The sequence below is a fragment of the Electrona antarctica genome (assembly GCF_951216825.1).
Source record: "Electrona antarctica genome assembly, chromosome: 11".
NCBI lineage: Eukaryota > Metazoa > Chordata > Actinopteri > Myctophiformes > Myctophidae > Electrona > Electrona antarctica.
The window spans coordinates 38705032-38829956 of NC_136792.1; the positions used below are offsets into that span (position 1 = coordinate 38705032).

The following is a 124925-nucleotide window of genomic DNA, read 5'->3' on the forward strand; positions in this document are numbered from 1 at the left end:
AAAGTGTCCATCTACGAGCTCACAATGCGTGTTAACCAAACATTGTACACTCTGAGTTACAAATGGATAAATTGTGAAAGGAGATTGTGTGTGTGTGTGTGGGTGTGTGTGTGTGTGTGTGCGTGTGTGCGCTGTATAGGGCATAGCAGTGGGTGTGGTTTTATGGTTCAACTACACAAATATATATTATCAGTTCTTTTCAGCCTAGAATCAAGCCATCCAGGATCCTGGTGAGTCATGACCATAAAACCTTTGATTCAGTGAAGAAGAATTTTTTTTTTTAATTATATGATACCGGTACTACATTTAATAAATACCCTTTGTTTCATAATAGTTTTATTTTTATTTTTTTCACAGAATCAAAGGTTTTATTTATTATTTATTTAGGATCCGGATGGCTTGATTCTAGGCTTAAAAATAAATAAATTGTAAATTGTAAATCTCTATGGGAAAAATGAGTGGCCAATTTTTCAGTGGAACCAGAAAACCACACCCACTGCTATGCCCAAGGTCTATACCCACCAGTAGTTCTCCACTCAGGACCTCCAGCAGTCTGGTGAGCATGTAACCATCTTTCAGGTCATTGTAGAGGTCAGCGATGCGACAGGACACCCGGGCCAGGTGGGAGTTGACCCACTTGGTGAAGGTTTTCTTCTGCACAGCATCTCTCTCCTCTGGGAGAGACATCAAAACAAACCACCAATGCTGTGATAAATCATCCCAGGGGGTAAAAACCATAACCTGACTCCGCCAGATGGGGCAGCAGAGAGTACACTGGGTTCCCCCCTCCTGCTCCCATCTGGGAACTCTCAGGCAGACTTGATGCTCCGGCCACAAAACGGCCTGGCCAATCAGCGGCAGCTAGAGGCGGGATCAAGGCATACACAGTGCTGCCTTGATCCCGCCTCTAGCTGCCGCTGATTGGCCATTGGTTATGTGGGTCGGCCATAGAGAGCCTGTGATGGGAAGCAGAAGGTACCAGGTTTGATTCTCAGCCCTGACAATGTCCCCATGCATGATGTTCATATAAAAAACAACATTACGCAGATAAGCATCCTGCCACATAGCCACGTTGATAACATTTGTAATAAACCAACCCGTTTGTAAATCCGTCAAGATTTGAGCAATATATGAGTATTTTTGTTTGAGCTGCCATAGAACATACTGTACTGTAGCACCTCAGCAAGATTGCCGCTGGGTGAACTACGTCATATACTCCGCCTTGAGCCATCATTCACAATCTAGTCTATTCAATTGACAAAAGAATATATATTTAACTTTTTTTTTTACACCACGTGGCAGGGCCCCCCCCTTCCCCCACCTGAACTGAATTTCTGAAGTGTGTGTGTGTGTGTATCTGTCTGCGTGAGTGTGACTGTGTGTGTGACTGTGTGTGTGTGTGTGTGTGTGTGTGTGTGTGTGTGTGTGTGTGTGTGTGTGCGTGCGTGCGTGCGTGCGTACGTACGTGCGTGCGTGCGTGCGTGCGTGCGTACGTGCGTGCGTGCGTGCGTGCGTGCGTGCGTGCGTGCGTGCGTGCGTGCGTGCGTGCGTGCGTGCGTGCGTAACTGACCTGCAAGGGCCTTGATACGTGAGCACTCAAACAGCTTGGAACTCGTGCACTCTGTCTCCCAGAGCCCTGAACTGATGGGTCGGTTGTTGTTGTTTAACTGGCGCTGGGCTTCCGCGTTGTCCAGGTCTGGAGAGGCATTGGCCATTGCGCCCAACACCCTGTAAAACACACACATTAAATTAGAGATACACTATTATACACATTTTTCATATTCAAACACATCTTGGGCCCTATCTTGCGCCACCCCGTACCCTTTATCCTTACATTTATTTGCCATTTTTTGCTATTTTGAAAAAACATTTTTAAATAGTTCAATTAGCTGATCTACATCGACACGTTGTGAGCTTGTAGATCGGCTATTTGAACTATTTTATAAGGTTTTTCAAAATAGATTATACAGATTATATCGTGCATCCCTATTTCAAATCCCTTTAGTTGTCACTAGTCTCTGGAAATGATTAAAAACAAGTCTATACAGCCTCTTCATCATAGATATTTACCTACAGTATTTTAACACTGTATTTGCATAATCTAATCTGGGCAGGGCATTGTCCTATTATAGAAGAAAGGACTCCCGCACACTGCTCCTTCACAAAAAGTAACAGAATAATGTACTAAAAATACATTTCCCATTCATGAATCATGTACCACCCATTCTAGCTTGGCCTCAGAACAATACAGTATCTAATATTAGAATCTCGGTGAGTCATTGAGCGTTTTGAAGTAGAAAGTAAAATTTTGGCAATTTACTTCTCTCCGATCTCCTGTCTGATATACAGTGGCAGAAAAGAGTGTGCTAAAAATAACTTTCCCCCCTTCAATTTAACACCTTGGGTACAGTCATGCAGGAGAGGAAGTGAGGTGAAAGGTTTGATCTAAAATGTGAGTCTAGTTTGATCTAAAATGGCATCTAACGGAAACTAATGAGCTAAATCATCAAAACTGGACGGAGGTAGGGCCCGCACACCATTCTTTTGGTAAAGAATTCGTTTATTGAATAAACGACAACGTTTCGATCTTAGTATATCTTCGTCAGGTAAGTATGGTCATACAGATTTCTAGCATGCACCCCAAGGGGCCAGTGAGGCTATTCAACGTTGAAGCTCTGGGTCCTAGTGGTAGGAGGAGGGACTACAGGCGGACCCGTGGATTCATGACCGGGAAACCCCGTGCAGCTGGGCTTTAACATTGAGCGCTCGGTTGCATACGTCACTCCGGACCTCAAAGTTGAGGTCCGGAGGAGGGACTTCCGGCAGTCTTCCGGGTGCTTCAAAACGCCACTGAGCAACTTCCACTGACATGAATAGCTGGGGGGGCGGAGCTTTGCGCCAGTTCAGTCTCTATCCTTTTATATACTCTATGATGCACCCTCCCTAATCCTAACCATAAAGTGGCTGTGCCACCTTTTGCATAGGCCTAATCCATGTCTCAACTTCCTCAAGGCTGAAAATTGCTTAATCTGGTTTATGTAGATGGCAGTTGGTCCTAATATGTTAAAAACCTCAAAGTTTAGTTGTCTTACAACTAAAGTACAATCAGCCTTGGGTGTAGCCAGCCAGCTTATATATAGCAGCATCACTGTTGGTGATAAGGACTGTTATCATTTACAGGCCCCCAGTCATCTCCTGTCCTCTCTTGTTCTCTCTCAAAATAATGTATTTGATGTTATACAAAATAGTGGATCCTGCAACTGAACTAAAACTTTTGAAATGTGGACATGTAATCCATGTCTGACAATACAGAGCAATAGCAAAACACTATGGCCAGAATTCACAAATCACGCAAATACAAGCTTTAAAAGTATCATAAATTATGTGTGCAAAGCCAAGTCAGCAGTGGAGGAAAATAGCTAAGTACATAATACTCAAGTGCTGTACTTAAATAAAATGTTGAGGTACTTATAGCCTGGGGGTCCTGACCCACAAGTTGAGAACCACAGTGATGTACACAGTACACACTTTGCTCTTGCAGACAGTTCGTGGACCCCAGGAAGAGTAGCTTTAATTAGTTAATCTCAGGAACTACCAGCTACCAGCTCATTTTCATTAATTTCTTAGTGGATATTCTGGATAAGTGCACTGCACTCAAGGAGACATGCAATCTGCCTTTGCAACAAGAGAATCTGGGCTTCATGAAATAAATCAAGTATAAAATAACAAAGCACTTTTTAAGCTTGGATCAGACATATTTTTGGTGCCTGATAGACAGCATGGGTTCAAGTCTAGTAACCATTTAAAATGACCGTCCTTTTGAGGCTCATAAGGTAACACAGAGGGAGAAATATGTCCCTCCCCCTTCTCTGTTTCATCTCCCCTCTCCTCATAACGCCTGCCCCCCTCCCGTCTTCCCTCCCCTCCCCCAGCTCTCTCTTTCACAACATACAGCCAAAATGACAGAATGATCATGAATGGAGATTGCTTTCTCTCAAACACAGCAACACAAAATATGAATAACATAGAAAATAAATCTGAGGCTAAAAATTGTACATCAAGAGTATTAACTGCCGATGTTTGTATATGGAGTATTGTCATATTTAATGAAATTTAAGTTTCAATTAGTAAAAAACAGGAGCCCAGTTTATGGGATTAATGCATTTTTTAATTTATGGGATTGTGCTCCTTTTCTGTCTCTCTCTTTTCTTGTCAGACTACCTTCCTGGCTTCCTCCCTACATCTCCTCATGGTAACCGGAAGGCTAGCCCCACGCACGCACGCACGCACGCACGCACGCACGCACGCACGCACGCACAAACACACACAAACACACACACATTTCTTGTACTTGTTTGAGGATAAGGTTAAAAATGCATTTAGGTTTGGGAATAAGGTTAGGTTTAGGCATGTTTACTGAGGTTACATTAGGAATACCAGGTGGCGACCGTTCCCTGCTTGCCAGATTTGGTATTCCTCATCTCTGTATTTCTTACAGACATAACACACACCCACTCTTCCCTGACTCTGTCAGTTTCTATATGTCTTTCTCTGCTTCTTCCTCAGAGACAAAAGTTCAAACAGCAAAAACAACATTGTAGTTGTACTGGATGAATGTCAGTAAGTCCTGGAAGACAGAACAGAAGGGCAGTCATGCGGGTATTTAGCCATGCTCCCTGGGGGTAGTCACAACATTACAATGGATCTCCAGTGATGAAACTAATCGAGGCAGAGTAACTGAACCTGCAGTCTGCAGAACATAGAGAGAATAGCCTACTGAATCCATCAAAGCAAAAACAATATTCTGATCATCCCTGAAAAGAGTGAAAAGAGCATTGAAGTACAGAGTCCAGTCTAACTAAACCTTCATTTGCTGAGCAAATTCAACAGTCAACTGAATACTGTTGGTATATGGTATAATGAAGAAAACAATCTACGCAGTGACACAGATCACCTTATAACTTGTGCAATAATAACAGAGAATATAGAGCGTCACTCACATGATTGGATTGGTTGAATGTGCATAATAAGGAAGTTGTAGGAGCCATAGTGTGGCTTGTATGCCTTTAGTCTCATGCGCTAGTATAATTGACGTAAGGTATGTCACTTTAATGGCACTGCTATAGGTGGTGGGTGTGTTCACTGGGTCTGGGGCACTGCCACACTGATATCATGGCGTTTACCTGTCACTAGAGGAATGGAAGTTGGACAGAGAGAGGGGGTGAGCGTGGGAGAAGACAATTTCTGTTGACCGTATTCAAACGCACTTTATCACCTTAACATCCACGTTTAGATATAGCTAAAGGCCTGGGAACAGCTGTATCTTACGTGTGGTGACTGAATAAATGGTCAAATGTACAGCTGGAGTGGTCCTGATTCATTGCGTGCGCGTCATACAAGCGTCTCTTTACCCTCATGTTTAGCTCCTCGCGGCGGCCCTTTAAACCGCCGCAACAGAAGTCATAGAAATAAATGTATAGAAGCAACACAGGAGGGGATTCTAATTTCTGATACTGTCCCAGTATGAAAGACTGCGTTTAATTTTGTATTGGTTCTGCTGTTGGTTTTAGCCCACTCATTGAATTTAGATCAGTAGGTTGATTTGATCGCCGGGCTACGTGAGACTACTTATGACATACTTTTATATATGAAGGAAACACACTACAGAACTAGAAAAAGTGCCCATTGGTCTCCCACAGGTCTCCCCAATGGGCACTCCTCAGAGCCAATGGGGATGGAATATCGGGAAGCGGACAGGTCCGTGTTGATCACATGACTATAGAGATGGTATACCAATTTGGGTGATGTATGGATATGTGTACGAGTAATATAAAGAAATGTTTTGCAAATATCTGCCTCATGGTGGTGCTATAACAGGCTGTTGTGGAAAGATTGGGGCAGAGGTTCGTCGTTGGCATCCAGGGAGTGTGTGTGCACAGTATGACATCGACCGGGGCAACGGTGCCGGAGATTAGCTGTACACGGACTGACGGATGGACATACACACGGACAGAGTGCAAAACATACTCTCCCCATGCCTTCAGCCTAGTGGAGACAAATATACAGTATATATTTGTTATATGCTTTAAACACAGCCTTCAGCCAAAGTGCTATATGTAAGCCTGCTGTTGGTACAAAAGAAAAAGGCTAAGCATGCGTTAAACTTCCTGATGTTCACCTCATGCATGAAAATGCTTCACTGGTATTTCCCTTCCATGCGTGAAATCAGTAGCTGATTGCACAAAAACCTGCTGTAGACTTTCATAAATGCACAAGCTGGTATGAAGTGTTTCATAAGGGCTCGTGCAGAGTGAAACTAGCTTGAACGTAGGTTTATATTAGCCACTTAAAGTCTTAAACCCTTTCCCAGGTCTCTGTACTGTACTAGTGGAGCCTGCGGCACCTCTGTCGCCTTGCCGGTGCAGCCTGCAGAATCCACCACTCCCGAATGAAGTGTCTGGTGCTGGAATCTGGTGCAACGCACAGGTCCTGTTCATACTCCTGGTGAGAGCAAGTGCCCGGCCAGGAGTCAACCCACAGTGCCTAGTCCCTCCACGTGCCGGATGGCACGCCCAGTACCGGCAGAGTAGTTCTGGAGCAGCGGATTGTGTGTCCCTGGTTTTTCCCTAAGGGACTGATCGAGGGCAGCTACTGGGACGTAAGTCGGGACTTGATCACCCCGGCTGGGTCACCCGAGTGAGGGGTATGATGTTGGAAGACCCGAAACCCCGATGACCTTGGGATACATCACTGAGGATACGTCCCAGTTGCATCCTAGCGATGTTTTTTAGTTACTAGGTCCCCTCCTGTTCTCGCTCTACACTAGCATCTTAGGCCTCACTCACACCTTTCGATCTAGCATACAACATTGATGCATGCTAGATGTAAAGAAAGGGTTTGTTTACATCTTGCCCCAATGCATTTCCAATGGAAGTCACATGGTTTGACACAACATTTGTGTTGTACGGCTTTCGGCTGTGTTTCGACTGCCCCCACCCCCTCATACAACACAAATGTTGTGTCAAACCATGTGACTCCCATTGGAAATGCATTGTGAGCTTGCATCAGTCAATAAGTCTCATGCATCAGCTATACATCAATCTGTTGTGCACGTGTGAGTCAGGCCTTAGACTTCACTGAAAATGCAAAATAGTAAGAACTGGAAAAACTCCTACAAAATGTGTAGGAGTAATATAAACATGTGTTTTTGTGCAAAAATGTGCCTCATGGTGGCGCTATAATAGGGCAATATTAAAAGAGGGGCATTAATTGTTCCTCAGTGTAGTGGAAATATGCGTGGAATGTTTCATAGGAATTGGACACTGTGTTCATGATTTGCAGGATTTTGTTCTAAACGGGCCAGTCGTGTAAACTTTAGATGTCAATCGTAGCCAATCAGGATGGAATATGAAAAATGTAAGGGATACCATGTTGATCACATGACAATAGAGATCAGGTGTACCAATTTGTGTGACATTTGGATAAAATCTGAAAAATTGATATAAAAAATCAATCAGCCTCCTGATGGTGCTATATAAGGCAGATGTAAAAAAATCCAGGGCTTTCCAGGTTTTTCCTTGGCCCCAAGGAGTGCGCATATTTGCGGTTCCAAACTATCATTTAGCTGGGGACCCCCTGGAACTCCTTCAAGGATCCCTTTGGGAACCACTGCATTAGGATACACTGCTGAGCTGAGAGTTAAAACCTGCATCTGCCATAATTATCAGCATGAACAACAACTACCTGCAGTGGGTTTCCCAGCACATCACTTTAGGTTTCTACTAGTGAGCTGTGGATTTCATCAACCATCCACACACGCACGCACGCACGCACGCACGCACGCACGCACGCACACACACACACACACACACACACACACACACACACACACACACACACACACACACACACACACACACACACACACACACACACACACACACACACACACACACACACACACACACACACACTCTCTCTCTCTCTAAATCAAGCATAGTAAACTTAGGTCTGTCTACATAAGAAATCAGTTCAAGAAAGTACTGATAATTTGAGAGAGAAGTCTGCAATATGGCAGAATCTGCATATGTCTTATATTTGTTTATACTTTTAGTGGCTTCAGTCATCTGTCTCGTCTTGACTCACAAGCCAACTAAACATGCGGTTTATAAGACAATCTTCTAAAAAGAGATGTACTTTGTCCCAGCTTGCCATGTTTGTTTTGCCCTGGGGCAGTGTGTGTGTGTGTGTGTGTGTGTGTGTGTGTGTGTGTGTGTGTGTGTGTGTGTGTGTGTGTGTGTGTGTGTGTGTGTGTGTGTGTGTGTGTGCGCGCGTGTTACCTCCTGATTCTGGAGGTGGGCTATGTTTTACATTATTTTGTACATGGATCAGGCATTTCAAAATAAACATTGTAACTAAGTAAACCGTTACTTCATAACAAACTTTGGTTGCAGAATGCAGATGTAGATTCACCATACTCATATTTGAAAGCATGGGCCATGTACATGAACTGACCACGAGGCCTAATAATCGCTGGCATGGCAAAGAGCAAGGCCAAACGTGTGTGTGTGTGTGTGTGTGTGTGTGTGTGTGTGTGTGTGTGTGTGTGTGTGTGTGTGTGTGTGTGTGTGTGTGCGTGTGCGTGTGCGTGTGTGTGTTTGTGTGTGTGCGTACATGCGTGCGTACGTGCCATTATTCTTACTCCTCTAAACCACTCAGCATGGGTCGCCATGGGTTACCACTACAAATCACCATTACGCTGAAGGTGTAAAGGAGGCTCCACCTCCTTCCTTCATTGCTCACTCATTCATGGTCATCATAGAAACAAACCGGAAGTCATAAAACCCTAGCGCAATTAAAATAACACAAGGATTCTCTCATTACTCCTTGCACCCTTCTATTGATGCAACCCTTCTGGGGCAATTATTTTGTAATAGTATTTTTGATTAATTCAAATAACCGATAAGCACATCTGTTTAAAATATTCTTTAAAAAGTATATATCGATGCATCGATTAACAACTTTTGCATTCTTTTATACTTAATCGCACAACGTGTGCTGCACAAATGGTGAAAATAGGCGCGTTGCATCACATTGTGATGATTCTTTTATATTTCTTTTTACATTTTTTGAAACAGGATTTACATTTGTAGGGTTAGATTACCGGTATTAACCCATTTAGATCTGACATCGAAATGAAAAAAATGTCTTCTGAAAGAATATATTTTCACGATTTTTCAAAAATAGCAGACCTACAAGCTTGTAGATCTGCTATTTTTCAATAGCTAAAGTATAACATAATGCTTAGTTAAAACACCAAAAGGGGTTCCCGCCCAGAATGGATTAATCAATGATTTTATTAAGTTATCCATTATTGATTAGGTTTTATTTTATAATCAATTAAATCGATTAGTTTGATAAACTGTAGCTCCACTACTGCCCTCCTCCACACATCTGTTTATGTCTCTTTTTTATTTCTTCAATCTGAGCACAAAGACATCACAAACATATATCATCTGTCCATAGGAGGACCCTATAGGCAGGAGGCAAATCATAGTCCTAGAGACCTCTCAGTGCCTGCAATACCCCAAGAACACACAAGGCAGGGAGAGCCTCCTGTTGGCTCTGGCATAAGATAAAGGACAATGGGTGGGTCCCTGGGCGCGACGGTTGCTGAGGTGTGGTCGGCGCTGGTTGGCTGCATCTGGCCGGCAGGACACTGCCTTCCCTGTTGGCCAGGTGTGGCTGATCGGTGCTGGTTGCGCCTCGGTGATGGCTGCGCCCGGGTGCCAGTCCGTGGATTTGTCTATAGCTGGAAGCCTGGATGAGAGGGGCAGTGATTTGGCCAATCACTGCTCGACCCGCCAACTGGAGAGTGTAGTGGTTCTGTGGTTGAGGGTTGAATTTAACACTCTAAGAAGGTTGGATCCACCTGATGACCTCTCTTCAAGGCATTATCCATTAGAAATACTGAACAAAAACAATAACCAACCACAGGTAAAGCAGACGGCCAAAGTAAGTGACTAGCGGAAGTGACTAAATTCTAGAGTGGATACGGAAACAGCTTCCATGTTTGCATATGTGTGGAAATTACTGGATACTGATCTCTCATATTAGCAGGCAACAGTGCAGCACTATCTCTCTCTCTCCGCTTCTGGCACAACAGCGCCCCTACTGGTACTCATAGTCACACATGACTGAGTCACACAAACATAGGTTAACACGGACATTGCTGTTCCTTGGAGTGGTTGCACCACTCAAAAACAGGCTTTCCAATGTTAGTGGTAACAGCTTTAAACTGCAGGTGATCCTTTTGCCATAAGAAAAGGGTATGAAGGCACAATGAACTTGAAGCTTTTCCTACAGTCAGACACATTGTGGGGAATTTAGCCTGGGGGGGAAACAATTAGCCTGGGAAAACATGGGGGGGAATGTGAAAACGAAATGCCTTCACTGGAAAAATCTCACTGCTGCCTTCAGCTGAACAGGTCATTTATCATTGCAGCTGAAAAGGCCTGAGATAACACAAATAAACCAAAACTACCATGATTTGTGTAGTGAGTGTTTTTTAACATTCAAATTCAAGGACCCAAAAAAACAAAACAAAAATGCCATAGGACCTTAAAACCGTTTGACCGCCAGGATTAATTCATCTATTTATCGCGCATTGGCAAGGTTTTTCCCCATTCAACTCTTATGTTGAAGAGCCAAATATCCGTAATCGGATGTTATGATGACGTAATGCTGTGTGTGGTGTCTTGACCGGTTGTTCTCTCGCTCGGTGCAGAAAAAACCCGACGGCGAGTATCACAGCGCCTGCTGTCGGCTGTTGAAAAACCTTGTTTTCACCAGAAACGACATTCATTGTGCCGATTTGGAGATACAGGCCACAACAATACACAGCTACAATACAAAATACACATGCACACAATGACATCTAAAATATTGAACTTAGACAAAATGTCTCTATCAATTCAACTCTGCGATCAAAAAGACACTCATGCCACGATTAACATCAACGTGAGTGTTCCAAGAATAGCATATAGATCACTGACTGACAAGGAGATAATGGGCTTCTGTCTCTCTTCTGGTAGAGACGGACAGACAGACAGACAGACAGACAGAAAAAGATTGAAAATATGAGATGAATAACTAGAAAACGTGCCCCTCGGGGCACAGGTCTCCACCAGGCCAGGTCAGGTTGTGGCCTCCTGGTGGTGCTATAATAGGTGTGTTTTGCAAAAATCCACCTGTTGGTGGCGCTATAACAGGCCAATGTGAAAAGGTTGGGATATATTCCTCAGTCTAGTAGGAAAGTGCGTGAAAGATTTCACGTAAATTGCACGCTGCGTTCATGATTTGAGGCTTTTTGTTCAAAACGGGCCAACCCTGCAAACTTTGAAAGCCAATGTTAGCCAATTAGGATGGAATATGAAATATCGGACAGATCGGTCTTGAGCACATGACTATAGAGATACTGTGTAACGATTTGCAGGAGTTATATCATAGAATGTGTTTTACAAAAGTTGGCCTCCTGGTGGCGCTATAACAGGCCATTCTGGAAAATTTGGGGCAGAGGTTCATCGTTGGCATCTAGGGAGTCTGTGTGCAAAGTTCGACATTGACCGGGTTAACGGTGCCGGAGATTAGCTGGTAACGGACCGACGGACACACACATGGACGGAGTGCAAAACATACTCTCTCCCCATGCCTTCGGCCTGGTGATAATAAGGGATGAAGAGAGAGTGAGAGAGATTGGGGGAGAGATCGTGAGACTGAGGGAGAGAAACAGACAGACACGGTACGAGAGACACACAGATAGAGGGAGAGAGACATAACACTTCCGTGCAGACAGACAGACAGCTGACAGTGTAGATCACAGTCACTAGCAGCAGCTCAGTGTCTGTGTCTCCTCCAGGCTTAATGGAGGCCAGTCCCTCAGCTCACCACACACACACACACACACACACACACACACACACACACACACACACACACACACACACACACACACACACACACACACACACACACACACTTCATCCATAGCATGCACAGATCAACACAATCAAAGGCATTTTACTCTGACCTCTACTATCAAGGCAACTAATTGGTTGGTCTAATTGGTTGGGTTGAGTGAATGGGGCACCATTGGAAAGTTTCCCTATAGTACCGTAAGTTATCATTGAATCACAAATGGAGTCATTTGTTCTCCAGTAATCTGTAATGATTGGATCAATCAAATCAAATTCTCTCTTACTCTCGATACACTATACTCGTGAATAACTATCCTTCCTTATCAATTGCAATCATTATCTTTTACCATTCTGGATTAACACACAGTGAATGTATATAGCAGGGGTGGCCATGCATTTTTTACTTGAGAGCTACTTTCAATCTGACGAGCTCAACAAGATCTACCCACCAAAATAGTAGTAAAAATGTACCTGAGGGGGCTTTGAAATACCGGCGCTGGCGTTACATATGAGACAAACGCACTTGGAATGGGAAATAGAGGGGAGATATTGAATTGGTAGGGTTTTTCTTTTTTAAATAACCTTAATGCTACTACTGATGTTTGTGACTTTGTGTGCACGTATTGCATTGTGGGTTTGAGCTGACAGGCCCTTTTTGATGTCAATCAATCAAGTCACCTTAATTCAAGTGTCAGATGCCAAAAATAGTTTCTTTTGTATTATATATATTTTAGGGGCATGTCATGTGATCTACCTGGTCGACGTTTCGGTCGATTAGACTTTCATGAAGGTCTAATCGACCGAAACATCGATCTAATAAAGAGCAACATTTTGGCAAGTGTCTGACAGAGTGCGGGACCTTCTTTCTTTTTCAAAGATACCCTTTTTAATGTATGCTCTATTGCCCTACGCACCTGTCACTAGCCTTCTGAGGTGTGCATCGGCCTTTTGCTAAAAATGTGATCTACCTGAACATCCTTTGTGATCTACTGGTAGATCACGATCTACCTTTTGGGCACCCCTGGTGTAAAGGTTTAACTTATGTACACTAGGCCTATATGTCAGATATGGACCCCAGGAAGAGTGCAGGAAGGCTAGCCTAGCTGACTGGCCATGGCATCAACTATAGACTCCTTTTAAATACAAAACTATAGGTGATCCATTATTCTGTTTCATTGGACAGCCTACAAAAGTAGCTAAAATGGAAAATGAGTAAATGACACATTTGACAAATATTCCAACAAAAGCTCAGATGCTCTGGCGCTCGGGTGGCACAGTGGTAAAGTTCCTGCCCACCACTGCGGAGGCTGTGGGGTTAAAATCCAACATGGTGCATCCGGCTGTGTCAACCGTCTACTCTACACACAAACACAATTGGTGTTTGGCTGAGGGGGGGGGGGGGGGGGGGGGGGGGGGGGGGCAGGTAGGGAGGGTGATAATTGTCACTGCACGAAACTGGGGCGGCATCTGTCAGCAGGGAGTGTTTGTCATGGCGGAGGAGTACGACCCTCCATAGCCATGGTTCACATGACACTTGTACTTCACGAGCGTCACCCTGTTTTGAGTGCCTGGCTACATTTACAAAGTTAACGTGTACATAAACAAACAAATATAAAGTGCTCACCCAAAAACATTTTTATCCAAGCGTTTTTTTTTTATCGTTTGGGAGGTGTATTGCACACATACATTTCTGAACGCACCCATTTTGAGAAAAATGGCCTGAACGGTCGGATTAAAATGCTTTTTATTGAGCAATACGGAATGCACAGGTGCTAATACCAGCATGTGCAAAAAGCTAAAACCTTGGGTTAGCACTTTATATTTGAAATATGAAAGTTTATGTACACGGTAATAACTTTGTAAATGTAGCAAGGCTCTCAAAAGAAGAGGGAAGTCATGTCAAGTCATGATTAGGACAGTCATGTTGCTGGGCTATAGGGGCTATGGGGGCTCCTCAATGGTAGGTGAGTCAGTAGGATACAACAGCAGTGACTGACGACACAGCAATGTGTGTGAGAAGGAATCAATTGGCATGATGACAACTAAATTGGGTAGATAAAGGTGTAAAAGAAACAAAACAAAAAAGATAGGGAGATGATTATTAACATTATACTCTTGGGCCTTTGCTGTTCAAAGTAACCCTGTCATGATGACGTTCTTCCCCACAACCTTCAGCCTTCAGTTCAGGTGCCTTTTTTTTACCTTCAGGTACCATGGACAGAGTATGGGACAGAGCAAAAGGTAGCAACATGACGTCACGTCGCGCGCACACCCACGCACGCGCGCACCCACGCACGCACACAGCGCTGACTTTCACGTCATTCACGGAAACAACAACATTAAACATCTGTAAGTGAGGCTAGTGAGCGAGCTCAGGCGACGCCCAGTCCTTGGTCCAGTGACAGTGAGTGACAGGCTGACAGCACACTAATGGTCCCATAATAAACACAGCAGAGCGATCCCAGCTTGTCCAACAATTAAAGAGGGAATGAATATACTATTATGTCCCACTCCCAACAGTCCTATCGTCCCGTCCCGTTTCATCACAAGTCGACGCAGTTGTACGCAGTACTTGCATGCCCACGCTACTGCATGATAGCATTATTTAATCAATGCCTGGCTGCACCTGTCGAGAGTTGAGCCTTTAACCTTAAATCGACACAGATGACCCTCTGCAGCTTCCTTCTATCCATCCTCTGAGGTGGTTCACTCACACCCCCCTCCCTGACCCTGCATCATCTATCTAGTATCTATCCCATCCTGGTATGTCGCTGCGTGAGCATTTCATTGACTAAAAACAATACAAAAATGAAGTCAATAAAGTAGCTATACTACTTTGAGACGAATATCCTAAACAACGCCACAGCCTATGTTGTAGGCTAATACATTCAAATGGTTATTTAGGCTATAATATAGCTTAATAGCGCAACGTCAACATTTGGCTAGAGCTACTGTAAAGGTAAAGCTGTAGTCACTTTTTTTTACTGCAGCTGTGAATCACACAAAAAATGGCTATGCCCAAGCAAGTTGTGGTGCTGTTGTTTTCCCTGTCGTTTAGGTGCAGAGCTTGATAAAGGCTAATAGGCAGGCAGAACCTCTACGTCATGTAAATAATTATGATTCATTAGATAGCGTAAAAACTCAAGATTTCATAGTTACGCAAAGCCACCAGCCTCCTGATCCTGCAAATGTGAACTCCAGGCCTCTGCTCCCTGTCCTGCACCTATAGGCTATTTGGCATGTCTGTCTCACTGCAACGACGGTGCATGGCATTGGCTACTTGACAGTAAACTTGATAGTCGAGCCTGATACAAGAGCATATACCTTTATACTTTGCCAGTGCAGAGAGAAAAGACATAAAATACGGCCCCCGTAATCATTGCGGTACCCTGCACCCAAATGCAGGCCGAACACCGGCGTTCCCGAAACGAAACCCATGCACACGAAAAACACAGCACCTCTTCGACTGCCCGCAAAGAATCATGATACGTTCAACTGCATCAATTAAAACTCTGGACAATAAACGAGTAAACGTTTGAGAAAACCATTTTACCTTCAGCCTCAGTGATAATTGTTGGTTCGTTGTGTCCGCCAAAACAGACGTCTGTTTGATTGAATCGATGAAGGGTCCGATATCATCAGCGGAGCAGAGAAGACAGGCGCTCCGATTTTTATTTTCAGCTATTCCTCCGTTCCCATCGCTGAGTCAAGGATGCCAACGGGTCTTCGGTTTGTCCCTCACGCACTGTCGAAGAGACGAAGGCGATATGGGAAGGAATATATCTGGATAATAAGTAACTGCAACAGCTGCGGTGGTTTCTCATATAAATACAACGTGGCAGACAGTGTCGCTTCCGTTAAACGTGCTGTGTTGTAGCAGCAACCGGCCGAAGATGCTGCTGTTTCATGACACAACACACAAGCCGGTGGTGGTGGATGCATCCATAGAGACTCCTGTCCTGTCCACCTGACACAACCAGCCGCTCGCCTCGATCCCTCCCTCCTCCTCCTCCTCCACTTTTCCGTTGGAGAGAAATCAGCATCAGTGCGGCGAGGATGGAGAGAGAGGGGTGGGGGTGGATGAGGGGTCGATAGTTGACAATATTAGTCTACTTGCCAATGCCTGCCCATAGAGCCCCATTGTAATGTGAACCCGGACATATGTTGAGTACACCAAGGTTTAATGTTAGAAATGTTGAGTATGGGTCCCCAGCAGGTAGAAACTGCCGGATGCTAACTTGTATGTTCAGCAATTTTCATAATTGGCATAATATGTGACCATACCATTAACAACCTACAGAAGGAAAAAAAAATAAAAAATCCAAGCATTAGTTTTGCAAAAAAAAAAACACTCCTTGGGCTAAAAACAGCCATAGCCACTTGCCCAAATGTGCTGACATCATCACATTTGTGATGATGGCTATGGCCGTTTTTAGTTCAAGGAGTGTTTTTGTGCAAAACTAATGCTTGGAATGGATTCAGCATCATGAAAACCCCCTAGTTTGACACAGACTTAAAGCATGACGAAATGTAGTTTTTGAGCGGTGCCGCCGCTCCATTACGCAGCTATGTGTGTCCCTATGTACCGGTATGTACAGTGTATATATGTAGGCTATGTATGTCCGTCCCAGCACAGATGAGCACGGAAAGTTGCAACACGATAACGCTGTCATTTCTCGACCATTTCCCCTGTGCCCCTGTGTATGTATGTATGTCTATGCGCCCTAGCATGGATGAACACGGAAAGCTGCAACATGACAACATGTTCCTGGGGGTCCGGATGTTTCGGGGATCCCCCGGGGACCCCCACACTACACACTAATTAGTTGCACCACTCACCTCACACAGGTGTGAGCTGAGGTGGTTTTAAATAGTATGGTCACATATTATGCCAATGCAGTTTCTACATGCTGGGGACCCATACTCAACATTTCTAACATAAAACTTTGGTGTACTCAACATGCCTGGGTTCACATTCTGGCAAGTGGACTAAATAGCTTATACAGTGTACTAACTTAGGCTTAGGAGGACACTATGTGATGTAACTAGTAACTAACAGTAGGCCTACTAACTTAGGTGAGAGAGAGAGAGAGCGAGAGAGAGAGAGAGAGAGTAGTTGAATTGGGGATTTATAGTGACAGACATCAACATGGTCTTAGCAGAACATGTACACGCACACACACACACACACACACACGCACGCACACGCACGCGCTTTTAAATACAGATCAGATTCAGATCTACTCACACGCCCCAAGTGATCAATAACAGGTCAGTCAGTGGTCTAATAATATTTAGTACACGGCTCCTTTAATGGAGGAAGGAGGTGCTTTTGCTCTAGAGGGGGCGTTTCTTCAAACGTCAAACGGGATGTTTTAAATAATTTCATTGAACTGCTTTCCCAACAACAACACACTGTCTGTCAGTGTCATTGTCACTTGCTAGCGACTGGGCCCGTGTACGAGTTCACCGACTGCACCCTGCCTGCACTAATTATGTCCGACTCCATAAAGAATGTCGCAATATTTGGCGCCACGGGCATGACCGGGTTGGCAACACTTCCACAAGCTGTAGCGGCAGGTAAGAATTAAATAACCAGAACGCATAGACTATAGCTACACCAGAACAACAGAACAGAACAGTGAGCAGCCAGTGATAGACTGGCTGCTCAGTGCTCACACAAGATCCCCTATATTTAAAACAGCCAGCCATATGCTCATTATAAAAACATTTTCGAAAATTGTTTCTTTCTTCTTCATCTTCAGTATGCAAAGTGACAGTGTTAATGTAACAGTTATAACATGTAACATCTAATAACATGTAACATCTAATATTTCTAACATCTATCTATCTATCTATCTATCTATCTACATTTCCTGACAATAATTTCCTCCGAAAGACTATTTTAAGGTTCTATAATATTTATACCACAACTACATTATTCTGACAACCAACCCATCATTTTACTATTTTTTTCCCCTTCCAATTATCTTTTTTAACATAATTGAGAAACATACATTGCACAACAAATCATGTGCTGCAAACTCCTGTGTCATTTGATTTGTCAGCTAACTTAATTTCCTTGCCCTCTGGTCACCACCAAGAGGCAAGACAAAATTGTTGAGTCATGTTAGAGACGTTATGGCTTGGAGTGCTGACTAATGGTTACTGCTGGTACCATGAGAGCTGATAGGGAACAGTGTTCACTATCTCACTAATGCAGGTTGGGTGGGCTTAGATTTTAGAACTTCTCTCCTGATTGGATAACATCTTAACAGTTTAAATTTCACTCAGTTAGAACAAATTGCCACAGCACAAAGCTGTTAAAAAGGACGACCATAGTCCCTGTGAATCGCAAACACCTCTGGTTAATATGCATTGTACTGGCCTGATGTTTTAAATTGGAAACTATAGGCAGTCAGTAGTCAGTAGTGGAACAAATTTTATAAAATAACTAAGAATGGAGCCCATTTGAACACCATGGAAAGCGGAAAGGGCATAACGGTAACACAGGTGCAATTCTGAGAAGGTTTTAGTTCTACTTAAAGGTGCTGGAAACATTTGTCGTTATTCAAATAAGTGTTAAACAGCTCTATATTCCCATACAGTAGCAAAGAGTGTTTGTTCAATAACAGGGGTCTCCACAACTCTTTAGTACACAGAAAATACATGTTCAGGTCGGAATACACATTTTATCCAACCAGGAGAGAGAAGTAAGCATACAAAATAAAGTGAAATTGGAAGTGACTTCAAGTGAGTAAATAAATAAAAGAGCAGACAAATTTGTGGGGTTTTCTCTCCTGATTGGATGAAATGTGTAACCCTTCTGAAAATGCATTATATGCATAATAAAAAGCCAAAGACCCCTGTTATTAAACACACACCATGTATAACCATGATCATAATACAGAGCTTCACTTTTTAACAATAACTTTTTGTTTTAAGCCACCTTTCAGTAGGCTACTATGCATTTATTTAGGGCTACAAACACTATTAATTTGGACCAAAGTCTGGAGCAGGGGTGGGCAACTATCTCACTCCAGCGGGCATTTACTTTACTTTGTTTATTTTGACGGGACAAGCATATTAATGAACATTACAAATAAATGCACCGTAAATACACAGGAAATAGCAAAGATGCTAAATGTCATCCCGTAGTCCCCAGGCCTGCATGGTCTGGACTCTGGAGGGTAGCTATTGATCTCTCCAATCACCCCCATCACAGGTTACAATGTGACCGTGTTGGTGCGGGACCCTGCCCGGCTCCCTGCTGATCATAAGGCTTCCAGGGTGGTGGTGGGAGATGTTCTGAATAAAGACGACGTAAAGAAGACCCTGGAGGGCCAGGATGCCGTTATCATCATACTGGGAACGAGGAATGACCTCAGTAAGGCAATCCCAACTTTAAGGAGACGTACAAAACAAATGCAGTGCATAAACACATGTCTCAGCCTGCTATGTATACATACCCCCCCCCCCCACACACACACACACACACACACACACACACACACACACACACACACACACACACACACACACACACACACACACACACACACACACACACACACAGTAATAATTATGTGTTGCCACCAGGGGACAGCAACAGCAGTTGTGTAAAAGTGACTTATTGCAGATGATTGTAAAAGCTTATCTGTGTGCATTCATCCTGTACTGGTCTGTACCCACCACCAGGCCCCACCACTGCAATGTCTCAGGGGACCCAGAACATTCTAGATGCCATGAAGGCTCGTGGGATTCGTAAAGTCATCGGCTGTATGTCAGGTATGGGGGAGAAAACTGTCCAAGTGATTTGTAGTTTGTGTCTTTGGTTGGATTACTCAACAACACAAACACCGATTTACTGATTCTAATAGCTTTTGTTCAGTCTTTGGTTGCGCTTAAAGATGCTGTTATTTGAAAACAAGCTTAACGGTATTAAACTGTGACTCATTGTATTATAAATATTGAGCAAGATCTGTCAAAAGGCAACCAGAAGGAAATCCCATTTAAACATTTTCATCCTCCTCTTCCTGCCTTACTTTGATCTCCACTCCCATCCCTTCTCATGCTCTGGTCTTTCATTGCCATTCCTTTATCATCATTTTCTTACTCTATGACATGTATCTCCTTATCTTATCACTCATTTATTTTACCCCATCCTCTACTCGCGTTTTATTCCTTCTTCCCTCACTCTGCCTCTCCTGGCATCTCTTCCTCCTCCCCAGCATTCCTACTCTGGGACAAAGCCAGAATGCCGCCCCGTATGGTTGCAGTGACAGAGGACCATGAGAGGATGTACACAGCTCTGAGAAACTCTGGCTTGGACTACGTGGCCACCATGCCTCCACATATTGCTGGTTAGTAGTAGGAAGAATTCATGCAGTTTGAATATCCATATATACTGGAGTAGCATTACTATTAGAAAAAATGATGAAATGATTTCATTATCAATATTAGATAGCTGTTCAGGCAGTACAAATGAAATGCTTATATTTAGTTTTTACTACTTTAATGAATACGAAATGAGTCACCCATTTACCAACTCGCACTGGGCATACAGCTGCTCAGCATGGTATTCCTAAAGTAACCCAAGTAAATTATGCTTAAACGGTTATACCTAACCTTAACCTCAGTAAAACTATGTGCAACAAGATATAAAATATGCCAGCAAAAGCGCTGTTCTAATATGTAGAACTAAAGAGGACAAACGCCTTAACTTTCCTATGTTTAAACTATCAGACAATAGTCTTGAGGTCTGGAATAAGATTAAATATCTTGGCCATTTTATTACGGATCAAATGACTGATGATGATATATACAGACAATGTCAGAAGCTGTATGCTCAAGCAAACACTATTGCCCGAAAGTTCAGTCATTGTTCCACCAAAGTGAAAGTGTCCTTGTTCAAGGCATACTGCACACCTGTGGTCATGTTATAAAAAGTCTAGCATGCACAGGTTGCAAGTTGCATATAAATGATGCCATGAGAATACTTCTTAGACAACCCAGAGGGGGCAGTGCTAGCCAGATGTTTGTCACTGCTGGAGTGAGGACTTTTAAAGCACTCCTAAGAAATCTAATGTTTAAGTTTATGAAAAGGCTGGATGTGTTAACAGTGTCATTGTAACGCTTTCAAGCCCCTTAGTGAGCTGTTCATGTTATACATCAAGATTAAAGGTACACTGGCTAAAATGCCTGTATGTTCTGCCTGTGGGTTAAGTTATGTAAGTTATGTACTTGTTTTACATTTTTATGATTTTTATTGCCTGTTGTATCTCTTGTATGTTAACCCCGTGTATGTATCCCTATGGACCCGAGTCTGATAAAGTTGAATTGTATACCTAGGCTAAACCTAACCCTATTCCTAAACTTAACCCCAGTAAAACTATGCCTAACCAATTCTCAGCCTAACCTATTCTCAGTAAAACAAAATAAAGAATACAAGAACCACAGCACCAAGCGGTCGGCGGAAAAAAGCGAGGGCGAGAGGGATTATGGGCGAGATACTACTTTAATTACGCAATTGTCACCCTGTGAGATTTGTCTTTAGTGCATTTCTCTTCTACATAGGATGAATTAGCTAATGGGATCCTTGATGAAAAAAATATAGCCAATGTAAAATCACATGTAGTGTTGTAGTAGTATGCAGTTGTGAAGGGCTTCATCTAAAGCTCTTCATGGGGTACATACAGTTGAACACGGCTGGAGCTTTGTGGTGATCACCACTAAGCACCAGGAATTGAACTCCCAACTACGCTAGCCGTGTTAGTGCCAAGCTCTTAACTACTGGGCTACACAGCAGTGCCAGTGACAGCACCAACTACATCATATCATTGATACCATTTGATTGAGAGATGAAGATGAATGTGGCCGGGCCGTGGCCCGGGGTTTAGGTTATAGTATATTATTAGACCAACCTAACAGGTTCTAAATACAAAGTGGCAGTAAGAATGGGACAGCAACAAGGATTTTCCCCCCAAGATTACAATAGTTTATTAAATCAATAATAAAAGCAACACTTTATTGTACAAAACTATTTAAGTCATAAAAAACGCTAAAATTGTAATCAAATACTCAACCTACAGTGAGCAAGAGGGAAGCATGCAAAGAGGATGGAGTGACAATACCAAAGTGTATGGGGGAAAGGGAGCACCGCTGTGAGCCTAACCACCCAGGTCACTGCACCCATCCTGCAGCAGAAGAGAGAAGGAGATTACAGTTTGTTCATAGCACTTCAGTTTGCCTTCTTGGGGGAAATACAATTACAAAATGTAGAAAACTAATACAATAATGGCCACCAAATAATGAAGTTAAACAAAAACTCAAAATATAAATCAACAAAACAGCAGTAGCAGTCTGACTATTGTACAACCCATGTGGGAGGCTCAGCATGAGGCAGGGTCACTAATGAAGCAGGGCCCAAGAAGGTGTGACAAACAAAAGGTCTCAAAACAGGGCACAACACAGCACTATAATTAATCAGCAATCTCTATTCACCTACCTGGGTCATTGCCCAGCCAGCAACCAGACTGAAGCAGTCCAATAAAACCCATTCTAGTTGGCTTTTATAGTGAGCCAAACTATTTAGGAAGCAGGAAGTGGGAGGGGCTCTGGCGTCTGGCCTGTATCTCAACAGTAGCCCAGGAGGGACATTTCCTACTGGCTACATATATAGAGCGTCGCAGTCCTGCCCCCTACCATGGACCAGGAAATGAATCCCAATGCATTTTCCCATAGACGTTTCAAAAAATATTTATTTAAAGACGGTTACGCCGCGGACAAAGCCAACTCGAGTCGTGACAACTCATGACAACACAAACAATATTTTGGACCAAACAAATAATTACAAAGAAGAAAAACAACAAAAAAAGTGTTGTAACCTGCCGTTTTTTTCTTCTTTCTAATTATTTGTTCGGCAGAAAAAATTGTGTTTGTTGTCATGATTTGTCACGACTCGAGTTGGCTTTGTCCGCGGCGTAAACGTCTTTAAATAAATACTTTCTGAAATGTCTATGACGAAAATGAACGGAGAATAATTTCCTGGTCCACAAAAAATTGTGTTTGTTGTCATGATTTGTCACGACTCGAGTTGGCTTTGTCCGCGGCGTAAACGTCTTTAAATAAATACTTTCTGAAATGTCTATGACGAAAATGAACGGAGAATAATTTCCTGGTCCATGGTAGGGGGCGGGACTGCGACGCTCTATACAGTACATCCTACTACTACTACTCACAATTTCCCCATATCCTTCTTTCTTTAGGTGACAAGCCTCTGACAGAGAAGTATGAAGTAACAGAAAACGCGGTGAACGGGAGAGCCATATCTAAATATGACCTGGGACATTTCTTTGTCAAGTGTCTGTCCACCTCACAGTGGGATGGCAAGGCTGTTGGACTGCATGGGCAATACAGCTAATCCTGAACACACCACAACACTTCTAAAATGACAAAAATAAATCAGTGCCGTTGAATTCACTGCAATGTCATTCCTCGCTTTGTTACTGAGAAAGTGTTATTCTGAATAATGAGTATTGTGCTGGCTGCAGTGCTTAGGTGAAACAATAATTCTCATTAGCCTATTTATCAGTCTCTCACTTTGATTGTGAATGTGCATCTTTGCGTTATTATCATTTTAAAATCCATCATGCTGGCTTGCCGCCTTGCCTACAGAACATTTAAATATACCAGCAGCTACAGATTTTACTTCTGCAGTCTTCTTTCACTTTACAAATAAAACAGTTTTGATACTAAATTTTATATTTGCTTAAGTTAAAATGTGTAATGTTTTCAGTTTCTAGCATTTGAAATAAAGGTTGTTATTGTACAAATGTGTGGTTTGAGCATTTCATGATATATTGCCTATCATGCAAATACCGGTAGGCTGTTTTAGAAGAGTTAAAAATGCCTTTAGGTCAGGACTCGGAAGTATTCTCTTTTTTATGATCACATCTTTTGTACTTTTTTTTTTTTTTAAGGACCCCCGCTTTGGTATGCATTAGGCCCCCGGCAACCCCCATAACTCCAAATGACCCTAAAGGGTCTTGTCTGTCTGTCTGTACAAATGGAACCAAATGTCATTCACATTCAAATCATGAATAGCTGGGAGCCCCCTGGAACTCCCTCAAAGGCCCCCCAACAAGACCCCATTTTGAGAACTATAGGCTACTGGTATGGTTCGTTTTATATATCCCAGCCATTTGCATTACATATAGGCTATTATTTTATTGCGTCATAGTGTTGCTTGGCAAAAAGAACTGATCTACAATCTATCTGACAACACACTGTACAGGCCAGTGTACAAGTGTTTGTATTTTCAAAGACATTAGCCATAGAGGACAGAGTTGCGACATTGAGGGGGCAGAAAACGAGCCAGCCAGCCCCATAGACTATAGACTCCAATGCATTCCTCAAACTTCCGGTGTCCCTATTCGCCATAGAGTATGTAGAAGAGCCGCCATTGGACTGGCCCCGGCCATGAAGTGAACGGAGTTGTCGTCGTAACTCTGTTTTACTCTAGTAGTCTTAGGCTCTGATTTTTGTTAAGCGACACCGTCCTACTCATAGATATATATCTATGGTCCTACTACCAAAGATGGTTTATGTATGAAGATGGGCCAACTTCATTGGAGCCAATAGAGGCGAAATGGTACACAAAGCCTACAAATGGTCTCCTAAATATAGTAGGCGTGGTTTGCTTCTCCCCGACCTCCACCCTCCCCCCTGACAACAACACTGTTTCCACACTCAGTCTAGTAGGTGGCGGTAATGCACCATTTAGGTTTGCCAACCGCCATGAAACCTGATAGAAGAAGAAGACAACAACACTGACAAGTCATTTAACAAAGTACATTGAAAACAACTGACAAGGTGTACTTTTGAAATAGTCGTTTTAGTTTCTCGAAGTCCTCCAACAATATAAATTCATGATTTGGATCTATCTCATTAAAAAGTCTCTCCCTAATAGAGTTGTAGAATGGACAATAAAAAACTAAATGCTTTTCATTTTCAATTTCCTTTAGATCACACAGACTACATAATCTATCCTCCTCAACCGTGCCTACATATCTGCCTGTCTCAATATACTCTATGGTCTCAATATGCAGACCAAGTATGCCAGCTCTAATTTGGGCACATAAGGATCATTTCTAATCGTTTTAAATATGTCCATTCATTTCACATTATAATATTCACATATTATCATCTTAAATATGGGGTCAGAGCCCCCTATGTGTTGTCCGTGAAATTGCAGATGGACAGAGAGAGGCTTCCGGACTCATCTCAAATCTCGCGATAGTTTGTTGCTGGGATAAAGAAATGTCATTAACAAAGTAGATTTTCTCCTGGTTTGTCTCGCTAAAAGAAGCCATTTTACTATGAATATCTTGTAAATATTGTGTGCCTTGTGATGATTTGGTCCAGTATTTAGTTCAGTGACCATGGAGTTAAGGAATGGTTCAGAAGCTGTGTTCACGTTCACTCTCCCATTGGAAATGAATAGACTCCAACATTCTTCCTGTCTCCTAATAATGTTACCGCCCACCTCACGCAGATACAGGAAGTAAGCAAAGTTGGCCTCTCTTGCTAATTCTCCTCTTGGCTACTACTACGAGTACTACTGCCAACCAATGTACACTCAGGGGAGGAGCTAAACCTGTTTTTCAAAGTAGTCGAAAAAATCTGGTCGAGATTCCGACACAATTGAGTGAGTCGCTGGCTGCCGACAGTGTTTTACTTTCGTTCTTCTGATTTTATACTTTGCGTCTGTTGGGTGATTTCTGCTGTGAAGACTGCAGCTGCGGAGTCAGGTAAACTAAAAATAGTTTGCATACTTTGAAATAATGATTTAGCTTTTGGCACTGGCAGACTATGAAGATGTGGACGTGTTCATGTCTATGCAAGCGGCAAAAGGGAAAAACAGCGCTGTTGAGAGATTAATGCAGACAAATGACCATTAAGCTACAAAAAGGTCAAGCGGGATTGATTGATTTGATCCTCACGATTTCATAATCGAATAATACAATTTATATACTTCGATCAGTACCATAAAGATAGCCAAAGGTGGTTCTTCGTTCTTTTGCCTGGTGTCTGTTTTCTACACACTCCATTGCTTTCAGTTTTACTTATAGCCTACTTGTGTTTTTCTGTCAGCGATGTAATCATGGGAGAATCAATGTAACGCAAATTATATAACACAAACACGCAGTGACAACAATGAGGGACGTAGGACATTTTCGCGATACAATATTAATCATACATGTAATTAACTGTTTAGTTCCTTACGGAAACCAGTGCCACTACAACATTACGGTACATTTGTGGTGTTTTATCATAGTACGAAAGTAATGTTATAAAAACTCTATTACCCATAATGCTGCTGGTCACAGTCAACCCCCCGTTGTAAACTTTTTGGCGTAAAACTCAAATCATGGGCGGGAGATAAGCGGTACTCACTGTGTTGAATTGAGGACAAAACACTGTTTTACAGTTGTCCAGAAAAAAATACAGTAATAAATAGTTGCTGTGAAAGACTAATGAAACATTAGCGAACAGCAAAACTATCGTCAGAAGAGAATCCACACCACCACATTCCACAGGTTGGTTTGATTTCAAATGTATCTTTCGCAGGAATAGCGGTTCTCCTGCTTGACCTAATCAGAATTTCGTGTTTTTGCACCCGATCAAGATTGAGATTGACCCCCACCCATACTTATATTGGTCACCGTTTTCGGGTTTTGTTACTTTGTTTAGCATGGGATCCGTAGATACTAGATAGATCACATTTTTAGACCGATGCGAATGCCTATCCATTGTTTACCTGGTATCCTAGTTTCCTTGAGGCACTGCATTCTCAGTGCATTGTTCTCTCTGCACTGTATTCATGCTTGGTTGGTGTTTGTTGAGTTCATGCTCTGACTGTAAGTTCAGAGTAAGCTCTGATCTCACACTTTGTTGCTCTGGCTAAGAATGTCTGCTAATAGTAGTTCTTATTGCCTGTAAGTTCTAGATACTGGCAGTGTTGCCAACTCTTGTGAGAGAAATAAGCCAACCCACCTCCAAAAACAAGCCCAAAACAAGCCAACTCTTGGCGAGAGAAATTAGCCAAATCTTCCCTCCAAAAACAAGCCAAAACAAGCCCAACTAGAAAAAGTGCCCTTCTGGGCACAGGTCTCCACCAGGAGGATAGGAGTGTGTGTGATGTTTGGCAAAATGTTTAGGAGTATATAAACATGTTTTTTTGTTTGTTTGTTTTTTGCAACAATTTTCTTCATTTTGTAGAGGATAGAATTCTGGATGAGCAGGACATGTGCAGCATTTTGTACAAAACGGGCCACTCTTGATCACATGACTACAGAGATCATGTGTACCGATTTGCGTGAGATTTGGATGAAATCTGTGCGACTAACATAAACAATGAGTTTTGCAGAAATCGGCCTCATGGTGGCGCTATAACCGGCAGATGTAGAGGGATGCAGGGAAAATGTTTTTCCATGGCCTCTAGGGAGTGCACATACATAAGTTGCATACAGATCGATGCAGTTATAGGTAAAAACAGGAATTGCCCTGTTATAGCACCACCGTGAGGCTGATTTGGAAAAAAAATAAGTGGCATGTCGTCCTCGGCCTAGTGGAAATGTGTGTGTATAATTTCACGGAAATTGCACACTGTGTTTGTGATTTGTGGCATCTTGTTCGAAACGGAACAATCATGTGAGCTTTGGAAGCCAATCAGGATGGAAGATGGGAAATGGTGCAGATCCGTGTTGATCACATGACTATGGAGATAGTGTATTCCGAATTGTGTGATGTATGGATAAAATGTGTACGAGTAATATACAGAAATTTGTTTTGCCTAAATTGGCCTCATGGTGGCGCTATAACATGCCGTTGAGGAATATTTGGGGCAGAGGTTCATCGTTGGCATCCAGGGAGTATGTGTGCAAAGTTTGGCATGGATCGGGCCAACGGTGCTGGAAATTAGCTGGTAACGGACGGACGGAAGGACATACTCTCTCTCCATGCCTTCGGCCTGGTGGAGACAATAATATAGCCATATAATACTAATACATATTTAATGCATTTATCACTATGTATAATTATGAATGTTTTGGTCATTTATTATACTATTACACACGTAGAGACACCAGACCGATTCTGTCACTCAATGTGAATCACACTCCCCCAAACCTATGGGTATTTATAGTATATACTTATACATCAAAGAAATAATTTGCGGTGTATGAATGTGTGTGGATGGGTGAATGTAATGCACAATCTATGTAAAGCGCTTTGGATAAATGCACCATTTACCATTCATTTGGTAGGTTTTACATACTGGAAACAATGTGTGTTTGAGTTTATTTCTGTTAAAACAGCTACATTGTGTAATGCGTATTGGGTAATACCGAATTCTACTCTGCTCCACAGGTCAAAGATGATAATGAAGGGACAGAAGCGTAAACATCAGCCAGAAGACATTGCGGATTTGGACAGGAATGGTGCCATTTGGGAGAGGCATCGGCAGTCTGTATTCTGCATTTCCCTGGACAAGTACCAGCAAGGTCAGGAGTTGCCTGAACCCAGTCTACGGCGATCTGTCCTTATAGCAAACACACTCCGAGAGATCACATTGCAAACTAGTCAGGCTCCTTCTGCCAAATGTGCCAATGTGGAAGTGTGTCAACCCTCCAGTACTGCATCCGCATTACAGGAGAGTGATAGGGAAGGTACGTTTCCTAGGATAGCAGCATATTCTATGGTAACATTGGATAACAGCCAGTCAACTGTAGCCAAATGCCTTTTGTCTAACCAGTCCGGTGTGTCACATTGTACTACAACTAGATCTGCATCAAGCTGCCATTCAATTACATCACACATAGGAGATGTGGATGATGATTGGGGGTTGATGTCCTCCGACCACGACTTTTCCCTCTCGGCGGCCATCTCCTCCATCCTCACCGCCCTCGATTCCACCATAGATGGAACCCCTGGCTGCAATGCCGTTCCTCAGATAGCTCCACAAGCGGCTCTGAGGTCCTTGGAGAACCTGACGGGCTCTGCAGGGGGTCCTGAGGCTGATGCGGTGTTGAGGGCAAAACATGGGGTGCGAGGTCACTTGGAGCATCAAGAGGTGTCCCAGGTCATGGAGAACAATGTGGAGGTGATGAGGTGCAGCTACCTCGGCGACTTAGCGGTGGATGATCTGTTTCAGGACATAGACACGTCCGTGCTGGAGAGAGAGATGGGTTCGCTGGGGGTAAGAGGAAGTGGAGGGGGGCACTTGGCTGGAGATGAGCTGCTGAGGTACCTGCCTCCTCTGTCGACCTCTGCCTCCTGCCTGTCTTCATCATTTTCATGGTCGTCGCCACACCCCACCCTTTCTCTCAACCAGAGTCTGAAATGCCTGCCCTCCTTCTCCTCGTTCAGTCCATCTTCCTCTGCTTCTTGCTCACCCTCTCATTCTTCCTCTTCTGCCGTCTTTGGTCAGAGTCACATTAGAGATGTGCACGAGTTGGAGCACATCATGGAGGTGCTGGTGGGGTCCTGATGGTCTGGATATGCCACGAGGAAAAGAAAACCTCATCTGAAGGAATGAAAAAATGTTTTACAGCAGTGTTCATCTTTTAATACAGCAAGTCGGCAACACTTTTATACAGATGCAGGTCTGATCGGACCTGAGAACACCTTACACATTTTATTTTCTCTCGTTGTAGTTATATTTCTTTATACAATAGTTTTAGTTGGTTTATATATTATAAATAAAAATGGATGTATAGGTTTTAAAAAATGTTTGAGACGCTAAAACCTCCAGGCACAGACTGTATAGTATGATTAGTTATTGTACTTCATGTGCAACATGACAGTGCAACATTCCTAGTAATAGGAATTTAAATAAAATGTGCAAATCTACTATATATATTTACTAAACGGTCAGGAAAACTTATAGGACAACATTGCCCTTCTTTGATTCCCAGGATGTTATCTAGTCACTAGATAATATCAGACTAGATTCTAGTCTAATGTGTTACAGGCATAGATGCTACATGTCATGTAGCTTTTATGCCCATCTTCTCTCTGTATTGTAGAGTTGGACGTCCCAGTGACAAGAGGGGTACGTGCAGTATACACAATATGACCTCTAGTTTTCTGCAAGTTTTCTAGCATCACACTTTCTGAAGAGAAAAACTGTAAAAACGTCTTTTAAAATACGGTTTAAATACATAACACCATCGTTAGGTCACATCTTGAGTGAAGAAATACCTAAATCATTGTCCTATAGCAATGGGAAACTAGCAATGAGTTATGACAGGGGTACCATTGTAATATAATGATATATGTTGGGTAATCAAACTGGCTGTCTGAGCCTCCTTTTTGAAATATCCCAGACTTTGCCATATGCAGAGTCATACATTGTAGACAATGTTAACAAATAAACATACAATCTATTAATAAGTGTAGTTATGTAACAGATGTATACAGTATACATACTTTTATTTTGGTGGACGTCCAATCCATTTAAAGTGCCTTGAATACCATCATGGTACACACATCTTTGTACAGATTCCTAAACATTGGCAGTGCTTTACCCCATGAACCAGGAAAGGAACCCTTAATTTAAAACATGGCAGTGTTGGCGCTGATCTCTAGCTATTGTACAGGTTATTGCATCAAAGTTGCATCACTGACTTCCTAGTTCACATCATTTTTTACGCAGTATTTATATTTAACATTGCTGAGCCACTACTGTACATCTAAACCACTGTCAGGTTGGTGTGTCATTTTCTAATGACACAGCCGACCTGGAATCATTCTTCCCTAAATCATGCTACGTAGCCGTTTCCTCGTCAGTGAATAAGTTCATATGAGTACACCAACTGCAATGTGTTTTATAATGGCAGGTTACCTGCCAATGTGGTTGGTGGACAAGCTTGTCAGCCATTGTCAAAATTGTACCAGTTAGTCTGGCATACTGTGAATATGTTTGTTACCTCAAAGGTAGTGTGGATAACCTGCTTTGCACTTTTGTTAATATGCATGGTTTGGTTTCCAGTTATGTGCATATCAGATTAATTAGGAAAATGACTTTAAGTGAACATATTGTATATGTCATGGGTCAAAGTCGCTTTCTATACACGTCCCCGATCTAGAACGGGGCTGAAGAAGTTGCAAGCTATTTATAAATGCCATTTGTTAAGTTAACAATTTGACAATGTCCAAATGTGTTAAAATTGTTAACCCTGTTAATTGTTACCCGTTATTTTAATGATATTCAGTTGTGAAATTTGGTGCTTAATGCCTGGACAGTTGACACCTTAAACAGGTGTTTGTAATAAAATAAAAACATACATAAAGTTTGTAGTTTGTTTTCTCAACCATATTTCCATTTAAGACATTTACCTCTGGCCCACAGACTACAGCTCTATTACACAGTACACTTGGCATCAATCAAAATGTTAAGATTGGTCATGTATTAACTGATTATAATTAAAATTATAACAGACTGCCCATCCGTCTGTTCTCTCTAGAGCCTGACCGATCTGGTATAATCCTGATGTTTTAACATTTCTATTAATTTGAAAGTCAGATTTGATTAAAGTTTAGTTGAGAACATTTAAGCAAATACACAGATAAAAAGAAAGTAAACTTCATTATAAAAAGAGCATTTAACTTTAATTATACAATGAACAATATAAAGTACATAAACCAAAATATAGATCTGGTTAAAAAAAATAAAAAGGGTTTGCAAATTTTTATGGGTGTGCCACAGCTCAATAAATAAGTGGGATATCAAAAATAGCATGTTTTTTCTTTTATTATATAATCATGAAAGTGAATACAGGTCTAGTTCATATCCAAATGTCTAACTACATATATATATCAAAGTGATCTGACAAAGGCATTACAGTACCAGGATAAAAGGCTGTTCAAATTAGACCTCAAACGCAGAGGCATGATTCAGATCAAGAGAACTTGAAATTCTATAAAGTGCAATATTTTAAAGCCTAATTTGTGCTTCATCACACAACGGTGCCCTTGAGCGATGCCATCGTTGGTCGAAGTATAAATGAGGCTTTAGTCTAATTTATGATCCAACATGGAATTCCAGGCGATAGAGGTTTTGTTTACAGTGGCCAGTCAAACATCAATTCATAAGCGATACACACAAAGACGCAACATATTCCTGTTGAGCTGTAGAATGGCTTCAGTTACAACAATGAAAACCATATATTTATCCACAGTTTTATATCAGTTTTTCAGTCAGTCCTATTCAAAGCCCTTTAACCCTATCATTTATTCAGGAGAAAACAAACTGCACTCCAACTCCATTGTTGTAGTACAGACAAATGCACACTAGGTGGCAGTAACATAAAAGAAAGGCAGCCCATGTGGAAATGCTCAGTCCAGACCTAAGCTTGTTCTGTGTTGAGAGACTGGCCCACTAATAAATGACAAACTCAAATGATCAGTCAGGACCAATTGTGGTTGGTACCTACCAACACAGATTCAATATAGAGTTTGAGAGCACAATATTTACATAATGTCTCCGGATGGAATTGCCTTTACTCAAGCCACAATGACGTTACACACTGTTGCTTTGTTTAAAGTGTATATTTAATTAAAATATCCCTCAAGTGGTACAACTCACTTCTGTCTCGAAGAACAACCCAGTAGTTCTCATTTTCAAATGGTCTGCATCCCAAAACAGTAAAATTTGTATTACACTGGCATTTCTATAATCTCTTGTATAATCCCATGTATTTAAACAAGGAGACATCAGGACAATTGACGAGATAAATTAAGTTTTATGATTCAGCCCACCAGTTGTGGGTGAGGACGGGGTGTTATAGTGTGTGTGTGCGTGTGTGTGTGCGCGTGCGTGCGTGCGAGAACTTTGACATGCTCTCCAAAACATTAAACACAAGATCACTAGAGGTAGAGCCATCATCACCCACAGCTCAGCCCTTGTTGATACTGTTGTAAGAGGGTTGAGATCCAGGGTCCAGAGGCTTACTGGCAGCTTTCTCTGCCAGGTGGGCGGGAGGATCCTGGCTGTCGGGCGTCTCCTCATCATCTATGATCGGTTCCCTGTCTTCTTCAGCCGACTCATCGCAGTGTGGCAGATGGAGTAATGTGGTCAGGCCGTGCTGGTCAGCCATCTTGTGGAAGGCGCGTAGCAGGAGGTACATCATCATAAGCCCTGTAAACAAGTAGACTGGGGAGGGGAGGGGGGGTCAAACACAGGTGTATAGTAGTTTGTTCGTTGTACGAAAGGGTGGGAACTGGAAACCACTTTCAAGTAACATGACATAGTCATGTTACTTGAAATATAGTATTATCTTTCAAAAACATGGAGAATCACACTCGTGTGAAATGAGTGGTGCAACTTCGTGTGGGGGTTGGTCCCCGGGGGGTCCGCGTAGGTTCCAGACCCACAGGGTCAGGGTGCCGGCCCAGTTCCCCGGAGGGTCCCCGGGGGTTCCCGGAACATCCAGACCACCAGGAACGTGCCCAGGGGGGCTGGCCCGGTTCCAGCGAGCCGCCCCGCGTCCAAAATGGTTGAGAAATGACAGAGTTACCGTGTGGGGGTCCCTGGAACATCCAGAACCCCAGGAATTTGGCCAGGGGGCTGGCCCGGTTCCGGCGAGCCGCTCCGCATCCGAAACGGTCGAGAAATGACAGTTACCAACCAAGCTATTTTCGTGCTTGGACAGACAGACAGACCCAGGGACACACATAGCTGTGTAATGGAGTGGTGCAAGAGCCGATCAACAACACCACAATGGGCTGCTATTTTTGTGCAACACCATTGCAGGACAAAGTGTATCATGTGTCAGACAGAAATCAGTTACCGGTATCTCATTTTTTTCCCTTTCTTTAACGAATCTGCGCTATTGAACCCCCTTTACGACCTTGTGTTTTTTTACAAATATTAAAAAGCACTAAAAAGCAAAGGCCTGTTCTGACATTCCATATGTTGATCTGATCAAACTCTGTACACTGACTCAAGACACGCTCCATATATGGTCATTGCACGCTTCTCGCCCTCAGGCGTGTTACTGGTAATATAAAGCCCAAACCACACCAAAGGGTCAAGACGGTTTTAGCGTTAACTCCTTGCACCCGTTTGGACCCAAGGAGTTGCATGATGACCCTTTGGTGTGGTTAGGGCTTAAGGACACATTAAAGTATCTTACAATGTATAAAGTCACACAACTTCCAACTTTGATGAGGCAGTATTGTGTTGTTCTAAAAACCTTTTTATTTTTATCTGAAAAGTTAATATTTTGGACATAGCTGGTTTCTGCCAGACAGCAGAAACAGGGCTTAAGTAGCTAAGAGATAAATGGTACAAATAGTAGCGCAATAACAACAAGGCCAGAAGGCAATGCAATGTTATGGATGGTCTTCGCCAGGCCAATAAGCCATTAGGCGAAGGCTATGTTCTCACACCTGTCCGTATGTGTGTGTGTGTGTGTGTGTGTGTGTGTGTGTGTGTGTGTGTGTGTGTGTGTGTGTGTGTGTGTGTCCATCTGGCTGGCCTTGCGCAGCTTATCTCAGATACGACTGGACCAATATAGTAACCTTTATTGAAAATTATATCCCCTTGAGATGTATCATCTCGTTTTCGAGGGGGTCCAACAAAAATATAGCGAGTACAGTAGCCAGGACAATACAACAAAATAACAAATACATCCATGCATACATAAACAAGGACAACTAGAAAAAGTGCCCTTCTGGGCACAGGTCTCCACCAGGAGGATAGGAGTGTGTGTGTGTGATATTTGGAAAATGTTTAGGAGCTATATAAACGTGTGTGTGTGTGTCGGTCGCGGCTTGGCCTGTTGTAGCGCCACCATGAGGCTGATTTGAAAACGTTCAAGTGGCATTTCTTCCAAAGCCTAGTGGGAATATGCATGCACAGTTTCACCACAATCGGACGCTGCGTTGAGTAGTTGTGGCGATTTGTACAAAACGGGTACAAAGCGGGCTACTCCTGAAAAGTTTAGAAGCCAATCGTAGCCAATGAGGGTGGATTATGAGAAATCAAACAAACCCGTCTTGATCACATGACTATGGAGAGCATGTGTACCGATTTGCGTGAAATATGGATAAAATCTGAAGGAGTAATATTAGAAAATGTGTTTTACATATGTCGGTCTCCTGGTGGCGCTATAAAGAGCAGATGTGAAAAATTCCAGGCAAAGGTTTTTCCTTGGCCTCTAGGGAGTTGGCATACAAAGTTATCCACAGATCCGTGCAGTTAGAGGTAAAAACACTTTTCGGCCAGTTATAGCGCCACCATGAGGCTGAGTTGAAAATGTTCATGTGGCATTTCTTCCTCGGCCTAGTGGGAATGTGCGTGCACAATTTCACGGAAATCACACGATGTGTTCATGATTTGCAGCATTTTGTTTGAAACTGAGCACTCCTGCGAACTTTGGAAGCCAATCTTAACCAATCAGGATGGAGTCTGAGAAATCTGAAAGACCCGTTTCGTTGAATGGCTCTAGGGAGACTGTGTACCAATTTGCGTGATGTTTGGACAAAATCTGTAGGTCTACTGTCCAAAAACTTGTTTTGCACAAAGCGGCCTCCTGGTGGCGCTATAACAGGCCGTTCTGGAAATTTTGGGGCAGAGGTTCATCGTTGGCATCCAGGGAGCGTGTGTGCAAAATGTGGCATCGACCGGGTTAACGGTGCTGGAGATTAGCTGTTCACAGACGGACGGACACACGGACGGACGGACGGACACACGGACGGACGGACGGAGTGCAGTAATGTACCCATGTAAAAGCTAAATGAACATAAGCAAAAGCAGACTACAGACTGTTACATACATGCACATGGGGTAGCATGCATTAACATACTCAAATGAATGCACACAATACAAACATGCACCTTGAATGTTAAATTACAGTGTAATCCATATGATTCACATGGATTATACTAAGAGACAGAGAAAATATTTAAGCATTTAGACGCAAGAGCAGGGTGAAGATTTGAAGATGAGTACTAAGGATAGACAAATCCTTACTCATCCAATCATTTTGGCCTATTGAACATTTGAACCATATCAAATGATTTTCCCCTGTATTCCTCAGATCGTGATGTGACTCCACATACAGGCCACGCCCATTTCAGCCTAACTAGATTTTCTCTGATTTTGCACTTTCAAAACACACCTTTTGCTACTATCCTGCAGATTTTGTCCAAAACTCACACCAATTGGTTGGTAACTTGGTACACATAATCTCTGGAGAAGTGTGATAAACATGAGTCATCATGTGATAAACATGAGTTTTCATATTCCATTATGATTGGCTCTGATAATTGCCTTTCAAAGTGTGCAGGATGGGCCTATTTTTAGAAAGAATGGGGGAAAAAAGTATCAACAGTGTCCGATCTACAACAAATCTTTATCACACATTGGGCGAAATGGGAGACTTCTAAACAAATCAGAGCCAAGCCAAGTGGGGGCACAAATCCGTTTGTTGCAGATGCATGATTTTCCACCACCAAATTGTGCAAATTATGTTATGAGACGTGACAAAACTCAATAAGAACAATTTTCTAGTTTATGTTACACAACCAGGCAGAGATAATTGAGAGACACAAGACACAGAGACAAAGAGTATGGAAGTGACAAACTACAAATGATACAGCCAGTCAGGAATTTGAGGCCGCTATGCCACCACTCGGCTAGCGGGTTTCCCCTCAAGCAAGGGCTCATTGTCACATGTATGTTCTACTTTTCCCTGTCCTACAAAAACAAGGAAATCCCGAACTGTTCAAAACAGTCTAGGATTACAGAGGCCCCACCTCTCAAAACTCACTGTAAATCTGTAATAAGAGTAGTTTTCCCCTCATTGCAGTAGGTACTGCGTGCTATAGAGCAGTGTTTCCCAAACAGTGGGTTGGGACCCATTTGTGGGCCACAGACCAATTGTTATGGGTCACAACTAAAGTACAAATCCCATTTTCTTTTCCTACATATCTTTTTTAAAATTATATATATATACACACACACACACACACACACACACACACACACACACACACACACACACACACACACACACACACACACACACACACACACACACACACACACACACACACACACACACACACACACACACACACACACACACACACACACACACACACACACACACACACACACACTTTATTTATTTTCAAATGATATATTTTTTTAAATTATTGTATACATTTTAAAACAAACAAATCTAAGAAATTCCATAAATTAAAAAATACATAATAATTAAAATGTAGTGAAAATAGCCGATCTACAAGTTTGCAAGTCGCAACACGGCTGCTATTTTCACTAGTTTGGGTCACGGCCAAATGTCTAATCTCTCTTTTTGGTCTCAACCTGAAAAGTTTGGGAATCACTGCTATAGAGAGTACATGCAAACTCTGGGGCCACTGTAATGTAGGACAGTGGTTCTTTTTTTTGATAGTTACAGTGAAGACGGACAGGAAAGAGGGAGGGAGAGATGGGGAGAGACATGCAGCAAAGGTTGTCATGAACGGGACTCGAACACGCAACACTCCGTCAGGCCAGAGCCTATATGTGGCATGCGCCTGGACCACTAGGGCAGTGGTTCTCACATTTTCAGGCAACGACCCCCCAAAATAATCATATTTGAACTGGGGACCCCCCACCCTGACAAGGTGAGTTTGTTGATTACTTTGTTCTTTCTTTTCTCTCTTTTTTTCTTTTTTAATTGTCACTTTACTGTCATCTGGGGACCCCCCAAAATAACGTGGGGAGTGGGAGTTGCAACCCACAGATTGAGAACCACTGATGTAGTACAAGTAGCCTCGGTACCCTAACCCAGGCTTTTATTTTCGTTCTCATTCGGCTCAAAAATTAAAGCCTGGGGGAACGAGACATTTCCTGGTCTAGGAATGGGTGTGAACTACAGTGCAGAGGGGCGTCGCTCTCAGAAGGCGTGGTTCCGTTTGCATTTAGGGACTAATACAACCATAGAATGTGGGCCAGCACGTGATACGGTGCCTCGGGGGCATGTATCCAATGTACCTGTCCAGGAAGGACTGAAAGCACAAAACACAATGCTGGGGGAAACAAACACTGTGTCAGCATGAGTTAAGTAGGATAAATACAAATGTAATTATTTAAGGTCTTTAGGTCAGTAGACTACGTGTCTATGGATTAGAATCGGACAGTCCGATCTCCAGTGTCAACTTCAAATAATGATCAGTGACATTTAGAAGTTCTTTTGTAGAATTTTAGGAAAGGTGGAAGACACTCTCTGCCTGCATATACACGTGACGTCATGTTACAATTTGTGATGTGCTTGTTCTCTCATAATTCATGTGTACAATACATGTATATTTTGAGCTTAAGTTTGTAACAGCCTTTGTGTTGAACCCGTTTGTTAAAGTGCCATAAATATAAACTGACATAACTCTCTCTTTCTTAGTTTGATATTAGCTGATCAACTGGTTAGGCGCAACATTTTTCTACTCGGTCTGTGTCTCATAGGAGGGCTGTGGGCAGTTCAGAAACCGTCTTCCAGTGACATCATCGATGGGAAATACAAGCTAATAGAAACTGCAGGCTTTCTAGTCCTGAAAAGTTGCAATGCGAAAATGGAAGCCATCGTTCTCACGATAATGAAAATCTAACATTTTTGTAAAAAAATCTTGTTTAAAAAAGAATCTGCCTAATGATGATGTCACTGGAAGACGGTTTCTAAACTGCCCACAGCCCTCCTATGAGACACAGACTGAGTAGAAAAATCGTGCCATTTTATCATGATTATTAGTGAGGACCTATTATATGAAGATAGGTTGAAAAGTGGTGAAGTGGTCCTTTAAGCCCAAACCACACCAATGGGTCGCCATGCAACTCCTTGCAACCAAACTGTTGCAAGTAGACACATGTAGGCAACCATTGCATTGAACCAATAGAATAACTTGCGTTAACATGCATCGACATGCGCCGATGTGCAACAGGACATATCACACCACTGCGACAAACGCTAAAAACGTTTTGTTGCGCCTCGAATCTCGACCCATTGGTGTGGTTTGGGCTTACTGTAAGAAAAACAAGTGATTTCCAGCAATCACTCGCTAATCCACATTAAACTGGAGGGCTGGACAGGGTCAATGAAGTTAATCTGCCCGCGGAATGACCTATATAATTATTATATAATACAATCTCAAGGGAAGGGATACAAGCTACAATTATTATCCCAAGTAATTTGAAGGATGGACAGGTAAAAGAAAATGAACCCATCAAATAAACGGTAGTCATGTCAGATCTGACAGGGCTCCAGGGTGGACTGGTAGGGTTGCAGAAAATCAACCCTACCACTGCTCTCCAACAAACTTGTAAATTCCAATTTGAAAAGTAGGAAAACATGGAGAAATTCAACATGGTGTTAGAGAGAGCATCTCTCACCTACACATCACACACACTGCCTAGGTTATTCTAGAGGGCATGCTTTATTTCACAGATCCCCAGGCATGTGGCAGTGGCACCTACCGTTTATGTTGCACTGACAACAATCTCACACCTTTGTGACCTTTGTTTTTAGACCTGCACTAATTGGAATATTCTACCCAGTTCCAAATAAGATTGTTCAGATTTCAGGAAATAAGCAAGTGCCGGTAAGTTTATTTCCATTGTGGTCCCGTGGTTGTGACAAATTTGCAGGGGTTAGTTGGGGAGGAACAATATAAATAAAAGAAAAGGGTATATTGTTACATAGTATATCTGATGTAAATAATGCTTTCATCAGTGACATTTGGTTGCATGTTTTCACAATAATATAAGAAAAAAACACCATTAGCAAGCGTTAAAATAAGATAAACACCTGAATACTGCTTCAAATAGAAGATCATGGTTAATAGGTCTGGCAGAGCTATTCAGCCAAGTCTTAGAGAAGATTTAAAGTTAGCTATTTTGAGACTGCAGACTCAAGGTGTTTTGGTAGCACATTCCAAACGATTACTGTTGAGTATAAACAGCTTTTGTATCAGCAAGGTTTATTGAGGTCCCTCATCCCTCTGGTAGACTAGACTAATAAGTAATTGGGTAGCTCATTGTTGACAATCCTGAGAAACCATACATGCAGGCCTTGCCAATATTACAAGAGAGTAATTTAGTAATTTCAGAGTCACCAACACCTACTCTGAATCCAAGAGATTTCTTTAGTGTGGCGTTTGATCCAAATGGTCTCGAATCTGTTGACAAGGTGGAGAGACAACTGTATATTTTCAACCTCTGATTTGTCATGTAGAGTTTCCACATGAAAGTGGTTGAGGTGAAGAGGACAGAGTGCCATTAACCCATTAAGACCTGTGGCCCATCACGAAAGCCTTCTAAACCAGTAGTTCTCAAACTTTTGCGTCCCAAGGACCCACAAAATGATGTGTATTCCACCCAAATTCAAATTTATTTTGTGCCAGGATAACCCCAGAAGAGATTTGTGTTAAATTATTCAGAAATAGTAAATGTACAGTGCAGCATTAAGTTACACACTGTGAACTTGTATATTATGCCATTTTTGAGAACCACTATTCTAAATCCTAAGAGTTTTATGAAAAACAAATGTTGCTTTATATCGGCAGTAGCTAAAATCTAAAGTGGAACAGAATGCTTTCCTGCTGTTTATGGGTTAAATAACAATTACCACTTGTTCTCTGTCTGCCAGGTAAGACCTCACTCACAGCAGAGCTGCACTGTTCAAATCCAAGGTCCTGAGCTTGCTCTGAAGATTAAAGTGGTTTACGGTATCAAAAGATTTCTGGAGATCAAGCATGAACAGTACTTTACTTTCCCAGATCTACTTTCTTCCTATAGAGCGTCGCAGTCCCGCCCTCTACCATGGACCAGGAAATGATTCTCCGTTCATTTTCCTCATAGACATTTCAGAAAGTATTTATTTAAAGACGTTTACGCCGCGGACAAAGCCAACTCGAGTCGTGACAAATCATAACAAACAAACACAATTTTTGGGGCCGAAAAAATAATTAGAAAGAAGAAGCAAACGGCAGGTTACAACACTTTTTTTGTTGTTTTTCTTCTTTGTAATTATTTGTTTGGTCCAAAATATTGTTTGTGTTGTCATGAGTTGTCACGACTCGAGTTGGCTTTGTCCGCGGCGTAACCGTCTTTAAATAAATACTTTCTGAAATGTCTATGGGAAAAATGCATTGGGATTCATTTCCTGGTCCATGGTAGGGGGCGGGACTGCGACGCTCTATAGGGGTCAGCTAAATGAAGCAGACAGGTACGTATCTGTGGAATGAGACTTTCTGAAGCCAGTTTGAAATCCAAACAGCAGATTGTGGGATGACATTAATTATCTATTTGTTGGTATATAAACTTTTCTATTACCTTGGATGCTGCACACGGAATGAAGACAGGACGGTAATTGCCCGGTTCTATTTTGCTTCCATTTTTTAATAAAGGGTTGCTCTTTCCAATTTGAATTCTTTGGGGAAAGTCTCCTAGTTTCATGGTTAGTTATATGGATTTTGGCTTCATCACTTAGGAATCTGGATGAATGTTGATCGAGAGCTGGTGCTTTGGATTAAGGGCCTTGAGTATCATCAGTGCATCTTCACTGTACACTAATTTAAAACAAAAACATTTTATCAGGGACACCTTTCTGATGGATGGTAAAAAAATCACACCCGTGTGAAGTGAGTGGTGCAACTCCGTGTGTGTGTGTGTGGGGGGGGGGGGGGGGACAGGAACGCACCCAGGGTGCCGGCCCGGTTCCAGCGAGCCGCCCCATGTCCGAAACGGTTGAGAAATGACAGAGTTACCGTGTGGGGGACCCTCTACTGTACCCTCTACTGTACTGTACTGTACTGTGACACCCGAAATCATCATATATACAGTTAATATGTGCGTGTGTGTTTGTGTGTGTGTTAGGTTGCGCACAGGTGGTGAAAAACAACCATGCTGTTTTTGTGCTCAGACGCACCCAGCCAGCCAGTTACCCAGCCAGCCACCCACACTAAGGGGTCCTTCATATTAAATTAATCTGAACATTAAAGACAACATTTGTCACCACAACAATATCATTATTGCAATGTGTAGGCTACTGTAGGCTATATTTAATATACAGTACAAATTGCAATATACAGTACAAATTGCAACAATGATATTGTTGTGGTGTCTAGCTGGTGGTGGTGAAGTTTAAATAATAGTGCCACCTCATAATTGTAAAGTGCATTTTCAATAATTGAATTAATGAATTTGTTGTTTATTATGTACTTGGTCAGGTTAGTTATAATATAAGCATAATCTATGTCAGAAAAAAAGGGGAAAAAAATAATATTAGGATCCGTTAAGAACCGGAACCGTTAAGAGGGATCCGGGAAGGATCCGGAACCGTTAAAATCCTAACGAATCCCAACCCTACCCACACACAGCTCCATAAGGGAGTGGTTGCACCACTCGTAAAAAAATCAACATGGGTGTGAGCACATTTTAAATGTATTCCATCTTGTTTTTGTTTTTTTACCATGGCAATGACACATAGCACACAACAACAATGTTGTGATATCTTGAACCAGTTCTACTGAACAACTGGGAGCTAGTGTCTGTGACCAGTTCCTTTAGTTTCCACCAGACTTGCCTTCCTTGAGGCGTACATCTATTCTACGTCCGAACATAGACATGGTAACGCCCCGCCTGCCTCTGATTGGCCTACCGACACTGCCCGTCTTACCCCCACGGTCTCACCAGACTGTCCTCCGAGACGCGAGGTTACTCCACGGTCTCACCAGACTGTCCTCCGAGACGCGAGGTTACTCCATGGTCTCACCAGACTGTCCTCTGAGACGCGAGGTTACTCCATGGTCTCACCAGACTGTCCTCTGAGACGCTAGGTTACTCCATGGTCTCACCAGACTGTCCTCCGAGACGCGAGGTTACTCCGTGGCGGGAAATAATAAGTACAAGAGAATGGCAGCTTGGCACACGCGACAATAAATTGTACGTTTTATTTTTGTAGAAGAGGCAAACTAATATTGTTTGTCGTTTGCTTTGATTGAATGATTGAACGTTGTATGATTTGATTTGGGTGTGTTCTAAATTAAAGTGTTAGTGTTGATTATCGTGTATTAATCTAATTATAGTAAACTAATACTTAAAAAGATAAAGATCAAGGGAAAAGACACTTTTACAGTACAATAATGTTTCAAGTTTACACATGTATATAAATAATTTAAACCGCATAAACAATATTAGTTTGCCTCTTCTACAAAAATAAATTTAAGTTAGTGTCACGCGTGCCAAGCTGTCATTCTCTTGTATTATATATATCGTAGGCTACTTGTATTACTTATTTCCCACCACAGAGTAACCTCACAGCAGACTATCCAGCATGTATCCTCCACTCATAGAGTAAGCCTCCACCTCGGAGGAAACTCTGGTAAGGCTGGCAGTGTCGGTAGGCCAATCAGAGGCAGGCAGGGCGTTACCATGTCTATGCTCGGACATGGAATAGATATACGCTTCCTTGATGCATAATTATGCACCAATGCTGAAAGGATGTGTCACTGTGCTGTTGTATCAGGCTATCTTTATGAGACACACCTGCATATCAAACATTCTTTATGACTCATTCAGGAAACAGGATGTGTAAAGTCAAGAGTAGAGCAGAACTGGTGATCTACTATATGGGTAGGTTATCTTAGCCACGCACCACACAGGTGCCAACATTGGCACAGGGGAGGGTGATCACTGGCACACTGACATAACAGTGAGAGAGGATTTTTATTTTAAAACAATATGTAGTCCAAAAACTGTCTCAATTAAAATAAATTAAAATAAAATTCTACATTCATTTTAACTCCATCTGGGGAGGGAATCCTGGACGATAGTTGGGGTTGTTGCTCTGAATCTAAGGATCATTACATCATCAAGAAAATATTTCTAAAGAAAAAATAAAGGTTGTTATAATGGGCAATCAAAATATGCTGGAAATATATGTTGGTGTGGTGTCATAATTAACATAATGTTGATAAGGCACACTGACTTGACACTGAAAATACATGCCACTTCATGTTAAAAAGTTTGCTGACCCCTGATCTACTGTATGGAATTGACCAAATCACCATGACGTTATTACGATTTACAACCATTTTTCTTTTATTTCCGGCAGCATCGCATTGATTGGAGTATTACCATATTCAGTTGTTGAAGCTAACAATGAGCTTGTAGGTCTTCCATTTTTGCGAATAGATTTTGTATTTATTGAAAAAGAATGCACTAAGGTCAGGTCTGTTTTACCAACTCTAGGTGGTTAAACTGAAGTGATATTGTATTCCAAATATTATCAAAGTATTCTGCGGCACCCGTAGACTTGAATGTCAGCACCCACTTTGAGAAACCAACCCAAGGCAACCCAATTGCGTGGTTAAGACATGTACTTTTCAATTTCCTTTGTAAATAAAACTTCTCCAGGGACAATGTTTGGGTAGACTTTTTCAAATCAAACTTTGAAATGTTTTGGAATGAAATAAAATAACCTTGACAAAATATCATTAGTTGGATGTGTAGGATGTGTGAAATCTCTGCAAATTGATTTTTACTAATACTAAATGAATGGAATCCAATTGCTTCCTTGAAAATCAAACAAACTACAGTTCATGGCATGCACTGGCAGTCATCTCAAGTATACACTGTATACTTGAGACACGTATAGCCACGACACGTATAGCCAACACGTATAGCTGTGACACGTATAGCTATGACATTGACACGTATAGCCAATTGACCATGAGTCACTGTATAGTATACAGTGACTCATGGTCAATTGGCTATACGTGTCATACTGCCAGTATGATCCTTAGCTCCCATTCCTGGCAACGTTTTTTTTGAGTGGTGCAACCACTCCAAGGAACAGCAATGTCCGTGTTAACCTACCTATGTGACTGTGTGACTATGAGTACCAGTAGGGGCAAAAGTGGCGCTGTTGTGCCAGAAACAGAGAGAGAGAGATAGTGCTGCACTGTTGCCTGCTAATGAGAGAGAGATGCACCACTCAGTTCACACGGTGTGATTTTTTTTTTGATAGCGCTTTGACACTCATTTCATGTTCATCTATACTACAAACTCACCCATAATGCAGACCTTGTAGATGGCCTTATACTCCTGGTTTGGTTCTTCTCCTGGCACATAGTCTCCCAGTCCAATGGTGAACAGCGAGATGAAACAGAAGTAGACAGCATCCAGGAATGACCAGGACTGCTCGATGCTGCTGAACACGAGTGCCGGCACCACAAAAAACCCAAGTACAACCAGCGTCACCAGCAAGGCAAAATGGACCGCAGTAGCCTTCCTGAGCTCCAGACCCACGTGTTGCAACAGTCCAATTGGAGCGTAGACCAGCGGGTACATGAGTCTATGAACACAGGCGGTCAGCACCAACATGGTGAAGGGCACTCCAAGCAGGGCATAAAGAATGGAGAAGGCCTTCCCCGCATCAGACAGAGGAGTGGTGTGGCCATAGCCTGAAGGAGCAGGAACATAAGACAGCGAGTTAGAGGACGAAGGAAACAAACATGAGGATGTTAATAGATTAATCAATCGTTAAGAAGTTCTTCAATTAAACTTAACAGTTAACAATTGATCGAAAATTCTGCGGTTCTATCATTGGGCGGTTTTCTGTGAATGTAATGTTGTCTGTGCGCGCGCGTGGCCGAGGAACGCACATGTGGGCCGGTTAAAAAAATAAAGTCTGCCCACCTTAGTAGCCACAGAAACGTCTCTGCTTTTGCATTTGATATGACAGACAATTTATTCCTCATACAAAGATGCCATTTCCTGACCCTGTATCTCAAATGGTCAAATAAATAGGAAAAAGGAATATAATATGCCTTTTGTATTCTTTCTGTATATCAGCAAAATGTAGATTTTTATGTTAGACATTGAGGGAAATTAAGATTCTCAGATTTTAAAAAAAAAATGCCGCTTATCAACTAACCAGTTAATCAATCGATAAGGTTATCAATTATCATGGCCGATTCTACAAAAGTCTTCGAAATCCTAATAGTTTTCTGAAAAAGATGTATTTTGCTATTACATTGTAGGGCTGGGTGCAATAACCGCAATATCGCCATACCGCCGGTATACAACGCATACCGCGGTATCGGGTTCGTTACCGCGGTAAAAAAAAAAAAAAAAAAAAAAAAAAAGTTTTATTTTTTATTTTTTTTATACGTTTTTTTTGTCCGTGCTGTTCTGGCGTGCATATGGTTGATATGAAATAAAGTGTATCATAATAAACAGTGAGGCTCAGTCAGTCTAATCATATGCCAGCAACACCAGAGGGAGTTCAACAAACCATGTGCAACCCAGATTCGGCACAAACAAGTATTGATTGATTGATTGATTGAACTATTTATTAACAGTTTGCAGAATTACAGTAGCCTACATTTCAAGCACAACTCAATACAAAGACTGTTAACTGCGAGTGGACGACCCAATAAAGCATTACACTTGTTTACAAGAGGGTCCACCTAAATTAATTTCACTCCTATGCCACAAAAATGTGGAACGCCCTACCAACTGTCATTAAGACATGTAAATCCCTTGACTCCACCCACCCCCACCCACCCCTTTTCCCCCTCACTGTATATGTTTTTCCCCCTTTTTACCTCCTTTATGATGATTTCCTGTTTTTGGCTTTATAGAAGTGTATAGTGTACAAAATGTTATGATGAATTGAACAAGGTGGACCCTCTTGTAAACAAGTGTAATGCTTTATGGTGTCGTCCACTCACAGAGTAACAGTTAACAGTTTTTGTATTGAGTTGTGCAAATGTACTGTAAACTGTTAATACAAACTTAAATCAATCAATCAAGCAATAATGTTAACTCATGGCTTGGGGACTGGGGAGGCGCGCAGTTGCTGCGTGGTGTGGAGCGGCTGGAAGTTGAACCTTTCAATTCATCATATATTAAATCTATCAGTTAACTTGGAATTTGTTTAATATGTTTAAGATTTTAGGTTCCATGATGAGGGGACGTTTTTGAATGGTGGTGTTTGTTTCATGCGATGCGCTGCTGAGCGGGCATTTCATTGGAGTGAGAATGGTTGCCATTGCAATTCCAAGTGAGACAGTGTGCGGGATTCTTTTTTTCTCTACTTCTCAGTTCCAGTTATCCGACGCACCTGTCCATTGTAGGTGTGCAGAAGGACTTTTTCTTATAGTCAGTCAAAAGATAAAAACAGTTCTGTCCGTCCTGTCTGTACAGCGCTCTCTCTCTCTCTCTCTCTCTCTCTCTCCCTCTCCCCTTTTCTCTTCTCTCGCTGACAGACATCAATACAAAGTTGAAACCGTTACGATGCGCCCTTATCCATAGGCTACAGCCTAATGTCTCTCTCTCTCTCTCCCTTTCTCTTCTCGTCTCTCGCTGACAGACATCAATACAAAGTTGAAACCTGTTACCTACGATGCGCCCTTATCCATATAGGCTACACGTTTAGCCTAATCTTTCTCTCTCTCTCTCTGACGGTCTGAGCAATGCACGATGCACCTGGCTGTTACAATAGCGCGAGATATTAATATTCTCTCAAAACAAAGTCGGACAATGTTTTAAATTAGGCTACTCCAAACCAGACCCACCTATAAATGTTGTCTGTTGTGACATCAATGGGATCGCAGGAAAAAGACGCTCAACACAACTTGTCTTGATCTGAAATGATGTGAAATCCGTTCGCTTTTTTATTTATTTTTTTAACAGCGGGCTGCGGGAGATGTCTGATGCAGTTGATTTGATTGACACCCGAACACGTGTTGCGGCATTGACATGCCAATCTTTCCTTAATAAAACTGTAGTCCATAATATCCGTATAGGATTTATATATATTATAATCACACAATCAAAGTCCGGATCGTTTGCAGCTGGGGTTAATTGCCTCGCGCTGCGCAAGGGTCTTATAGCGCTGTTGTGGATTTAATTTTGGTAAACTGGATAACAACAGAAACACGTGGAAAAGCTATATGAGTCGTCTTGTCTGTTGTCTCTGTAACGGTGCCACTGTGTGTGAGCTGTGAGGGGAGGCCGCGCATGGTGGAAGAATGACACTGGAACTGCACTAAAGACACACAGCTGCTCTATACATCTCCGTATACGGTGTTTTACCGGATTTTGCAGACCTGCTCTAACATCTCCATACACGGTGTTCCACCGGACTAAATAACACTATAAAACCGGAGGGGGGGGGGGGGGGGGTAATTACCGCCATACCGGCGGTATGGGGGCCGACAATAACCGCGGTAATAAAAATCCCATACCGCCCCAGCCCTATTACATTGTTGCTGTCAAAACTCAGTTTTTTTTTAAATGAATGCCCTACTAACCTACTTAATCGTACAGTGTCACACAAAAGTATCAAAAATAGCAGATCTGCAAGCTGGAAATGTGGCCCAAGGTGCAGATTGATAGACAGCTGGAGAGAGTTGATTAACCTCTACAAATAACCAATGCATATTTGTTTTAGCTTAGAGTACAATAGTTGATAGATTGGTAAATGACCAACTACAGTATGACAACGACATACACTTTTATTTTGTACTTTCTTGAACCACAAGCACTGCACCAGTCAGATATAATACTGTACATGAGAGAAAAAGGGAAAAAAGCGTAGCATATAATATATCGGTCTGCCTATTAGTTCTCTTTCAAATGTCAGTGTCAAAACAGAGTCTCATTTGTTGCTGTATGCAAGCCATGGGTATTGGACTTGGTGATACCATCTGCTGTTACAGTGCGTAATTTCAGTAGCTGGGAATTTTGTTAGCTGTGGTTGAGTTAGTGGCTCCTCGATAGATCCCTGATTTCCTCTGTAGAGACCAGCAGTCCAACAGATCCAAAAGCAGCAACAGGGACCTCTGGTTCTCCCCCAGTGCGGGTGGTGGTGTAAGCGGTGCCGCGGTGGTAGGCAGCCTACAGGTTTAGGCGTCCTCACGTCGAAAAACGGTTTGCCCTGGACAAACTTTTTTCTCCTGTGCGATCGCTGTGCCTCTGCTGTCCCAAGAATCAAATGAGGTTGGGAGTCGGGACATTGTATGTGTGGTGTTTATGCCGTGACGTGAAAACCGGCTCTGTGAATTGGGGGATGCAGGCACCTGACACATTTCACACTAGACTGTGAAAAGACTCAGCACCCTCCAGACACAGAGAGAGAAGATATGTGTAGTCTGCCTGATACACTGTCTGTCGGCCTTGAATAGGCCTATAGGGGTCAAATACTGTACATAGCAAATATACACAAAAAGCCGCTCGACTGAGGGGAGGCACGGTGCTAACAGTGATGTTTGTGCTTGCTCGTGCCTACAGTAGATCCGCCGCTGCCTGAAGCATCACATTTTGAGCTTGTCGATCTGCTATTTTTGCTATTTTAGAATTTGAATACTGAAAAGTAATATGGAGTTATGGACATGAGGTATCAACCAGACTGAGACGATATATAGCCAAATACAAATGACACAGATGCTTTCACGGTTTTAATGGATTAAGGCCAGGGGCGTTGTTAGGCGCTCAAAAGGGCGGGGACTTATGTTGTGACGTTCACTGTTTATTTTCGTGTAGCCAAGTGTAACCAAAACGAGGAGTCCTCCTCGGAATTGAATTAACTAGCGCTAAGTAGCTGGTTAAGGACCAGATTGTAAATATTATATTTGCAGACTTTCTATTTAAGGAACATTTAAGCTCGTAGGCCTACTCGTGAAAGTTAGAAGACTACATGAAACATTGGATTGCATAAACATCACTTACTATATCATCATCATATTTTACCTTACAGTATTATGTCTGTATATGTACTTGGAAACTGGGATACTAATTTAAATTATTCTTATGATTTTTTTTCTTTTTACATTTGTGTATTTAAAGAATTATGTTTTGTTCCGAAAAAGTAGGTTAGGATTTAGTTAAACATTTGTCAGTTTCTAGAAAAGATATACCAACTAAGTTCCAAGTGAGACTTGAGACAGTAAAGAAAAACACTAGTCTACCTTGCAGTGTTTACATGGGTAATACAGTTTAGTTTACTTTGGGTACACAGTTTCTAAAATCTAATGTCAATAAGGAAACTGGGAAAGTTTATTCAGTCAACAACAGTTACTTTGATTTAGCTTAAGAATGTTTTTGGTGGTTTTGTTTATTTTGGGCGGGGAGAGCGTAGAGAGACAGAAAGAGAGATGCATGGAATACATGACTCCAGCTGGAATCTATTATCTACCATAGATCTACCACAAGCCTAGATGGATATGCTGTACCACTTGGTTCTTATATGCACAGATTTAAAATGCTACACACTATTGTTCTCTGTCCGAAAATGTTTTGCCAGCAAAGTGAGCCTGCTTTTTGTTAACTTTTGCACAACAAAGTAGTGAAGCTTTTGGTCATGCTGCACACACTGTTGTCACTGTTGTCATGCTTCACATGACATGGTAGTGAGTCTACAGTTGTGATTGCAAATTTGCAACTTCCCATTGCAATCGGAACTATATCGCCCACCCCTACTTTGACTTGTGAACACCAGCTGTAGTATGGCCTGATTGAGACAATGCAAGAATTTCTGCAAAGAATCGTGGCTGCTTACTGCTGTAACTATAGGCGGCAGGGCCAAATTAGCCATTGGGCCAGGGGCCCTTGGCTCTCAGGGGCCTTCTGGGAAAATGTAAAGCCCTGTAATGGGTTTGAGGCCCTGAAAAAAACTCTTGGGGACCTTCATTGGCCATTGATTTTGTTAAATTTAGCCAAAAATCTTTATAAAAACACAAAAAACCTCGAAAGTTCTGCGCGCACGCGCGCTAGGGGGCCCCCAAAAAATGTACCGGCCCAGGGGCCCTTGTGGGGTTAATCCGTCCCTGATAGGCGGAACTATAAGAGGAATCCGTGTTTTTTGTGTGTTGCTTTTCACTGTGTAAAAGCCTTTTAGTTTTAGCGTTTGCCGTTTTCCCCCCTCACTGCCCTCACCCTTGTTGACAGGGAATGGCAAAGTCCAAGAGAAATGAAATCCACAGGCGAAAGGTTAAGAAAAGTTTATGTTCCAAGTGAAAGTGACCTGGTCTAGAACAGAATGTCAGTCAGATGTTTACTGAAAACATTTGTTCAGTGTGTCATGTGCACTCTTCGAAATGTGTGTGTGTCATACATACAGACATACTGTTACTGTACATACACACAGGGAGTGTGCGTGCATGTGTTGTGCGCGTGTGTGTATGATCTCACCACCACACAAACCACACACAAACACTATACATCCAAATCCGACTAAATATGTAGAAAATAATATCTCCATTCTGTTTAGTGCAGCGTATCATTTGGGGTAGTAAGACTAGCATTGGTTGTTATTAGGTCTTAGGTCATTTCCCTGAAGAAGACCTTACAAGGTCGAAACGTTGGTTTCCTCTTTGTAAATATGTTTTTGCAGCCTTTTTCTTTATTTTCTATAATCATTTTCCAAGACCAGCAGCACATCACCAACCAACACTAAAATCGCGATTTTTAATGCCACAATATTAAAATCGAATCGCAAAGTTCAGAATCAATTTTCTTTTTTTTATTCATTCGTATCAGAAAGACTGACTGACGTTATCTGGCTGCATTGAAGTCTATGGTTGAACTTTTCATGGTCTATATTGTTTAGAATCGTTTTTAAATGTTCTAGTATAATAAAAGCAATGTAACTTGGGAATAAAATCGCAATATAATTAAGAATCACAATATAAATCGAATCGGCCCCCTGGGTATCGATATCGGATCGAATCTGGAGGTAAGTGAATCGTCCCACCCCTAGTCTCTCTTGTGGAACGCTGAATGTTTATGTTTCAGCACTTCATCATAAAGTGGCTGTGCATTTTCAACCGTTTAGAAAATAAATGATCATCAGTTATCGAGCCAAGCTAACATATGCTGCTGCAAACAACCCCCCCAACCTCAAGGTCCAAAGTTCTAAAAACATTTTGACACGTACAAATACAGAATACACTGGGCCAAAAGACTCAACAAAGCCAGTGAGGCTTACTGTACATTTATAATCTGTATCTTCATTGTATTTATATGACAAATCTAAATATAAGAGGCCAAAACCATCAGGATATGCAGTTCAAGTTGCTCCATGGTCAGACAGACATAAAATTAGATGACAAAAGTCTGTCAAAAGAATATGGCCATTCTCCAGACACACACTACTGCCTGGCTAGTCTCAACTATCCACAATCTCCGAATTGAATTGTGGGAGGCAACCGTCTGGCCACACAAGACTACTGCCTGGCTGATAAGGAAAATATAAGGCAATAGCCTCTTATATGGCAATATAAGCATAACAGTCAGAGTTCACATGTCTCAACAGTGTGTGTGTGTGTGTGTGTGTGGGGGGGGGGGGGGGGGGGGGGGGCATTGTGCCATCCATAAATGGCTGAAATGTTCCTTACTGTATGACTGCACTAGTCTGCACTAGTCTGAGCATCATCGAAATTTCACTTGAGGCTAAATGGTGAATGTAGGTGCAGTAAAGTAAAGTTTTCCTTTACTATGCTGCCAATACGTAACTGGCAAAACAATGACAAAAAGATGCAATATATACTTTGTACGGTAGTGAGTGAAAGTTGTACCTACTACCTACACACATCTTTCTCAAAGATCTTCATATAATAGATCCTCACTAATAATCATGATAAAATGGCACCATTTTTTTCTACTCAGTCTGTGTCTCATAAGAGGGTTGTGGGCAGTGACATCATCATTAGGCAGGTTTTTATTTTTTTTAATGTTTAGATTTGTATTATCGAGAATGATGGCTTCCACTTTCTCATTGCAACTTTTCAGGACTGGAAAGCCTGCTGTTTCTATTAGCTTGGATTCCCCATTGATGATGTCACTGGTGGACGGTTTCTGAACTGCCCACAACCCTCCTATGAACACAGTACAGACAGAGTAGAAAAAAATGGTACCATTTTACCATGATTATTAGTGAGGACCTAGTATATGAAGATAGGTTGAAAAGTGGTGAAGTGGTTAAAGGTGGTCCTTTAACCACTTCACCACTTTTCAACATCTCTTCATCTTCACCATTGTTTCCTACTCAGTCTGTGTCTCATAGGAGGGCTTTGGGCAGTTCGGACACCCGTCCACCAGTGACATCATCATTAGGCAGATTTTTGTTTTAAAATATATTTAGATTTTTATTATCGTGAGAACGATGGCTTCAACTTTTACATTGCAACTTTTCAGGAAAAGAAAGCCTGCCGTTTCTATTAGCTTGGATTCACCATCGATGATGTCACTGGTGGACAATTATGTAACTTATGAAGGTTGTCTTTGCTCTGTATACAACATAAGCATTTAAGAAACCAACTGGTCCAGTTGATCTGACCTGTGGCCAGTATTTTTGCTCCAAAAACGAAATAGGCTTTGAAAAATGTGACATCTATGTTTACAAAACAAAGGATAGCTGTTATTCTTTTCCACCTCTTTACTTGTTGCTCATTTTACAGGTTGACGAGACTGTAATAATTACTGAAATTGACAATTAGTAAATGATGAACTAGAATCTACTCTTCTCCAGTATGTATAAAGAACATCTTCATATTGTAATTTGACCTTGCATTCCCCAACAAACAGGTTTGCGGCGTCTGCCTAGCCCAATCAACCTCCTTCCTCTCAAAGATCATCTGAGGCCAAAAGGAAACATTTGTCATTTATCTCATTGATCTTTAAAAAGCAACCAACCCACATTAAAAGGGGAAATGCCACACAGCTGCGTTGTCAACTTTTCATCACTTGTATACCAAACAGTTTTGACACGTGGCAAATTCAACGAAAAGTCCTTGTTGTAAACAACAATTCCCCTATTATATTTAACATAGTGTTAGTAACATAGTGCTGTGTATCCTGATAATGTAATACGAAGCCAGCTATAAAAACACGGAAACACTTACCGACGGTGGTGACCAAAGTGTTTGCGAAGAACATAGAAGATGCCAGATCCCAGTTGGTGTGGATCGAGTGGTTCCAAAGGACCGACACTCCATATTTGTTGGCTGTCAGTGCTTTGATCAGAAACAGTTCTAGCTGTGTCTCGTTGACACAGCTCTGGTTAAGAAACTCCTGCTTCAGGTTTTGCAAGTCAATCCTCAGCTTATCTTCCACCGGACGCTCGATGCTGGCGAACACCAACGCTCCCAGCAGCAGATAAATAACGTAGAAAACTACGAAACCTGTAAGCAAAAGCCAGGATTTGCTCACAGAAGTCAAAGACATAACTCGTTTTGTACGCGAACAAACATCAGACTACTACAACCTCGTCCTCTACTCTACCACTCCCGTTCTCTCTCTAAACTTTTTTTGGGCAGTAAGTTGAACTGTGAGTGACTCTGTGAGTGTCCCTCCATCCTCCTCCTCCCATCGTAGGGCGGCTGCCAAAAAGGGGTGTGTTTTAGCCTGGCTCCAGACCCCGCCCACTCTCTGAGTGTACGGGGTGTACTGCCTTTTAGGTGTGTCCTCCTTCATTCTGGACTCAGAAACAAATACCACTGGTGGATGAAGTAGTAGGCTACTAAATCGGATGTTGTTTTAGCAATCTCACAAATTTGTACAGAAATACTCTGTTACGCTAAATGGCCAGCCCTATATTCAAAATTGTACTTACAGTAGTTGCCTAGTTGGCATCAAAATATGTAGGCCCATAATATCTCCTCAAATGGGGGTACGTATTCCCCAGGGTTCACTTCTCGGAGGTAGGCCTACTACAGGGATGGAATATGAGAGAAAGTGGAAAATGGAAAAATGTGTTTTCAATCAATCACCAGACTGTTTAACTGGACTTTTATGGCCACGGTTTACAATAAATCTGCTCAGAAGGCAAAATCGTATTAAACTCTCACTCAATTTCCTATTATATTATATTATATTATATTATATTATATTATATTATATTATATTATATTATATTATATTATATTATATTATATTATATTTATTATTGCGACTGAAGGTCGCAGTTAACTATTTCCCGTCAGTTTGTGTGTTGGTCGGGAATGTCCAAACGTGACATCACGTGACATCATCAGGGATGGAGCACATGACATCATCAGGGATGGAGCACATGACATCATCAGGGATGGAGCACATGACATCATCAGGGATGGAGCACGTAAGCAAAGCAAAGGTCTTTGTTTACCCAGGGTGAATGGACTAAGCTCGAGATGCTTGTTTACAGCCAGGCCCTGCTCATAGAACATTTCATGGTAGGGGTTCAATGCCTTGCTCAAGGGCACTTCAGCGGTGGTAATTTTAACGTGCCGGTCCAGGGATTCGAACTGGCGACCTTCCGATAACAAGACCGATCCGCAAACCGTTCGGCCACCGCTGCCCCAATACCCCAATGTCACGTGACATCATCAGGGATGGAGATCCCTGATGTCATGTCATCAATATTGGCCAGCAACTCTACATCTGACCTCAAACCTCAAACCCTTAGATCTCCATACATGGAGCTGACCTGTTCTGACATACCATATGTTGATCCTTCCCCATCCATCCTTCCTCTTCGATGTCTCCCTTTTGACTGACACCTGTCCATTCAAACTCTAGACGGGCGGCACGGGCCTGCCACAAAATTATTAGTGCAGCCGTGCCCGGCAGCCGGCTGTCACCCAGGCAGATGCGAGGTCGCTTCTCGCCCTCAGGGGTCTTACTGGTATTATATTCTTCAAAAGGTGGGCTAGTATTCTTTCATTGCATCATACTAGCTATGATTTTTCAAGGGGGTACTTGCATGTAGAAAACAGAGAAAGGGGGTACTGGAGTTTGAGAACCTGCTCTAATGTAGGCTAGTCATTTCTGATCTTGTTCCTCCTTGTCAGTCATGATTATGAGCTTGTAGGTTGGTTATTTCTGGCACACCACACCACCTTGAGACTAAATATTAAACCAGGTTTATACATTCCCACTCACATCCTTTTTTCTAACTTTAATTTGCTGAAAGAAAACTTCTCTACGCACAGTGTATTCTCCATTAGAATGCCCTTCTGACACTCAGAAGTGTCAACCCTCCCTCCGTCATAGTGGTTGGTATCTGCATTGTTGTTGTGATTGTGTTACGGTTCTAAATTAAAGGCCAATGTCGTTTTCATTATGTTCCCATTTAAAAAAAAACAACTTTAAATATGTATTCATTCTACTGATAAACTACCTTGTGAATGGGTGTCTGGTGGTGCCAGTTGGTGCACGTGGCACAAATATGGCTGTTGGGAGCCATTGTGATGCAGGTTTGACTGGAAACCAATCCCTTGTTTAGCATCTCTCTCTCTCTCTCTCTCTCTCTCTCTCTCTCTCTCTCTCTCTCTCTCTCTCTGCCTTTGGTTCCTTGTTTCTAATCTACATATAAATACATATAAAGTAGAAATAAGCTGGTCCTATTTAACTCCTAGTGCTTTAACGATACTTCTTGGACGACAGACAGTCCTGGCTATTGGTTGATTCTACAGGAATCTGATCTGTTTCACTCACGGGTCTCCCGTGTGTCGTGTGAAACTGAAAAAGGAAAAAAAAAAAATCAGCACACTGAGCACAGAGAACATCTGACTATGTATGTATGGGCACATAACAACAAAATGGGATATAATCACATGCTATAACTGAGAATAGATTTGACATTGTCTGAGATTTGTCAACACGTTACTTTCCGAGCTGTAGAACAGAGAACCTGAGAGAAAATGGGAAACCAAGTACAATGTACTTTTTTTTTGCTTGAGTATCTCAAAGACAAATGTTGAACTCTTTACTCCACTACATTTATAGCTTTAGTTACTATAGTTACTGATGAAAAAAAACTTTTGAAAATAGCAGATCTACAAGCTCTCTATGTGAGCTTGAAGGTTGGCTATTTACAAATAGTCAAGGTATAAAATAGTCAAGGTTAATAATCAATAATTATAACATGTATATGATTCTGAAATGGGTATTCTTCATAATGAGTATTCGTTTGCTATATTAATAAAACATGGCAAAGACATTTAGGCATAAAGGATAAGGCGGCGCGCAAGATAGGGCCCTAAGTATTTGACGCTTTACTTTTGTACTTTGACTTGTAACAAAGTATTTCTACACTGTGGTATTGCTACTTTTACTCAAGTTCAAAATCGGGGTATTTTGTCCATCACTGATTATAGCTTACCCATTTCAGTGCTCTTTTGTTCAGCAGAATGAACACTATATTCAAAATTACTCAATGTCATCATACCACCTGAGCCTATGAGAAGCCGAACAGCTCTGTCAGAACTACTGGGGTTCTGTAAAAATAAGAATTAGAATTAAACATTATAACTGAAGACATGGGAAGACATAAGGGTATGTTTTGCTGTGAAAATAATATTGTGAATGGATGGAGGTCATTCTCTTTGCCCACCCAGGTTTTCCTAATAGGAAAAACTGGGTGGGCAAAGAGAATGACTTCCCTCCATTCCATCCACATATTATGTGGATGTAAAAGCCAGCTTCACTGCCATTTAAGCTGATCATTTCTCTTCATTGCATTAATACCATTCATATGTATTGATTTTAACAACATGCTTGGCTACTTTAGTCTAAACTATTTACATATATAATTCTTTACTATGTGCTATGTAATGTTACTACAACCTGCTGGCGAATGAGCTCAATTTGAGTCTAATATCAAATTTCAAAAGAATTAAAGAATTACCAGTAATCAGGCAGGATTCTGATGCCTGAATTCCCAAATTATTTTCTAACATTCAAGCAAAGGTGTAGTTGTGTCCTGGGAAAATGGGCTAGGCCTACATGAAAATTACAATTTAAAAACCAGGCAAGGTCAGTGACTTTTGGTGTGTTGTGATTAAGAAAAATGCTGGCTGACTGGTCTGCTGCCTGAGGTCAGACCACCAGGCTGGCTGTGTGTCTATTTTTTTTTACGGTGCAGTACAAAGCTCCGTTATCATGGTGCAGCACACAGCAGCGGCTCTGACTCAGCAAATGTATTATTGGCAATAGCCGGGACTGCTGAACTGTTTCATTAATGTTATGTTCCAATGTGATATCAATGCAAATAGTGCTGTATTCAGTCTATTCTATTTTCCACTTAAAGGGCTATCTCCATGCAAATCAAAAAGGATGATGTGCTCTCACTACACCACATAAACATGCATAAACATGTATGCGTAAAACGGCATTCACATTGTAACACTGCTGCGTGTGCACACTCACGCACGCACGTGTTGTCTTTCTGATGTCAGTCTAGGCTGGACAACAGTAGGTTTAGCCCCCCAAGCTTATTCTCCTCTTGAGATGGCAACTGGGAACAAGGAAAATCTCACCAGTGTAGCATAATTAGTTCCACATTCTATGTCACTGTGTTACTGACACAGTGGCATGTAAACGACATGACCTCAGCTTGTGACTGAAACTTGTTCCTGTTCGCGGATGACTTGGCACTGCTGGTCTCAGACGGGAACAAACTGCAGGTTGAAAAGGCCCTCAGCTCTGAACTCGGTAGAATCTGCACCTGGCTCGCTGATATCAAACTATCATTATATCTGGGAAAAAATGAATCCATTCTCTTTGGATCAAATAGTAATTTCAGCAAGGCCGATGGCATCTCAGTTAAAGTGGGTCACTGTGGGTGACAATATTATCACACGAAAATATGAAATTACTATAGGTTCCATCCTGGAGGCAAATCTTTCCTGTGATAAAATGGCCATGAAATCAAAAAAGTCAACCAAAGAACAAGATTCCTGTACAGGATCTCCTCACTGTCTGGTCAACAAAAATACCCTAACAGGAACCCTCATACAAGGTTTCATGCATGCCTCATGGTACCACAGCACCTCAAAGGCCCTTAACCCATTGATGCCTGATGCAACGTATACGTTGTTCTACCCTTGATGCCGGCGCGCTCTCTGCGTCTCATCAGCTATTGGTATACATGTAGCAACATAACTATTTAAAAAATAATTAATCAGAATTTGAAGGTTTTTAGAAACCTTAGGTCAGGCCCTAGGATGCATTCCCAGATTCGGCCTCAGGCATCAATGGGTTAAAACCAGGCCCCAGACTTCCCAAAACAAACTGGTCAGGCTACTACTTGGCCTTACTCCCAGGCCAGAACCCACCTCACCCCTGCCTATGATAGGCTGGAATGGCTTAGGGTTGACGACACGATACAGCAACTTGCAATGGGCCTGGTCTACAAGATTCGCTATGCCTCTAAGATACCTATGTACCTGAAGTCCACAATCACAACACCGGAGGGAGATCAACAAACCATGTGCATCTCAGATTTGGCTCAAACAAGGGATTCAATTAATTTAGCTCCTATGCCACTAAAGTGTGGAACACCCTACCAACAGCCATTAAGAAATGTGAATCCCTAGACGCACTTTAACTGTATATATGATTTCCTTTTTTTCATAGAAGTGTATATTTGTAAGTCTTTAAATGTTCTGATGAATTGAAAATGGAGGACCCTGATATAAACAAGTCTTAGTGCTTTTTCTGGTTTTATCCTCGTAGCAGTTTTGGTATTGACCTGTACCTTCGTTTGAACTGGACCCATTCTACAAACTGTGAATAACACACACACACACATAGCTGTCTATAGGAGTGGTTGCACCACTCAAACATACATGAACGAAAGGCTACAACGCATTTCCAGGAGACTGGTCAACCATCTCTGCACCTTTTATCCGCTTCCGCACACTGCTAAATTACACTACTCAGTTAAATGAATAGCCAAACCTTGGAGTTTAAATTTACATGACCATTATTGTTCCTATACATTTAAATATTTGGCAGCTGTCACATTTTATTATGTCAATTAGCAAGTAAATTATGCCTTTTCCTTGTTTGAACAGATCAGAACATATGATTTTCTTTTTTCTTTTTCTCTGCAGGAAACTGTAGTTTGTACAAATGGCAGATACTCGTTTTCCAATTTCATCACAAATGATTGGCTTGGGGGGAAAAGGGGAAAGAAATGGGAGCAAAACAAATATTTTCAGCAGAATATACAAACGTGGGCTAAAAGCCAACATGTACAGTGCAATGACAGTGCTATCTCTGAAATGATAACATGATTCTAAACAAAACACTGTTCTGATCAACAGCTAGATTACAGTGTTGGCCATCAGCTGGACTCACCAAAGTGGAAGGTGTCACTGGTGATTTGCATTTAAATCAGTGTATTTAAAGGGAGTGGGAAAGAGGGGGCAGAGACAGACAGACGACAGAAGAGTGTTTTGTTTGAGTCCACTTCAGTGTGTGTATGTGTGTGTGTGTGAGAGAGAGAGAGAGAGAGAGAGAGAGCGTGAGAGAGGGAGAACGAGAGAGCGAGCATGAGAGAGAGAGAGCGAGAGCGAGAGAGCGAGTGTGAGAGAGAGAGAGCGAGAGAGAGAGCGTGAGAGAGAGAAAGTGAGAGAGAAACAAGAGCAAAACATTTCCTCAAGAATGCCTGTCTGTGTCATTGACAGACAGTACAAAGTCATGTAAACATTGGCACTTTTATTTGTGTTCCTACTGGCGTCCATTGGAAGACAAACTTTCTGCTTTTGAACGAAACAGAATTTGTGGTTCATTCATGATGCTGTGCCACCTTAATATACTGTATAGGGCTCCATTTTCGTCACCGCTAAACCCCTTATCCCTAAACTTCTTTGCCTTTTTTACTATTTTGAAAAACATTTTTGAATAGTTCAACTAGCCAATCTACATTGACACGTTGTGAGCTTGTAGACTGGCCATTTTAACTATTCAAAAATGTTTTGCAAAATAGTAAAAAAAGGCAAAGAAGTTTAGGGATAAGGCGTTTAGCAGTGACGGAAATGGAGCCCATAATCTACTATACTGGGGAAAACAAAAACAGGACGCTGTGGTCTGTTGTGAGGACAGTACTGTGGGAGTGGCCTGACCCAGTGATACAGTAATCCACATTTATGGAATCGGTGCCAAATGTAAATATTGGTCTCAATCCAGCCAATGTGCCACTTTCATTTTCACATCGCTATTTTGAAAAGTTTCAAAAGTAAAAAGCAATAGGGAATAGAGCTCAAGGGGTTCAATTAAATAAAGTTCAGTTTACAGTATGTGTGGATTTTCATTTACTTGCCGCCATTCCGCCATGCTCAATACTAACCTGTCTCTAATCCAAACCCTGACCGCACGCGGAAGCCACGTCGGAACGGCGGTGCATCTGAATGCCACTCTGTTCCCCAGTAAGGGAGGTCTAGGACTCTCCAACATCAGGACTCTGTTCCCCCAGTAAGGGAGGTCTAGGACTCTCCAACATCAGGACTCTGTTCCCCCAGTAAGGGAGGTCTAGGACTCTCCAACATCAGGACTCTGTTCCCCCAGTAAGGGAGGTCTAGGACTCTCCAACATCAGGACTCTGTTCCCCCAGTAAGGGAGGTCTAGGACTCTCCAACATCAGGACCAGCATTTGGACCTAGACATCTGGCATGGGTTGGGCTCTACTTTGGTGCAACACCCTCGTTTTTACCAATCATACTAATTAAGTGTGTTCCAGGTATGTTCTTATAAAAGAAGGGGGATCTGTCCATGTGATGATCATTCTAATATTGGGGATAATACTATGTTTGCCAGAATGGATTGGGATGATGTAATACTTCAATGTAAAACTTTATGGAAAAATATAGTAAGTACACAATAATAGTGTTGATGCAGAATGCAATTACAGACATTTATCTTAATATTTCAAATCCTTTTGCACTGTGAATTATGCATTAAGAAGTATTTATTGACCCTTTGTTATTTTTGTGTGCTTAAAATACTTTTCCAGTGTGTGAATATACAGGTAAAATGCAATTGAATAAAAAAAGAAAAAAACGATGAAGTTGAGTATTACCTAGATTGACCACACATCCAGGCAAAAATAGAGAGACAGGACAAAGCCTTGATCTGCCTCTTTTCCTACATAATATCTATAAGGGAGTGGAGAAATTAAAAGCAAGAGAAAGTGAACAATGTTGTGAAATGCACAAGCATTTCACCATGATATGCCAACAGGAGTTGAAGTTGAGAGCTTGGAAGACAGCTTGGAATTTTACTTAGCAAGAGTTACCCCAAGCTTTTTCAGGGGTTATTATGTCCTTATCAGTGGAGTCAAACTTTAAGTCAAACTTAGGATCTGCTGTTTTTAGTGCGCAACACTGACGCGGAACTAAGTAAAAATCTGACTTTTACTGTCATTCTGTCCTTCTGGGTCAAAAAAGACTGCATTCATCCATCCTCTGATTCTGAAAACAACAAGCAGCGGTCCATCTGGAGGGCATTCCTCAGTTATTCCATGACGTTTCTGTTGTAATCATATGATAGCCGGCGCTTAGCAGCAGTGGTCTGAGCATGCTGATTGGATGAAGGGAGGCCAGGGGAGAGGCGATGATTGGCTTTCAAAGGACTAGTCTTATCTTCCTGGTAGGACAAAAGAAACATAACACAGGTATAGCTCAAATTAAAACAAACAGATTACTAAACACTGCAATCTATAATGTTATCTAAGTGATTACTCAGTAATGTAGTCTATCTGGTCACCTTATGTTTTTATATTTATATTTAACTTTTTTGTTAAGGAGATAAAATAATCTTTACTCACCATGTAACTGTTGCCCTGATGAAGACATTGCAGTAGGCGGTCACGAGACACCCCATTGGCTCTCTTGTATCTCTGGTCAATCATTTTGTTCAAGTCATGGAAACTGTCTAACAGCCTGCAATGTTAAACACAACATGAGAATAAATGGATGGGGAGATGGATGAATAGATGGATCAGGGTTTCTGCTATTTTTTTTGCCGAGCAACGTGGCTGATACGATCCTAATTAACTGGCCAAATGTTACATTTACTGGCCATAACGTAATTAATACACATCATGTGCATGCTTGCAGATACTCTGATCACTACACCTCGTTCCTGTAGCGCTTCTTTCAACTGCATGCTTTATATAGACGGAATAGACGCACTGCGCTGTTCGTGAGTTTATGCCTTATTATGGTTTCCAAAAGCATATTTATACTCCGTCATACACATGGGTGTTGTTTGACAAAACGTTATGCGCGACACACACACACACACACACACACACACACACACACACACACACACACACACACACACACACACACACACTCAAGATGGCTAGCAATGTTTATATTTATCTGTCAGTTAAGAATAGTTTATACAATGAAACACCTCAGTAGCCTACCAAACTTATACACATTCAACAGTGTGAAATTTCAGTATGACTGTTGAGGTTAGCTATAGACACAGTTTCACATGGAGTAAAACCACATTCACTGCAATTTCTAGAATGTCCAAATTCAGCCTCTTTAGACTCTCTAACGTGTTTCACTGCACTTTGAAAATTCAGAAATCTAGCAGGATCAAAAATCACCCCGTAATTTTCATTTCTTTAACCATGTCACTTTGACCATGCACATGAAACTGTGATACCTGCTGCTATTTGATATGCTGGATATGTTTTCCACCTGCAGAAGAAGCATTCATGTTTTTCATAGTGCCATCTATCCATTCCTAATATTTAATTTGTATATTTTATCTGACTGACACTTCTGTTATTTGACTCATTCTGTGTACTGTGTTGCATGCCTTCTCCATTTCCTCGCACTTATTCTAATACTTCATGTAACTGGAATGTTGAGAGAATTTTGTATCTACACAATAAGGTTTCCGCTACCCGCTTATCACTACTGTGGAATCTTTACTGGCCTTTGCATTTGCTAAACAAATAATCATATGTCTGTGTTTTCTCTCTAGCTACAGTATGAGCACAAGGGATGCTTTGTAGCTCTCCCTTGCAGTTCCCAATATCAACCACTAGATGGCGGTCTTGCCGTTTATAGATGCTCCTCTTACAGAGGCAATGGTTCACACTTTGACAGACATTATTTTATCATTCAAATTTTACAGACATTCATCATTAAATGTTCTCCCTAATGAATGTGAGAATAACTAAATTTGTGTGATTTTGACATATGACAGAAGCCATTTCCTCCTACTATTTGTACCATGTGCTGGAAATCTCATGATGTGTGTGTGCCAGCCTCACTGACCTACTGTAACTGTAGTGTAAGCAAAATTGGTTTTGAGTAATTTCAAGAAGTAATGACAAATGTAATTTTCTCGAGTCTAGTAGATTGATGCCATCGAGAGAGGGTCCCAAATGTCTTACAGCTTACACGAATATATTTTCTAACTGAAATTCTTACCCTTGGTCCTGGGTAGCCCTGGTACTGTCTGGTTCATCCCTGAGGAGCTGGGCCAGAGTGGGAACAGCATCTGGGTCACAGGAGTGTGGTACAGGCAGGGAGGGGAAGGCCTCAGCAAACACAGCACTCTAAACGAGAGATGTGGAGATGTTCAACTTCTCCTCCACTTAACATTATCCATTTGATGTGGCCTGTATGTTTGTCTTTACTTTGGTCTGCATGTGTTATGTTTTACAACGTGCCGCTAAATAAATGTAAATTTTTGGAGGAGGGACAGCGAGTGCAGCTGGCGGTCCACACAGCAGCTGCCGGCATCGCCGGTGTCGGCCAGCACCAACCAACCAAACAAACAAACAAACAAACAAACAAACAAACAAACAAACAAACAAACAAACAAACAAACAAATAAATAAATAAACAAACAAACAAACAAACAAACAAACAAACTAACTAGAAGGCTTTGCCGGTGGCAGAGGAAACACTGCCGTGGGTGTTGTCGGCAATTGGCGGCGATGCCGTGGCTGGTGCCGCTGCCAGAAAATGCACTCGCTGCTTCTGGGGCACAGACATGAAATTGAACCTGTACAACATTACATTCACATGGGCGCAAATGTATAGTCAAACCAACTAGGCTAATTAAAGGCCACTTTAGCTATAATATACAATTCAACCACAATATATTTCAACCACATCTTTCACTGTTCGTCAACGGAATACTTTAATTCATCAAACACGTTCTCATGACTATACATCCCATTACTTGCTTAGTAAGTAAAACAGCTTTTGGTTTTAGCGCTCCCTTTACCTGGAATGAGTTACAATGCACTTTAAATATTGACTCCATGATCTCACTGGTGCAATTTAGAAACCTTCTTGTTAATCTTGTTGTTTTAAATTGTCATTGTTTCAATAAGGTGTCTTTATTATTGTTTTCATACCTTTTTCTTTGTTGTTTTATCCTGCTGTTCTTATTTCAATATTATTACTTGTGTTGTGCCTCCTGTAACCTCGGCATCATTGAAACTGCCCTCAATGTATTTCAGAGAAAAGTTAAAAAAAGGTTGAATGAATGAATGAAACGGGAAGCTGACGCTTCTGCCGCATCTGATGGTGAAGCTTCCAGCTTCTCTACTGCAAACACAGATAGTTGTGCACCGTGGAGGGTGGTGGTGAAGGGCAGAAACTTGACCTCTGTGGCACTCAAGCGCCGCCATACTTGCATATTGTAAGAGCCATTTGAGCCTATTTGGTGCTGTCATTGAAGGACAATCAAGGCCATGGTTGCCATGGTTACAGGGAGGGGTATTTAACCTTGGCCCTAATCAGGTGCAGGTGTTGCTGACATGTAGAGGCAAACAGTTTTTAGACTGTGTTTGGAGGACTCATGGCTACTGCTATATTCTTCTGACTTATGTTTATTTATTATGTATGTAAATGTATGACTTTAATAAATATACTTCTTCAACTGAATGGACACTTTTGGACAGCACGTTCTTGAGCACACGTACGTCATAACACCAAGCTGGCTGTTGGTAACCAGTAACGCCTAATAATGGGGTTTAGGCGATACAATTAAGTCTAAAAACTGCCTCGGTTCCATGTAGACTAATAGGGAAGTCGAAGAACCAGCGGTCCAGTTTTGGAATGGACACGCATGCACGGTAGGACCGGGGCGCAGCGTGTGTTGCAAGAATCGGCTGCTAGCAAGTTCTGTTGTTTGGAGGTGATCAACTCAGAGCTACTCGGAGGCAACTCGGAGGCGCTTTAGGGAGTCAGGACTTCGGCATCAGCAGCACTGCTGCCACAGCAGCCAGCACTGCAGCAGATCATCGGCGGCGGACACGGCAGCACGGTTTCAACCCAGAGAGCTACAGGGGTGCTACGGGGACATCGGCAGCCACGCTCGCCGCAGCTGACAGCAGCGGATCGGGACCGGAGTCGGTCTGACAGTACCAGACCATACGGCGGAGGAAGATCATCCACGGCACGCTTCACCAACCGAAAGTGTGATACGTTTCAGTGGCGCAGGGCTACCGATGCAAACAATGTGTTGTGACAAACTATATTGAACATGGACCATTGGACCATTGACCTTTTCCTCATGGAGAAAGGTGAGGCGCAAACTTGCGCTTACAAGCAGCCAACAAATGACAATGGGGTTGAACTTGAGTCTGGTGATGGGGTTGTGGGTGTGGTCAAAATGACTCACAAAGATTTGATTGAAAATATTGACACTTTGCAAAGGGACAGAAGGGCAAAGCGGTACAAGCTGAAGCTGTCTAACCCAAAAGATGTTGCCTTGTGGAACGATGAGCAAAATTTAAATGAGGCTAAATATATATTTTGCAACTTTATGAGTACTTATGATGAAGCCGAAAATGCTCTTCCAAAATGGCACAAAGTAAAAACGCAGAGTTTTGACTGTTTTATGGATGAAATGGCCAGATGGATCTAGAGTGAAATGGACAGATGGCTCTATGGTCAAAGTTGCCTTGATGGTGATGATGATGATATGATTTCGGATATTGAGAGTTGTGTTGCTGCTCATTAGTGTGTCAAAGACAATGGCCAGGCTCTGAAGACACAGGAGGAGCAGAAGGTGAAGGTGAAGAAGCCTGCTGCTAAGAAATCTGTGAAAGCAAAGAAACCTGACAGCTAAAGGGCCAAAGAAGGTGGCACCAAAGAAGCTTGCAGTTGTCAAGGAAGTGGAGAAGAAGGTAAAGAAACCTGCCACCAGGAAGGTAGCAGCTAAAGGCTCAAGTAGCAGGAAGAAAGAAAAATGGCAGAGCCAAAGAAAGAGGAAGAAAGGAAAATGGCACAACTCAAGAAAGAAGAGGGAAGGAAGGTGGCAGAGCTCGAGAAAGAAAAGGATAAAAGCAGAAAGACTTGAATAAAAATCTGCCTTTTGTCCTACAGATTAGCATTTGAGTTTGGTTATTGCAATCATGAATATTGCCTGAGTTATTGCCTTAAAATGTTGCACTGTGTTCTACTGTGTTTTTTACACCAGTAGAAATTAGGGGCTGGTGTGTAAGAGCCATTTGAGCCTATTTGGTGCTGTCATTGAAGGACTTAATTGTCAATCAAGACCATGGTTGCCATGGTTACAGGGAAGGGTATTTAACCCTGGCCCTAATCAGGTGTTAATTGTAGCGCCTAAACCCCATTATTAGGCTCAAATGGCTCTTACACATATTATTGAAATATCTCAACAGACATGCATGACATGACATGAGTCATGAGTCATGACTATGAAAACAAGAGTGTACCAGATTATGATAGGTCGACGGCGTGTCTCTCTCTTCCACAGCACTGACTGGCCACCACTGGCCGGATGTGTCCTGGTCCCCACCCAATAAGTCCTGAGGAAAGGCTGTCCAGGTGTCTTGTGATTGGTGTGATGAGCCGTCAACCCAGCTTGATGTCCAATGAGAAGTTTCATCTGTAATGACATGGTTTCCAAGTGCTGGCACACCAATACACACGCACGCACGTCGCACACGCACACGCACAGAGAGAGAGTTTTGCCATTACTGCAATATGATATTCCATACAACATCAAATACTGTTGTAGTTGTGTCCTCTGTGTCTCCTCTGAGTGTGTTTCTAGCCTGGACAATACTGATGAGTTACAATACCTGAAGTAAGGTATTATTATTATTATTATTAGTAGTAGTAGTAGTAGTAGTGGTGGTGGTGGTGGCGGTGGTGGTAATAGTAGTAGTAGTAGTAGTAGTAGTAGTAGTAGTTGTAGTTGTTGTTGTTGTTAAGGAAGTAGTATTGTTGGTTTAAACAATTAAAGCAGACATGATGAGGTTTGGTCATCCATTTTCCAGACATAAAACTGCCTGCTCTACTGAGAGATTAAGTATAGCCCCTGAGTTTGTTTGTGTGAATATCCCTTTAACTGCTGCCCCATAACCTGAGGCTAATAGGAGCTTACAGTCCCAAGCTCTCTGTGCTGGGTACCTCCCTCGCTTCATCTCCCCTCAGCCCAGCTCAATGCATGATTAATATCGAGAGAGAGAGAGAGAGAGAGAGAGAGAGAGAGAGAGAGAGAGAGAGAGAGAGAGAGAGAGAGAGAGAGAGAGAGAGAGAGAGAGGAGGGATAGAATGAGAAGAAGAGGAAAAACAAAGTGAAAGAGTGAGAGAGAAGGAGAATGCTTTTCTATGAATCTAGGAATCCAGGTCAGATGAGACTTTGGACTGTTTATTTTATTTTCTTTCTTTCTTTCTTTCTTTCTTTCTTTGTTATTGTGGGCTAGTTGGGGCTAACCACAGGGCCCAGCACTACACGGTTAAGCAGAACTCAACCAAAATATCACATGTTTAAACCCTGAAACAATCCATTTAACAGCCATTCATGTGTCCTGAGTATTGGTCACTTATGTCTTATTATCATTTACATCACAGTAAGTTCCTCGTCCTCTAAAAAAATTGAACTTGAAAACATAATGCAAATCTGAAGTGCTTTTTGGCAAGTAGGTGTAAGAATAATCATAGATAACTGTTGTATACTGTTATGTTACAGGGATTAAAACAGTGACATAATATTAAGTAAGAATTAGCTAGCTCAGTGCTGTCCTAGCTACTAGCTAGCCATGTTAGGACCTGTAGTGGAGACAAGGCTTATAGGTGATTACCAGAGGATGTATGCTGCAAGAACAAAAAGAACTGACTAACCCTGGCTATTGTAGAGAACAAACAGCTACACACAATGTATTCTTGGGAGTAGGCTATAGTGTGGGGAAATGTAATATTAGAATAATTCAAAAAAGAAATCATGTTTTATGGTTACCCATTATGAAATACAGAGTCAATAATGCGCTACTACAACTTTTATGAAAAATATAAAAAATATATAAATATACAAGTCTCTTCATGCTCTCCCTCCCTCTCTCTTTCTCAGTGCTTGCTCCTAACCATGTGTTAGTGTGTTATGTGTTATAGGACCCCCTCTAAAATGAGATGCTGCTCAATAAAATTCAGATCAAATTTTTGTTAGTGTTTTTTGTTGTTGTAGTTTTGGGGGGAGCATTTTTAAGCCTTTATAGACAGCGATAGTGGAGAAAGGAAATACGGAGGGAGTAGACAGTAGAGGGATGACATTCAGAGCATAGTCTGGTTAGCCGGCCAGGAATCGAAGCGGGTACTCATTGATCATGGAATTTTACGCACATGCGCCCTAATCGGGTCACCCCCTGACCCTAACCATGTGGTCTAATAGCTTCTAGTCATGTGTGTTGTTTCACTGAGACAGGCAGACAGACTACTGGACTAACTGGAGGTCTGAAAACACCACTTCACTATGCTTTTAGCGTCAGTTCAGTCAGCCATAACCACTGATCTGACAGGACAACCCTACTAATGCGTTATGAAAGTGGGGGGAGAAAGGCAGAGAGACAGACAAAGAGAGAGACACGGCAGAGGAGACATGTAGAATCGGGAGAGAGACGGACGAAAACATACATAGACAAAAGAGATGGAGAGAGCTACAGACAGAGACATGGTAACAAAGAGAAAGGGAGAGGCAGACAGACACAAAGAGAACGCTTGGCCAGACAAACGGATGCAGAGGGGAGTGTCATATAGAGACACTGTGTACAGTGTGTAGCAACCATCAACACTTACCTACACTACCCCTTTTCCCACAAGGCACTGGGGCAGACATGGCAAATCCCTTGCACCATGCCGGTCCTCCCTCTGCCTGCATAAACACTCCAAATTCATCTTCCTCCTCTTCTGTGTCCTCCTGCCTCCCCCTGTCTTGGTCACCCGGCTTGGTGGCCACTGTGTTGCTCCACACCTTGCCCCTGTCTCCGTCCTGACCCTGTTCCTCCTCTCTAGTCGCTAGTGCAGCGCTGTCCCCTTCATTCCCCCTTTCGCTCCCTCCTTCCAACTTTCTCTCTGTCACTGTGGCCACCCCTACCTCCAGACAGGGCAGGCCTGTTGCCATGGCTCCCATTGGGGGCCGAGGGGGGGCAGGATTAGCCGGGGAGGGTGCATGTGAGGTAGAGGGATAAAGGCGAGCCGAGTTAGCAGTAGCGGTGGTGGATGAAGGGTTTCGCGAAATTGGACCGGAGGTCTCTTCATTGACAACAGCACAAGAGATATTTGCAGTAGTGCTACTGGTAGGGGTCTGAAAGAATGAACTACAGGGCACTGAGTTCAGTGGAGAACAGGCAATAGCCTCTCTATCCTTTGCCTGTTCCCACTCTCCTGCTTTCCCAATGTCCTCTCGAAACCGTTCCATTCTCCATACATGCGCAGACTCCTGTCTAACACACTCACTGGTAAACTCATTCAGCTTCTCACCTATGTTGCGCTCATTTTTAACATGTGCTTTAATAGCGCCATCTTGCAGTCCTTCGTTGCTTTCTTTCCTCCGAATCGCCTCCTTTTTGCTCTCAACTGTTTTCTGCCTCCACGCTAAATTCTCTCCCTCCTGTAACTTGGCATTCTCCTCTCCTCTGTATTCTCTTGAGGCCTCATCTCCCTTTTCATTATCTGTCAGATTATATAGCTCCGTTCCACTACATTCTCCCTCTTCTATTGTCTTTTTGTCCTGCTCTTCGGTGGCGTTTGAGATCCCCACAGCTGTCTCAAACACAGAGGCATCTCCATGGCCATGCACCTTTATTTGATGTGGATGAGCCCTGTTACTCTCTCCATGCACCTGCCTGTCCTTGCTGTTTCCAAATGGGTTCTCTATAGAGTTTGTACTGGGGCCTCTGTCCTTTTCAGATATTGAATGGGTGTCTTCGTTCAATTCAGACCCTGGTCCATTGAAACTATCAATCACAGGGCTGGCCACTTTTTCCACATAAGACATGTCATTGCCAGAGTTCAGTGCTTGCGGAAGAAATGTGTTATCCAATTCTTCTACAAGTTTTTGATCCAAAACTGCTGTATCCAAAACCCCAGAGTTGCTTTCCCCTATGGGCTCCCTCTTGTTACTGTACTGTTTGTTGTCTGTTGCGTTGTTTGCCTGTACTACCCAACATGAACCGGACCCCTGCTCTACAGTGGAGGTGCTGCCCTCTACAGGGCTGGATGGCTCTGTGGTTTTGAAAGGGAAGTGGGGAACATGGCTGTGGGGAGGACAGTGGGAGGAGAGAGGCAAAGTGTCTTCCTCAGAGCAGCGAGACTTGTTACTCTTCCCTGCGTCCTCTGGACATTCTGACTTTGCTGACTCATGTTCAGCCTCATTACCTCGTTCCAGGTCAATAGATCCCATCCTAGGATTCACCATCTCCTGAGGGTGTTTAGTAGTAGATTTGACTGCAGCACAGGTTAAACTAACGCTCTTTCCTGTGTCATTACCGTCTCCACTGTGTCTCGTGGTAAAATCACTGCTTATATCAGGGTCATAATTAATGCTGTCACAATTTCCTATATGCATTCTCACGTCCCCTTTGGCAAAATCGCTCTCTTTCATTTGGGAGCCAACCTCCTCCCCTCGCTCTGAACAGAAATCCTCGCATTGGGAGGTTTGCGTCTGCAGAGCTGCCCATGTCTCCGTGGTCTCCTCGGTTACCTCATCTCGCTCCTCACAACTGCTCTGGCTGGAGGGTAGCACAGAGGAGTCATGAGACTTTAACCTGGTAAGACCTTCCCTCTTCTCCATCATGTCTTCCAATTCCTTTGCCTTTTTCATCTCCTCCACTTCATGGCCAAGTCTGTCCAGTGTGCGAGCATCTCCCGCTGATCTTTTATCTCCATCCAGGCCCACCTGCTCTCCTCCCGTTCCTCTCCTTAGGCACGGAACGCAGGTCTTATCCAAAGTGTCGTCGCAATGTCTGGGGCTCCTGTTTGCTCCTGCTTTGTCCTGCTTAGGACCCCTGCCATCCTGCAGGGAACAGGGAGCCTGTTCACTGCTCACGCCGTCACCAGGAAAGCCTCCTTTGTCTCTCTCTTCCTGCTTTTCTTGTGGAATTACTCCTCTGGCACCCGCCTCCTCTTCCTCCCTGGCCCGCTTCTCTCTTTTGAGGCCTGTTCTCTCCTGTGCTCTGCCTGCAACTGCTGTGCCGCAGGACTTCCTCCATCTCCGGCCGGAACGCACTCTAACGCGGTTTACGCAAACTGGAGGAGTCGGCCCACTGTCCCTCCTCCCCACTGGAGGTTCTCTGACCCCTCCTCCTCCCACTTTCCCTCTCAGCCAACCTCCCACCAGTGTTGATGGGCCTGTATGGGCCATGCCCAGAGAACAAGCCCCTGGCTTGGTCGTTGAATACAGGCAGCTGCCTTTCTCAGACCGGAGGAGGAGGCATTGCGTTTGCGTCTTCCCACCACCTTCTGAGGTTTTCAGGGTAGCAACTGTTACCAGAGCCCCTATACCAGCCTGCCTGACATTTACACCCAAGGGAAGTCCATATCCCATCCGACCCCACTCCTCGTACACGTCTCCGGGCCTGGGGCAGGAAGGTGAATTATCTTGACCTGCTGCGGGTGGAACTGCAGGAGCCTGTATTCCTCCCACCAGCCCACCAGCCTTTCGTCGGTTCTTAGAGAAGAGGGCCCAAGCTCTAAGGCCCCTGACTAGAGGCAGGTCCCCAAAGCCAAGGTCCAATCGGCTGGGGAAAAGCAGAGGGCCTTTGGGGCATTTCTGGAGCATCTCCTTAGTGGAGGCAGACACATTGAGACATGGGTAGTTGTTGTTGTTATTTTGTTGGAGCATAGTGCTTGTTTGTTTTAATGCTCAATCCTTGCTTTTTTATCCTTTTCAAATACAGGTCGTGCCACTGAAATGAAGTCTCATTCATGAGAAAGTGCCACCCCTCTATCGAGTATCTCTCATTGATATGTAACAGCTCATTTTCATACAAATTGGATTCTGCAAAAGACTCTGCCGTCGTGATGGAGAGAGCTTCCCTACTATCAATAATTCCTTATTAAACAAAGGAGTGAGAGCTCATTCCGAGGAGGACAAAAGCATCATTAAATGAAGAGAGAAATGCATTCCTTTTTTTGTCAGACTGGAGTTTGACACTCCTAATTAGTGCTTAACTTTCACAGTCACCCGGCAAAGAGAGACAGCCCCCGTAGCCGTCGGAGCTGTCAAAGTTGATGATGAAGAAGATAATGACTGGTTTGGGTTTTTGCCTCCGACTGATTCCTGCTGACAGCGTTGTCAACACTATTCTCCCAGCAGCAGCAGCAGCAGCTTCATCACAGCCTCTGTAAACTATGCTCTTCTCACAGTGGTGGGTTGGAGTGAATGCAGACAACAAACAACCTAAAGAGAGGGGAAACAAAGCAGGCAATCAGAGCCTTATAAGAGGAAATATGATTTGGTGAATCCTTGCCAGCATAAATCATTCAAGGGGGGGAATTCTGAGAGGTATAATTGAAAATAGATTGGTTTCACATTTCAAGTGGTGAAAACATTGAAAATCACAATTTAATTTACTCCCCGATTCACTCCTTGAGCCTTGAGTTGATTCCATTTGTGAAAATTATTAGTAGTAGATTTGACTGCAGCACAGGTTAAACTAACGCTCTTTCCTGTGTCATTACCGTCTCCACTTGTTTATAAGGTTGCCATTAAACTGTCAGGGTAACATGAAACGACGGAGGAAATAACTAATCCTGATTCAAGTAATAATGGTGACATTTATTTATTTTCTTTGTAAAAAAGGCCATCCATTATCGGATGGCCTTTTTTTTTTTACAAAGAAAATAAATAAATGTCAGATAATTAAATCAGATAATTAAATGAAGGTGCATATCTCACTGCAGGTAGGCTGACCCATACATAATGTCTATGGGCTGCCCTGTGTGGGTGTGAGCATGTCAAAGGTCAACCAATTAAAAGCACCTTGAACGTTCCACAAACTTAAGAGACTATATATTTTCAAATACTAAAATATAGGAGATTAACAACCGACACCATCAGCCTGAGTAGATCGAGTAGTCAGCCATCCATCATATTATGATAAATACATAGGCCACACTTATGAAATGCAGCTTGCAGTATATAGGCTATACTCGCCATACAGTATAGGCTACCTTCATGTTCTCCGATTTTGACTGTTACAGTATTGTTATTAGCTACCACTGCATGCATACTAATATAAATAATAATAATAATAATAATAATAATAGCCTACAATAATCATAATAATCAATAATAGCCTACAATAACTTCGCCACTGTCGCCACAAAATATCAGAATAGGCCATATCAGATCGCACGTTGACATATCACATCAAAAATTCCCAATTTCTTTGCCAAACGTAACAATTGGTCTATTTGGAGAAACCAGCACTATACTGGTCCAGCATTATAGCCTAAAAGGGTTTAAGCTCTCACCATGGTCGATGCTTTTAGTCTCTGTCTTTGTTAGTGTAGCAGCCTATCTCCGCATGTATCCTTGAATTGTTTTCAGACGGAGCTTAGCCTATTGAATGTTCATCGTGCTCTGGAGCATCCTTCAGCGGGTTGAATGAACAGCGATCGAGGCATCCTTCCCGGACAAACGGCCTGTACAGCGCTAGAATCATCGGAACAACACTAACGTCGTTGCTGTGTTGGGGTTGGGCCAATGCCAGTCCCTTCTCAACGTCAACAACACATATCTACTGTATAGAGAACACAGTCCTATTTTATTTTCATTGGCCCCCTCTCGTTCTACCAGCATCCACCGCCATTCATGTGACCCGTCGTGGTCTCAGCAGCATCGTGCGTGCGTGCCCGCATCCTTACCGCAGTAGCTGCGTGCGGTGGCTGACGGGGAGGTATTTAACTTGCAGCCCACTCACTCACTCACACACACACTCGTAGCTTTACGTCGCACGACATCATCATCAGCGTGCTCGTGAGTAGACTGTCTGTGACTCACACAATGGGAAGACGTCACGTCATGCACCTTTGCGCCCCACATTAACCACCTTCTTCTCCTCAAAGTCCCGCCTCTCTGTACAGGGCCGCCTGTATAGAGTACTATAGTGCGAATCATCTATACCCAAGAAGATCGATATCATTTATAATATAAAGCAGTGTTTCTTTCTCGTAGTTTTTCTCTGAATCATAAGCTTTCAACGTGCAACATAGCCTAAATTGACAATTGAGATTCTTTTTAGGTATTTATAGGCTTATATATAATTATAGCTATGTTTTAGGCCTCGATACTTTCGGATAATTTTCGTTCGCATTTGGCTCAAAAGCGTTTTCAACTGTTTCAAATTAAAATGAGCCACCAGAGGGCGCCCCCGGGCAGGTTTTTCTCTACCCTATACATTCAATTAAAGTTAAAACTAAACGCCTACTGAAATGTTAGAAAAATGCACTTGAAGAATACACGTTTTGTTGGTGTTGGCATATGAATTTTAAGAAAATTGTGAAATAAAAAAAATAATGAAACGACGTGCAATTAAGATGATAGGCCTATTTCGAATTCGATTTCAGAGCAAATTTAACTTTCCTGTATGTAGCTGTAAAAATATTTCCATATAGTTTACTGAATAGTGTCTTGTTAAGTTTGGTTAAACAAATAAAACAATATATTCCATTGTTGCTTTTGTAATTGATCAGTTAAAAAAAAGACAGATGCGGTATTTCAGCACCTGTATAATTGGACAGCTCCCATGGGCGGCGCATGCATGCAAGTTTTTTACTGTTTATGTGTCATGTCATGTAGGCTACAAGTACAAACTGCCTACTTCAAAGTCATCCGAACAGCGCTGTAGGCCAAAACACAGAGTGACAAGGATGCACATTAAAAATGCTATATAACATGATTTGAAATCGGTCTGATTATATTAAATCTGTAATTTGGCCTAGAATTTCATTACTGTCATCTTAAGTTGTTCACACACTGAAGCGCAACAATGTTGTTGAGTCAACATAATAGGCATTCTTGTGAGCCTATGTTACTTGTAGGCTATTTAATGGCATGTGAATGGTGAAGCTACTGATCATATCACATTGAAAATCAATATGCATAATAGGCATACTTTTCATTTTAAACCATGCAAATCATGCAGGGATATTTTTCAGAATAGTGGCCAGCCCAGCTAGGACTTACTTGGTTTATTTGGTGGTAAAGTTTGAAGAATGCAGTCCTCCAAATAAATCTAATGCATGTTCCTTAAGTTGAGTGTATCACTGTATAGGCTAAAATGTTGTTGTGCAGGTATAGTCCAAAAGAGGGCGCTGTTTACCACAATACTATCACAGGACCAAACTGTTCGATATATTGAAGAACCCTGTCATGTATTAAAGGTTATTTCTGTTAGATTGTGTTCTAACAGAAATAGCAATTAACACAGGGGTCTTCAAAGACCACTTAATTTAATAGAGACGACAAAGCAGGGACCCCATTGTGTTTCACTGCAGACTAGAGTAGGCTATATGCTATGCCTATATATTTGTAATTTTGTTATTTTTATTTTATTTATCATTTTTATCACATGGGGGCAGCAATCATCAACAATGTTGTCCGGAATCTAGATGTTGGATTCAAGAAAACAAAACAAAAACATCCTATCACTTTGCAGGTCCCCTAGTAGAAACAACATGCTTTACCAAAATGTAATTCATGCTGAATTGTGTGTGCATGTCATTATAGGTGAAAAGTTTCACTTTCTTTTCTCAAAATATTTCAAACCTGATACCTGAATATAAAAAAATAGCAGAGGTACAAGCTCACAATATGGGACATATTGTGAGCGTGGCTATTTGAGCAATTTCTGAAATAGGGCTTGCTTGTTTTAAAGACCAGTGAAAGCAATATGATCCGACCAACACATGTATACAGCACAAAGTGCAATAACTGTATGGGTAGTATGTTTATTGATATCTTAACCAACATTTTCTCCAATTCAGAAATGACAAAACAATTGGCTCTGAAAAACTGTTTAAGGGAACCCAGAAATGTAACAAAATGGCTCTATGCACATGCTACTGAGTGTCTATTCTCTCCTCACCACTCACTATCTATTTAATGTATGTCTCACCTGCAAAAAAAGGCTTGGTGTTAAATAAAATGGTTAATGAGAAGTTGGTAGCTTGTTTAACTGTGAGTGTATATTGTCAGGACTTACTCCACAGGCTACAGCTTAATACCACACAGTTTCATACTACAGTATCTATCAACCTCATCAAAACAGAAAAGGAGAAAATAAATTAAATGTCTTTGTGGAGGTAAAACTTTGATCAGACATCAGCCATGCTTTCACATCTTTGCACCATCCCCTTAAAGCATTTTGTGCTATACACGACAACAGGTTTTCTTAGAAAATAAAGAGGACAGAGGCACTTAGAATTTATAGAACTATAAAAAGAATGAGTTATTAGAAAATCAACAGCTGTTAAAAGGAACATCATTAGTGAGGAGTGAGGACCAATTCATGTATATGAAGATAGGTTGCAAATGGGTGAAGTGGTCCTTTAAGAAAGATTCCTGCACAATAAACAATTGTGATAGTGAGAATAATAATACAGTACATTATGTCTAGGCCTAAATTTGCCTGGGTGCCAGTGGAGGTAGAGCAGCCATCTTGAAATTGTAAGGTCCCTGCATGTTTCGATCCCTGTGATCCTTGAGTAAGGCACTTCTATCCCTAACTGCTCCCAATGTGCATGTTGGTGGCTTGCATGGTTCCCTCCCCTCCACCATAGGTGTGTGAACGTGAAATACATGTAAAGCGCTATAAATGCCTTCTGTTCCATTTGATTTAAGAGTGGGGAATGCCTCTGTTCTCTTATTTTTGTAAGATTCTGAAACCCGCATTACTTTAAGAACACCTTTCAACCTCTGGATTCTTTCAACTGGATGTCCCAGTAGCACCCTTAGTTTTTCTTTAGATGTGAGACCAAGGCTAACCAATCGTGGCCCAATCTGTCATTTTAGCAGCATCTTTAGGTACTTAGTTAATTAGTGTTAAAAAAGATGTAAGATTTGATCTCCACAACATCCAATGTGTCCCGTTGACTTGCCATTGAGCAAGGCACCTAACCCATAACTCCTTACTCACTGTAAGTCATAGTTTCGCAAAACTTAAACTTAAAATATAAATGTAAAGCAGAAAATAGTCATTGAAAGCTCACACTTTCCTTCAAGAATAGGACATAACATCGTAATATATATATTTGTTTTATGTCCTACTCTTGTTGAATATGAAAATAATTACACATTTCATTTAAGGGAGGGTGCTTTAAACAGCAATTGTATAGATATATTTACAGAAATAACACTTTGGTGTGTTTCGGTTGAAAATTTAAGTTTTCCTTCTTTTTCTTTTTCATTTTGCAAATCACCAATCATGAAATCATGTTTAAATCCATGATGGTGTATAGGCAAGTGAAAATCTCACATTGACACTTTTTGAGTAAAACATAAACAACAATAAATATGCAATCAATTGGACATTGGTATGTTTACATTCAGAGTGAAACAGTAAATCCAAACAAACTCTAATAGACTATAAAACAAAACTTTGAAAAACGGTAACAAAAAGTGGTCACATTTAAAATGAAAAATAACACAGGAAATATATTACTCTGTCATAGTAATAACTGACAAAAAGCTGTGGGGTTTCATCAGCTTCATAGCTCACTAGATTGTATTTAAAATAAAGAGAGAACTATTCCTTTAACATTTTGGTGTTGTGTAGGCTTAGCTTACAACAGCATAGCACCCTCACCAAAGCAAATTCAAAAAAAGACTTTTGAGCAACTAATTATTAGGCTACAACATTCTCCTTCTGCTACTTTTTAGTTCCACGGATTCAGGCTACTAGTATTCATACGGAGAGTGCTTATACTCTGGCAGCTGCTGAGTCGTCATTGAGGTGGTCGTTGAAGATTCACCTGAACGAGTTTCTGTGGTAACCAAGTGGGTGGTTCTAGTGGTCTTAGTCACCATGGTGACAGTGCTTTCCTCATGGGCGGAGGAGACAAGGTGCTCCTCGGACACCTCCTGGGTGGTGAAGCCCAGCCCTGAGGTGTGTAGGCAGAAGCTTCCAGAGACCTCACCTTCACCGGCTATCTCACCGCTCCGCCGGGCCCGGGGAGAGCCCTCCGGGGTTATCTGGAGGAATCCTGAGGAGGAAAGGATGGGAAAGGAGAGGAACGGGGAGGTGATGAAGGAAGGAAGAAAGGAGGAAGGCGGAAGAAGATGAGAGAGTCAGGAGGTGATTAGGAAAATAATGGAGAGGGGAAGAACAGTAATGAGGGAGGAAACTTAATCTAATGTAGTAGAGAAAAAAAACACAGAAGAGGTGACATTAATAATGATTTTATTTAACACATGTAGTTAAAGGGAGAAATGGTAAAGGGAGTATTTTCTGGTTACCGGGGGAGGGAAATTGTTTTAGAATAGTCTTATTCACACATACTGCAGCTTGTAAAAATGTATATCACAGTTTCTAATTATGTAAAGGATTTCTTAATCAAGTAAATAACTAGACTCTGTTGGGCATATTAATCATTCAGAATAGGTGAATCAGAATACTGCAGCGCACGGTTCTTTGATGGATAGCTCATTCTATTATGAAATTAAACAATTATGTATCCTTCAATGTAATGTAATTGTCATTCTTCTGATCCTGATTTTAATCATACCTGTGGAGTGCGGCTTCAGGGTGAACTTGGGCACTTTAAACCAGGGGGAAGACTCTTGCTCTCCGCTCTCAACCTCTACTTCATCCCAAGTATGGGCCCTTCCTGGTGTGATGTCCATGGTGAGGTCTCCAGACCACGGGTCTGGAGACTCGGAACTGTCCCGGTCCAACATTTCCGTCCTGGCATAAGATGACACCACTCTCACATTGGCTTCCATCTCCTCCTTTTCTTCCCATCCTCTGCCTTTGCCTCCCTTCTTTTCACTGATGCCGGCAAAGGACATCTTGCCGGATTTGACTTTGAGCCCTTTGTGCTCTCTTTCTGCAGCTCCCGGTGATGAATCCCTGATCAATTGAACAGTCATTTCCGTGTCCTCCTCCCCGCTACTCATCTTGGTGTAAGGAGAGGACAACTCCACCTTGGGAAATTTGATTTTACTACTGAACCTGCCTTTGTCATCCTTGGAACCATTGTGGAAACTTGCATCCTTCTCATTGATGAGGCTTGAACTTGAACCTTCTTTGAGTGTAACATCAAAAGAGTCTGTATGCGCTGTAGAGAAAGAGACTTTGGGCATTTTAATGTTCCCTCCCATTGATATATCCTCACCTTGCACCTCACTTGTTTTCACAGCGATTCCTTTATCTTTGGGGCTTGACTTTCCAAATGTCGGCTTCATTTTGATTTTGGGAATCTTTATTTTGACATCTTCCTCAGGGAGGCTTGTAGATGCTTCATACTCATCTGTTTCAGGTTGATTTGCCAGAACAAACACCGCTTTCTTTACTTTGGGCATTTTGGGGCCTTCGTAGCGGATTTCTGGCCCGTATACGTTCATTCTTCCTTCAGGAGAGGAGATGCCGGGCAATGGGACACCAAATTTGGGAACTTTGATTTTCTGTGCCTTTCGTGTATCATCATCCTCTTCTTCATGTGATGCACTGATGTCAAACTCTATGTCAGGTATTCTGGGGGCTTTGATTTCCAGGCTAGGCTTTGACAGACTGTGGTCACTTTCTGCCACTGACCCTGAGCTTTGTATTATTTTCAGTTTGTCATTTGTCTGTTCGTGACCTGAGAATTCCACATCAGGGAGGCAGACATTAGGGCTGCTAAGTTCAACTTCCGGCAGCTCAACCTTGCCCTTTCCAAGTTTAGCCTTTTCGATTTTGAAACGACTGCTCGCCCCTTCATTGTCTTTCCCCTTTCCAGACTGTATAACCTCTACTGTTGTGTCTCCACTGCCTTTCATTTTTGGCATTCCAATCTTGAATTTATTTCCTTTTACTTTAGGCTCCTTTACACCTCTTCCTGATGTGTTGAGATCTAAATCAGGTAATTCAATTTTCTTCCTGTTCTTCTTTCCTTCTCCTTTGTGAAGGCCAAAATCGAGCTCCAGGTCTCCCATTGGACCTTCAATGTCTATTGTTGGCATCTTGAGTTTCAAACCCTTGTGATCTCCCTCAACATGGAGACCAGCTTTCCCAAGAGCGTCTGTTTCTATTTCAGGGTTTGCAATACTCAAATCAAGGTATGGTGATGTCACCTTTTCCTCGTTGATCTTCCCCATCCCCTCAGCACTGGGTAGTTTAATTTCAGACTTGCCTGATTTGCCCTTTGGCATTACTATGTCTACATGCGGAAGTTTGATATCTGCCCCTTTGACCTTTCCTCCCTCCATGTTTATGTCTAGCTCTGGACCTTCAATGTCTCTAGATTTCCGGGTAGGTAATGATATACTGACATTAGGCATCTTAATATGTGGCATCTTTAATTTTCCTCCTTCCATTTCAACTTCTGGTCCTTCAATATTTTCTCTGGGCAGAGACATGTCCACTTCAGGCATTTTCATATGAGGTGTTTTACATTTCCCTTCTCTGAGTCCTTCAATTTCGGGACCTTCCATCTTTGCTGACTTTCCCTTTGGTAGTGAAATATCTACCGAGGGCAGCGTCATGTGTGGCATTTTGAATTTTCCTCCTGCTTTTAGTTCTGTATCTGGCCCTCCAACTTCAGTCCGTCCTTTAGGTAGTGAAATGTCAACAGTAGGCAATTTAAATTCTCCTCCCTTCCTGTCGAATTCTACATCCAAGTCTGTGGTCTCAATTTTGCTGGTCTTTGCTTTGGGTAGAGAGAAGTCAATATGTGGCATTTGTAAATGAGGCGTTTCAATGTCAACATCAGCACCATCCGTTTTTCCTTTTGGAAAAGAAATGTCCATATCAGGCATTCTCATATGAGGCATCTTATACTTGCCCCCTGCCTGTCCCTCAATTTCAACCTCTGGACCTTCAATCTTTCCAGACCTTCCTTTGGGCAGTGCTATATTGACTTTTGGCATTTTGAATCTTCCTCCTTCACCCTCAATATCTACATCCACATCTGGTGCATCAATCTTTACAGTTTTTACTTTTGGCAGTGATATGTCAACATTTGGCATTTTGACATGAGGTGCCTCAAACCTTCCTCCCTCAACTCCCTCCGTTTCTAAATCAAATCCACTTATCTTCCCACCTTTTCCTTTAGGTAGAGATATGTCCACACTGGGCATTTTTATTTGTGGCACGTTGAATTTCCCACCTTCTCCTTTGATCTTCATATCTGGTCCTTCCATCTTTCCTTTAGGAAGTGATATGTCAACATTAGGCATTTTCACATGAGGCATCTTAAACTTCCCTGCCTCCCCCTTAATTTCAACCTCTGGGCCATCTATCTTTCTTTTCGGCAATGAAATATCAATTTCAGGCATTTTCATATGAGGCATTTTCAATTTCCCTCCTCCGTGTCCCTCTATTTCAACATCTGGGCCTTCAATCTTACCAGGACTTCCTTTGGGTAGTGAAAAATTGATGTTTGGCATTTTAATACCAGGCATTTTGAATTTGCCTCCCTCTCCTTCAACATCAACATCTACGTCTGGTGTGTCAATCTTTCCCATTTTTACTTTAGGGAGAGATATATCAACATTGGGCATTTTTACATGAGGCATTTTAAACTTTCCATGTTCCTCTCCCTCTATTTCAACATCTGGTATATTTAGGTCTCCAGATTTCCCTTTGGGAAAGGAAAGATCTATTGATGGCATTGCAATTTGTGGCATCTTGAATTTTGCTGCATCACCTTTCAGTTCCACTTCTGGTCCATCAATCTTTCCAGACTTTCCTTTTGGAAGAGAAATATCAACATCAGGCATGTTAATGTGAGGCATCTTGAGCTTCCCCCCTTCTGCATCAACTTCAATGTTACCACCAGTTTTTACTTTAGGAAGTGACATGTCAATATCAGGCATTTTGATGTTTGGCAACTTGAATTTGACCCCTTCTCCCTCTGTTTTAACTTTAGGGAGGGACACATCTAAGTCTATCTTGGGAACAGAGACATCAATAGTTGGAATTCTGGGGATTTTGAGATTTCCCTCATAACCTCTAATATCAGCTTCAGAGACATCCACCTCAGCTTTGGGAAGAAGGAGTTCTGTTTCTGCTGTCTTAGCAGATTGCAGTGACAGTTCGACAGAGGGCAGCTTGACCTTGGCCTTAGCATCAATGTCACCGGTTGGCCTGCCTAAGTTCTTGTCTTTGGATCCAAACCCAGGCATGGAAAACTTTGGTAGCTTGATCGTGACATCTGGTGCATGAAAGCCACCTTTCCCCCCCATGTCTCCCTCTAGTGCAGCAACAACCTCTCCCTCTGGTAGTTTGCCTTTAGATGGTGAAACTTTAAACTTGGGTAACTTCAGTTTGAGTTTAGATTCATCTTCAGGACCCTCTACACTGATTTTTGGCTTAGGAATGTCAATTTTCCCTTTCTTCACCTTGACATCCACCTCGGGACAGGAAACAGACATATCGGCATCCTTTTTAGAAATTCCAAATGAGGGCATTTTGATTTTAGGCTTTTTACCTTTGACTTTAACTTTCCCATCTCCATCAAACTCTACTGACGGTGCTCTGATGTCACCTTCTACATTCGGTGGGCTGAGAGACATCTTGCCCTTGGGGCCATGTCCTTCCCAATCAGCACTCTTGGCTCTGCCACCAAATTTGGGCAGAGAGAACTTTGGCTTTTTTAGGGAAATGTTCGGCATGTCAAAGCTTCCTCCTGAGGATGGCCTCCCTCCCTCTGCTTTCAGCAGTTCCAATTCGACGTCGTCCCCTTTAGGTTTAGTCAGACCAAAGTCAAGATTCACTTTGGGAGCAGAGATGTCAACTGTTGGTAGCTTGACAGTAGGAAGCTTGATTGATGGCTTTACATCGCTTTTGAGGCTTAGATCTGCTCCAATATCGCCTTTTGTGCCAACCATTGGCAAGGAAGGCATACCAGGATCACTGGTGTCCACTTTGAGTTTTTTGTCTTTCTGTAGAGATGGGAGGTTGAAGCCAAAGTCAAATTTGGGGACATTAATATCAAGTGTTGGCATATGGAGGCCGCCCCCCATTTTACCAGATGTGACTTCAGGACCTTCAATGTCTAAATCGACACCTTTAGCTTTCACTTTAGGAAGTGATACATCAGTCATAGGCATACTGAACTTTCCTCCCTTGCTTCCACCTGCCTCAACATTGATATCCCCCTCCACCTTTCCTTTGGGAAGTGCAATGTCAATAGATGGCATGTGAATGTTTCCTCCTTCTACACCAGGGCCTTCAATCCTCAATTCCCCTTCTGGTGATTTCATTTTAGGAAGACTGATGTCAAATGATGGCATGTTGAACTTGCCACCTTTCAATTCAGGTCCTTCAATGTCAATTTCACCTCCCTTACCTTTAAGTTTTGGAAGGGAAAGGTCAATTGAGGGCATGTGGAATTTTCCTCCTTTTCCTCCAGGTCCTTCAATGTCAATATCTCCCTCTGCTTTGCCTTTGGGGGGTGAAATATCAATGCTTGGCATTTCAGGTCCTTCTACTTTGACACCCCCTTCTGGAAGATTAAACTTGGGAAGTGAAACATCAAATTTGGGCATTTTGAATTTGCTTCCTTTTCCTTCAGGACCTTCAAAGTGGACATCACCCTCAGCCTTTCCTTTGGGAAGTGAAAAGTCAAGAGATGGCATGTTGAACTTTCCACCTTTCAATTCAGGTCCTTCAATCTCAATTCCTCCTCCCTTACCTTTCATTTTAGGAAGGGAAAGGTCAATTGAGGGCATGTGGAATTTCCCTCCTTTTCCTCCATGACCTTCAATTTCAATATCTCCCTCTGCTTTGCCTTTGGGGAGTGAAATATCAATGCTTGGCATTTCCATCTCTGGTCCTCCTACTTTGACACCCCCTTCTGGAAGATTCATCTTAGGAAGTGTAATGTCAAATTTGGGCATTTTGAATTTACCTCCTTTTCCTTCAGGACATTCAAGGTGGATATCACCTTCAACGTTTCCTGTGGGAAGTGAAATGTCAATAGATGGCATGTGGATATTTCCTCCTTTTACATCAGGGCCTCCAATTTTCAATTCTCCCTCTGGTGATTTTATTTTAGGAAGATTGATATCAAGTGATGGCATGTTGAACTTTCCACCTTTCAATTCAGGTCCTTCAATATCAATTTCTCCTCCCTTACCTTTCATTTTAGGAAGGGAAAGGTCAATTGAGGGCATATGAAATTTCCCTCCTTTTCCCCCATGCCCTTCAATGTCAATATCTCCCTGTGCTTTGCCTTTGGGAAGTGAAATATCAATGCTTGGCATTTCAGGTCCTTCTACTTTGACACCCCCTTCTGGAAGATTAAACTTGGGAAGTGAAACATCAAATTTGGGCATTTTGAATTTACTTCCTTTTCCTTCAGGCCCTTCAAGGTGGACATCGCCTTCAACTTGTCCTTTGGGAAGTGAAATGTCAAGAGATGGCATGTTGAACTTTCCACCTTTCAGTTCAGGCCCTTCGATCTCAATTTCTCCTCCCTTACCTTTCAGTTTAGGAAGGGAAAGGTCAATTGAGGGCATGTGGAATTTCCCTCCTTTGCCTCCATGACCTTCAATCTCAATATCTCCCTCTGCTTTGCCTTTGGGAAGTGAAATATCAATGCTTGGCATTTCAACTTTCCCTTTCATCTCTGGACCTTCTGGTAGATTCATCTTTGGAAGTGAAACATCAAATTTTGGCATTTTGAATTTACCTCCTTTCCCTTCAGGACCTTCGAGGTGGACATCGCCCTCAGCTTTTCCTTTGGGAAGTGAAATGTCAAGAGATGGCATGTTGAACTTTCCACCTTTCAGTTCAAGCCCTTCGATCTCAATTTCTCCTCCCTTACCTTTCAGTTTAGGAAGGGAAAGGTCAATTGAGGGCATGTGGAATTTCCCTCCTTTGCCTCCATGACCTTCAATCTCAATATCTCCCTCTGCCTTGCCTTTGGGAAGTGAAATATCAATGCTTGGCATTTCCATCTCTGGTCGTCCTACTTTGACACCCCCTTTTGGCAGATTCATCTTTGGAAGTGAAATGCCAAATGTGGGCATTTTGATTTTCCTCCCCTTTCCTTCAGGGCCTTCAATATTTACATTGCCTTCAACGTTTCCTTTGAGAAGTGAAATGTCAATAGACGGCATGTGGATCTTTCCTCCTTTTACATCAGGGCCTTCAATCTTCATTTCTCCCTCTGGTGATTTTATTTTAGGAAGGTTCATGTCAACTGATGGCATGTTGACCTTTCCACCTTTCAATTCAGCTCCTTCAATGTTAATTTCTCCTCCCTTACCTTTCATTTTAGGAAGAGAGATATTAAATGTGGGCAAATGAAACTTGCGTCCTTTGCCTCCATGTGCGTCAATATCAATATGTGCCTCTGCCTTGCCTTTGGGAGGTGAAATATCAATGCTTGGCATTTCAACCTTTCCTTTCATCTCTGGACCTTCGACTTTGACATCCGCTTCTGGTAGACTCATGGTTGGAAGTGAAACATCAAATTTGGGCATTTTGAATTTACCTCCTTTACCTTTAGGGCCTTCAAGGTGGACATCACCTTCAACTTTTTGTTTTGGAAGTGAAATGTCAAATGATGGCATGTTTAACTTTCCACCTTTCAGTTCAGGTCCTTCAATATCAATTTCTCCTCCCTTACCTTTCAGTTTAGGAAGGGAAAAGTCAATTGAGGGCATGTGGAATTTCCCTCCTTTGCCTCCATGACCTTCAATCTCAATATCTCCGCCTGCTTTTCCTTTTGGAAGTGAAATATCAATGCTTGGCATTTCCATCTCTGGTCCTCCTACTTTGACATCACCTTCTGGCAGATTAATCTTCGGAAGTGAAACATCAAATTTGGGCAATTTGAATTTGCCCCCTTTTCTTTCAGGACAGTCAATATTGACATCACCATCAACGTTTCCTGTGGGAAGTGAAATGTCAATGGATGGCATGTGCATCTGTCCTCCTTTTACATCGGGGCCTCCAATCTTCATTTCTCCCTCTGGTGATTTTATTTTAGGAAGATTGATATCAAGTGATGGCATGTTGAACTTTCCACCTTTCAATTCAGGTCCTTCAATCTCAATTTGTCCACCCTTACCTTTCATTTTAGGAAGGGAAAGGTCAATTGAGGGCATATGAAATTTTCCTCCTTTGCCCCCATGTCCTTCAATTTCAATATCTCCTTCTGCTTTGCCTTTGGGAAGTGAAATATCCAAGCTTGGCATTTCCGGTCCTTCTACTTTGATACCCCCTTCTGGAAGATTAAACTTGGGAAGTGAAACATCAAATTTGGGCATTTTGAATTTACTTCCTTTTCCTTCAGGCCCTTCAAGGTGGACATCGCCTTCAACTTGTCCTTTGGGAAGTGAAATATCAATGCTTGGCATTTCAACTTTCCCTTTCATCTCTGGACCTTCTGGTAGATTCATCTTTGGAAGTGAAACATCAAATTTGGGCATTTTGAATTTACCTCCTTTCCCTTCAGGACCTTCGAGGTGGACATCGCCCTCAGCTTTTCCTTTGGGAAGTGAAATGTCAAGAGATGGCATGTTGAACTTTCCACCTTTCAGTTCAGGCCCTTCGATCTCAATTTCTCCTCCCTTACCTTTAAGTTTCGGAAGGGAAAGGTCAATTGAGGGCATGTGGAATTTCCCTCCTTTCCCTCCAGGTCCTACAATGTCAATATCTCCCTTTGCTTTGCCTTTGGGGGTTGAAATATCAATGCTTGGCATTTCAGGTCCTTCTACTTTGACACCCCCTTCTGGAAGATTAAACGTTGGAAGTGAAACATCAAATTTGGGCATTTTGAATTTGGCTCCTTTTCCTTCAGGACCTTCAAAGTGGACATCGCCCTCAGCCTTTCCTTTGGGAAGTGAAATGTCAAATGATGGCATGTTGAACTTTCCACCTTTCAATTCAGGTCCTTCAATATCAATTTCTCCTCCCTTACCTTTCAGTTTAGGAAGGGAAAGGTCAATTGAGGGCATGTGAAATTTTCCTCCTTTTCCTCCATGACCTTCAATTTCAATATCTCCCTCTGCTTTGCCTTTGGGGAGTGAAATATCAATGCTTGGTATTTCCATCTCTGGTCCTCCTACTTTGACACCCCCTTCTGGCAGATTCATTTTAGGAAGTGAAATGTCAAATTTGGGCATTTTGAATTTACCTCCTGTTCCTTCAGGACCTTCAAAGTGGACATCGCCCTCATCCTTTCCTTTGGGAAGTGAAATGTCAAATGATGGCATGTTGAACTTTCCACCTTTCAATTCAGGTCCTTCAATATCAATTTCTCCTCCCTTACCTTTCAGTTTAGGAAGGGAAAGGTCAATTGAGGGCATGTGAAATTTTCCTCCTTTGCCTCCATGACCTTCAATTTCAATATCTCCCTCTGCTTTGCCTTTGGGGAGTGAAATATCAATGCTTGGCATTTCCATCTCTGGTCCTCCTACTTTGACACCCCCTTCTGGCAGATTCATTTTAGGAAGTGAAATGTCAAATTTGGGCATTTTGAATTTACCTCCTTTTCCTTCAGGACCTTCAAGGTGGACATCACCTTCAACGTTTCCTGTGGGAAGTGAAATGTCAATAGATGGCATGTGCAACTTTCCTATTTCCACATCAGGGCCTTCAATCTTCATTTCTCCCTCTGGTGATTTTATTTTAGGAAGATTGATATCAAGTGATGGCATGTTGAACTTTCCACCTTTCAATTCAGGTCCTTCAATATCAATTTCTCCTCCCTTACCTTTCATTTTAGGAAGGGAAAGGTCAATTGAGGGCATATGGAATTTAGCTCCTCCATGTCCGTCAATGTCAATATTTCCCTCTGCTTTGCCTTTCGGAAGTGAAATATCAATGCTTGGCATTTCAGGTCCTTTTACACCCCCTTCTGGAAGATTAAACTTGGGAAGTGAAACATCAAATTTGGGCATTTTGAATTTACTTCCTTTTCCTTCAGGCCCTTCGAGGTGGAAATCACCTTCAACTTGTCCTTCAGGAAGTGAAATATCAATGCTTGGCATTTCAACTTTCCCTTTCATCTCTGGACCCTCACATTTTACATCCCCTTCTGGCAGATTAATGGTTGGAAGTGAAATATCAAATTTGGGCATTTTGAATTTACCTCCTTTTCCGTCAAGACCTTCAAGGTGGACATCACCTTCAACCTTTCCTTTTGGGAGTGAAATGTCAAAAGATGGCAAGTGGAATTTCGCTCCTTTTACATCGGGGCCCTCAAGACTGACTTCACCCTTGCTTCTGCCTTTAGGAAGTGATACATCAACACTAGGCATTTCAAATTTCCCACCTTTTCCTGAATGAACGTCAATATCAATATCTCCCTCTGCTTTACCTTTTGGAAATGACAGGTCGAGTTTTGGCATTTCAAATGTCCCACCTTTAACTTCAGGTCCCTGAATCTTTACATCTCTTTCAGGTAGTTTTACTTTAGGGAGGGCTATATTTGCAGCGGGCATGTTGAATTTACCTTCCTTTCCCTCCCCTTCAACACTGAGGTCACCCTCTGCATTACCCTTAGGAGGTGTGATGTCTATTGTTGGCATTTTGATCCCCCCTCCTTTAACATTAGGTCCTTCAATGTTAATGTCACTTCCTTTCAGTTTCATTTTAGGCAGAGATATATTAATTTTGGGTAAATGGAACCTTCCTCCCTTTCCCTTGGTTTCCACGTCTCCCTCCGACTTTACTTTTGGGACAGGACATTTTTGTCCTTTAGTGTCTATTTTGCCTTCAACTTTCCCTTTGGGCAGAGAAAGATCAATCGTAGGCATGTGGATTTTCTTTCCTTTGATGTCTCCTCCCCCAATACTGACATCTGTTTTTCCTTTAGGTAGTGAGACATCAATTGATGGAATCTCCACCTCGCCTTTCAATTCAGGGCCTTCAATATTGACATCACCTGTCTTTGATTTGATGCTTGGTAGTGACACGTCCAAAGAGGGCTTTTGCATTTTCCCTCCTTTTGCTTCGGGACCTTGTATCTGTACTTCAGCTCCTGGGGATTGTATAGTTGGAAGAGAGATATCAAGTGATGGCATGTTGAACTTTGCCCCTCCTTTGACCTCTGGGGCTTCAACATTAACATTGAGTTCTTTGGATTTCCTCTTTGGGAAGGAAATGTCAAAAATGGGTAACTTGAACCTGGATCCCTTCCCACCACTTCCCTCAAGATTGACATCTCCTCCTGCTTTTCCTTTGGGAATGGACAAGTCAATGGTTGGCAGTTCAATCTTATGTCCTTTAACTCCAGGGCCTTCAACCTTTAGCTCTCCTTCTGGTGGCTGCATGTTGGGCACAGCAATGTCTACTGAGGGCATGGTGATTTTGCTTCCTTTTACTCCACCACCCTTAACATTCAACTCACTCTCTGTCGCCCCCTGGGGAAGTGAAATGTCAAATTTAGGCATCTTGATTTTGCCTCCTGTGATATCAGGCCCTTCCACATCAACATGCCCCTCAGGTGATTTCAGTTTAGGAAGAGAGATATCAAATGAGGGCATCTGAAACTTCCCTCCCTTTCCTTCAACTTCAATGTCCACCTCTGCTTTACTTTTTGGCAGGGATATGTCAGGACCTTCAACCTTTCCTTTGGGAAGTGAAATGTCCATAGATGGCATGTGAAACTTTCCTCCTTTTACATCAGGGCCTTCAATCTTCATTTCTCCCTCTGGTGATTTTATTTTAGGAAGGCTGATATCAAGTGATGGCATGTTGAACTTCCCACCTTTCAATTCAGGTCCTTCAATGTCAATTTCTCCTGCCTTACCTTTCATGTTAGGAAGAGAAAGGTCAATTGAGGGCATGTGGAATTTCCCTCCTTTTCCTCCAAGACCTTCAATTTCAATATCTCCCTCTGCCTTGCCTTTGAGAAGTGAAATATCAATGTTTGGCACTTCTGGTCCTTCTAATTTGACACCCCCTTCTGGAAGATTAAACTTTGGTAATGAAACATCACATTCAGGCATTTTGAATTTGCCACTTTTTCCTCCAGGACCTTCAACTTGTCCTTTGGGAAGTGAGATATCAATGCTTGGCATTTCAAATTTCCCTTTAATCTCTGGACCTTCAACATCACCTTCTGGTAGATTCATCTTTGGAAGTGAAACATCACATTTTGGCATTTTGAATTTCCCCCCTTTTCCTTCAGGACCTTCAAAGTGGACATCACCTTCAACTTTTCCTTTGGGGAGTGAAATGTCAATAGATGGCATTTTGAACATTCCGCCTTCCAATTCAGGTCCTTCAATATCAATTTCTCCTCCCTTACCTTTCATTTTAGGAAGTGAAAGGTCAATGGAGGGCATATGGAATTTCCCTCCTTCACCTACTTCAATCTCAATATCTCCCTCTGCTTTGCCTTTGGGAAGTGACATATCAATGCTTGGCATTTCCATCTCTCCTTTCATCTCTGGTCCTTCTATTTTGACATCACCTTCTGGCAATTTCATCTTTGGAAGTGAAACATCAAATTTGGGCATTTTGAATTTACCTCCTTTGCCTCCAGGACCTTCAATGTTGACTTCAGGCTCACCGGTCTTCATTTTTGGAAGAGAGATGTCAAATGATGGCAACTTAAAGTTTCCCCCTTTACTACTTTCAATGTCGATATCTCCTTCCACTTTAGCTGTAGGAAGAGACAAGTCTACTTCAGGCAACTTAAAGCCTCCTTTGACCTCAGGTCCTTCAATACTTATGTCTCTATCTGGTGATGTAATTGATGGGAGAGATATGTCAAAGTCAGGCATCCGGAACTTCCCATCTCCACCAACATAGTGCCCCATATCCACATCATGTATTTCCATCTTTGGCAAGGATATATCAACAGAAGGTAGGCTGCCTTTCCCATCACCATCTGGACATTCAATCTCTAAATCAGGCGTTCCCATCTTTGGTAAAGAGATGTCAAAATTTGGCATAGAGATGTTGGGACATTTAAAGGAGGACCCATCCACCTCATCAGCAACTCTCTGTCCAGCATCTAGTTCAAAATCCACGGCAGGTGCAGTTATATCAATGGCAGGCATTTTGATTCCCATCTTTGCCTCCAGGTCCCCAAGTTTTCCTTGTACATGTGGTACAGAGATGTCCATAGATGGCATCTTAATGGATGCATCCTTCCCTGGGACCTCTATCCCCTCAATGTTTCCCTCAACATTTGGGCCCGAGACCTGAAGATTAGGGAGGTCGATCTCAATCCCTCCTTTTAGTCTTTCATTGTATTTGATATCTCCCTCCATGCCACCCTTATTGCCAGGTAAGGAAAGGTCTCCTTCCATCTTTGGAGCCGATACGTCAATATGGGGCATTTTAAAACCGATTTTCCCAGAGCCCTCGGTTTTTATCTTGGCATCGCCGTCAATTTCATCAGAATGGCGTGACAGTCTAAATTTAGGTAGCTTCAGTTTAGGCATTTTCAGCTTGTAATCTCCTTTGCCGACATCCACATCTCCACTCACCTTAGGGGCAGTGACAGTTACCTTTGCCTCAGCAGTGGGCAAAGAAATGTCAGCTTTCCCTGCAGGAAATGCAAATTCCACTTCAGGTGCTGTGAAGTTTGCTCCTCCCTTCTCCATCTCCAGATCACCATCCTTATTACCAGACAAACTGAACTCCACTGATGGTGGCTGAAGTTTCACATCGGGCGGTTTCAACTCTGCAAACCCGCTAGTGGAGGGGGCGTCCGATTTTGTGTGCTTGTATTTGGGAAAGCTGATTCCAAACTTGTGTCCTTTTCCTTTGACTTTGACTTTTGCTCCAGGTTCTTTGGCATCCTCTTGGCCCTCTAGGTTGCCCGTATCCATTTTCACCCCTGCTGCTGCTCCAGAAAAACCCTTCGCTCTCATTCTGGGGAACCTGAGAGATTAAAAGTGCATAGCACAGGGGGAAAAATAGAGAGATAACATCATCAGTAAACACAATGGCTGTGATTCAGAGGTGAAATAGGTTATTTACGTGAGGTACACTAAACCTTGCATCAGCTTTCCAATAATCATATATAATAACATTTCCCAAGCAACTGCATGCACAAGGTTGCCCAATATGTTGACTTGAGACGATAAATTTGACTTTGGTTGTCCACAAACAATGACTGAGCCTCACTGAAGACAAACAACCTTTCTGTGCATCCCTTCACTTATCTGAAGAACATGCATGTGAATTACAGATAATCACAGAACACCAACCTGATCCTCTTCTTTTTCTTCACCGAGACTGCTGCTCCTTCCATTGCTTCTTCTTCAGCTTTGGAGCTACTACTCTGTTTGAACTTTGGGAGTGAAAACTCAACATCCACATCGCTGAGCTCCAGCCCGGGTGGAGTTCCCTCTATCACCAGCTCCTCTCTGCCTTTCTTCTCCTTCAACCTCTTCAGACCAAAACGTCCACCCCTCTTCTTCTTGACCTTGAATGGTTTTGGGGCCTTGACACTCTGAAACACATATAGTAGATTAGGGGTGGTATGAAAATGGACAGGTAGTAATCATGCTATAATCCAAATTGATAGTATTGTGCACCCCTGCTGAGCCTTTGTTTAAGCCTTATGTATAGATATATTGGACCAAAAACAACACAACTCTGAGCTTGTATTTTGACACTGCAAAACATCTATTTCCTTTTTGTTTATATTAGACATTTGAGAAAAGTCAATCTGTACTTTCACTGGAATGAGACAAAACAATTACAAAGACAATTCAAAGCTGTACATTTGACATATTATTGAGAACTGCACATTCAAATTTCAGTGAAATAGTAGGCTAATACTGTATAAAATAAAAGAGTTCTGATATTATGACTGCTTTTGATAGTTGTTGCAATGCCTTATACTATAAACCATTAAAAAAATGTGACTACCATTTTGGCCATTTTGGCCATGGGTCCTTTGACTTCGACACTTGGAACCCTAGGCCTCACTGCGAGTTCACCAATAGGGATGGTCCTTTTCAGCAGGAAGCTGACTTTATATGGCTCTGCACACTGCAGGATCTTCAGAGCATCTTCATACTTCACATTGTCAAAGTAGATTCTGGCACTCAGCACCTGGTCACCTGCAAGGATTACAACAAACAAACAAACAAACAAACAAACAAACAAATAAACAAACAAACAAACAAACAAACAAACAAACAAACAAACAAATAAACAAATAAACAAATAAATAAATGTAAATAAATAAGACGGCAGCTGCACGTATTTTAGAGCTGTAGGCTATACTAAAAATCACACCCGTGTGAAGTGAGGGGCGCTCTTATCATCTTACAACATCAATTACAACATAATGTTTGTTTAAGCAACGGGTGCTAATGCTTGTTTTAGTCCTCAAAACAAACATTACATTTCTCTTTGTTGTCTATGGCGTTTTCTTAAACAAGCATCGTTGAAAGACAAACATTAAAGCTGTATATAGGAGGGGCTAGCGCCCCTCAGAAATGTTAAGCGTGCATTTACAAGAAGTTGCTCTTTGTGGAAAATCACGCCCGTGTGGAGTGAGGGGTGCTCTTATCATCATACATCATCATGACGTACTGTAACATGTCGATTTGTTCAGACACATGACGTAAATTCTCCATTCATTATCAATGGGTTATTTAAGCTTTGTGTAAAGGACGTGAATAGCCGATTTGCTCGTCTACATGACGTCAATTCTCCATTCATTGTCAATGGCATGTAATGTTTGTGTTAGGACAAAAATCTACACTATAGCTGAATATAGGAGAGGCTTGTGCCCCTCGAAAAGCTGCACAGAGGAGCATGTATGAATTCCCAGAAGCAGTTTGCTTTTAAATGTTTCGCTAAACACAACGGTAAAGAAATGTGACCCATACCTTGCTGCAGGCTGAGATGTAAAGAAATGTGACCCTTGGCCTTACCTTGCTGCAGGCTGAGATGTAAAGAAATGTGACCTTTACCTTGCTGCAGGCTGAGATGTAAAGAAATGTGACCCTTGGCCATACCTTGCTGCAGGCTGAGATGTAAAGAAATGTGACCCTTGGCCATACCTTGCTGCAGGCTGAGATGTAAAGAAATGTGACCCTTGGCCTTACCTTGCTGCAGGCTGAGATGTAAAGAAATGTGACCTTTACCTTGCTGCAGGCTGAGATGTAAAGAAATGTGACCTTTACCTTGCTGCAGGCTGAGATGTAAAGAAATGTGACCTTTACCTTGCTGCAGGCTGAGATGTAAAGAAATGTGACCCATACCTTGCTGCAGGCTGAGATGTAAAGAAATGTGACCCATACCTTGCTGCAGGCTGAGATGTAAAGAAATGTGACCCTTGGCCTTACCTTGTTGCAGGCTGAGATGTAAAGAAATGTGACCTTTACCTTGCTGCAGGCTGAGATGTAAAGAAATGTGACTTTTACCTTGCTGCAGGCTGAGATGTAAAGAAATGTGACCCTTACCTTGCTGCAGGCTGAGATGCTTGGCAGCGGGAGAGTCTTTGAGAACATCCTTTACAAAGATTCCTTTCTCTCCTCCTCCGGTGACACTGTATCCACTGGCTCCAGCCTCCGCCTCAGTCTCCACCACAATCTCTACAGGCTCACCATTATCCTCCACCTGACACACACACACACACACACACACACACACACACACACACACACACACACAGCCCCACATTAGACACACAGGCACAGTTATTATGAACTACAAAAAGTGTTCCTCGAAGCACAGGTCTCCACCAGATCAGGTAGGTTATTGTGGGCCAGCAATGTTGATGGAATATGAAAAATCACACCCGTGTGAACTGAGTGGTGCAGTGACGTCACATACTAACCATAGCAACCATGCTCGTTTTTTTGGTACGAACAAACACGGGTACAAAGCCAGTTGTTGGAGTGGTTTGCACCACTCAAAAATTACACTTGTGTTAAGTGATCGGTGATCGCTCTTATCGTCATACATCATCATACATCATATTCCGTGCTCAGCCAATCAAATCATTTCCGTGGTACACACAGACACACAAAGCTGGGCATATAGGCGCCCCTCAAAAAGATGACATTAATACATCCGGGGCTGTAAGTAACCACAACTACAGATCTCATAGGTCGAACTGGCAATTCAAACTGGTGATTAAAAACATAAAAAATATGCTAATAGTCAATTTCCGCGTGCAAGTTGAGACTATTGGTCAACCCGCTGAGGAGAAGCATGGGGGACAGAAGCTTTTCCTGTGTGACTGAGTGCCAGAGCTTTTCTAAATTATACACGAGTCATTCTTTTTATTTTTTTATTTTTGATAAGTCATAACAATTTTGGTGGACCGTGGACAACACAGTTGTAAATAGTAGCAGTAGCCAAATGCTGAGGAATGGACAAGTCTGCACAGAAGCCTGTCAGCAAATCAACAGCTATGTAACCAGCCAGAAACAAGGAGACGCAAACCAACCAACATCTTATAGTGACCAACAGTTTACCAAGACTCTACCAGGAGAAGTAAAGGCACGTCATCAGATGATTTAGGAAACTCTTGTCACAAGCAGTGTGACAAGAGTTTCAGTGAGTTAAGTCGCCTGAGGAAACACCAGCATACATTGTATGATGTATCCATACTAGATAAAAGCCTTTCCACAATAAACAATTTGACAAGAGTTTCAGTCACTTAGTTAGTAGTGACAGTGCTGGATTAGTGCTGAATAATTGCATTAAAATGCAATAATCTTGATGTGAAATACAAATTATATAACCAAGTAATCTACATGATTTCTATTATCTTGGTTCCCTCCACTGACGACAATGGACATTTTTGTTGCTTGTCACTGTACAAAATGTATTCATGCCTGTCTATCCAGCTGACAGAAAAGAAAGGTTGCTTGATTATCAAAATTAAATGTATATGTTTCTCCTTTCAAATGACTTTGTTGTAAGTGCGAATGGTCCCCTTATTAGGGCCATACCCTTATATCGGTCCATTAAGGGCTGGATTAACACCTCTGAGGGCCCCTGGGCACTGAAGCTTGAAGGGCCCCTCTTCACATGCACGCGTAAATCTTTGTGCGCGTGCAAAAGTTTGGCTGTTTTGGGCCGTTTTGGGGCGGTTTTATGCCGTTATATTGGCCTATTCCCGGTCGCCTACCCCGCCCCAGAGTGACAGCCAGGCAGTAACAAACACATTCCGGGCGATCCGCACAAATGCACTGATTACACCACCTTCGCTGAATGACACAGGAGCTTATCGCAGCTTGCACTTTTCAGCTGCCTTCTCACCAACAATAAAACGCTAATCTTTTTAGACACCATTTATTTCATTCGGATTAGCAGGGACATTTTCTGTGGAGCTAAAAAAAGAATAATAATACAAATAAAATTGAGGGGCCCCTGGTGCCCAAGGGCCCCTGAACACGTGCCCAAAGTGCCCATATGATAGATCCGGCCCTACATCCAGCAAGAGTGCAACGCATTGTGAGCTTGTAAATCAGCTATTTTGGTTACGTGTTTAAGTAAAATGACCTTCAGGTCATGTGTGCATTTTATATTGACTTGTTATGTCTCGTACCGCAGTCTGTTCTTCTGTGGATGAATCCATCTCGGGTGTGGCCAGTTGGCAGGTGGTCTCTCTCAGATGGCTCCTCTTCAAGCTCAGCACCTGTTTCAGCTCCGCATGGAGCTTCTCCTTCTGCACCTGGACAACAGAAGCAAACATAAACCCCACATACGGTGTCTAGCAGAGTACCTCAGGGCTCTACTCTAGTGGCTTTTCTGTTTTCGCTCTACATGAAAATGACATCGAAAATGACATATATTCTGCAAAGGTTTTCCCAGAATACAGATGCTGGGGTTTAAGTGGTTAATATGCATTGCAATGTGATTGATTCAATTCATGTCTATTCATCCATTGTGGCCAGCACCGACAGCACTACTGTATGTAAAAACTACAACACAATAAAGTACAAGAGAAGCTTGCCACTAGGACAACTGCTAGTTAAAGCAGCAACTAAAACAACATCATATCGGAAAATAATTCTCCCGAAGCCCGATTGAAGCCCAGTTATGTTATGGTTTGGTTTTGCTTAATCTTCAACTGCATTCGGTTATTTTTCAATACCAGGTAGTCTCCTCGTCATATAGGCCTAAGGGTAAAACTTCATCAGCCCCTCAAACCACATTCTTGCCTAAAGAAAACCACTAAAACATACAGCAACAAGTTGAAGTTAGCAGTCACAGTGGCTAGCTTGTTCCTAATGGTGTCTCATTGGTTTCAAGAAAACACAGACGATGGAGCTTGCACAAAAACAAATGTCACCCACTGTTGTATACCTAAAGGCACACATGTGACAATAAAGATTATTCTGATCCTAGTTCTGATTCAATGACTGAATTAACGAATGAATGAATGAATGAATGATTAAATCAAAGTCTAAATAAATAACCAACCACTGCATGTGTTTTGGCTTGTGAAAGGGGGCCACGTGTTTACAATGTGTCTGAGTGCCCCAGCACCTGTGTCATGGTTTCATATATATGTGCCATGGTCAGAGGTTCTTTGTTGTCAGCCCCCCTGCATCCAGCAGTCACCTGCTGCTGTTGGCTGAAAAAAGCCTAGCCAAGCCCTGGCATCCCTGCTGAACAGGGTAAAATGAAAGGCTGTTTATGTGGCAGAGAATGACCTCAGCAGTTCAGACTTGGTTATTGTGTTCCAGTCTATGGGGACTACAGGGCCCGGGGATGGGAGGGTCAAGAGGTCAGTCGCCGTGGTCAGTTGAGAATATGTAACCACATAAGAACATGCCACAGAAGAGAAATATTATACTTTGTTTAGCCCATTGGTTCCCAAAGTGGGGTCTGGAGGCAGGGGGCCCACAGCTAAATGAGTTCATCAAATAGCATAAAAATTAGTCACATTGTGGCGCATTGTGGCTTTGTATCTGTTATTTTCAACAAATAAACAATAAATGTGAAAGATATTTTCATATGGGGGAACCGTGGCCAAATACAAATGAATTTGTATGAAAAAGTTTGAAAACCACTGCTTTAGCCTACTTGAGTTTGAGTATACAGTACTGCAGTGGGTATATTAATTAATCTGAGAGAATGTATGTCAATATATCGTTGATATATCGTGAGTGATATTGACTTGTTATTGCTGTGTTTTTTGAATAGTAGTTTTCAATGTTGCAACACTTAAAATATAGAATATGACATTTTAACGGTAATATCGTATCGATCACAATATTTGGCCTAAATACCCAAATATGACATTGTGTCCATATCATGCAGCCCTAGTGTGGGTCAGACCATTACTAACACTATCCCAAAGCCTAACCTAACCCTAACCTCACCGGAAGCCACAGGTGATTTTTCTTAACCCGCAGCACGTTTTAGTTGTATAACCCACTACGCATGTCCTGAGCCACGGGTGATTTTTAACCTACAGCAGTGAGTCTTAACCGGCCACGCAGGTTTGACTAAAAGGGAGGTCTGACTTGGGGATGCAGTCCCCCGGCCGAGTGTGTGCGTACCACTCTCTCTGGGCTGTCCTGTTCGTCTGTGGAGCCACTATGGTGGGGGTTACTGCAGGGGGCTGAAGGGGGTCCGTCGGACGGGGGCGCCCGCCTCCTGTCTTTTACCTACCAAATAAAAGTATGTATGTGTAATCAAAATGCATGAAGACATGTCCATAATTATTATGAGTTTCATAATCATAGGCAACACAATTCGGAGGTACACATTATTTCCAACGTCCATTTAGTTCTCCCTTCTCCTTGACAGCTTATCATCACGAAGGGTGCTGACAAGCACCTGCTTTATTTGAGTAGTTTTCATTTGAAATGGGTGACTGCTTTCTGCCTGTTATTCTGAAAATCACACCTGTGTGAAGTGAGGGGCGCTCTTATCATCATACATCATCTCATTCCGGCCAATCACAATTTGCGTCCTCACTTTTGTCTTCAATGTGTTTACACAATGTTTGTCAAACCTGGCCATGCATTGTCCTCAAAAATGGCCAACTGGTCAATGGCATTCAATGTTAGTGTTTGCACAAACCCTCAAAACTGGCCATTCATTGTCAATGGCATTCAATGTTTGTGTTAGGACAATGTTTGTGTTTACACAAACTCTCAAAGCTGGACATAGGAGGGGCTAGTGCCCCTCAAAAATGAGACAGAACATTGTGTACTCACGGCTGGATCTCTGGACTGGCTGAAAACATTGCTGTCCTCTTGGTCTCTGTCAGAGTCTGCAATGCAAGTAAAATCATGTTACAATACGGTACAATAAAACGTGTAAATTCAACAATATGAAGAATGTGATATTCATTCGTTGATACATTCAGGGCAGCTCTGTCACATTCAATCTCGTATGGATCTGCATCTGACCTCAAACCCTTATATCTCCATACAGTATATGGAGCTGACCTGTGCTGACAATCCATATGTTGATCCCACCCCACCCGTCCTTCCTGTGCTGACATTCTATATGTTGATCTGACCTCATCAAACCCTGTACACTCAAGACACGCTCCATATATGGCCAGTACAGAATTCATTCCATATGTTGATCTGACCCCCCATGCCAAAGCGCCAGCGTTATACCATGCATACTCCCATAACTGGGATGGGATCCATAACAACACACCTTGGAGAGGTGAATAACATTTGGATTATAGGTTCGAAGGCTAAAGTCGGTCAGAATCAATGTCGATGTCAGAATCAGGAACGGCTGGGTGTAATCTCATGAATCTTGGTGGGATTGATCAGCAGGCTGCCCCGAAGAGAAGACTAAATTTTGGGTTGAACCGGTCGACAGTCAAGGTCACAATTAATCCCCAAACTCAGGGTTAGTACTATATCTAGGCTGTAGCAGGGCTGTACAGTTCTTATAGTCGAAAAACAACTAATACATTACCACCATACAAAAGGGACAAAAGGCAAAGGCAATTATCACGTCCACTGTTGCGGTCATGTTACCAATGATACCTCTTGATATTTTGTATTTATGTAGGAAAGAAAAGAAGAAGCTATAAGGAAGTCATTTCAGGGAAGGTTTTGGTGGCTAGTGATTGGCCAAAAGCGTCACATGTATTTCCAAAGGGCCTGAGCTTAAACACAACACCGTCTCTGGACATACTCCAACTATTTTTAGCCAAGGATAGCTTGTCAAAGCATGGCTGCTTCATACAGCATTCAATTAATATGTGTTTTTCTCTGAAGTAAGCTTATTCTCAGGCCATCTGATTTAATGACAGGACTATCAGAGCAAGGTTTATGGTATGGCGATTCTTTCCATAACCATGGACATATACACCTGCAGCAGCCACCTTATAACCACCCTAGTCTCCACTCAAGCACCTGTAGACTAAGACCAGGAGGTAGGGAGGGTGATCGATAACAGCAACAGGAAGACAGTTACTGTATATGAAACTGTAATTCATTGCAATTGTGTTCCACAAGTACGTATAGTATCCATGACAAGATGCCTTTCAAATAGAAACAATGAAATTGAATGAAAATTGGTTGCCTTGTAATTCATTATTACCGTATGATATTTCATACAATTTATCCAATAAGAATGAGAGTCCTATAGTTCAACATTTCCATCTGATATACTACTACACTACAGTATGTTACGTTACGGTTAAGTTACTACTGTGTAAGAGGCTAAGTTATGAGAAGGGCCTTGTTGGATACTGTACTGTACTAGGTTTACCATTCATCTAGCCCACTGTACTGTATGCTTCAGTGACAACGTGACTTGTGTGCGTGTCGCTTGACAAAGCGACACGCACACTGGAAAATGTGTGCGTGTCGCACACATTTTAAATGTGATGGATCAACACGTTTTTGGTTGACAATAGGTTATTTTTGTCGCACAACGGGACGCACGACACTGACGCATCAATCAGGATTCAAGCTAGATTCAGCAGTGTGGCATCACCTGACCGTCTGTCCTGGCAACGCCATTCCATACAGTCCTTCGTTCATGTGATCTTGGCTTGCGTGCGCATTCGGTGTGAGTACATCTACATGTGTACAGTCGGCCTATTAGTGTGTGTGTGCGTGTGTGTGTGTGTGTGTGTGTGTGTGTGTGTGTGTGTGTGTGTGTGTGTGTGTGTGTGTGTGTGTGTGTGTGTGTGTGTGTGTGTGTGTGTGTGTGTGTGTGCGCGTGTGCGTGTGCGCGCGCGTGCGTGCGAAGATACATAGCACAGAGTGTCAGCATGGTTGTCATGCCTGTATGGGTGGGTTTGAGGTATCTGGTGTCTAGCAGGCCACAGGAACGCATAGCACACATTCAGTCATGTAGTGGTATCCCTGGCCCTGCCCAACCCGCACAGAAGCACTGAGACCCATTAAATAACAGGTCCACACACACATCATAATCAAGTACCGTTTGTTGTGATAATACTTTGCTGTGGTTTTACTTATTTTTACACTGTTCCACTAGTATAATACATGAAATGGATCAAAGGTCTAGCATAGCCCATCAATCACTGTATCTATAGCCCAGTATATATATATATATTAGACATGGACAAGAGAGAAGGGACAACATGCACTAAAGGTCACAGGTCATACTAGAAATAATGCAATTAGAAGTACTTTTTTGTTAGTATAGTGTCCCTAGTATGTTACAGTAGGTGAACAATCGGCGGAAATGGCTTATCTTCAAGCTCACAACGCGACACATGTAGGTTGCCTATTTTCAGAGAAGATATTTGGTACAGAGGGAAAAAATAAGGTGACCAAGTATAGACCCCTGGTGGACTCCTGGCAATGAGATATATAGGGTTCAAGTGGTTAACCTTGTTTACAGGCTCTTTTACAACAGTACCCCACAGTATTTCACATAGATGGGACACCTGGGAGTTGTCCATTACAAACACTATGCTCACCTGGGTTACTTAGCAGCTGCACTGCAATATGACTGACTGAGTGTTAATTAATTGAACCCAGAGCAACCCGTAAGGGTTCATTTGGATTCATTTGTACTCAAATGGATAAACACTGAGCATATTGTACTGTGTAGGAGAGTTGCTCAAGGGCCTGTAGGAGAGTTGCTCAAGGGCCTCTAGATTTGTTCTGTGATATAACTGTAGGCTTTTCTGTCTTTGATCATAGGAAACCCAAACTCTGTATAAATGTACTTCTTGTGAATGAACTTTGAGAAATACAAGGTATGGAATGAGAGACTGTGTTGTTAAGAGTTGGCACTTGGCAGCACTAAATCACTATAAAAGTGAGTCAGTTGTCACTTGGCCTTTTTATGACCAACGGCAACTGTAATTGTTCCTCAAAGTAGTCCAAAAAAACTACATGTGTACTACTTCTACTTGAGTAGTTTTCAACACAGGAAAACCCTAAGTAAAATAATAGTATTCCTACTTATTAATCTTCACACATCTGCTTGCAAGTGACATAAAATGCTGTAATAGACTATGATTGCTACCATAGCCAGCCAAGTGAAGTGTCGATGCTGTATACTGTAATGTTAATGAGTAGGACAAACATTTCCCCATGTTTAGAGTCAGTCTACAGTGCAGTATGTGCATCAGGTTGCGCAGCAGCAGGTGCACAGACAGCCGGGTTAAAAAAAAAGGCAAAGGCAAATTAATGGCAGTATAGAAGTGAGCAGTTACGATAGTGTCAAAACAGAAGTGTTAGCAGTAGCCAACAAGATAACACTGGTGTGAGGGGAAATGTGTCAGCTTTACAGAAAGTAGAGTAGAGGGTTCTCAGTAGCCCATGGGATCAGGAAAGGCCAGACGGGATTCCGTAATTCTTCAGGTTTAAAACAATAAACAGTTCCAGGGTTTCTCAAATATTTTCACGTATTTGGTCGCAGACCACCATTTGAAAGATTTTGCACCCATGAGAGAAGATTTGTCAACATTATTTGTCAACATGTGTTCATTTTCTTTGATAATTGCCAAAACGTATTCTCCTTGTCAACCCAACTCTCACAATATTACATGGTAGAGATCTAGTGGTTAACCAGAGATATACTCCACTATGCTGAAGTAGTCACAGTAAAATGAGCATCGCGCCTGACATGCGCAAAGCAAGTTCAGTCAGGAAACTCAGTGCAGTTGCCGACGGCCGTTCATTGGGCCGCTTCAGCATCACGTTATCATTCACCTGATTCACTTCATCCAATCACACACTCATTCCATCTTCATACCGGCTATTTAAACTGGATGTTTGCACTGCTCAATCTGCTTGCTGGCTTGCTGCTGCACACGCTGATACTGCTGCGCTACTGCTGCGCTGCTGTCTGCGTAAACTTTTGCTGCTCACCCTCCTCCACCCCAGCTACCACCTGTCGTTTTGGATCTGCTGTTTAGGTACGGGTGGATTCGGAGTCCCTATGGTCGGGACTGATGCACTTGATCTGAGTACCTAAAAAGCAGATCCAATTCATCGCCAAACCATAATAAATGTATTGCTCATTTTATATTCAATAAATATATATTCCATCCATTCTTGAGTTGTCCTGACTGAACATAATCTCATATCTCATTGCCACCAGCTCTCTGGCAATATAGGGTCTGTAATGATAAACAGGACTGTGATGTTTCTATCCTTCCTGTCACTCCCACAAAGTGTCAGCGTGTGTCTCATAGTCATAACCACTGGTAACCGCTCTTCAAATGTTTGCACCTGACGACTGTAATGAACAGCGAATCGGTGTGACTGACAGAAGCAGGTGATATCAACGGCACTCCCTGTACCGATGAGAGTAAAGATAAATTCAAGTGTCATATCGTGGCAGCAACAACATAAACATAAACTCATCATAATGAGACACAGGAGGGAGGGGTACAGGACAGGTTAGCGCATACTAGTCAAGAAATATTACAAATACAGGCACAATAAAAATACGGATCTGCTGGCCCTTGATATCAGCACAGGATCTCTGAATGAGTGAATGAAAGGAATGCAGGGGTGGTGGAGGGGCAGGGGGGAAGGAGAGAAGAGGAGCAGGTTTAGAATACGTTCCTGCCATGTCTTATTATAGAGCAGACTGACACACATCTGCATGCCTGTGCAGGGTGGTTGACCTGCTCAGAATGGCATGGGGGCCCCTCACACATGCACTCAGTAGCATTTAGGGCCTCCGTGACTCCATGGAAAAGAGGAACCAGGTGAATCCAGGTGAAAGCTGCTATTCACTCATGTTTAAACGGGCGATAGAGCTCTGTGATGCAACTCAATATTATTTGGCAGATAGTCAAATCCTGCCTATCAAAACAGTTCAAATGTAAATTATGAATAATTGGCCAAAATATGGGATAAAATAATCAATAGAGTTTATACAGTAAGTAAATAGTCTTGGGATGGGGAACATCCTATTTCCTTAGTGTGACGGAAACAACAGACTAATCCCTGGCGCATACTCCACTGTCTTATGAGACAGAAGGAAGCCAACAAAGGCTTGCAACATTCACCTGCATTTCAGCAGGATTTACAGCAAGGGAATTCCTGTGATGGGAACACGAAAACAACACAAATAACTCGCTATTAAAGGCTTTAAAGACAACAGTAACATGCATCATGATGGTTTAGGACTTGTGGGGTGATTTTATTGACATGACTGAAAAAGTCTGGCAAAAAGTGCAAAGTTAATAACAGTGACTTGGTCGTGCGGAGGCTCAAGCTCAGCGGCCCCCCTAGCTCAGGGGCCCCGGCCTGCAGGGTCACCATGCCACATACTGCACACAAATATGTATGTATGTATGCGTGCGTGCGTGCGTGCGTGCGTGCGTGCGTGCGTGCGTGCGTGCGTGTGTGTGTGAGAGAGAGAGAGAGAGAGTACCCTCGGTCCCATGCTTACTCATCTGCAAAGAGAAAAGCCTGCATGGTCACAACCTAAAGCAGAGACGGTATCGGCGGAAGTGTCGGGCCGGAACATCCGTCAGATGTATTTCCCCCGGATACAATGTTTTTTCGACCAATCACAACACTTGTTTCATTCACGGAGATGTAAACAGATTTGTAAAGCATCAACGTCATTTCCTTGAGCGGTACTTCCGCCAAAATCCCGCAACTTCCGCCCAAAATAAATGATATACCGTCTACAGAGTAGGTCTTGCCCAGCGTGGAGAGAGAGAGAGAGAGAGAGAGAGGCTTATAGCTTGTAGATGTAATAAAAGTTTGACTATGGAACAAATGAATAAGAATGGGTCCTATTAGTGGTTGTCATTATTTCCTTTTAATTGCTGTGTTTCAATAAAGAGACTCAATTAGTGCGTGAAGTTCCAATTCACAACTGCAGCTGTTGTTTAACAGTAAATAATACAATGGTATCCCTGGGATATAATTCTACTAAATCATCAGGCATTGTTGGGGTAGTAATAGTACGCTAAAAATGATATAATAATCACACAATTCTTTATGTAAAATCATTCAATTCAAAATTTTAAAAATCATTCAAAATTAAGCAACACCGTATTTAAGTAAAATCTTTTATAGTTCTCTCTTTTTAAACAGCAATATAATCATCCAATATAAAACAAAGGGTCACCTACAGTATAAGTGTAGAGCAGTACGTTTTCAAAGTAAAGTAAGTTCACTAACTTGACTCAGCAATGCATGCCTGGTTAATCACATGCTATCACATACATTGTTAAGAGCATAATGTCCCTCTCTAGTTGTATTGGCACAGAACACCTCTCAACTAGATTTATAAACAGGGGAGCAGAATTAGGTTTACTTTAATGTCTATTAGGCCCCATTTACCTGCCAACATTGATCATACTACATTAAGACAAATATATTACGACTGCTCTAGTAAGAGTTGTTGTTGTTGTTGTTGTTGTTGTTGTTGTTGTTGTTGTTGTTGTTGTTGTTGTTGTTGTTGTTGGGGTGCAACATTAGTATCTCAGTGATGTAAATAGCCTGCATCCTGCATCCTTAGACGCAATCATGTCACCCTGTCCTGGGAGGGATGCAATATTGTACTCAGTACTGTACTCTAACGTTGTTGAAGTAGGACTCATAAAATGTCCCTGGGACCCATCTAAAAGCATTCCAATTCTGGACATGAACAAAGCTCACACCGTGTTGCAACAAGACACATTGTGACCTTACTGCAGCTATTGACACAAAGTGAAGCTATTTCTGTTGTCTTGTTTTGGTAAACCTACCATACATGCTATGTACTTTTACTGTACACTGTACTGTACATAAATTGCATGACGAGAAGCAGATATGGACTCTGGTGCTATAATTCATTCCAGTTCCAGTTTATTAAAAATTGACATATAAAAGATGTTATAGTTTTCTTTGTAAGGGGATGGCAACCAACTCTAAGTTTGTTTGTAGATTAAGTTTAAGTGTAAGTAAAGAACAGAAATAAGATTTTCTGCTAACATAATACTGTAATTGTGTAAGCCCACGTGTACGTGTACACGTGACTACAAACATAAACAAAAGCACAAAACGCACATACTGTAGTAAAGTTCAAAAGCACCTCTCGCGCGCATGCACACACGCGCGCGCGCACACACACACACACACACACACACACACACACACACACACACACACACACACACACACACACACACACACACACACACACACACACACACACACACACACACACACACACACACACACACACACACACACACACACACACACACACACACAAAGGAAAGGACAGTTACATGTTGTAACACACAATTGGTGGCTACATAATTGGGTGATTTGAGGACAGTCATGAGACCGGGGGCGAGACAGCAGAGCTCTTATGCTGTCCTAATAGGTAGTGTTCCACTTCTCAACAAGACAGGCCCGCAAATAGTGCAACCAATAACATCAGCTTCTAAAGAACATAGCTGGAATTTGGGAATCAAGGTCACTGTTGTCCGTTTGGATCAGGAATGTGGGCAATAAACATGGTATTAATCCAATGTGATTATGTGCATGGATGCATGTATTCATACAAAAGAACTGCATGCTCACAACGTGTATACCCAGACGCATGCACACATGGCAAAATCGCTGGGTAGAAAGATTCCTTGGCAAGTGTTTAGGTTGTTTGCATTTAGTTAATAGTTGCCAAGATTGTGATTCTATCATCACCATCATAAGCATTTATGTCAAACACTCCAGACCATTGTCTTGTGGTCCAGTATAAATCCAGAATGGACAGCCAAGGAAGGCTGTGGAGATGAATGAAACCGAGACCCAGCAGGGAGACGATTCACAAATCTATCATTGTCTGAGAGGACCATGGGAGTTGGAGTTCAAAGGGTTCTTGGACCTGAGAAGTGTTTCATATTGCGTCTTTTAACAATTCCCTCCCCTGCAGAGCTATGCACAACAGAAAATAACCTTGTTCACAGCTGTCCACTGGGCTTGTTTATGCTTACCGTAATGGACACATTTTGTGCCTTTTCCAATTTGGGAAAAACAAGAAAATAAGTTTATCTGTTTGAATAAAGCATGGCAGAAGCACTGTCTGCCAGGACTGCCAGCATACTCAATCCTTTAGCAAGTATAAAAGTATCCATTATAAGGTTGCCCACTGCAACTATAGCTTAATTAATTGGCTCTAGGGCCAACTACGCTAAAATGCGGAAGGTATGGTAAGGTGCTGGGATAAAAGTGACTACCAAATGACAAGAATGATATATGATATGATATAGTACTTTATTGTCAGTTCACACTGAAATATGTCTTGCAACCCAGCAGCCAAGTATGCAGAACACATATACACACATTTGACATAGCACAAAGAACAAGTCATGTGAACACAAGGACCAGGTTCCAAATGGATTTGGACCAAATCCAACCCCCATCTTGTCTTGTACAGTATGTCTCTCCTCTTTCTGTCCTTGGTTTCCCCTCTCTCTCTCTCTCTCTCTCTCTCTCTCTCTCTCTCTCTCTCTCTCTCTCTCTCTCTCTCTCTCTCTCTCTCTACAGTGAATTATCTTAAATAAAACATAAAGATATTCCCCAAATAAATCTTTAAAAACAAAACCAGATTAGTAAGACCTCCCTGAATACCCAGTGGAAAGCCACACCCGCAGGCATGAGCCCTCTGACAGGAAATGCCTCTGTGTAAACAGGAAATAGAGATATTTCTGTCAGATAAGATGGAGGCACACGGCGAGAGAGACAACTCGCCTTAAATGATATGAACAATGATAACATAAGTCTGATAGTTGAGGAATAGACCAAATTTCAATACGCAAAACAAAAGTACGAATGTGAAATGTAAACTAATGTGAATCTTCTTATCCGATAACAGTATTTGCTTATATAAATAACTCAAGTAGGAAGTTTGCACTCATACGTCAAACACTGTTTCCTTGCGCGGCGTCCCCATGCTTCCTCCCTGATCGCCCAATCAACTTTGACCTTACTTCCGGGTCTAAACGTAACCCCACCCATCATCACCCTAGAAGTTTGTCGCCAGAAAACTGTCAGCATCATTCTTTCATTCCTTCTCTATAGCAAAGTACATGGTGGACCATAATCATACTTTATCTCACTGTTATTGCAGTGTTTTGTCTTACTTGAAACATCAAACTCATTTATATTTTGGCGCTTCGGGACCTTTGCGTCCTTGAAATCTGTTAAAATGTTGACTTTAATTTATAAAATACATGGCCGCAAATGAAAAATAAATAAATCATACTGTAGATATCGTCTCTGTTGGATATGTCCAAAACTGTTACTTTTCAGGATTCAATAAATGCAAACATAGCAGATCTGCAAGTATATCTGTTACTTTTGATGCTTTTCTGTGATGCTGTAGATTGATCAAGTAGGGTATCAGTTTACATAAAAATACAAAAAGTAAAAAATATGGAGATAAGACGTTTCTGCCGACAGCAACGGCACGCATTTTTCCTCCCCAAAATGACGATGTTCTATGAATCACACACTCCTGTGTTATTATTTATTAACAACATGGAACTCAGACCTCTGGTCCTCGTGACTGTCTGTACCGTCCACATTAGTACAGTGTCCAGTTACTCTATTAAAGCACAGCCAGCTGGATCCCAGAGATGCCAGTTCCCAGGAACTGGCATCTCCATTGCTTCATTTATACTTCGTTGTGCTCACAATGCGTCACGTCGCAACACGTTACATGAGCTTGTAGATCTGCTATTTTCGGTGAGCGACACTGACACAACTGAGTATAAATGTGGCTTATGATGCAGACAGACACACTTATATAATCCGTCAACAACGCTTACTACTACCTCATAGACAGAACCTGGAAGATGCTCAGGAAATGCCATGTTATAATGCTTATAGAATGTTTCTTTGTTTGTTTGTTTATTTATTTATTTAATTTGATTTTTTTTATCAATTGGGTATCCCCAGTAAACATCTCAAGAAAGCTGGCCAATAAAGCAAGATCTATCATAAATTATTATTCTTTTGAGCACTCATTTGTTATTGTTGTCTTATCTTTTTTTTCTTTCCTTTATCTATTCTTATGAATATATTTTGTAACTGCAAATCGTTGGGAGTTTGTATGGAAAATTTCCTGCACTTTTTTTTTTGTACGATATTTTTGGGGCTTTTTCTGCCTTTATTTGAAAGTGTACAGTAAACTGACAGGAAATGGGGAAGAGAGATGGGGAGTGACATGCAGCAAAGGTCGTCAGGATCGGGAGTCGAACCCGCGACACGCTGTCAGGCTGGATTAGCAGCCTAGTGCCCGGACCACTAGGCCGGCCCGGGCCACCCCTACTCTTTTACACCTGTAAACTCACTAAAGTCAAAACTCACTGGAAGGAGGAATGGTGTGAGTTAAATGGTGCTAAGTATGTGCTGGGGCATTTGGCATTTGGACGTATGGTATGTGATGTCAGTAAAAGCTATAGTGTAAGTAGTTTCTATTTCAGTGCTCATTACAAGGCTGGATCTGCGGGTGCAGCATGTTAGCAGCCATCAGTGTCCCCGGCATCCATTATACAGTACCTACATGCATGCATGCAAGCACTCACGCACCCACACACCCACGCACACACACACACACACACACACACACACACACAACGATCCCTTTGCACATCATATACCTGACTGACAGTATACTGTGTACATACAAAAGCATGAACACATGCACATATATACACACAATTAATTGTGCTAACAAACTATCTCACTCACTATCTATATTCTATGCCAAGCAATGATCTATCTTTTAGCCCTTGCAGTGACACACGGAATACTGCCCAAAGAGTTGCTTCATCATGTTTAGTACAACTTCATGGGGACATTGTGGTACTAGAAAACATTTGAAATTAACTTTTGACTGTGGCTTCTTCCCCTGTTGAATGTCAATGTATTCTACACTCTCATTGAAACCTTATACTGTATGCCTAAAAGTTTTTCACTATTTTGAGACATTTTAAAATAGTGAAAATAGACGATCTACATTGACAATATTTGAACTATTTTAATGGCAAAAAGGTTTAGGCACAAGGGGTAAGGCGGTGTGCAATATAGGTCCCGGCCTGGCGCAGTGCCATAATATATGCCACCCTCTGTCACACGGCAGGGACATGTTTTGGCTTGCAGACCTGTGGTTCTACCCACCCACCTACCGCCCAACATACCAGGCTGGTGGGCGAGTCCGGGGTAGATGTGGAATGGCGGTGTGGGGTATGCTTAGAGGAGGACATAGAGATCCTATGACCATCACGGTGGTGCAGCTGTCGCTTGTGTGTAAAATTAAGACTGGGGTGTTTGAAATGATCGCGCCGTAGAGCTATCAACAACTGACAACTCTCACCGATCGGGCAATGCAAGCTAGAATCCTATGATTACTAAAACAGCACCAAAGACTTATTAAGCCCTAACCACACCAACGGGTCATCATGCAACTCCTTGGGTCCAAACGGCTGCAAGGAGTTGCATGGTGACCCTTTGGTGTGGTTAGGGACATTGAATTCCATGCGTTGAATCACTTGGGACAACGTGGGACAACGTGGGACGACGTGCGTCAACGTGCAACAGGACATACCACACCGCTGGGACAACGCTAAAACCGTCTCGACCCTTTGGTGTGGTTAGGGCTTAAAACTAACTAGAGGGATGGGCTCTACTGCTTCAGGACATTTCAGGTAATGTCAGGTAAATTGTCAGCGATGGACATTAAAATATGCAGAATTTGTTTTGAAATGCAGTTCCTTCTAATCTAATTCTATTACTTTCTATACTATATTATGGCTAAGCTCACGTAGGCCTATATCATATTAAAGCTGCGTTGTGTAACTTTCCTCTTCAACCGTGGATTTGAACCCGGTTTCCTGTGCTGAAATGTGCTGAAATGTTTACCATTGAGCTAAAAGAGCCTGCCTGCTTGCTCACGGGATAAATTGAATCTTGACCATCAGGTCAAAATTCGTGTCAGATCCTGTGTCTAGGCGAGACATGACCTTTGACACGATCTAAATGTCTCAATAGAAGAGCAGGGAGACAAAGTACAACCACCTCAATTATATAAGTTATATTGTATTAACATACTCTACCATACGGATTGGACAAAATGTACATTTCATATATTTAAAAATTTACCGTTATTTGAAAATGCTGTATGACACCCCAGTCCCCAACACTGTACCATGCTGGAGTAATAGTGAAATGCCACGCTGCAAATAGTTCCCATACATCTCAGTGAATACTGGCGTGTTTGTAACCAGAAACTGGCATGTTGGAATAAACACAAGCGGCAGCTGTCTTACTAAAAATGTCTTTGGATTTTAAACAACACACTATTGTTATTCTCTCAAAACTCAGCAATGTGCTCCCTGGAGAAGCTGCAACATATTAAATGCTGTGCTGCAACATTAGCCTGTGCCTGGCCAATGTTAAGTCATATTTTATAAAATAACAAACTCAGCTGGGTCGTAAACATAACCACTGATAAAAAAGGAGATAATAACAAAGCATACACAAACTAAATAATGTAAGCAATAGGTGAAAAAACTTGCTAAAGTTTTGCTTTCTAAAACTTGCTAAAGTTTTGCTTTCTAAAACTTGCTAAAGTTTTGCTTTCTAAAACTTGCTAAAAAAAACTTGCCACTTCACAAAATCAGGAATGTATATCATTCCAAAGCCAAACACGGCCTCATATTTCTCTGCACTCACAGAGATGCCTTCACACCAACAGCATGAAGACAAACTTCTCAAGCTTCATAAGACTCTTCCAAGACATTTCCAAACACAGCAAGCAACTCATAAATTACTAAAAGGAGAAGAGAGACTGGAATAAAAGAACCTCCATCCAAGCCTACCGTATTCCCTCTCTCAATGTTCCCTCCTCCAGTGGTTCAGAGGTGACACATGTCAACCTGCAGCAGGGAACTGTCACAGCCTCTTCCCTTTCCAATAACTTCCTTCAGCCCCTCTTTCTTTCCCTTTCTTGGACTCTCTCCTTCACTATGTCCACACGCACACACTTCTTTCTGGCGTTGCTGCTCTTTCCAGCTTGTCTATCTATCGCTTTGCCCTTGTCTCCAGCCAGCCAGCCTGTTGCTGCTCCCCTCACTGAGACCTCAGAGCTGGCCCAGGCCCATGGCATCTCCAGAAGGAGCCCGTCTGGCCGCCTGATTGGCCCCAGGGCAGAGAGATGCCCCCATATTAGGGCGGTGAGGGGGCGGGTCTGTCGTCGAAGGGAGGGGCAGGGACACAATGTTTTTGAAACAGTCTGTCTCTTCTGGAGTAGATTGTACTCTGAGAGCCTCTCCTCCCTCCTCTGTTCTTCCGCTCATAAGCCAGTCAATCTAAGGTTTCACCCAAAAGAAATTGCAATAGTAATCGTTCAAGATTTTATGTGATTCTTAGGGTCATCCAAATAACATTAAATATTGTGAATTAAATACTTAGTGGATCATGGTAAATTCAGGGGTTGAACGTTGGGGTACCATTAACAGATGCCAGATCGACGGACGGACTGACAGGTTTTGCAGGTTTTCATAGTAATCTGCGACCTATGGTCGCAATTATGATTATGCTGATCTTCTGTCAGTCCTGCTCCTCCTGATAACCAGTGTGGACGACAACAGATCCCCAGATAGATCTGACTTTACTTAACTTCAAAGGCAAAAATGAGAGGGTCAGAAATAGATCTATAAGAATCCTTGTGGTACACAGACAAGTCCCTGGCTGATGTAATTGATGTTGTGGGAATGTTATTTATATCCCAAAGAGCTGAAAATAGAAACAGGCTTTGGATCCCATAAAGAAATTGTGACTCTTCTGTACTGGGCATATAGCAGCTGCTGTGAGCTAATGATACGTAGCTTGCAGAGTTAGTTCAGTCAGATATACTTCATGCTGTGCTCAAGGGCGCATACATATATACTCGAGGGGTTAATACGCTGCATTACTACGTGGGTGTATACAGTGTTTGCAAGACCCACATGTCATTCGCTGATGTGGCAGTCAGCTGATCAATTATTGGGTGGGGTATTTAAGCTCTCCTAGACTGCATGCTCTTCCTGCCTTCCTTCTGTATATGGTTCCTGGTTGTTATGTGATGTTTGCTCCCACCACCACCCCAGCACCACCGGTGGGCTCTGTTATTTCTGTTCCCCATGGGGGGGTTGTTATTGTATATCTATCTCCCTGCTCTTAATGTTAATGATGGTATTTAATTGTGCCGAGCAGGGAGAAAAATGTAGCAGAGCCGAACGCAAAGATAAAATGTATAATCAATATTGGTTAAAACTATTCGTGAGTTATCTGACTGAACTGCTGTTACTACTCTGTGTGTGTGTGTGTGTGTGTGTGTGTGTGTGTGTGTGTGTGTGTGTGTGTGTGTGTGTGTGTGTGTGTGTGTGTGTGTGTGTGTGTGTGTGTGTGTGTGTGTGTGTGTGTGTGTGTGTGCGCGCGTGCGTGCGTTCGTTCGTGCATGCATGCGTGGCCTTAGTGGCCTGGATAAATCACATCAGCAGGCAGGTCAAGTTTACCCTTTTTTTGCATGACACATGTTCTTGCACACAGAACCTCAATGTGTTCCACAAGAAAAGCTTATTGAAATGCATACAGAAAACAGCGATTAATTCATTCAACTTTGTGTACTACAAATTAAACAATACACAACTTGTATGCAAAAGAAAAATAATGAAAGATAGACCAATATTCCTACAATTGCAGGACCATTCATCGAACCCAATACCCACAGTATATGGGAAAAAACAGAACCTGTGTGCTGTGTTCCAATAATGGATCCAATGTAGTTATTTTATTTAGTTAAATATTTATAAAATGCACACAGACAGACTTAACCACCCTATTTTTGACATATTATAGGTGATTTCTTTCTAAAATGTGGGGCGCCTGCTGACCTATCGGTCCAGGTGCATACCACATACGTGCATACCTGACAGCGTGGCACAGGTTCGAGTCCCAATCCCGACGACCTTTGCTGCGTGTCATTCCCAGTGTCTCTCTATGTTTCCTGTCCATCATCACTATATCCTATATCTATAAAGGCAGAAATAACCCAAAAATATCTAAAAAGCTTTTCTAAAATGTTCAAAATGTTTAGAAATTGGTCTAGAACTGCTAAAATAGCCCTTAACTCAGCTGCTGTGTTAAGTGGTCAGATGGGTGAACAATCAATCGATTGTGTTCCACCAATGGAACTAACATATAGCATACCCTATCCACCGCTGACGACAACACTGCTCTGAAGGAAGTCAATGACTTCAAGTACCTGGGCTCATGGGTCAACTCAACGGAGCAAGATCTTACAGTGAGGAAGGTACTTGCATGTAGGGCCCTGAACCAGGCCAGTGTATGGAACTCCGACCTCCCCTATCAAACGGTAGAGTGTTTAATATGGCAGTGAATGCTGGACCCTGAAGCCAACCCTGCAGAAGTCGCTGAGCCAGAAAATAGAAGCCAGGAGAATGAGACTACACTGCCAAAGACACCAGGAGCTGCCAGCCAGCAAACTATTGCTGTGGGAACCAACACACGGGCACCGGTCATGAGGACGTCCCACATTAACATATGTGGATGTACTCAGGAACGACGTGGGAGCGCAAAGCATCAACGAGCTGGCCAGATGTATGGAGAACCGGGATGACTGGATGCGTCTGAGGACGACCTAGAGAGAGAATGTTATAATAGTGTTTTGGGCGAGCGCCCACTAAATAAACATTAAAGTCCATAGACTTATGCCTGGGAAACAAATTACATTATAAGTGCTCTAAACAAACAAATACCCATAGAATTGGCTGCCACATGACGTAATCTTCAAAAGGAGGTCAAAAACAACAGATGAACTATGGAGATAAGTGTTCTGCTTCACCGCAAAGACTCAACTGTCCCATATACAGACTCACTGTCCCATACACACTGTCGCATACACACTGTCCCATACTCACTGTCCCATACACACTGTCCCATACAGACTGTCCCATACACACTGCCCCATACACACTGTCCCATACAGACTGTCCCATACTCACTGTCCCATACACACTGTCCCATACACACTGTCCCATACAGACTGTCCCATACTCACGGTCCCATACACACTGTCCCATACACACTGTCCCATACAGACTCAGTATGGGACTCAGTACAGACCCCGGTGGCCATGCAGCCAGAGGGGGAGAGCTGCCAGAGGGGAGTCAGGCAGCCAGCACTGCGTCAGCTAAGATGGTCATTGTTGCAGTCCAGCTCTATAACAAAGCCAGGATTTATACATGCATTGGGTGCATTGGGCACACAGGATGCAGAGGGGGCAGGATGGATGGATGGATGGATGGATGGATGGATGGATGGATGGATGGATGGATGGATGGATGGATGGATGGATGGATGGATGGATGGATGGATAGATAGATAGATAGATAGATAGATAGATAGATAGATAGATAGATAGATAGATAGATAGATAGATAGATAGATAGATAGATAGATAGATAGATAGATAGATAGATAGATAGATTGGCAGTTAAGGCAGCCGTCACAACGTGACACATTGGGCTTGTACATCTGCTATCTTTGGCTAATGTTCCAATCCAGAAGACGGATGCTGGGCAGAGAGTCCCATCAGCCCCCAGTTATGCCCTCGTCAGTGCATAGTTAAGCCAGGAAATCGCAACAGTCTGGCATGCATGTGTGCGTGTGTGTGTGTGTGTGTGTGCCTTTACTTCAACTGGTACAGCCAACGATTCAGTGACTGAAGTTTCAGTTACTTGTATACTGACCTGCAGTCAGGGCAGTGGTCAACAATCTGAATACATTGCACGGATAGATAGTGCACACACTGCACATCCAAGTGCCCATGCAGGACAAACAACAATACATCAGAGAACATATAGGTCATCATAGCACACTGGTAAAATAAGCTCCACAATCCCTTACTGTATGCCAATGCCATATAGAGCATGCATGCACACACGCACGCACAGTCATCAGGTAAGTCAAGGAAGCCTGTTGCAGATAAACTAAACACGAACTAAAAACTGCTGTCAGCCACACAATGCTCACTTCCTCCCTATACTTGAGGTTTTTGACCTGCCTGGCCCTCCTGTGTGTCTGACAGTGTGTGTGCATGTGTGTGTGTGTGTGTGTGTGTGTGTGTGTGTGTGTGTGCGTGCGTGCGTGCGTGCGTGCGTGCGTGCGTGCGTGCGTGCGTGCGTGCGTGCGTGCGTGCGTGCGTGCGTCTGACCTGTGTGTCCCAGCAGGCCCCATAGCATAGTACAGCATGTCCACACTGGACCCTGTTTACTGTTATTGTGTGTCTGTGTGGGATGACTTGATCACAGAGCTACAGCTATAGCCATACACGAGGATGCCATTGTATAATATATTGCATATCGTTGCTGTCTAACCAATTTTATTGTATTTTACCTTTTTATGTTTTTTCCTAATTAGCGCCCTACTTGATCATACTATAGTGTCACATCACGCCCAAAGTAGCAGATCCACAAGCAGTTTTGGACATGAGGTTTCCACCCGACAGAGAGATTGTGTACACAGTACTGTACCTACAGTAGATACTTCTGTTTACCTATACATCTTTAAATCATTGCATATCTTCATATTTTGATTCCATTGTTTTAATAATTGATATGTTTGCTTCTGTATAAAGAGACAATTCATTTGTCTCATTATACATTATATCAGATTCTTTTACATTTTATTATTTAGGTTTGCACATACCTAAATAATAAAATAATACAAAATTCGGATTCTGATTTTAAAGAGGAATACGCCCATCCCAGCCTCCCATTTTGAAAAGTAATTTGTCAATAACTGTCAACTGTGTCCAGTTTACCATTTACTAAGATGAAGTGTTTCTTTTCTCTAGTGGATACCTTGTTTTGGAATGTAACATGGGAAGTGACATTCATAAACAGGAAGTAAAAGGCAGCAGCAGGTATTTAAAAACTAATAATAAAAGTGCACACGTTGCAACATTTCGCTGCTTGTATTTGTTTGAGCAAGTGACAAATAACCCCTTCTTGATTCTTGATGTTTTTGCATTTATTGCTGTCACAGCTTGTTATACATGTGCAAGTTGGTAGTGAGGGAACCATCCTTTTATATGAAAAGCAGGAAGCAATCCAGAAAAGTAAGTGTGTGTGTGTGTGTGTGCGTGCGTGCGTGCGTGGTAAACACACTAGAATAGTCTCTCACTACTTAATGGTCATTATTTTATGACTGTAACTCATACTGTTATCGCAAGCCATGCGTTTACACTCTATTCTCAGTGGACAATGGATTCAAATATATTAAGAGTCCTCCATGCATGATCTACAACAGTGGTTCTCAATCGTTTGAATTTTACTCTGAGAGCGTACACATATGTACACTGTCGGAGTTACAGACCTGGCTGTAAGGGTCGATTTGGAATCCTGTTAGCCCTACATAGCTGTTACAAAGGAGAGGTCATGTGTACAGTGTTAAACAGGAGTTCTCCCTTTTTTGTTGTGGCTCACGATGCACTTCAGTATAGGCTACCATACATGTAAAAGATATTGACCAACCAAATAGTAGGCTATAAACAGTCAACACTATATACCGTACAACTCAACGTTAATCTGAAACAAAGCTCAAAGATATGTATTTTGTTGATCAGCATGGGAACCATGAGGTACCCAGTTGGATCCCGGCCTCCCCCAGAGTTAGTGTCCAAGTGTCCTTTTTTTGTTTTTTTGTGGCTTTCACCTTTATTTTTATTTTTTATAGAGGGACAGACAGTAGGCTGACAGGAAATGGGGAGAGAGATGGGGGGGGGGGTGTGACATGCAGTAAAGACCGTCGGGATAGGGAGTCGAGCCGCAGCCCAGGCCGTGTCGAAGTGTCCTTGAGCAAGACTCTGAACCCCTAATTGCTCCCGATGTGCACGTTGTGTAAAGCGCTTTGGATAAAAGTGCTATATAAATGCACCATTTACCAGTTTACCAGACAAAATGATCAAACCACAGAGCTCAACAGGTGTCTTTTTTCGTGCAAACATTTGACATTATGTTAAAGATCTTTGAAAATCATCTGCAAGTTGCAATGCATATATAAAGTCACCTCACAGAATGTCACCAGAACATTCTGTTGTGTAGAACAGTGGGGTCCGGGGACCCCCAGGGGTCCTTGAGGGAGTTCCAGGGCGTCCCCAGCTAAATGATAGTTCCATTCCACTCTAAGAGTTAACATTGATTTTACAGTAAAAATTGGGGGTCCCAGAGATAGAAATGCCATTAGGGGTCCGTAGCCTAATGCATGTTAAACTGGGGGTCCTTGAAATTAATCTCTGCTAGAGCCATAAAGATCTTCTCTTATGGGGGTCCCTGCATGGCATATCTTTTCAAATGGGGGCCAATTACTGTCAATTTACATGAAAATGTTTGGGAACCACTGGTGTAGAACATTGGTTCTCAAAGTGGGTTCCGGCGATCCCAGGTCCTTGGGGTGGGGGGGGGGGTCCTTGGGGTGGGGGGGTCCAGCGGTCCCCAACAAAAGTAGTTAACATAGATCCGCAATCATTTTAACCACGTTAACCATTAATACGTTGGTTATTCAAAAATAGCAGATACACAAGCTCACAGTGTGTCATTCGTTGACCACGCTGCAAGCGTGTACATCTGCAAATGTTTGATAATATTTGAAAAATATCAAAAATGTTTGAAATCTTCTCTTCTGGGGGTCCCTGGCAAAACCTTTTCTAATGGGGTTCCGCAGCCAAATACTTCAATTTGGGGGTCCTTGACGTTTGAGAGCCACTAAGGTCCTAAGCAGTGGTGGAAAGTAAATAAGTACATTTACTTAAGTACTGTACTTAAGTACAATTTTGAGGTATTTGTACTTTACGTGAGTATTTCCAATTCCCAATACTTTTACTTCTACTCCACTACATCTCAGAGGCAAGTGTACTTTTACTCCACTACAATTATTTGAAAACTTATTATTATTTACTATAGTTACTTTGTAGATTGTGATAGATTTTGTTATAAAACATACATTAACCACTTCAGCCTATAGATCGGCTATTTTCAAAAGAGTTGCATAGAGGAAAACATGAAATGGGACATTCTGCACAATAAGTATACTATCTACCTTTGGTACAGTACTTTAAGTACATTTTGATGCCAATACTTTTGAACTTTTACTGTCGTTTTGAATTTTTATAGTAGTATAGTATAGTATAGTATAGTACTTTTACTTATTATAGTATTTATATTATAGTATATAGTATTTCCATATTGCAGTATTGATTTTACTTGAGTAACACATTTGAGTGTATACTTTTCCACCACTAAGGTTCTGAGTGTTACTTGAACTAGAGAGTGTACAAATGAAACAAATATAAATGTTACATTTCCATGTGGCTGGTTTACCAACGTGTCTGCAGCCCAAGCACCAGAGTCTGCACTGACCAGCTCTTAGTTAGTTAGTTAGTTGGGCAGTGAAGTTCAGAGCTCCACTCTCAGTAGCATCTAGTCACTGGTTTTCAAAGTGGAGTACAGGGACCCTCATATGGCTACTTGAGGGGGTTCCAAATGGGCCCTTAAAGGTCTGTAACTCTGAGTGTACAACAATGAACTAAATGGACCCTTACAGGTCTGTAACTCTGAGAGTGTACAACATGTACACATGTGCACGTATGGACGCAGGCAGGCAGGCAGGCAGGCAGGCAGGCAGGCAGGCAGGCACGCACGCACGCACGCACGCACGCACGCACGCACGCACGCACGCACGCACACACGCACGCACTCACACATGCAAACACACACACACCCACACACACACACACACACACACACACACACACACACACACACACACACACACACACACACACACACACACACACACACACACACACACACACACACAGGGAATCTCCTGTCTTACTGACCTGCATTGGAAGAGGGCGTCCAGGTGACTCTGAATATCCCACGCAGACACTCACACATGGTCCAGACGAAGAAGAAGAAGGACAGGGTGCACCGGCGTAGACACACTCACACACACACATACACACAGTCACACATACAGTGAGGCCACAAACACACACACACAGAGCGACACAGCAAACCCAGACGACTGGGGGTCGTCTCTGGGGCTGAGGTGTAGTGTAGTGACAAGGAGCAGAGGGGCTCAAAGGTTAGGTGTGTCACAGGAGGGATCCCAGGTGTCTGTTTGGACCAGACTGAAGACTGAGCTGTCCTGTCAACGTGGCAAAGTGACTGGAGAGAGGGGTTAGAGAGAGAGAGAGAGAGAGAGAGAGAGAGAGAGAGAGAGAGAGAGAGAGAGAGAGAGAGAGAGAGGGGGTAGGGGCTAGGGGCTACAGGGTAGGGAGAAAGAGCATGGGAGGGATGGACAAAGGGATGGATGGATAGATGCATAGGAATGCTCATATGTGTGTAAAAGATTGTATGTGTATACAATATACATACATATACATATACATGTATGTACCACTGCAAGGATTTCACCATTATGTACACACACTATAGGGATAGACAAATCGATGATCCGTTGAGGGATATGCATTTGTCGTAGAAGTGTGCATGCGCATGTGTGTGCGAGTGTACATGTTCATGCACATGTGTATGTGTGTGTGTGTGTGTGTGTGTGTGTGTGAGAGAGAGAGAGAGACATAATGTGTGCATCTGTGTGCATGTGTGGGAGAGAGTACATGTGTATGTACGTACGTGACGAGGGTTGTGTGTGTGTGTGTGTGTGTGTGTGTGTGTGTGTGTGTGTGTGTGTGTGTGTGTGTGTGTGTGTGTGTGTGTGTGTGACAGAGGGAGAGGCGACAGCAGTGAGACGGGACAGAATAGGGGTGTATTAACACTAGTGGACAGTCAGCAGTTTGCTCTGGCCCTCAGTAAAGCCCTGCTCCATTGTTCCCAGTGACAGAGGCTTTAGCTGTGGCCCACCGAGGCCTTGTTAGCGGGCTTAGTGGGCCTGGCCACTGGATCCCATGTCAGACACAACCAGGGCCGTCACATCGCTTCTCAAACCTTTCAGGCCACGGCCCCCCCAAAATAATTACATTACATTTTGTTTCACTCGGTTCCACAGATGAAAATTGTGAAAATAGCCGATGTGTTGTGAGCATAGATCAGCTATTTTCCAAGGTAATGTTTGACAATTCGGCAAATGTTTTGACTTTTTTTTTACGTTCCACCCAGTCGCCTATAATGGTCTTGTTTTATTTTATTTTTTTATTTATTAATTTCATTTTAGAGTTATTAAAAAGGTCTTAAAAGTTGTTACCTTTAGAAATGTGCGGATAGAGGTGGCCTTTTTGCCAACATGTATTGGCCTTTTTGCCAACATGTATGTGACGTGTACACACGTCACATACATGTTGGTTTGTTTACTGTTGAGTGAGAACAATGTGAGAAATGTTTTTGGGGACTCTCCTGGGACACCACCGGGACCCAGATCAGGGTTAGAATCTGTGTCACCATATGTGTCTATGAATTGAAGAGATATGACCGAATCGAAACAAGACTGCAAGGACTTTTTCTGGTGTTATCCTTTTAGATCATGTGTTTGACTGTACTCTGTTCATTGCTGTTTGCATTTTGGTGTAATATAAAGTATTCAATCAATGTGTCCAAAGCACTTTCAAGCCACAGGCTGCTTCTCTCTGGTCCCTCCCCGCTCTCCTCACGTATCCATCGCACACCACACCAGCTCCATTTCCAGTCCCTGGTCTCTCCTCTGACCTGAGCCCACGTTGCCAATAAGCTACCTCTCACTTCCACTACAGGCTAAAGTTAGCCTTTCAATTAAATCAAATGAACCACTTAAACAATATACGGTACGTACTTTGCTGACCGGGGTCCCCCAGAGGTCTATAATAGATCATCTAGTATTTCCCTCTACTGTGTGTGTGTGTGTGTGTGTGTGTGTGTGTGTGTGTGTGTGTGTGTGTGTGTGTGTGTGTGTGTGTGTGTGTGTGTGTGTGTGTGAGCGTGTGTGTGTGTGTGTGTGTGTGTGTGTGTGTGTGTGTGGGTCCCCCCCATCTCTCTCCCCATTTCAAGTTAGACTGTCTGTGTGTGTGTGTGTGTGTGCGTGCGTGCGTGTACGGTTGTAATGCACGTAATTCGAGAACCGTTCCCCCCACCGACTTCAAATTCAACACACGCGTTCCACACCCCCACAGGGAGTGCAGTGCCCGGCCTCGAGTCGGTGGCATACACCGTTGTCTAGAAACACCACAAAAGGCTCTGGTCAGGCTCTGCCAGTGGGCCTAATATGAGGCCAACTCCTCTCACCTGTGCAATTTCCAGCCTCTGCCTCAGCCAATTGACACAGGCAGACAGACAGATACAGAGATCTCCATGTGGGACACAGACAGACAGTTAAAATGGGTGCTATGATAACGGGTATTGCATACTACAGAGATCTCCAGTATGGGCACAAAAGGGACACAGACAGATAGTTAAAACGGGTGCTATGACAATGGGTATTATTAGGTTCCCAAGTTGCATCGTTCCCAAGTACTGCAGGCCGGTGACCGACGGGTACGTACAGGTCGTACAGGCACGTACAGGTCTCCCCCAAAAAAAATATATATATATAAAAACACACACACAATGTTTTATAGCGCCAAATAACGTACTTTTAATGCTGCAACGTTTCGACCTTTAGGTCTTTATCAGGCAAATATTCATCCCTCAGGAATCCGTGTACCTTTCGTTCAGTTGATTTCCAAAATAAAATCTGAAAACAAAAAAAGGAAGAATGACTTGTTTTTTCAATATTTGTTTGTAAAACCAAGTAAAAAAATTGATAATGACTCGTTTTCCTATTTCTAACTCTTTGCCACCAAGGCACAAAATTACTCCAGAATGTACCATTTCCATTTTCAATTTCAAACATTAAAAAGGTCCATAGACTGGGCTGCCACATGACGTAATCTTCAAAAGCCATGCATTCGAATCGCTAGCGCCCCTCAAAAAACATTGGCTTGTTAAGACCCAGGGTGAAAAGGATGGTTTCCGTTCTTATCAGTACCAATGTTTGCCTGCTACATGCCTTGCTTAATCCCCACATAGATATGTAGTGTTGGCTAGAGCATCTAGCCAGCACATCAGAGAGAGAGAGAGAGAGAGAGAGAGAGAGCAAAAGCGAGATAGAATAGATAGATAGATAGATAGAATTTAATTAATTGAATTGCATTGAATTGCATTGAATTGAATTGAATTGAATTGAATTGAATTGAATTGAATTGAATTGAATTGAATTGAATTGAATTGAATTGAATTGAATTGGGCATTGGGTTT

General features: G+C 42.4%; 6 protein-coding genes across 8 annotated transcripts in view; 2 read left to right on the plus strand and 4 right to left on the minus strand.

Annotated features, from left to right (window-relative positions):
* sptbn4b (spectrin, beta, non-erythrocytic 4b) overlaps positions 1 to 1715 on the minus strand; it is a gene marked incomplete at both ends in the record, with an annotated part of 107639 nt that extends 105924 nt beyond the window's left edge. Inside the window, 2 exon segments of the mRNA XM_079514193.1 lie at positions 523 to 674; positions 1571 to 1715. Coding sequence (XP_079370319.1) covers positions 523 to 674; positions 1571 to 1715 — 297 coding nt within the window.
* A 15685-nt stretch (positions 1716 to 17400) lies between these two features.
* Positions 17401 to 23464, plus strand: blvrb (biliverdin reductase B). Its single transcript, XM_079513556.1, has 5 exons — positions 17401 to 17555; positions 19201 to 19362; positions 19674 to 19763; positions 20207 to 20338; positions 23243 to 23464. Exons 1-5 carry the CDS (start codon positions 17471 to 17473, stop codon positions 23395 to 23397), a joined length of 624 nt encoding a protein of 207 aa, XP_079369682.1. The 5' UTR covers positions 17401 to 17470; the 3' UTR covers positions 23398 to 23464.
* Positions 23465 to 25640: 2176 nt separating this feature from the next.
* sertad3 (SERTA domain containing 3) lies at positions 25641 to 31331 on the plus strand. 3 transcript variants are annotated; one of them, XM_079514252.1, is made up of 2 exons: positions 25641 to 25786; positions 28407 to 31331. In XM_079514252.1, exon 2 carries the CDS (start codon positions 28414 to 28416, stop codon positions 29524 to 29526), a length of 1113 nt encoding a protein of 370 aa, XP_079370378.1. In that variant the 5' UTR covers positions 25641 to 25786; positions 28407 to 28413; the 3' UTR covers positions 29527 to 31331. The 3 variants fall into 3 exon arrangements, with proteins under 3 accessions (XP_079370378.1, XP_079370379.1, XP_079370380.1); XM_079514253.1 differs by lacking the exon at positions 25641 to 25786 and adding an exon at positions 26456 to 26575; XM_079514254.1 differs by lacking the exon at positions 25641 to 25786 and having other exon boundaries at positions 28567 to 28705; positions 28821 to 31331.
* Positions 31332 to 31627: 296 nt separating this feature from the next.
* On the minus strand, positions 31628 to 54438 carry kcnk6 (potassium channel, subfamily K, member 6). Its single transcript, XM_079514322.1, has 3 exons — positions 53952 to 54438; positions 45114 to 45506; positions 31628 to 33192 (listed from the first exon to the last, which is right to left on the minus strand). Exons 1-3 carry the CDS (start codon positions 54271 to 54273, stop codon positions 32936 to 32938), a joined length of 972 nt encoding a protein of 323 aa, XP_079370448.1. The 5' UTR covers positions 54274 to 54438; the 3' UTR covers positions 31628 to 32935.
* A 6428-nt stretch (positions 54439 to 60866) lies between these two features.
* On the minus strand, positions 60867 to 72948 carry LOC306932145 (uncharacterized protein; the record flags this gene model as incomplete). The annotated part of the gene is made up of 6 exons (XM_079513846.1): positions 60867 to 61229; positions 61452 to 62457; positions 62639 to 62753; positions 64272 to 64399; positions 67541 to 67737; positions 70587 to 72948. The coding sequence occupies 5 exons, from the start codon at positions 72946 to 72948 to the stop codon at positions 62326 to 62328; spliced, it is 2934 nt and encodes a 977-aa protein (XP_079369972.1). The 3' UTR covers positions 60867 to 61229; positions 61452 to 62325.
* Positions 72949 to 77040: 4092 nt separating this feature from the next.
* On the minus strand, positions 77041 to 121595 carry prx (periaxin; the record flags this gene model as incomplete). The annotated part of the gene is made up of 13 exons (XM_079513847.1): positions 77041 to 79313; positions 79836 to 85646; positions 85830 to 88580; positions 88749 to 88999; positions 89084 to 93103; positions 93433 to 93677; positions 94100 to 94293; positions 95647 to 95803; positions 97746 to 97871; positions 99709 to 99816; positions 100372 to 100427; positions 111774 to 111824; positions 121538 to 121595. 13 exons carry the CDS (start codon positions 121593 to 121595, stop codon positions 79009 to 79011), a joined length of 14133 nt encoding a protein of 4710 aa, XP_079369973.1. The 3' UTR covers positions 77041 to 79008.
* Between the last annotated feature and the right edge of the window lie 3330 nt (positions 121596 to 124925).

Coding starts and splice junctions, on each gene's coding strand:
- blvrb (XM_079513556.1), top strand. CDS start 17,471: ATGTCCGACTCCATAAAGAATGTCGCAATATTTGGCGCCACGGGCATG. Junction 17,556..19,200: donor TCCACAAGCTGTAGCGGCAG/GTAAGAATTAAA, acceptor CCCCCATCACAG/GTTACAATGTGACCGTGTTG. Junction 19,363..19,673: donor GGGAACGAGGAATGACCTCA/GTAAGGCAATCC, acceptor ACCCACCACCAG/GCCCCACCACTGCAATGTCT.
- sertad3 (XM_079514252.1), top strand. CDS start 28,414: ATGATAATGAAGGGACAGAAGCGTAAACATCAGCCAGAAGACATTGCG.
- kcnk6 (XM_079514322.1), bottom strand. CDS start 54,273: ATGTCTTTGACTTCTGTGAGCAAATCCTGGCTTTTGCTTACAGGTTTC. Junction 45,507..53,951: donor CACTTTGGTCACCACCGTCG/GTAAGTGTTTCC, acceptor CTGCTCCTTCAG/GCTATGGCCACACCACTCCT. Junction 33,193..45,113: donor CTACAAGGTCTGCATTATGG/GTGAGTTTGTAG, acceptor TCCCCTCCCCAG/TCTACTTGTTTACAGGGCTT.